The sequence below is a fragment of the Engystomops pustulosus genome, chromosome 2, assembly GCF_040894005.1.
Source record: "Engystomops pustulosus chromosome 2, aEngPut4.maternal, whole genome shotgun sequence".
Classification (NCBI taxonomy): domain Eukaryota; kingdom Metazoa; phylum Chordata; class Amphibia; order Anura; family Leptodactylidae; genus Engystomops; species Engystomops pustulosus.
In genome coordinates, this window is record NC_092412.1 from 33,345,406 (window position 1) to 33,448,847 (window position 103,442).

At 41.2% G+C, this 103,442-nt stretch overlaps 4 protein-coding genes across 4 annotated transcripts in view; all 4 read right to left on the minus strand.

The window, feature by feature from the left end:
• LOC140117451 (matrix metalloproteinase-18-like) overlaps positions 1-3,560 on the minus strand; it is a 6,983-nt gene extending 3,423 nt beyond the window's left edge. The window contains exons 1-5 of the mRNA XM_072134204.1: positions 3,409-3,560; positions 1,102-1,346; positions 675-823; positions 461-586; positions 49-210 (exon numbers count right to left, since the gene is read on the minus strand). Of these exons, the coding sequence (XP_071990305.1) occupies positions 49-210; positions 461-586; positions 675-823; positions 1,102-1,346; positions 3,409-3,516 (790 nt within the window). The 5' untranslated portion in view covers positions 3,517-3,560. The remainder of the gene's footprint in view (positions 1-48; positions 211-460; positions 587-674; positions 824-1,101; positions 1,347-3,408) is intronic.
• Positions 3,561-13,385: 9,825 nt separating this feature from the next.
• Positions 13,386-25,252, minus strand: LOC140117452 (matrix metalloproteinase-18-like). The gene is made up of 9 exons (XM_072134206.1): positions 25,080-25,252; positions 24,301-24,449; positions 24,080-24,205; positions 22,073-22,234; positions 20,420-20,540; positions 18,373-18,506; positions 17,148-17,295; positions 15,210-15,313; positions 13,386-13,499 (listed from the first exon to the last, which is right to left on the minus strand). The coding sequence occupies exons 1-9, from the start codon at positions 25,220-25,222 to the stop codon at positions 13,390-13,392; spliced, it is 1,197 nt and encodes a 398-aa protein (XP_071990307.1). The 5' UTR covers positions 25,223-25,252; the 3' UTR covers positions 13,386-13,389.
• A 25,941-nt stretch (positions 25,253-51,193) lies between these two features.
• Positions 51,194-60,968, minus strand: LOC140117450 (collagenase 3-like). Its single transcript, XM_072134203.1, has 10 exons — positions 60,671-60,968; positions 59,470-59,714; positions 58,259-58,407; positions 57,095-57,220; positions 56,635-56,796; positions 56,324-56,441; positions 55,710-55,843; positions 55,074-55,233; positions 54,678-54,781; positions 51,194-53,080 (listed from the first exon to the last, which is right to left on the minus strand). Exons 1-10 carry the CDS (start codon positions 60,836-60,838, stop codon positions 52,980-52,982), a joined length of 1,467 nt encoding a protein of 488 aa, XP_071990304.1. The 5' UTR covers positions 60,839-60,968; the 3' UTR covers positions 51,194-52,979.
• Positions 60,969-69,684: 8,716 nt separating this feature from the next.
• Positions 69,685-75,545, minus strand: LOC140116445 (collagenase 3-like). Its single transcript, XM_072132969.1, has 10 exons — positions 75,410-75,545; positions 74,489-74,673; positions 73,676-73,824; positions 73,465-73,590; positions 73,155-73,316; positions 72,764-72,866; positions 71,787-71,920; positions 71,444-71,603; positions 71,081-71,187; positions 69,685-69,846 (listed from the first exon to the last, which is right to left on the minus strand). The coding sequence occupies exons 1-10, from the start codon at positions 75,530-75,532 to the stop codon at positions 69,749-69,751; spliced, it is 1,347 nt and encodes a 448-aa protein (XP_071989070.1). The 5' UTR covers positions 75,533-75,545; the 3' UTR covers positions 69,685-69,748.
• Between the last annotated feature and the right edge of the window lie 27,897 nt (positions 75,546-103,442).

The window sequence follows — 103,442 nt, forward strand, 5'->3', positions numbered from 1 at the left end:
ATTAATACCTCTGGTCCAATAGAGATGTATCAGTGACATCCTGCTTACCATAGAGAGATTGTATGGCGTTAATGTCATCTTGAGGAAGTTGGAAATTATGAGGGTCTGTGGTTGGGTAAGTGGGATACATAAGGGCTCCTTGATCTGTAGAGTGAGGAAGACCAAGAGCATGTCCAAATTCATGAGCAGCCACCAGGAACAAATTGTACACTGGAAAAAAAAACAGAAGAGGAGAAAATTATTACCATTGAATGCTGAGGAACCCCTGAAGAACAGTAGAATGAAAACCCATTGTTATGATTGGGCTATGCTATTTAATTGAATTGAACTAAACAGTTGTAGCAGCAGAGTCCACCATGAGATGGCTGTAGCCATGAAAATAATTGTGGAGACATTGATGGCCTCTAAATCGTACTGATCTCCACTAAAATGTTGTTACAACTTCACACCCATGACTTACGTTGGCTATTTGTTGTAAATGTTTCATCATCATCAAAGTGAGTATCACCCCCGATTGCAGGCCCAGGCTGGAAAGCATGGGCTAAAACACCATGAGGACCATCAAATGGACTGTTATCCTTGTGATCTATAAAATGAGGGTAACACTTATTAGTACTGGGGATCATAAAACAAAGTGATTATCGTCAGTCATACTGGTAAGAAGTCATCTTTACCTCCAGTAACGAATTTGATTTCAATATCACAATCTCCTTCGTAGACCCTTCTGAAGGTCAATGGGGTTACGTCGCTCCACACTTTGAACGCCCTCTTGATGGAGGACTCTACATCAGCTGCTGACATGTCGGGTGTGAAATTCTCAATTCTTAGATAAAATGTGAAAAATGTTTAGATTAGCATAAATTATCTATAAAAAGATTAAGTGGAAACATTTTAAGATCTACTTCCTGGAATCGAGCACAGCTATGAATGGTGGACTCTGCTTTGGAGGACCCCACATGTCAGTACATTACATTGACAGTTAATTAATTTCAATGTGAATTGTGAAATACTTCAATTAACCTCTGGGGGAGCTGTGGTTGGACGTAACACTTGCTACTAGTTTCTCTCTATATAAAAGCTGTTCATAAAGGAAATACTTACTTGTAGGTGATGTCATTTTTCTGCCATGCAACACTTTTAGGGACTGCGCTGTATAGACCAATGTCATGGACCCCACATCGAGGTTTCTCCATCATTCTGATAGTCTTCTGGTCCAGCTTTCCTGTCACATTCAGACCAAAAAACTGCTGCATTTCTTGTAGCTTCTTAACAAATGGATTATTCTTCTTATTTCTTCCCATTGGTTTTCCGGTTGTTTTCAAATCATAGAACCGCTCCAGGTATTTCTTGGGAATTAAAAAAAAATATTGAATACTTAGTATATATAGTTAAAAGCTTATAAATAGGGATTTGTTACAAGTGTCTGAGAGCAAAACTGCTTTGGTTGCTCATGGCATAGCTTTCATTTTGTAGCACCGTTTATAAAATTAAGCTGAGCTCTGATTGGTTGCCATGAGCAACTAAAATAGTTTCATTCTCCCCTTAGGGTTATTGCCCACAAGCGAGTCTGATGCCAATAACTTGCATCAATCTCGAATCTTGTGCTTGTTGGAATGTCCGGAACGAACGCTCAATGCTAAGTTCAGTTCCGATTTCTGAACGCTCGGCCAGACATTCTGACAAGCACACGATTCAAGTTTGATGCAAGACTTGCTTGTGGGCAATAGGCCTTAGACTAGTGTATATAGATAGATAGATAGATAGATAGATAGATAGATAGATAGATAGATAGATAGATAGATAGGTAGGTAGGTAGATAGATAGGTAGATAGATATGAGATAGATTGGTAGATAGATATACATATCAGATAGATAGATAGATAGATAGATAGATAGATAGATAGAAAGATAGATAGATAGATAGATAGATAGATAGATAGATAGATATTAGATAGATAGATAGATATGAGATAGATAGATAGATAGATAGATAGATAGATATTAGATAGATAGATAGATATGAGATAGATAGATAGATATGAGATAGATAGATATGAGATAGATAGATAGGTAGATAGATAGATAGATAGATAGATAGATAGATAGATAGATAGATAGATATTTACCATATCCATCTATCTACCATATCTACAGTATCTATCTATATCTATCTACTGTATCTATCTATCTATCTATCTATCTTTCTATCAATCAGTCATATAAAACATAAAGTAAATACAGGTATATAGTAAATTATTATAGTAAATTGTTAGTGTGTATATACAGTATGATTAGCATATATTTATATACAGGCAGTCCCTGGGTTACGTACAAGATAGGCTCCTTAGGTCGAATTTGTATGTAAGTCAGAACAGGTATATTTTGTATGTATAACTCCAACAAGGATTAAAGAGGTATTCACACATCACACAAAATATTAATGTTATAGTTTGTAGGATGAAAAATAATACAATTTGCCAATATACTTTCTGTATCAATTCTTCATGTTTTTTCAGATCTCTGCTTGCTGCCCTTCATTAGAAAGCTTCATTATTTACTTCCAGGGAAAGAAAATCTGACCATGGTCACACAGGTGCACGGCTCGTTAGTACAACAGAGAGTTATCAGAGCTGTGGGTTATAACGAGCCGTGCACCTGTGTGACCATGGTCAGATTTCTGTCCACTGGAAGTAAACAATGAAAGGACAGCAAGCAGAGATCTAAAAACTGTGGGGAATTGATACAAAAAGTATATTGGAAATTTGTATAACCTTTTATTATTCAAACAATATCCATTTCTTGTTGAAATGGGAATACCACTTCAATGCAGATAGCATTCACAACTGTCGCAGTTGATCATTGCAGCCTGGGACTACAGTACAGACAGTAAATTGCCAGCATTCATAGGTCCATCTGTAACTAGGAGTTGTCTGTAAGTTGGGGACTGCCTAGTATATATATACATATATATACACACATTTCTTTGGCTATATATCTGTGTGTACAAATAGATATACTTAAAATGTAATGTATATCATAATACATAAAAATATAACAATATCCATAAAATATAATAATATACATATTTACCTATACAATATCTTTTATAAAAGAAAAAACACATATGTACATATATACATTTTATGTCAAATATTAAAATTTGCTAATATATATATATAAATATATATATATATATATATATATATATATTTATATATATATATATATACTGTATATATATATATATATATTACAATGCACATCTTGTAGGTATATAACAGACAGATAAACCATATATAATCTAGTGGGGAATGTAAATTGTTACCAATTTTTCCCAGCAAGAAATGCACAGATATTTACGAGACAGACCCTCAGACCCGTCCTAGCTAGTACATGCCGCATATCTACCTCAGCCAGTTTTGCATATTTGACTTCCAGATCTTCTTGAGATGCAGCCGGGAAGGCAGCAGCCAGCACAGCCCCTGACAGCAGCAGCAGGAGCGGGAGACACAACATCTTGCTGTAGGTTGTGGTAGGATACTTGCCAGACCTGGAGTCTCGCCTTTATATAGCCCCTGGACGTCTCATAAAACATGACTCATATTAGACTCTTTAATTGCTGTGGTAAAAGTGGAGCTGTTCCAACAATGTGACACAACAGCAGTGAAGTAATACTACACTATCCCTGTATAGCGTGTACATGACAGGAAACTCATCGCCTCAAGCCTTCCAGGTATTTGTCATGTTAGCGGAGGTTACTAGGACTCACGTGGATGGCTACCGAGAGTCCTAGACTCCCACTGGTTTGCCAGCTTGAAGACTCATTTGGGAAAACCCTTGGTTGGGCATTACCAAATGTAACAAAGTAACGGTTGTCTTAATCATTGCAGAGTCATATATTATTTCTAAGAGGTAATTGAGTTTAGTTTAAGCTGAAAAAATAGTATGTAAAAACACACAGATTCGGGAAAATCATTTTTTCAGAAAAACAAAGGGATGTTTTTGCACTATGTGGATGTATCATGTAGCGATACCCATGTAGCTTCCTAGTAGACAATGGGCCCATCCTTTGTGAGGGTCTTAGTCATAGACTTATCTTTGTTATTGGGTGGCAAAACACCCCTGGTGTAACAGAAGGTAAAAAAAGTCAGTAAGACCTTCTGATGGCAATTACTGTGTCTCACCAAATTAAGTTTCAATTTTGAGGAACCTTTAAGTAAATCTAGAAAGTTTTAACCCTCTAAACAAAATTAGATCTAATTAAAAGGATAAATATCTGAATGCTGGGGGTCTGACTAGTGGGATCACCTATAATGACCAAAAAGGTACCCTATAAGTGCCCATGTGTATCCCATGTGAAAGAAGCGCTGTTGTGCATGTTCGACCAGATGTCCAATAGACGTGAATTCAACATTGGCCAAGCACGGACATCATACTCCATTCACATGAGGCACCTGCAGGTCTCTTATCTAGTCATGACTAAGAGCATGGACGTGCTCGAAACGCGTAGGCGATACTTCTACCACCCTTGATGTTTTAATGAAACTTAAATAAAGAAAGACATTGGGGGTCATTTACTAAGGGCCCGAATCGCGTTTTTTCGTCGGGTTGCCCAAAAATTTTCGATTTGCGACGAACTGCCCCGGGTTTTTGGCGCACGTGATCCGATTGTGGCGCATCGGCGCCGGCATGCACGCAATGGAAATGGGACGGCATGGCTGTCATAAAACCCGACGGATTCAGAAAAAGCGCCATATTTTTTTTTCTAAAAAATGTGTCGCACTCACCTGCACCCAGCATAGCTTGGGGAACTTCAGTGAACTCCGACGGACTTCAGCGCAGCAGCGACACCTAGAGGACATCGGGAGCACTACCTTAGTGAATCCCGGCTGGACCCGAATTAGCGTCGGAGAACCCGCCGCTGGATCGCGAATGAACCGGGTAGGTAAATGTGCCCCATTGTTTTTAGGATGTGCCACGTTTGCTCAACTTTTTGGAATCATTGATCTCTGATTTTGTGTTTGTGGAATTTCCTACTGGTCAGACACCCAGTGATAATATCTTCTTATCTCATATAATGTGAGACTCTCTAATGAACCCTAAGAGAGGAATTGCAGAAGTATATTCCAACTCTACCTGTACCTTGTATGACTCAGATATACTGTACATGGTGTTCAATGGGATGGTGACTGGGAGGACCATTAAAAATAACTATTAAAGGGTCCTAAATTCTAACCTAGCTGCAGGACCCTTCTTTCTGAGGTTCACTGGTACACTGAGGTCACGCGGACAGGGACATAGTAAGCAAAGTTTTACATTTTTACATTTTATTCACTTTGTTAAGTTCTTTCTAGACTTGTAAAAGCTCCTTTCCATAAAAGTTTGTCCAGCCAGTGTCCACAGTTGGAGGACATAGTTGATTTCTATGGAACCCATGATTAAAATAAGGCGGTAATGACTCTGAGAGAGGATGAGTAGTAGCATCCTTGCTGGTGACAGAATAATTCTCAGGAGATCCTTAATAATAATGTAAAAATGTTTAAATATGGTCAAATTAGATGGACAAAAAATAACCTCTCTCCAATTCCCCATCTCTCCTCATATTCTGCTCAGGTTCCCACTGATATTTACTTAATACCAGTGTCTCACTAAAACATTTATCTCTGATATATCTGACATCAACCAATACTGCTTCACTCTTTTACCATTCACTCTTCTCCTGAGCTTCCCCCATACTCTAGAACTTTCTACCAAAATATGTCAGTCGGTTCTCCACTTTCCAAAGCTTCAAACATACCCTGAAAACCATAAAACACACAAGAATCTCACCTTGTGCTGCATCTACCCTCCCATATAGATTGTGAGCCCCCACAGGCAGGGTCCTACAATACCTCCTCTAAGCAAACAGAGTATTAATACTAGACAACAGCAATTATATTATATTTAAAATTTCACTGTCAGTATAAATATACATTACAAACACCCCAAGAATGCACATAAAAGACAAAGGGCAGTGTGAACAAGTCCTTTTCCCACTTGTGCCAGTTCAATGTTACATTGAATGTTACAAGTTAGTATTGTTAAAAAAAGATCCATCAGGTTCAGGAAGAAGATTCAAGGAAGAAAATTGAAGGTATGGAATAATGTACTGATGTAAGGGAACCGATTCTTCTTCTTACTATAACAGAAACATAAATGTAATTTTACTGTAAGAAGCATTTAGACCGTTTTGAAGCTCTCTGCTGTCCCTGCTGTGACCAGCTCCTGAGCTCGGCTATTCCACAGATTCATACAATAAAGAAGCCTTGTTCTTTTCTTTCTCCAGACCCAAACAGTGACCCTGATGTAATTTAGCCTGGTACAACTTGCTACCATATTTTTTGGATGGACCATTGATATAATTTTCCCATCATGTACTCCTTTAGTCATCTCATCCAAATAAATCTAGTTCTTTTAATTTAGAGACCCACTCGAACTCCAGAGCATCCTTTTTGTGAACTGTTGCTCAGAACTGAAACAGGTGAGTCCAGACCACTTTTGATACATGACAAGATCTTGCTGGCTTTAGAGGCAGCTGATTGACATTACATGCTATTATTTAATCTATGAACTGCAAGCAAACCCAGACTGTTCTGCACAGGGGACTGTTATGAGTGGCTTATTAGTCTTCAGGTGCGTAAAACTCACATGGAATATCATTTACTACACTCCAAAGAAAAGCAAGGTGGCACTCACCAATGTGTCGAACTATCTTTATTCCAACAAGGTGCAGTACAGGGAAGAGTGGGGCCAGGCGACGGGCCGTTTCGCGCTAAGGCGCGCTTTCTCAAAACGGCCCGTCGGCTGGCCCCACTCTTCCCTGTACTGCACCTTGTTGGAATAAAGATAGTTCGACACATTGGTGAGTGCCACCTTGCTTTTCTTTGGAGTGGAATTTATGCATGGACTTCTTACTTCGGTTTGAGCAACACCATTGAGAACTTTAAGGCAAGTCTATATTAATCATGCCTCTTACCAGTTTTGGCTACATGTGGGGATCTGTTGAAGTATAGTGGTTGGTGCCGAACCTACCTTCTTGTTTTGGAACCACATTGGAATATCATTTACCAAGTGTTTGCCCAAACAGTCAGCCTGTAGTCTATGAACAACCTACAAAGACTTCACTATATTTCATAGCTTGTACTACTCCTATCAGGGCTGGCTCCAGGTTTCAGTAGGCCCCTGGGCGACAGAGCCTCCGTAGGCCACTTTGCAGCCAACTCACATGTAGGCATTAAAAATTCTAAAACTAAAACAGTCTTCTGTTCCCTAAAATATTCCCTAGTTTATCATACCAATCAGTTCCCTCATGGGTATTTTATATAAAGCCCCTCTCCCCCCCTATGGATTCATTAGATACAACTCCCCTCACCCCCTGGATTCCTTATGTACAGCCTTATGTGGGCCCTCTCGGCGCTACGGAGAGGAGGAGGGGGTGAGCGCAGCTCAGACCTGTCCCTCTCAATAGGAATATATGGCGCACAACGCCGGATCACATAGACATGTCATATCTTTCTACGTGCTACGGAGCGGTACGGTGCGGCACGTGTGCTGCACTGTACTGCTCCCGTACAGGGCCGTGAGCCCATAGAAATGTATGGGGGATGTATATCGGCAGTATATATGTCCCCCATATATATCACTATATTTATAATACTATTTCATGCTAAATATTCCAGTATGTAGTCTATGACTATCTCTTTTATGTACTTTCTATTTGTAATTGTCTTTATGAAATGAACAGCATCATAGGATTAATACTGCTCTACAAAATAATACAAATCACTCTATACCTGGAGATGCCCACCTAGCCCCCAACTAGCTTCTGTGGACAGTGGTTGGCTGATTTCAGGTAATTTGCTGTATTTGGAGAAACATCAGTAAGTCACTGGCAGGTACCTAAGCAGTATCTGAATTGGAGATGCCTTTCGTGATTTACTAAAATGAATATTCTCTGGGAAAACCAACCTGTTGGTTCTCTAGGAAAGTTTCATACAATATGATTTTTCATGGCAGATGTTAACCTGATTTTCTATGGTGCTTGGTTCTGGTACTGTACTTAAGTTCAGAGTTTTGGTTTGTTTATTTTTATACTGAACTTCTGATTCTGCTTCGTTCCTGTGCTTTATTAATATAATGAGCTTAGTTCTGGTACGTCATTATTTTTACTCTGTTTATTTCTGGTTCTGTATTGATTTATTAAGCTAAATTTTGATGCCACATTCATGTGGTACTAATACTAGAGTACCGTATTTTTCGGACTATAAGGCGCACCGGATTATAAGGTGCCCCATCAATAAATGCCTGCTAAAATATCTAAGTTCATAAATAAGGCGCACCGGATTATAAGGCGCACCTGATATAAGGATGAATGACCAGCAGGTGGCAGACCTGTGCACAGTTCAAGGCAGCTGTTGTCTGTAAGTATGGTTCACATATAAAGCGCACTGGACTATAAGGCACACCTTTGATTTCTGAGAAAATCAAAGGATTTTTTGTGCGCCTTATAGTCCGAAAAATATGGTAGTTCTTTTTTCCTTAAATATGGTAGTTCTGGTTTAGAGATGAGCGAACATGCTCGTCCGAGCTTGATGCTCGGTCGAGCATTAGGGTACTCGAAACTGCTCGTTACTCGGACGAATACTTCGCCCGCTCGAGAAAATGGCAGCTCCCGCCGTTTTGCTTTTTGGCGGCCAGAAACAGAGCCAATCACAAGCCAGGAGACTCTGCACTCCACCCAGCATGACGTGGTACCCTTACACGTCGATAGCAGTGGTTGGCTGGCCAGATCAGGTGACCCTGGGATAGACTAGCCGCTGGCCGCGCTGCTCGGATCATTCTGTCTCTGGATGCCGCTAGGGAGAGAGCTGCTGCTGGTCAGGGAAAGCGTTAGGGTGTTCTATTAGCTTACTGTTAGGCAGGAGTGATTCTCAAAGAACCCAACAGCCCTTCTTAGGGCTACAATAACGTTCTACTTTTTTTATTTTAATTTACATCTTTTACCATTTTGTGAGGAATTAGCAGGGGGACTTGCTACCGTTGTGTTTAGCTCTTAGTGGCACACATATCCATAGCAAAGACCGAAGTGGCAAAATTCAGTAGGGGTTGGATTTCTATTAGGCAATAACTCAGTGTCATCTGATCTGGCATAGTAGTGTGCTTCCTTTGATACTTGGCTAGAAAATAGCCATAGGAGAATACAAACAGCTTCTTGAAGCCTACAGTAGCGTTCTATATATTTGATTTCTGGTTGATCTGCTGGTGGCTGTAGTTTCTGCAGTGCATGTACTTGCCAATTCTGAGCAATTTGTAGTGAGACTTGCGACCGCTGTGTTCTGCGCTTAGTGGCGCACATATCCATAGCAAAGGCCGAAGTGGCAAAATTCAGTAGGGGTTGGATTTCTATTAGGCAATAACTCAGTGTCATCTCATCTGGCATAGTAGTGTGCTTCCTTTGATACTTGGCTAGAAAATAGCCATAGGAGAATACAAACAGCTTCTTGAAGCCTACAGTAGCGTTCTATATATTTGATTTCTGGTTGATCTGCTGGTGGCTGTAGTTTCTGCAGTGCATGTACTTGCCAATTCTGAGCAATTTGTAGTGAGACTTGCGACCGCTGTGTTCTGCGCTTAGTGGCGCACATATCCATAGCAAAGGCCAAAGTGGCAAAATTCAGTAGGGGTTGGATTTCTATTAGGCAATAACTCGGTGTCATCTCATCTGGCATAGTAGTGTGCTTCCTTTGATACTTGGCTAGAAAATAGCCATAGGAGAATACAAACAGCTTCTTGAAGCCTACAGTAGCGTTCTATATATTTGATTTCTGGTTGATCTGCTGGTGGCTGTAGTTTCTGCAGTGCATGTACTTGCCAATTCTGAGCAATTTGTAGTGAGACTTGCGACCGCTGTGTTCTGCGCTTAGTGGCGCACATATCCATAGCAAAGGCCGAAGTGGCAAAATTCAGTAGGGGTTGGATTTCTATTAGGCAATAACTCAGTGTCATCTGATCTGGCATAGTAGTGTGCTTCCTTTGATACTTGGCTAGAAAATAGCCATAGCAATAGGATAGGATTGTTTGGTTTTAAAAACTCAAAAAAAAACAAAAAACACAAAAAAAAAAAAAACACAAAAAAACACAAAAAAAAACAAAAAGAAGTAAAAAAAAAAAAAAAGTTATAACTCTCATTTTAAAAATGTTTAACCCGAGGGCTAGGGGTAGAGGACGAGGGCGGGGACGTGGGCGTCCAACTACTGCAGGGGTCAGAGGCCGTGGTCCTGGGCGGGGTGAGACACCACCTGCTGATGAGGGAGCAGGGGAACGCCGCAGAGCTACACTCCCTAGGTTCATGTCTGAAGTTACTGGGACTCGTGGTAGAGCACTGTTGAGGCCAGAACAGTGCGAACAGGTGATGTCGTGGATTGCTGACAATGCTTCGAGCAATTTGTCCACCACCAGTCAGTCTTCCACGCAGTCCACCCATGTCACCGAAATCCCCACTCCTCCAGCTCCTGCACCTCAGCCTCCTCCCCCCCAGTCTGCCCCCTCCCAGGAAAATTTGGCATTTGAACCGGCATACTCTGAGGAACTGTTTTCTGGACCCTTCCCACAGTCACAAACCACTTGTCCGGTTGCTGCTGAGCAATTTTCCGATGCCCAGGTTTTCCACCAATCACAGTCTGTGGGTGATGATGACCTTCTTGACGTAGTGGAAGTGTGTAAAGAGGTGTCCGACGATGAGGAGACACGGTTGTCAGACAGTGGGGAAGTTGTTGTCAGGGCAGGAAGTCCGAGGGGGGAGCAGACTGAGGGATCGGAGGATGATGAGGTGACAGACCCAAGCTGGGTTGAGAGGCCGGGTGAACACAGTGCTTCTGAGACGGAGGAGAGTCCTCGACCTGAACAGGTTGGAAGAGGCAGTGGTGGGGCCAGACGGAGAGGCAGGGCCAGAGCTGGTGCATCAGCGCCACTGTCAACTAGTGAAGCTCCCGTGGTGAGGGCTCTTGCGGCGAGGGCTAGATCTTCAGAAGTGTGGAGGTTCTTTAAGGAAACACCGGATGACCGACGGACTGTGGTGTGCAACATTTGCCAAACCAGGCTCAGCAGGGGTTCCACCACTACTAGCTTAACTACCACCAGTATGCGCAGGCATATGAATGCTAAGCACCCCACTCAGTGGCAACAAGCCCGTTCACCTCCGGCCGTGCACACCACTGCTCCTTCCCCTGTGTCAGCTGCTAGTCAGCCCCCTGCCCAGGACCCTGGCACAAAAACCCCATCGTCGCCTCCACGATCCTCCACAGCATCCACCAGCGTTCAGCTCTCCATACCCCAGACGCTGGAGCGGAAACGCAAATATAGTGCAACCCACCCGCACGCCCAAGCCCTTAATGTGCACATCTCCAGATTGCTTAGCCTGGAGATGCTGCCCTATAGGCTAGTAGAGACCGAGGCCTTTCGCAACCTCATGGCGGCGGCCGCCCCTCGGTATTCGGTCCCCAGCCGCCACTACTTTTCCCGATGTGCCGTCCCAGCCCTGCACCAGCACGTGTCAGACAACATCATCCGTGCCCTGACCAACGCCGTTTCTGACAAGGTCCACCTGACCACGGACACGTGGACGAGTGCTGCCGGGCAGGGCCACTATATATCGCTGATGGCACATTGGGTTAACTTGGTGGAGGCTGGGACCGAGTCTGACCCTGGGGCTGCTCATATACTGCCGACGCCGAGGATTGCGGGGCCTACCTCGGTCCAGGTGTTTCAGGCCTACTATGCCTCCTCCTCCTCCCACCCCTCCTCCACCTCCTCCTCCGAACTACCATCCGTGGGCACGGCGCCATCAGTCGGTAGCTCTAGGCACAGCAGCAGTGCCGTCGCTAAGCGACAGCAGGCGGTGCTCAAACTGCTGAGCCTAGGCGATAAAAGGCACACCGCCCAAGAGCTATTACAGGGCATTCCACATCAAAGTTGTTAACTTTGTCGCCACCCTGCTGTGTAATCCACAAAATATACTTGCAAACTTTTACCATTTAGGGATATTATTTCAGCGCTTCTTGCGCATCTGTTTACATTCCCCTCACCCGCCATATCCTAAACTTATAAGAACGCTACTACACTTGATCTTATACAAAAGGTTCTTAGAAGTGCTGTTTGGGGAGTAGCCTATAGACAGGGGCTTGGATTGGCGAAAGCTCGCCTGGCAGCGGAGCGCCAGCTCCATGCCAAGATCCAACTAACATAGTTTTAACTGCAGCACCTTTAATCTACTACTAGTTCACTGCCTCCATACATGGTCCCCTTATCAAACGAGCTGTGTCAGGCAGAATTTTGGGTTGTTTTCATGGCTTCCATGTTAACTTTGTCGCCACCCTGCTGTGTAATCCACAAAATATACTGGCAAACTTTTATCATGTACCGATATTATTTGAGCGCTTCTTGCTCACCTCCTTTGGTTCCTCTCTGCCACCCATTGGTTTGAAGCCTGAGTCCATTTAGGGTATGTCGCCATGACACTCTCTAGCCTGCTGCCGCTGCCTCTGCATGCCGTCCCCTATAGTGTCAGGGTCAATTATTGGATGTTTTAGATGCTATCTAGCTTCATTCTGTCACTCTGTCATGGCCATGCTGTTGCCCATAATTTTGGCATAATGGTGCGATTAGGCAGCCTCAGAGGCATCCATGCATGCTGCCCCTGCTGTTTCCTGTCCATTTCCGTGGTGTTTCCATCCTTTTCTGAGGTTCCCAGGTGTTTGGCCAAGCTTCCCTGTGCAGAGCCTTGGTCCCCTTGAAAAATGCTCGAGTCTCCCATTGACTTCAATGGGGTTCGTTATTCGAGACGAGCACTCGAGCATCGGGAAAAGTTCGTCTCGAATAACGAGTACCCGAGCATTTTAGTGTTCGCTCATCTCTATTCTGGTTGGGTAGTGGACTATAGGCAGAAAAGCATCCAAATTCATCCTTGTCCGATTCCAGTGGCTGGAATTATTTTTCAACCAATGAAAGTGCTAGTAGCTATAGTATACATACTAGGAAGTATACAAATGATTCCTCTATACAATCTCTGATTCTCATATAATATGATCTATAGTAAGATATTAGTAGGCTGTCAAAAAATCTATTGAATGTTATGACCAGGAACCAAAACTGTGCATGCAGCTCTAAAGTACAATATATGAGGTAAGTAATTGTAAAATTTCCCAAGGCTTATAGAGAAGTGTCGAAAAGTGAATGTATTGTTCAAAAACAAGGGCGTAAACAGAAAAATAAATTACTTTATTATTAACAAATCTGGAAACACAGTTTTCATACGGACTCCATAAATTAAAGTTACGTGTTGATGCCTTCATCTCATTTGGATTTGCACCCCATCCAGCTCTTGCTACTTAGGACCTGCTTAATGTTCAGTGTATCCAGACAGAATTCATATTGGCCCGCATTGGTAAATAAGTACAAAGATCCTGGAACATAAAAGAAAACTATGAATGGAAGGTACATTAATAAGTAAAAAATAAAACTGAAATGTTTGTCTTAATTTCTACCATCAATATGTATAAGAAATGCAAGAAACATGTTTTATCAGGGATTAGTTCTGCCTTCCATTGTTTGGCTCACATCATCGTCGTTCCTTCCTGCTTTTCACTTTGAAACTTCTGCTGAATGCCATCTTGTTAGCAAGACAGATAGAAGTTAGTGAGTAGTGAGTGCATCTAGGTATCTAGTCATAGCAGGTAGGTGACTAGTCAAGACAGCTAGGTGTCTAGTCATAGCAACTAGGTATCCAGTCACAGCAGCTAGGTATCTAGTTACAGCAGCTAGGTATCTAGTCATAGCAGCTAGGTATCTAGTCACAGCATCTAGGTATTTAGTCCCAGCAGCTAGGTATCTAGTCATAGCAGCTAGGTATGTAGTCACAGCAGCTAGGTATCTAGTTACAGCAGCTAGGTATCTAGTCACAGCAGCTAGGTATTTAGTCATAGCAGCTAGGTATCTAGTCACAGCAGCTAGGTATCTAGTCACAGCAGCTAGGTATTTAGTCATAGCAGCTAGGTATTTAGTCCCAGCAGCTAGGTATTTAGTCCCAGCAGCTAGGTATCTAGTCATAGCAGCTAGGTATCTAGTTACAGCAGCTAGGTATCTAGTCATAGCAGCTAGGTATCTAGTCACAGCAGCTAGATATCTAGTCACAGCAGCTAGGTATTTAGTCATAGCAGCTAGGTATCTAGTCACAGCAGCTAGGTATCTAGTCACAGCAGCTAGGTATTTAGTCATAGCAGCTAGGTATCTAGTCACAGCAGCTAGGTATCTACCCACCAGTTGAAAGTGAAAAGTAAACTCTCTCAAAGACATTGAAGGAACTATCTATTAGATGATGAAGATTACAAGCCACCACACAATGACCTGAAACTTTGTTACCCCTTCCCCCATGTACACACCAGTGGCGTAACTTAAAGCTGACGGGCCCCAGTGCAGGGGCAAGTCCAAGTCTCTGCCAGGACCCCGACTATAATGTATGCTTTAAACTACTAGTCTTCTCATATGGAAAAGTGGCACAATATGGGCCCCCTAGGCCACTTGGGCCCGGTTGGGACTGCACCCTCTGCACCCCTGATACAAACAATGCACAATTGATTTCTGGAATGTTTGTTAAAAGGTTAGAAATCCTGTCTGACATGGTGTCTTCATGGAGTCTGTTGAATTACCTCTGTACTGCAAATCCTTAGCAGGATTGTGCTCCCTTTCACATTCTCACCATTTGCAGCCCCCTGATGTGGGGCACTCACATGCATATAGATAACATGGAGGCCCATAGCAAAAATTATAGTACACAAAATAAGCAAATAAGTACAAATAAAGATTTCTCTGCATTTAGGCCATTTATCTTTTCTAAAGATATGCATGCTTCAATTGCAAGAATATTTGGATTTAAACACCCATTTTCTGTTGATAAAAGAAGGGGGGTTAACAATGAGCACCAATCAGCCTGGTGCAGTTACCATCACGGGTGTGCACGTTTTCCCCAAGTGAAGACACTTCCTCTACAAAACCACTTTTTCAGGAGAAATCTGACTGTACAGACCCATTGCACAATAATGTGTGATACAATCTACCATTACTTTGTGAATGAACAATTCTAAGTATATGTGTGTCTCATATACAACTGGACCCACCTCTGTAGAACATGGCACCACTGATTCTAGGAGGAATTCCTGGAAAATCATCTTCTATATTCCTTGGAAATCCAATGTCCATAGTTTGGTTGCCTTCATCGTATCTAAAAATGGAGTGTTATTAGTTAAGACAGAGGCCAATAGTATGTGTATAATATTAATGTTATGCTTGATCCAGGGTTGGACCAGCCCAATGGAGGATTCTCTGCAACCGTAGATTCTGACCCAGTAATAAGGTCTATCCACAAAAGTGTCAAGAATCAATCAATGATATACTTGCTATGGCTACCTAATAATAGCTACCTAATTATAATACTACATGGACACAGCTCATGAGATGGTAAGAAAATTTGGAGCAGCAAATTGGAAGGGATTTACTAATTGTGGCGCAAGCACGACTGTCGGCATCGGAGATCAGTCTCCGGAAAGCACAGCCCGATGTATTAAAGTGGTGCATGGCTGTTAGAAATTAAGGGGTAGGCAGAACTAATCAGTCTTGCGCCAGAAAAATGAAGTGTGCGCCCAAATCTTACATGGACTGCGCCTAAATTTTGCTCTCTGACCATTTTATTCCTGGTCTATTGTGCGCCTAAATTTGCGCCAAAAAATGCAGACAAAATACACATAAATGTGGAGGATAATGTGGAAAAGTTAGGCCACGCCCACTTGTCCCAAAAAAAGACGGAGTAGTCCGGATAGTCGGAAATATCAGTTCTTTCTGGCGCAAATTCATTGTAAATGATCTGCAACAGTTCTGCGCCAAAAAACCATAAAAATCCCGGCATTTTTTTGGCACAGATGCGATAATACGTGTGCCCCATTATGTCTTATGGCCTATTTATGTCATATTGTAGGCTTGCTGGAGATGTTTTCTATGGGCATTTAAAAAAATTTAGAGTGGCCAATTATTGACTGAGAAGGTCGTGGCTGCACCAATGATTGGCTGTGCAGGCTTTTCCTTGATGTTGATGTTGAGATAGACCCATGTAGAAACCAGAAGGACCAAGTGAGTGAATGGAAAAGGAGCAGTGATGAAACTCGTGTTTTTAAAAACAATTTTAAGAATCTATTCGGAGCCATTTAGAATTTAAAAAAAAATCTACTGGACAACACCTGGACTATGACTATACACTTATAAATCCTTTCCCTCCCACAAAATCAGCTCACTCTTCTTCTGCTGCTGTCATTAGCATGGGAGTGGCCTGGAATTGGTAAGGATTTTCTTAGTTTTTTACTACTATTTTATGATAATAGTACAGGGTGAGTGAAGAACAATTCAATAAGTTGAGCCAAAAATAGAATACCCAGTACTAATTAAAATTACAGCGGCAGCAGAGGATGTCGATTATGTAGGAGAGTGTAACCTATGTTACTTACTTACATACTTTATCTTATTTTCATTTGTTTATGGTTTCTACATAGTTTATGGTCTACATATAAATAGCAAAAGCTGTAGAATTAACCTTTGTTTCAGGGAAAGTCTACGGCCTTTGACACTGAGGAGGCAGGGCTGAAACTGGAACTACAGAACTTGGTTATGTACAAGATAAGTTCTTTAGGTTTGTTCTTAAGTTGGATTTGAATGTAAGTCAGAACTGGTAGCTCCAGACTAAAAAAATTTTGTCCCATTGACAAATGGATTTTCAAAATTTTGTGCTGTCTTGGGAGCAGAGTTTAATAAAATCAATAAAACTTAATTACAGACACCTTACAGCTGATCATTGCACTAAACTAAAGCATTCAGAGAGCTTCACCAGAGGTCACAGGGGCAGAGAGGTCAGTCTTTAACTAGGGGTCATCTGTAAGTCGGGTGTCCTTAAGTCGGGGATAGTCTGTATACACGAAAAAGATTCAATTATAGGCCCCATTAATACCCAAACGCTCAACAATTGCTTTTGGTTCTCGAATTGGTTTCCCCTCCATTAATGCCAAACTTACCTCCAATACTTATCATTCACAAAAAAGTAGGTTTTATCTGTAACGCAGACAGCTGCATCAATTGACTTGACACTCCGGGGGAAGCCATATTCATAGATGTCACCTTGCTTTTCAAGATTTAAGTCAAGAAAACTCCAGAATTTGTTTTCTAGAAAAAGAATGTTCATTTTGATCAAATACAAATATTGAAGGAAGATTCACCACTCAATATTACTAAAAGGAGTGTTTGCCCCAAAACTTCCCAGGAAATATTGGGGGTCATTTACTAAGGGCCCGATTTGCGGTTTCCCGACGTGTTACCTGAATCTTTCCGATTTGCGCCGATTTTCCCTGAATTGCCCTGGGATTTTGCCGCACACGATCGGATTGTGGCGCATCGGCGCTGGCATGCACGTGACGGAAATCGGGGGGGGGGGGGGCCTGGCCGAACAAAAACCCGACGGATTCGGAAAAACCGCCGCATTTAAAAAACAAAAAGTGTCGCGGAGCTTGCACTTACCTTCACTAGGAATAGGCCGGTGTACTTGAGTGCATTTCAGCGGACTCCAGTGCAGCCGCGCCACCTGGTGGACGTCGGAGTAACTACCTTAGTGAATCCCGGCCGGACCCAAATCCACCGCAGAGAACGCGCCACTGGATCGCGAATGGACCGGGTAAGTAAATCTGCCCCATTGTGTTCTGACTACACTCTAAATTCAACAAGGTGCTGATGACCAGGCAAGATGTTTCATGTCCTTCAGTATTTGGGCTTCAAGTTGATCTTATTAAGCAGATTTTCACATTTGTTCCCAAAACCGCTTCCATTAATTCAGTCCCCTGAGCAGTTTAACATTTAAGTTTTGGTGGATTATGCCATACATTTATGTGTATGACAGACTCTAGTGTAAAAACATGGTAGTCCATTCTATAAGATATTTCTGAAATGTATAGGTTCTACTTTTGGGATTCCCACCTATCAGGATACAATGTGCCCTGATTGTGACCCCAAAGAGTGGAAATAGGAGTTATGTAAAAAATACAAACTTTTTAGGGCTCCTGTTTCTGCATTGAAGTGAGTTGTTCACATGCACAGTCACCTCCCCATCTAATCTCGAATACCGAGCATCGTGACCACCATTCTCCTAAGATACATGGAGCCCCCAATTTTCTTGACACTTATGGCTCATCGTGTCACCCTGATATAAAGTAGATTGTATATTTTAGCCAACATTTCCATATAACCTACTTCTGAAAATGATGATGGTTTCTGTAAAAGGGTTTTCATAGGCAGCATCAACATTATTCGGAAGGAAGGGCCAGTAGGTCTGGATGAATTCTAGTTCTGGTTGTGGTGTTTCGGGATGCTTGCGCCACACAAATCTGTAGTAGAAATGTAGAAAACAGAATAGTTCTTGATGCATTACACTATAATGTTCTTCTCATGGGTCCATGTATTACATTATGGTGGTCTATCCTTGGGTCCAGGGATTACACTATGGTGGACTATTCTCGGGTTCATACCTTACACTATGGTGGACTATTCTTGGTTCCAATACCTTACACTTTGGTGGATTATTCTTGGGTCAATGCATTACACTTTGGTGGTCTATTCTTGGGTCAATACCTTACACTTTGGTGGTCTATTCTTGGGTCCAGGCATTACACTATGGTGGTCTATTCTTGGGTCCAGGCATTACACTATGGTAGTCTATTCTTGGGTCCAGGAATTACACTATGGTGGACTATTCTCGGGTCCATACCTTACACTATGGTGGACTATTCTTGGTTCCAATACCTTACACTTTGGTGGATTATTCTTGGGTCAATGCATTACACTTTGGTGGTCTATTCTTGGGTCAATACCTTACACTTTGGTGGTCTATTCTTGGGTCCAGGCATTACACTATGGTGGTCTATTCTTGGGTCCAGGCATTACACTATGGTAGTCTATTCTTGGGTCCAGGAATTACACTATGGTGGTCTATTCTCGGGTCCAGGCATTACACTATGGTGGTCTATTCTCGGGTCCAGGCATTACACTATGGTGGTCTGCTCTAGGGTTTTTAAAAAAAATCATATTTATTAAACACAAAGAAATTTCTGTTTTCAAACATCCAAGCAGATAAAATTAAACATCAAACCCCCACTCCCGATTTCAGAAGCAGTCCACTGAGCAAGGCATGGATGAAAGTTGTAGACGCAACCGTATGGTGCCCATAAAATAGACCCCAGAGGGGATTAGAGATAGATAGTAACAATACACCTGTTTTACCGATCTCAGTCTATACAAAAATGGTTGGTATGACAGAATTCAAAGTAGAAAACAAAGCTGGACTAGAGAATTTTAAAATACCATGTCCACTGACTTACAGTGGATACGTTAAGTATTCAGAACCCTTTAAATTTCACTCTTTGCTAATTTATTAAACAAGAAAAACTGAAATATCACAATGACGTTAGTATTCAGACCCTTTGTTCAGTACTGAGTAGAAGCACTTTTTGAGCTAGTACTGCCATAAAGCCCCCATGGTGGAGGGCTCCAGTGATAGTTGACTTTGTGGAACTTTCTCCCATTTCCCTACTGTACCTCTGGAGCTGAGTCCCAGTGATCTTAAGAGTTCTTCTTTATCTCTCACACCAAGGCTCTTCTCCCACAATTACTTAGTTTGGCTGGACGGCCAGGTCTAAGAAGAGATGTGGTTGCCACAAACTTCTTCCATTTAAGGATTATGGAGGCCACTGTGCTCTTAGGAACCTTGAGTGCTGCAGAAATTCATTTGTAATCTTGGCCAGATCTCTGCCTTGCCACAATTCTATCTCTGAGCTCCCTAGGCAGTTCCTTAGACCACATAGTTCTCATTTGCTCATAGACAGGTGTGTGCCTTTCCTAATCAAGTCCAGATTAATTAAACACAGCTGGACTCCAATGAAGGAGTAGAACCTTCTCACAGAAGATCAGAAGGAAATGGACAGCATGTAAGTTAAATCTGAGTGTCAGTTTCTCTTGTTTAATAAATTAGCAAAATTATCTGCATTTCTGTTTTTTTTTGTCAAAATGGCATGCAGAGTGCACTTTAATGAGGAAAAAAATAAGTTTTTTTGATTTTACCAATTGGCGGCAATGAAACAGAGATTGAAATTGAAAGATTTGAATTTGTACACAGAAGTTTGTAGTTGGAAATGTAAAAAAACTACATGTCCAACAAGATGAAACTTTTTGCAGTAATTGTGCCTGTGACAATTGTGGAATATCTAATATCCACAGAACAGGACATTTTCAGTTCCACATTTACCTTTGCGAAAAGAGAAACAGATCCCCACGGAGAGTAGTGACAGCATCAATAGCAATGTTATCTTCACAGATAGAAGGGGTTGTAGGACCAGTGAGCTGAATCTTTCGATTGGGAGAAGGGCCTAAAGTGATGTAAGTTAGAGATTTTGAATAAAATGTAAGATAATGAATTATTGATGTGTAAAATCAGGGGTGTCATGACAAAAAGAGTTGTCCCACAAAATCAATATTGGATTTAATGATCACCAGCAAAAAGAGCTGCATAATATTTGCAACCCATATCAACCTGTTAGATTGCATTGAAGCTTCTATGGTAGGACTCTATGTACAATCAGCTCAGCTCCTCCTGCTCTATAACATGCTCCCTGCAGATAGGACACGATGTACAATCTGCTCAGCTCCTCCTGCTCTATAACATGCTATCTGCAGATAGGACGCTATGTACAATCTGCTCAGCTCCTCCTGCTCTATAAAATGCTGCCTGCAGATAGGACACTATGTACAATCTGATCAGCCCCTCCTGCTCTATAACATGCTTCCTGCAGATAGGACACCATGTACAATCTGCTCAGCTCCTCCTGCTCTATAACATGCCTCCTGCAGATAGGACACTATGTACAATCTGCTCAGCTCCTCCTGCTCTATAACATGCTTCCTGCAGGTAGGACACTATGTACAATCTGCTCAGATGCTCCTGCTCTTTAACATGCTGCCTGCAGATAGGACACTATGTACAATCTGTTCAGCTCCTCCTACTCTATAACATTTTACCTGCAGATAGGACACTATGTACAATCTGCTCAGCTCATTCTGCTCTATAACATGCTGCCTGCACATAGGACACTATGTACAATCTGCTCAGCTCCTCCTGCTCTATAACATGCTGCCTGCACATAGGACACTATGTACAATCTGCTCAGCTCATTCTGCTCTATAACATGCTGCCTGCACATAGGACACTATGTACAATCTGCTCAGCTCCTCCTGCTCTATAACATGCTGCCTACAGATAGGACACTATGTACAATCTGCTCAGCTCCTCCTGCTCTATAACATGCTTCCTGCAGGTAGGACACTATGTACAATCTGCTCAGCTCCTCCTATTGTATAACATGCTGTCTGCAGATCGGACACTATGTACAATCTGTTCAGCTCCTCCTGCTCTATGACATGCTGCCTGCAGCTAGGACAGTGGGGCTCATTTACTAAGGGCACGAATCGCTCATTTTCGTCAGATTTCCTAAAAATTACCGGTTTGCACCATTTTTCCCGGGCTTTTGGGTCACGCGACGGCGACGGAAATCTGGTGTCGCTTGACACTCACTTACATGCGCCAGGAAGAGGATGGTAAACTCCAGCGAACCTCGGCGGACCTCGGCACAGCAGCGACACCTAGTGGATATTGGACGCACGACCTTAGTGAATCCCGGCAAGCTCCGAATCAATGTCGGACAACGCGCCGTGGGATCGCAAATGAACAGGGTAAGTAAATGAGCCCCAATGTGTAGAATCTGCTAAGCTCCCCTGCTCTATAACATGCTGCTGACAGGTTAAACACAATGTTAGAATGGAACTTTGATGACATAACATAAACATATATTTCATTTAGTGCTTTAGTTTTAACAACCAGATAAATATCAGCTCAGATTCTTACCATACAGATGCTGAATGGCGTTTATATCATTTTGTGGAAGACGGAAGTGTGAGACATCGGTGCTCTGATACGATGCATACATGAGGTCTCCATAAGTACAAGAATGACTTAAACCAAGAGAATGTCCAATTTCATGAGCAATCACTAGAAACAGATTGTATTCTAAGAGAAAGTACAGAAACATAAAGGTTATTCAAGGAAAGAAAAAGTATATTATATAAAATTAATGAAATTCTCCATGGAAATATTACATTGTGTCATATCCTGGAATTGGTTCTAAAACACAACAATACCATCTCTTACAGGTGGGTATTTCCAACTTTTGTCCCTGGAGACATGTGTAATCACACCTTTGTGTGTTGTTAGTAGCATCCAGACTGTGAAAAAGGATTGTAGTTTCTGAAACCAAAAGCTGACTTCAGATTTCACTAAAGAAGAAGGGGCTGTGGAGCAGATTTAGCAGAGAGCTAAGAGCACAACAGGACAATTGGAGATAGCATAATTCTAGCATCTAAATAAATCCACAGTCCTGCTTCTACTAACAAAACATGGTCCATTTTTACCTCTGCAGATACATAACACTGTCTGCAATTGTGCATAGTTAGAAGGTGTATGAACATTGTAGACATTAAACCACAGCATGGTTCTTATGTGCCAAGACAGTATTAAAGGACTGTTTAATGGATAAACAGCCTTTATAATCCACCCACAAACTTCTTCTTATAATTCACATACCTTAGACTTGTACAGCTTTGAAGGTAAAGCCTTTAAGCCCCTTCCACACTCGCGTTGCATTTCACGTCAGAGTTTGATCAGGGTGCGATCAGTTTTTGGTCAGTGAAAAACGCGCATTTTGCATCAGAGTGCAATCAGTTTTCAGTCAGAGTTTGTTCAGTGTCTCAGTTTTTCACACGCGTTTTCAATGCAATTTCAATGCAATTTCAATGCGTTTTTCACGCGCAGAAAACGCGCGTGAAATGGACTCAGGAATAGCTCTATCTTTTCTATGGCAATTGATGCGTGAAAAACGCATTGCACTTGCATTGCACTTGCATGTGTCTCAGAGTGCAATGCGTTTTTGATGCGTCTCCATAGACTTGTATGGTGCGTTTTTCACGCGCGTGACTTGCAAAAGTAGAGCATGTCGAGATTTAAACGCGCGTTAAAAAAAACGTGCGTGTTCGCGTGAAAAAAAATGCAAGTCTGAAAAGACCCATTTGTTACAATGGGTCAGAGTTAAATGCAAGTTCTGCGCGTCAAAAGCACGCGCAGAAAACGCGCGTGAAAAACGCCTTATGGAAGGGGTCTTATACTGAGAGAGAAGTTGTAGATAGATAGATAGATCAATAGATAGATAGATAGATAGATAGATATACAACAAAAAAGAACCAGCACTCCGGATAGTTGGTGTAAAAGGAGGGTGTGATTTATTCCAAGACAAGCGACATTTCGGTGCAGTGTAAACCTTTCTCAAGCACACCACACTGAAACGTCGCTTATCTTGGAATATATCACACCCTCCTTTTACACCAACTATTCGGAGTGCTGCTTCATTTTTGTTGGATATGTATGTAAGTCGTGTACCTGGACTTTGAAGCCTTGTTTTGCACCCCCCACATTGGGGCTTATTCACACTGTGCTGCAAAAAGACATTTTTTTTTCACTTTTCCAATAATTAGATAGATAGATGATACATAGATAGATAGGTAGATAGATAGATAGATAGATACAAAAAAGGAGAGTCCGAAGCAGCACAGGTAGACCAAGGTGCAGCAGCCGTAGGTCCCTTGGCCAGGGTCCGTCTAGGTAACTGTAGGAAAGAGCCAGCACTCCAAGGTACGTGGAAAAGGGTGAAGCTTTATTCCATGTGCAACGTTTCGGCGTTGAAACACGCCTTTTTCAAGCATGCTTGGAGTGCTGCCTCTTTCCTACAGATAGATAGATAGATAGATAGATAGATAGATAGATGTTTGCCTTTCTCTATGACCATACAAAGTCATTACTTACTCTGGTTGGTGTTAGTAAAATTATTGGCATCATTCAAATGGATGTCCCCACCAATATCCGGGCCAGGGGCAAAGGCATGTGCTAGCTGCTCATCAGTGTATGTGAATGGGGAGTTGTCTTGGTGATCTTTAAAAAGAAACAAAACAACCATAAAAGAATAAGTAAGAGTTTATGAAGACCATCAAGAAATTGAAAATGGATTCAAATAAGCAATTTATTACCTCCAGTGACAAATTGGATTTCTATATCACTTTTTTCTTTAAAGACCCTTTTGAAGGTCAGGGGGGTGACATCGCTCCAGATTTTGAAAGCTCTTTTGATGGCAGAAAGCACATCGGGTTTTGGAAGGTCAGGTGTGAAGTTTACAACTCTTGGAAAAACAGGAGGAAAACTTGAGTATCAACACTGCCTAAAATGTACACAGGAGATTTTCAATCACAGCATTGAGGAGTGAGGGGGTGCAGGATAGTGTCCTCATGAATACACCAGACTCATAAACAAAGGGGCACATTTACTAAGGGCTGTGCGCCAGTTTTCTGTCAGTCTTTGTGAGGTATTTCATGTGCAAACTGCTTGTATTTAAGAAGTGTCTGTGCCACATTTGTGCACATGACACTTTTGTGGCGCAGCTGCACTATTCTTCATGCAACACAAATTAGGGGGCGCTTTGGTGCTCAGTCGGACCATGCGCCACATTTATCATGCAAAGTCCAACAGAATTGTGTTGCACGCCCCATTTTAAAGGTGCACCAAAAAAAGTGGTGCATTCTGTCGGAGCAGTACAGGGGGCGCCAGATTCATGAGGAACGGGCGTCAGAAATCCTGAATCTGGCGCCCCCTGCACACTACAAAGGCAACTACAGTATGGTTTCTGGTGACATAGTACAGTGTTAGTTGTTAGATGTTCATAGTCTTGTCACTACTAAACACCATTCCAGGGTAGGAGAACATATTAAAACATTAGTTAAAGTGTCATTGTTACATCAATATAGTCTTATACCTGTATGTAAGGTGAGTTTTGCTCCATATATTCTGTGCTGCTGGTTTCCTCCCTCCAATATTGAGTTTGTTTGCGATTTTTGTACCATTTAGATCCAGTTGACTTTTCATCTTCAAACAAATATAGTGATTAGTCTGTGGCATAGTCTCTGCAGTAGGAGTTGTGTTTGTCTGAACACTCTAAAAAGGAAAATAAGTGTTTTTTTAATTACAGTAATATTGTTTATAGGGCACCATTTCAGTGTTATTAGTGTTCAGACTAGACACCCAGTAGCAGTAAAGCCAAACCATGTAGAGGTGAGACGTAACCCAGTAAATAACTTTTCCCACCCCTGCCCCTCATAGCTTAATAACAGGAAATTATTCAACTCTGATCACATGCGGTCACCACTAGAGGGAGCTCATTGCAGACACAATTTAAAGGGGCTAAATACAGAGCCCATTCTAGAGAAGGGAGCTGTGTTCTATGTGTACACCGATACTAGCCCAGCCCCACAGAAGTGGATGAAACTTAGCATATTGGCACTTCATTCACAAGGAGACTTTTAATCCCCCATCAAAGGGTCATAAAGGTGTGTGGTGGAAATAATGATAGGGGATATGTTTCTTTCGTGAGCCAACCCTTTACACTTTGATATATATGTATAATACAATCATAAAGGCATATAACAATAAAGAGACAGATATTAGCAATATTGTCTATATATGAAGATATGGTACCTCAGTAGGTTCTAGGTCATCTTTTAGCTTTAATGGGAGGGCAGCAACTGATATAGTAGAGCAGATCAACAATGCTGTCAGATGCATCTCTCAGGTCTCAGGTCTGTATGATAATCCTGGGGTCCCTGAGCACGTGCTTTTATATTCTGAATAATTGCTCATTTCCTGCACATTGTGATAAAGTGACTCAGTGGATGTGTTTTTCGAAAACACTCTAGAACATTGAGATCTCAACCAAAAAAAAAGTAAAATCTTAAGGCCTCATGTAACCCAGCAAATAACTGATACTATGGTACATATCTATAACCAATGCACTAGACCACTCAGTAAAAACTTTCGTAAGTAACGGGAAGGAGTAGAATAAGGAAAATGAACTCCTTTACATTTGAGGTTCTTCTGAGGACACAGATAGGATTTAGGTTTCGATACACACAAAATCTCTCCTGTTGGAACCAGGATGGTTGTGAGGCAAGGCCACGCTTACTGAAATGTCATATAAACATGGAGCCTTAGCTTATTTTCCAGAGTAATAGATGACTGTTGACCCTAGGAGCCTTCAGAAGGCATCTTGATTTCTCCACAAGGACAAAGGCACAATTCCAATAATTATGTGCCAGCCACAGACTCTCTATAACAATATGACCAGCCAGATTTAGTAAGCACATATTTTCGTTAAATGGTAACTACCATTTTACAATACTTTTGACCTATAATAATGATATGCAATATGCATCAATGGGATTCCAGGAGCTAAGACCTGCAACGTTTGCTGGAACAAAGAGATTCAAGCAATCTGTGTAGATTGCTTAAATGGTTGGGTTTACACTCCAACTAGAATCAATAGTTGAGACTGTAGTAGGTATCCTACTACAGTTTTATTGGAGATCTTTTAGTATTTTTATAAGAAACTTCTTATGATGGATCAAAAAATGGTTGACATGTCTGATGCTTATTTCACTTACTGTCTCATGCGGTTCAAAAGTCTGCTGAGGCCACGATCTAGTGTTCTCAAAGGGTGGCCCTCAGGTCATTGAAGTTCTGGGGTACAAAATTTACGAGCCTCTACTCATTGATCCTATAGGTTTTTGGGAATCAGGTCTGGAGGAATGCAGGCTGCCCCCTCAGAGGTCCCCTCAGTTTTCAGTAGATGTTCTCTAATGATACGACCTTGATGAACTGGTGTATTGTCATCTACGAAAATGAAATTAGTCCTGTGTTGTTCATGCAGAGGGACAATGAGTGGATTAATGGTATTATTTAGGTAATATGGGCTTGTCGCTGTATCATTCAAAAAGTGTAGGGCAGATCAGTATTGACCGGCCAGGTGTCCACCATTTTTGTCTGGTGACAACAGTGGCTGATACACAGTGCTCCCCTTGACTTCTCTAACATTGATTGTCAGCAATGAATAAACTTTCATGAGTAAACAGCACTAACGCCCACTGGTCCCGGGCTCATGCAAAACGATGATATCTGTGTCTGGAGATCTATACCATTGTATGTCACCTAGCATGCTGACTACACTGAAATAAATGGTTGAATGATCTGGTGTAACACTTGGGTGCCTTTCACCTCCATTAAATGCACCAGGTGTGTTATTCATCATCCGTTTCTGCAGGGCATCATTCACAATAAAACAGTCATCAATGTAGGATGTGGCCAAAGGAAGTCTACTTCCATACCTTTCATTCTTTTAGTCTCTCTATATCTCTGTTGTAGCCTGCTGATGGCACAATAAGCTTAGTGATCACTTTCATTTGAGAACATCCCACTTGAAGCCTCACAATGGCGAGGTACTGCTGATCAACTGTTAGGTGTCATCTTGGTCTCATGAAGTAAAAATGTGAACAGCATGATGAGGAGGACTGTTTGAATATGAATTCTAATTGAACGATAAAATTTGTTCATGGATCAAACGCATGTTGAGAATTTTGGTGTTAATTTCCTTGTTTGAGAACATCATGTGGGGAAAACGTCATGAACCATTGGACATGTGTATTTAAAAGTTTACAGAAGGTCACTTTAAATTCATATTATTAAGGTTAGAGTACATTCATGTGTGTTATTAATATGGAGGTATTCTATATAAGACTGAGCAGATCCTTCACCAGGTCATCCCCATTCCTCCATCCCTTTCCTTGTGGAATATGGATGCAAGACCCTTTGGCCTTTTCACCCATTTTACTTCGTAGCCCAGGTGACAAGGGCAATAACTAACATTTTGGGTCCCCTTCTTGTTATACATCCTCAGTTTTTCTATGTGATATGTAGTTCTATGCCCCATAGGTGATTGGTGCCGCTTCATCAGCTAAAACCTACATAAAATAACGGGTGTCATTTACTAAGAGCCTGATTCGCGTTTTCCCGACTTGTTACCCGAATATTTCCGATTTGCAGCGATTTTTCCTGAATTGCCCTGGGTTTTTGGCGCACGCGATTGGATTGTGGCGCATCGGCATGCACACGACAGAAATTGGGGGGCATGGTCGAACGAAAACCCAACGGATTCGGAGAAACCGCTGCATTTAAAAAAAAAAAAGTGTCGCTGGACACACACTTACCTTCACCAGGAATAGGATCGTGAACTCCGGCGGGCCTCGGCGGACTTCAGCGCAACAGCGACAACTGGTGGACGTCGGAGGAACTGCCTTAGTGAATCGCTGGAAGACCCGAATCCACCGCAGAGAACGCGCTGCTGGATCGCGAATGGACCGGGTAAGTAAATGTGCCCCAACATGTAGTAATGTGCTACATCGCTGATGGGAAGTTGAATATCTATATAAAATGACATGTAATAATAGATTGCCAAGAATTTACATTTTGGAATGTTTCCCAAGAAACTGAAGTAGGACAAACCAGGAACAAAAAAATTATATGAGACTTGTCCCGGCGTGTGTAAATATAATGCTGTGGCTTAAGATGATTTATAGCAAAGAACCTCATGTTGTATTAGTATGACCTCTATTAAAAGGGCATACTAATGGGGTTCTGGAGAGAAGACAAGCATCGCAGTTTTGAGATATTGTAACAGGTGGTGTTCCCAGAAGCGTAACTTGAGGGGGTGCAGAGGGTGCGGTCGCTTCCGGGTTGAAGAGGTTTAAGGGGCCCATAAGTTGTCACTTTCCAATATAAGAAAACTAGTACTTTAAAATATATAATATAGTTGGGGCCTGGCACAGACTTTGGACTGGGGCCCATCAGCTTCACAATATTCACAAACAAGGGTATTTTAGTTTCCATGACGGGCCATGGTACAGTACTGTCCATATATGTCATTGTAGGCAATGTTGACACCAGTGATCCCACAATAAATACAATGGAAGCTAGAGTCCAAAACATCTTTTTGTCTATAATGAGGTGTACTGTCTTAACACTACACAAAATACCTATATTTATAGTACACACTAGGTGTTCATTCATGTTGCTCTACACTCTGCTCATTACTTGACTCACCCCCATATTGGGAGGAGGTGTGTCTGTGACTGAAAAGTAACTTCCCTGAAGAAGTCAGTGGCCAATTTAGGTCAGACTCGACACAGGAGGGGAATAAAATAAAAGTGGCATCTGGAGTAGATTGCGTTGTGACTTGCATGTTGCCACCAACACAGTGTCAGAGATCCTCTGGTGAACCTAAATAGATACTGTACCCTGAGATACAGTAGAAGACAATCTAATTTGGAGGTTGATATGGTCTATTCCTAAAGGACGATGGAGGTGGGTCTCCAGAATAATTTTATCTGGTGGGTCCAACACTGCACCACCACAACATCAAGGTAAACCACCCATCAGTAAACCACCTTTCCATACATTGAATTCTATGGGGAATGGAATATCAAAGGAAGACTCCCCTTACCATTCATTTTTGTTACCATTGTTACTTTCTTCTAAAACCTCACAGTCTACACACACACATACACACTAGAGTGAACTGGACAAAAGACTACCCAGTCTGACCTTACACTGGTTTTACCGTTTTCGTTTCTTACCCATTGTGCATCAATGACTACATTTGGATATCTAATTGTGTAATTCAATAAGAAGCGATGATTTCTTACAGATATATTGTGACACACAACAGATTTTTTTTGCATTGTTTTTTTCCCACTGTGGAGGTGACCACAAGTACGTCACATGTGTACAAGTAACTGGTTTGTCATTCCTTCTTCCTTCCTTGGCTGATTTATAGAGTCATTAAAAAGCGGTATGTTCCAGTATGACAATTGTAAGACAAGATTTTCGCCTGAGGAGGTAAATAAAGATTCCCATCTTTCATGATTTTACCCTGATGAAGACGTCAGTATTTCAGACATTTTCACAATAACAACATCAAAAAGAGCCGGAGAGACCCGTGGGGTGCCGAGATCACACCCTGAGATATCCGCATTCTTTCCAATTATACACTTAGCTCAGGTTGTTTTCTGGCAACGCTCAGTGTCCCCTATAAACAGATGTTTGGTCAGTCAGGAACCATGTAATTGCACCGGCCTGGAAGCAAAAAACTTTCTTTACATTCCATGATAAGAATCATTTCACTCCAAGCTACACATATGTGAGTAATGAGCCCTCATTTACCGTCCAGAAATCTGCTTTGGTGGAAGATATCTAGGATGTACATATATGGACATTACACAAGATGCCATTGGTGAGAGCCAGCAACCTTAAAGTTATATTCCCTATAAACAATAATCGGGGGATCCAACTGCTTAGAAGAAACAAGCCATTGCTAGACCCCACTGGCTTGGAATGATTTTATAGGGGAACAAAAGATAATGAAAACCAAAAATATAAATTTCTTTTTATTGTTGAAGGTAGACGTTTAAGGATTGTTGGCCTTCCCAGTAGATCAATGGCAAAGTCCTTCAAAAAATAGGTTCTCCTGACCTATTACCCTGAGGAAGATCCTGTAGGAAATCATTGTAGTAGGAAATAGGAGCCATGTCAATTTATCTTTACTTAAATTACTTATTTTCATTCCTATGAATTCTTCATAAATGGTCTTCTTTCTCTTCCCGACTTTATAAACTGACATAAGTAAGTCACTGATTTATGTAGTTCTTGGGTAATATAATATAAGTTACATTCAATTACCAGGGATGCATACATATTTTACCTATTACTTCCACTGACCACCTCCAATGCAACCAATGCTCGGACCATCAGCAACTAGGAGAACAGGAATCCTTAAAGTGCCTCATATTGAAATTAGGAACATATGCGTATCTTGACATACGCTCCATTCACTTCTCTGAAAATGTATCTATCCCAATGGTCGCACTAGAAAAAAAATGACACAATGGGGGTCATTTACTAAGGGCCCAATTCGCGTTTTCCCGACGTGTTACCCGAATATTTCCGATTTGCGCCAATTTCCCCTGAATTGCCCCGGGATTTTGGCGCACGCGATCGGATTGTGGCGCATCGGCGCCGGCATGCGCGCGACGGATATCGGGGGGCAATTCAGGGGAAATTGGCGCAAATCGGAAATATTCGAACGAAAACCTGATGTATTCGGAAAAACCGCCGCATTTAAAAACGGAAAATGTGTCGCTTGGGACACGCTTACCTTCACTTGGTCCGGGTCGGTGAATTTCAGGGCATCTGGATGCTTTTCAGCGCAGCAGCGCCACCTGGTGGACGGCGGAGGAACTACCTTGATGTAACCCGGCCGGACCCGAATCCACCGCAGAGAATGGGCCGCTGGATCGCGAATGGACCGGGTAAGTAAATCTGCCCTAATGTCAGTATTCTCACCAGTGCTCCATGATCAGTGCCGGCGCCACCACAGGGCATACCTGGGCATGCTGGGGGGAGATGCTGGGGGGCCCACATAAGGCTATACCTAATTAATCCATGGGAGTGAGAGGGCGGTATCTAATTCAATCCTTAGGGGGGTGAGGGGGCTGTATACAAAATAACCATGAGGGGGCTGTTTGGGATGATAAACTAGGGTATATTTTAGGGAACAGGAGACTGTTTTAGTTTCTGAATCTTTAAATTCCACCCCATAGGTTAACAGCAAAGGGGCCCACTGAGGCTCTGTCACCCAGGGGCCTACTGCAACCTGGAACCAACCTTGTCCATGATACTTGGAACTTGTGGGCCCTTTCGGTTTGATCACTTGATGTGCCATCATTAGGGTATATGTGTCTATAAGGGCACAATCCCTTGAAGGTTGTGATTGGTAGGCAGTGACTTGGCAGCACACAGTTGCGGAATATTGTGCCCTACAGAGATCCTTACTCAAAAATTCTAGAGACAGAAAAGATTTTATAATCTTTGTCTATAAATGATATTCAATGTCTGCATTGGGAATGTGGCCTACTTGTGTTTTTGGGGCTTGCTTTGCTATCTCTCTATGTTATGACGTATCGTAATAAATCAGGGAAACGGCGCTATCAATACACTTGTTAGCAGATAGACAGTGGTGGAGAATTGCTTACATAAGAGATAAGATTTCCGGGCGGCACTCCTCGCCAGCCCTTACCTGTAAATAGTGCTACGTTCTGGTGAGTCACACATTCGGGGGATAGGTGATATTAATGGAGGTTTGTCTTGGACTTATCACGGCTCTTTCCTCTGAATATCCTGTGTGTGGCTAAAGTATTATACGCTTAAGGCTACACGTAGATATGTGACTGTCTGGATAGGTTTAGGTAGACACGTAAACAGCACAATGTGAAGGTGCAGCTGTCATCATAAGCTCACACATAATACTGTGTTTTAATACACATATAATAGCACTGATGTAGAATGGCGATCATGTTCATACTGGCAGGTAAAAAGGTAAAAAAAATATATAGTAGTTCATACAACAAAAAAATGTGATGATTAATAGCATTTTCGCATTGGTTTTTTTCAGATTCCTTACAAACAGCGCCCCCTTGTACAACATGGCTGGTATTGCAGCTCGGCAAATTTAAAGGGGTATTCCCACGAAGACAAGTTTCTTATATGTACTCAGGATAACAAAATAACACATTCTCTAATTCATTGTTATTAACAAAAATGCAGCATTTCACAGATATAAGTCCAACCTGTCTCTATCAGTCCTGGTGTACACAATTTCAGTATCCTCCACGACCCTCTAACTTCTCACTTAGGGTCGGGTGGCCGCCATCTTGGATTTCTGTGTGAGATCACGCAGATGAGATTTCTGTGTCTCTCTGCTCTGAGTCTGTAGTCACGCCCCCTGCACGGAGCTCAGAGACACTCACTGATCACAGGCTGCCATGACATTGTGAGCAAAGAGAGAGGCTGCAAACTACGAGGAGACAAGGGATCCGGGGGAGAGGAAAGGCAGGCACATATCTGTGAGATATAGCAGAGCTCACAGTGTAACAGTGTAAAAGGCTGTCAGCCTATGTGTAATAGGCATCATGGATCTCATGCATCTCTGATCTGTCTCTGCGTTAGATGAAAGTGTATATACACCTGTACCCTGATTATGTAATCACATTCTCACCCCACAAAACTTGATGGATCATAATGTGTCTGCTTACAGAGGCCCCGTCCACACCCTGGGATTTTGGACTGAGCAGCCTAGAGGGTGATAGGAGCTAAAACAGCAATAAATTGGAAAGTAAAATTGTAAAGTAAGGGGTGAAAATGATCTTTATTGTGTTAACATTAAAGAATTATTATTATTAACATTACTGGGGGGTTGAAATGTGAGAATTTTCTTTCGTGGGAAAAACCCCTTTAAGTGAATGGAAATCAAAGCTGCAATACCAGATATGCTCCATAGACAAAGATGGCGCTGTCTTTGATAGATGCAGTGGTTGAGTAGGTTAAAAAGGTCTTACCGAACCTAAAATTTTACCCTTTGTTTCAATTTTACCCTTTGTCATTCATAATTGTTTTTTTTTTCATAATCCAAACTTTAATATACAGTAACAGTATGTATTGAAATAGCAATCTAATATTAACCCCTTTCCGCCGCAGCCCTTTTTCGTTTTTGCGTTTTCATTTTTCACTCCCCACATTCAAAAATAAACTTTTTTATTTTTCCATGTACAGAGCTGTGTGATGGCTTATTTTCTGCGTAACAAATTACACTTCAAAATGGTGGTATTTAATATTCCATGCCGTGTACTGGGAAGCGGGAAAAAAATTCCAAATGCAGTGAAATTGGTAAAAAAACGCATTTGTGCTGTATTCTTGTGGGCTTGGATTTTACAGATTTCACTGTGCACCCCAAATGACATGTCTGCTTTATTCTTTGGGTCGTTACAATTACGGGGACACCAAATTTGTATAGGTTTTATAATGTTTTCATACATTTAAAAAAATTAAAACCTCCTGTTTTGGGGGGATTTTGCCATCTTCTGGCGCTAATAACTTTTTCATACTTTGGTATATGGAGCTGTGGGTGGTGCAGTTTTTTTGCGGATTTTGATGACGTTAACAATGTTATCATTTTTAGGACTGTACGACCTTTTGATCACTTTTTATAGAATTTTTAATTTTTTTTTAAATGGCAAAAAAGTGCCATTTTCGAATTTGGGCGCGATTTGCAGTTACGGGGTTAAACGCAGTGAAAAACCATTATTATATTTTGATAGATCGGGCATTTTCGGACGCGGCGATACCTAATGTGTTTATGATTTTTACTGTTTATTTATATCAGTTCTAGGGAAAGGGGGGTGATTTGAATTTTTAGGTTTTTTTATTATAATTTTTTTTATTTTAACTTTTTTTAAATTTTTATTTTTACTATTTTTCAGACTCCCTAAGGTACTTTAACGTCACATGTCGGTAAGGGGTTAAAATATTAAGTCCATGAGAAAATAAAACTTGATATGTGACTTCATAAACAGTACTTCAAAGGTATTCATTCCCAAAATCAGCAAAAAATATACAATATAGACCCAATTTTTTAAAACTGTTGTGTATATGGAAAGGAGGAACTCAGCAGAATCTAACCCCGCCCATGAGGAGCATTTGGGAATAGATCCGCCCACTATACAGTCTCATAGGAGGCAACATTATAATTTAGCACAGCACAGAACACCTGTGCATTATTAGGTGTGGGTATTTATTAAAAGAACATAACAGAATTTACAGAGAGTATAAAGAGGTTGTACCACTATAAAAACATACGGGGAGATTTACTTACCTGTTCCTTGGAGTTCACACCGCGATTCACTAAGATCATGCACCCGATATCCTGCATGTGTCGCTTCCATGCTCAGGTCCGCCGGAGTTCACCATCTTCTTCCCGGTGCATGTAAGTGCATTGTCTTGCGACACAATTTGAATCTTAAATCCTGAGCTCAGTCCGAATCAGTCGGATCGTCTGACTGAATTCCCCCCCGATTTCAGTTGCATGAAAGCCGGCGCAGCTGCGCCACAATCCAATTGGGTGCGACACAATCCCAGCACAAACCCCTGTTAAATACCTGTCAAAGCTGGGCAAATCCCAAAACTGGCGAAGAGTCTGACGAAAGTGCGATCCGCAACCGTTAGTAAATAAGCCCCATATTGTCAATCGCGGGGAAATAGGTGTTGCTGTCTGATCACTAGGGCTTCCCACTGATAACACAACAATGTAGTTATTTTGACCATTGTCCAACTAAAAAGGAGTATAGAACCCCAATTTTCAGGCTGTATACGTTTTTAGGGTGGGTCATCCCCTTTAAGAAACAATACATTTTGATTCTTAGATATGAAATATAGCCACTTTTTTTTATACAATTGGTAGAAAATAACAGCTCTGGGATTTAGATAAAATAATCACATATCATGGTGGTTACGTGGGGATGAGGCAAGCAGACGCCAAAGCCCAGAAAATGACTGTGCCTTTGAAGTGTAATCTTGTTCTAATAAAAAAGATTTATTTGTACTATTGTTGTGGTCAGAGTGCGGCCTGTGTTTGCATATTTTTCTCTATTTTTTAATTGATTAGATAGATAAGTATAAACACTCTAATTCTGGGATGAGGAAGTCAAGTGTCTCCAAATTTTTGGAAATTCCATGATTGGTGTCTTCAGTCACTGGTGCTGGGAATTATCGTCAGTAACGAGCATCTGGGCAGCACGTGACTGTTAGTAAACTTCACTCAGCCAATGCCTTGCCAGTTGGGACAATCCAAAGAGAACAGAAAATTGGATTCATGCATACGAGGGTACTTAGGTCCATGGAAACCTGGAGGACTGTAAACATTAGTAAGCAGGAAGAGAGATTGTGATATGATGAGAATTGACTTTGGTCTGATGCAAGATAAAAATTCCTTCTCGTCCAATAACATCTGGCAGCCTTCACAAGGATGATTGGCTTATACATGCGCCAAAAACAGCTGTAAGTACTGGAGCAAGAACAGCTTGAATGAATAAGCAGTGTTTCTTAAGACAGATATTATTTACAATTTTTGATGAGCTTGCGTAATCCTTTTACTAAGGCCTTTCTGCAAGTACTATGTCCAAATAGGTCCACCACTTCCTCCACGACCTACATGACCAGTCATTATAGATATATTCTTACTACATTCAATGAGCTATAACAATAAGAGGCTTTGGTTACATAGTTAACATCTTTATACATTTGGTTTAATTGATCTTTTTTTTTAGTTTTTAGCTTTTTCAATTTTTTGGCAATAACACATTTTAAACTGCATTAATTGATTTTACCTGGATTTTCTATCAACATGCTGAAATCCTGAACAGATACTGTATTTTACTAATAAGGAACCTATAATAAACTTGAGGTTTTAAGGTTTTAGGTTTTTTTAAGTATTAAAAGGGTACACCGATCCTGGAATTCACATTTAATTTAATGAATCTACCATAAGCTACCATCTACCATAAAAAATAAATAAAATAATTTCCCATAAACATAGCCATGTCGTTCCTTTAAAATGAGAGCGTTGTCATTGGATATGACCACCCCCACACCCTAGCGCCGGTGGCCAGACATGTGCTATTGAGCCCTGCCTAACCACTCAGGACAGCTGAAGGACATTCAATAACTCCCATCCATTTCATATGCAAAAACAATTTGTTTCTTTGTACAATCATTGCAGCAGAGGTGGTCGTATCCAAGGCCAATAATCTCATTACTAAGAGACCATATCCCTACATTTATGGGAAATTATCTAATACATGTACATTTTTTAAATAAATTCTAATTGAAGGAATGTATGTGTATGGGAGAATAACCCTTTAATGTTTGAAAATAATGTCTGGACTGTAAAATAAGGGTTTATTCAAATTTGCAGGTTTTGTTTTATGTTTTTTATTGCCAACAATGTGTGCATTCTTCTTTGCTCTCATTTGAATTCCTTCAAAAACTTTCACATTGATATATCCAAAACCTCTCTAACATGTCAGTTTGTGGGACATTTCCCATAAATCTGATTCTATTTCTTTTTATTGGTGGATTCTGTACCAAAAATTTACTTACCCATACACTGGTATCTTAAAACTTACCAACCTATAGCATGGCCCTCTAGTTTTATTTCCTTAATTCTTATAAACTATACCACTTATACTGCTTCCAGGTTGTGGGGGCTTTGATAAAATAACTGCCTTCCTGGAGTCCTGGCTCAGCCAATGTTGGAGAACCAGAGCTACAGTTCCCAGGCTTCCACAACATCCTGTTCTCGACACTGAGCCCCGGAATTTCCCCATTTCTCTCGCCAAGTCATGCTCAAGGAGAAGAATGGGACACCCTTCTAAATAGAAGATTTGCGGCAAGACCCGGAGTTTGGGAAAATGCCATCTGGCCAACAGGAGCCCCTTCTGGAATGCCTCGCCCCAGTCATGGCAGAATTTTGCAAAGACTAGGAGGCTCTCAAAAAGTAGTCACCCTGTTGGAACCATGACCCTGGCTGGGGGACTTCCATGAATGATTCTGCCTAATGGACACACCCTGAGAACTGCAGCCCTAGTTCGACACCACTCAATCCCGACAGGTCTAGTCAAGGATCCAGGAGGGTAACTACCTTTTTGAGAGTGTTGACAGAAATTCCAGGCCATACTGGAAAGAGATACCAGATGACAGATGGGGCTTCCATGACCTCCTGGTTCACACCAATTCTTAACCTCAATTTGCCCAGAACACATTGGTACTTGATTACCCTAGTAATATGTTTGATCAGTTATATAATTCCTGGATGATAATAATGGATGATAATCCTTGTTATTTAAAACCAGTGAAATGAGCAATAATCCGTCATCATTGGCTTTGGACCAAAAATAGCTTGAACAGATTCCTCACCCTTCTAATAGATGACTAGTGGCAATGAAGATAACTCCTATGTACACTGCTACATAAAGTGCGTATAAGTGAAAGCAGACATTAGACTATGAGTTATGTTTGCACAATAAATCCCCATAGTTTACTAGGTAAACTCTGCGCTTAAAAGGAAGTATTACTTTACAATTATACTTTCTGGATGTTATCAATCATTTCTTTGCTTCTATTAGTAAATTCTAAGAAAATCATAAAGTCTTCAAACTCATACTGACAAACTTCATACATGAAGCTCTATTGATTTAGTAAGGAGTGCTGTGCTGTGTGATCCATACCCCTATAGCTAATACATCAGCATGTAGCTTGTGAAAAGCCTGTGCAAACAGTCTTTATTTCTGCAGTAGAATTGTTTATTTGAACTTGTTAGTCAAAAAACTGTAATAATTCAAAATCAGGGTAATATGTTCAGGAATTTTCAAAAAAAAACATAGAGAAATGCCCCCTGGTGATGGTAGAACCGCCTCTCTTCTAGGTGTAGAGGATGTCCCCTGTCTGTGGTGATGGTACAACCACCTCTCCTCTAGGTGTAGAGGATGCCCCCTGTCTATGGTGATGGTAGAACCTCCTCTCCTCTAGGTGTAGAGGATGCCCCCTGTCTATGGTGATGATAGGATCTCCTCTCTTCTAGGTGTAGAGGATGCCCCCTGTCTATGGTGATGGTAGAACCGCCTCTCCTCTAGGTGTAGAGGATGCCCCCTGTCTATGGTGATGGTAGAACCACCTCTCCTCTAGGTGTAGAGGATGCCCCCTGTCTATGGGGATGGTAGAACCTCCTCTCCTCTAGGTGTAGAGGATGCCCCCTGTCTATGGTGATGGTAGAACCTCCTCTCCTCTAGGTGTAGAGGATCCCCCTGTCTATGGTGATGGTAGGATTGCCTCTCCTCTAGGTGTAGAGGATGCTCCCTGTCTATGGTGATGGTAGAACCTCCTCTCCTCTAGGTGTAGAGGATGCCTCCTGTCTATGGTGATGGTAGAACCTCCTCTCCTCTAGGTGTAGAGGATGCCCCCAGTCTATGGTTATGGTAGAACCTCTTCTCCTCTAGGTGTAGAGGATGCCCCCTGTCTATGGTGATGATAGAACCTCCTCTCCTCTAGGTGTAGAGGATGCCTCCTGTCTATGGTGATGGTAGAACCTCCTCTCCTCTAGGTGTAGAGGATGCCCCCAGTCTATGGCTATGGTAGAACCTCCTCTCCTCTAGGTGTAGAGGATGCCCCCTGTCTATGGTGATGATAGAACCTCCTCTCTTCTAGGTGTAGAGGATGCCCCCTGTCTATGGGGATGGTAGAACCTCCTCTCCTCTAGGTGTAGAGGATGCCCCCTGTCTATGGTGATGGTAGATCCTCCTCTCCTCTAGGTGTAGAGGATGCCCCCTGTCTATGGTGATGATAGAACCTCCTCTCCTCTAGGTGTAGAGGATGCTCCCTGTCTATGGTGATGGTAGAACCTCCTCTCCTCTAGGTGTAGAGGATGCCCCCTGTCTATGGTGATGATAGAACCGCCTCTCCTCTAGGTGTAGAGGATGCCCCCTGTCTATGGTGATGGTAGAACCTCCTCTCCTCTAGGTGTAGAGGATGCCTCCTTTCTATGGTGATGGTAGAACCTCCTCTCCTCTAGGTGTAGAAGATGCCCCCTGTCTATGGTGATGGTAGAACCTCCTCTCCTCTAGATGTAGAGGATGCCCCCTGTCTATGGTGATGTTAGAACCTCCTCTCCTCTAGGTGTAGAGGATGCCCCCTGTCTATGGTGATGTTAGAACCTCCTCTCCTCTAGGTGTAGAGGATGCCCCCTGTCTATGGTGATGTTAGAACCTCCTCTCCTCTAGATGTAGAGGATGCCCCCTGTCTATGGTGGTGGTAGAACCGCCTCTCCTCTAGGGGTAGAGGATGCCCCCAGTCTATGGTGATGGTAGAACCTCCTCTCCTCTAGGTGTAGAGAATGCCCCCTGTCTATGGTGATGGTAGAACCGCCTCTCCTCTAGGTGTAGAGGATGCCCCCTGTCTATGGTGATGGTAGAACCGCCTCTCCTCTAGGTGTAGAGGATGCCCCCTGTCTATGGTGATGGTAGAACCTCCTCTCCTCTAGGTGTAGAGGATGCTCCCTGTCTATGGTGATGGTAGAACCACTTCTCCTCTAGGTGTAGAGGATGCCCCTGTCTATGGCGATGTTAGAACCTCCTCTCCTCTAGGTGTAGAGGATGCCTCCTGTCTATGGTGATGGTAGAACCTCTTCTCCTCTAGGTGTAGAGGATGCCCCGTGTCTATGGTGATGATAGAACCTCCTCTCCTCTAGATGTAGATGATGCCCCCTGTCTATGGTGATGTTAGAACCTCCTCTCCTCTAGGTGTAGAGGATGCCCCCTGTCTATGGTGATGGTAGAACCTCCTCTCCTCTAAGTGTAGAGGATGCCCCCTGTCTATGGTGATGGTAGAACCGCCTCTCCTCTAGGTGTAGAGGATGCCCCCTGTCTATGGTGATGGTAGAACCTCCTCTCCTCTAGGTGTAGAGGATGCTCCCTGTCTATGGTGATGGTAGAACCACTTCTCCTCTAGGTGTAGAGGATGCCCCTGTCTATGGCGATGTTAGAACCTCCTCTCCTCTAGGTGTAGAGGATGCCTCCTGTCTATGGTGATGGTAGAACCTTCTCTCCTCTAGATGTAGAGGATGCCCCCTGTCTATGGTGATGGTAGAACCTCCTCTCCTCTAGATGTAGAGGATGCCCCCTGTCTATGGTGATGTTAGAACCTCCTCTCCTCTAGGTGTAGAGCATGCCCCCTGTCTATGGTGATGGTAGAACCTCCTCTCCTCTAAGTGTAAAGGATGTCCCCTGTCTATGGTGATGGTAGAACCTCCTCTCATCTAAGTGTAAAGGATGTCCCCTGTCTATGGTGATGGTAGAAGCTCCTCTCCTCTAGGTGTAGAGGATGGCCCCTGTCTATGGTGATGATAGGATCTCCTGTCCTCTAGGTGTAGAGGATGCCCCCTGTCTACGGCGAGGGTAGAAGCGCCTCTCCTCTAGATGTAGAGGATGCCCCCTGTCTATGGTGATGGTAGAACCTCCTCTCCTCTAGGTGTAGAGGACGCCCCCTGTCTACGGCGGGGGTAGAACCACCTCGCCTTTAGGTGTAGTAAATGCTCACTGTCTATGGGGATGGTAGAATAGCTCCCCTAGGGGTAGAGGTGGCCTATTACCCTAATAAACTTGGTTGCTCTCCTCTGCAATGGTTGCATTTCAGTCTTTTTTATACACTTTTGCAAAAAATTATATATATATATACATATATGTGTGTGTTTATATCAGTTTTACAAGCAGTCAGGAGATCAGGGAGAGGAGCTAATATCCAATACAGCGCCTTGAATGGATTTACATTGAGGAGGCTGCATTGAGTGTTACATTATATGCAGTTTGCAGAAGACAAATATTTGAACATAGTAAAGTAAAAAAAAGTCTTATAGAAAAAAAATTTTTGCCAAAAAATTCCTTTGAAGCATAAGCATTCCATATTGAAGCCTTACATAGCCCTCCAGAATTGCACAGCACCTATTAAAATGACTGTAAATTGGCCATTGTGATGCATGGGCAGTTGGGTTATTTAGATCAACCTTTAGTAGGTCCGCTCCAAAGGAATACTTGGAATACTAAGGAATACTTGCACTGTATTCATGCTATGCTTTTAATGAGTTGCATCCAGGATTATTTTAAGGGTTTTTTGGCTGATTCATACAGTCATGGTCATGGTCAAATATCATCTTGTAGTCCCCAAAACATGGATGCTTTCTTCTAAAAACAGCTCCACCCCTGTTTTTGGAGTTGTTTTTGGAAGAAAAGCAGCCATGTTTTACAACATCTGGACAACCCCTTTAATAGAGAAGACCCAATACAGCACAGTCTATATTACTTATCAACTACAGCCATATGCACTAACAATCCATTCATATTACACATAAAATGAAGGTCTCTGGTAATATTATAAATATTATGTAATAAGTTGTTGCAAACCACAAACATACAGCAAATGATGCAAGATGTTTTCGGTCAGAGGATAAGCTGTTTACACTCGGTAACCTTGTATACTCTTCTGCAGAGACCACATCTGTCACTGATTTCTTTCTCGGGAAATGATCACAGAAGGTTTTCCAATAATTTCCATTTACAGCAAGACACTGCAGCCTGGGAGATCGATTTAAGTGCTATGGAATATGATGGCGCTATAGAAATAAAGATTATTATACGGATTTAAAGAAAATCTACTACCAGGATGAAGGATTGTAAACCAAGTCCATGTATCGGATTGCAGGCACTCACGTGCCCCTCTCCATGCTGGCGCATGGTCCCTAACTCAATCAGCTCCCGGCTCCCTAGGGTGCTCACGTGTCAGCAGTCGCAGATTTACAGGGCCAGGACGCCGCTGATTGGTGCTTGCCACTTCCGGGTTTCCCTTAAAAGCCAGCTTCTCCCAGCAACCCCCGCTGGATCTTAGTGCTCCTAGCCTATGAGAAAGCTTCCTTCTTGTTCCTGCTCTGATCTCCCGTTGTGACCCCAGACCTGATCCTGACCTTGCTCCTTTTCTGCCAGAGTTGACCTCCTGCTCCGTCCCCGACTTCGCATCATTGACGCCTGCCTTGACCATCTGCCTGTTCCTGACCACGAGACATCCTAGCATTTCTGTACCTCAACATTGGCTGTCACCGTGGGCTAGTCGCACCTGAGGAACGACCTGCTGGCACCACGCTGGAGCAAGACCATCCTACTTTGCGGCGGCTGTGGTGAAGACCGGGTACCACTTAGATTCCAGACATCTAGATTCCTAGATGAGGACATAAGAAGTTAAAAGAAGAGTAGATCCTGCCAGAGGGGGCACACACCAGTTTGTCAGTGTGCTTGGTTTACAATCCTTCATCCTAGTGGTAAATGTCCTTTAACCCCTTAATGACCGCCGTATCGGGTTTCTACAGCGGTCATTAAGGGTACTTCTTCTGACGCGACACCTTACTACTGGGACATCAGGTTCGGTTGGTGCCGGTGTCGGGCTATGATGTCACAGCGCAGAACCGGTACAAACACACGGGATTGGAAAAACTCAGATCCTGGGTGTTTAGCCCGTTATACGCCGCGGTCAAGCATGACCACGGCGTGTAAGCGCGTCCCCCGTGGAACGGACCCCCCCCCCCCCAGGGGTGCTTACCGTGGGATCCGATCCCTCCGGCTGCAGCCCCAGGTTCCGGCGAGTGACCCGAGGCTGCCGGCTCTCCTTCACGCCAGGTTCTGCCTTCCTGGCAGGACCCGGCTGTAAGTAACTGAGTATGCGCAGCATGCTCTGTTACTTACACTATACACTGCAATACAAGTGTATTGCAGTGTAAAGGCTTGATCGGATGATCGCTTGTTCAAGCCAAAGGATGGAAAATGTAAAAATAGTAAAAAAAAAAAAAAAGATTAAATCATTTTATAATAATAATTAAATAAATAAATAAAATTAAAAATCCCATAATCTCCCCAGTTACACATATAATGCAAATAAAGTATATAAAACACAAAAACACAAACAAATGTACATATTTGGTATTACCACGTCCATATTAATCTGTACAATAAATCTAAATCAATATTGAACCTGCTCGGTGAATGACATAAAAAAACCCCGAAAAACTTCCCGTAATATACAATCTTTCATCAAACACCATCACAACAAATATTCTAAAAAGTGATCAAAAAAGCTATGTTCCCTAATATGATACGACTGAATAGAACAACTCTTTTTGCAAAAAATAAGCCCTCAACCAGATCTGACAACAGAAAAATACAGAAGTTATGGCCCTGAAAAGTTGTTGATAGTAAAAACAATGCGATTTTCTCCAAAATTGGTTTTGCTCAGTAAAATTGAGCAATTGAGCAAAAATTATATAAATGAGGTATCACCGCAATCGTAGTGAACCAGAAACTAAAGATAAAATATTATTTTTACATTACGGTGAGCAGGGGGAAAAAAATGCTAAAAATCCAAAATAAAAATTGATGATTTTGTTTGTGTCCCCCTTGAAATCTCATGAATAAGCTTAAGACCCCCCAAAATTAATTATCTATACATTGTATCTCATCCTGTAGATAATAAGCCTCATATGTTCACATTAACAAAAAAATTAAAATGTATAGGTCGTACAATGTGACAATACAAATCTGATCTGAATGGCGCAGCTTCTATTCTATACTCGGCCGTGCGCCCATACAGCAGTTTACCACCAAGTATGGGGTATCAGTAAACTCGGGAGAAATTGGGCATCAAACGTTGCAGTGCGTTTCATCATTTAATTTATTATGAAACTGTCAGTTTTGGCCTAAATTAATGTATTTTCCAAAAAAATTCAAAAGTTTCTAAATCGCAGGTCCATTTTGTTGTAATCCATGTGAAACACTTAAAGGGTTAATAGACTCAATAGAAGTTGTTTTACATACGTTGAGGGGTGAACTTTTTATAGGGGGTAATTTATGGGTTTTACTATTATTTAGGCCTCTCAAAGTCACTTGAAAGCTGAGTTGTCCCTCAAAATGTGAGTTTTGGCAATTTTCATGAAAATGAGAAAAATCGCAACTAAAGTCCTGCGCCTCATAACATCCTAGAAAAATAACAGGACGCATAAAATATCATCCCAACATAAAGCAGACATTCCGAAAATGTTAATTATCAAGCTTTTTGGGTAGTTTTACTTCCTGTCTGGAAAGCAGAACATTTCAAACTTGGAAAATGAAGAATTTTTACAAACTATTGCCAAATTTTAATTTTTTTCAGAAAGAAACGCAAAACTTATCACTTAAATTTAACAACTAACATGAAGTACAATGTGTCATGAGAAAACATTCTCAAAATCACCAGGATATGGTAAAGCGTTTCAAAATTTTAACCAATTATCGTGAGACATGTCAGATTTGAAAAATCAAGTCTGGTCATTGAGCTGAAAACTAGTGTCGGTGACAAGGGGTTAAGAGCAATAGTCATTTTTTGTTTGCTTTCAAATGTCTGATTTCCATTCAGATATCCGATTCTAACATGGATTGTATATTTGTTCAAGATCTAATTTCCTTTGGAATTAAAAATGTCTATAGCTTCAAACATTTTGTCTGATCCAAAAGCATCAATTTATTAATAATTTATAATAAAACTGTACAAAATTCTCCTACATTCCGGACCCCTAAGACTTCCATTTAGCTGATCCACTGATATTCATTGGTTTTGGTATAATGACCTCACTTCCACAATGACGTTACATCAAATAACCCTGCTGACTGCTTACTTGTATTAGGTGAGTAGTTTTACTATTGCACTTCTTAGCTTCACAATTTAATTATAAGTAAGGAAAGAATAGCTGGCTAAAAAAATTGTGATTTTATTCCATATTTCTACACACTGATTAGTATGTAAAAATTGGGTGAAACAGGTGGTTCTTAAGGTGGTTACAGCGAAAGATTTACTATAACTGGTTTATATTTCAATTCTGGCCTATGGGACCTCCTGAATATGTATCAGAATAATTAAAGGGAATCTGTCAGCTCCATTCAACCCCAAATCACAATAGTTACATCACACAATGTGCTAATGCCTTAGTATGTCACCATTCCTGCAAACAATTTAATTATATTTCTTAAGACAATTAGTTCCCATAAGTGAAATGGGTACAGAGCTAGCTGAAAATGTCAAGCTTTCCACTTCCCAACCTCATGCTATCCCCATAAATTGCTACTTTTTCAAGGTTTGTGCACCAGTACGAGCCTCGATTAATCTCCCCCCATACGCCATGGGCTCACACATCTCTGTTCCATACAAGAGACCTTAAGGTGGCTGCATTTCCCATACCAAAGCCTTAGATTTTAAGGACCTTTATTACTTTACATCTGAACTAAAGGTTATTTTAAGGAAAATGTTGGCATCAATTCATATTATAAAACTTTTTTTTGTTTTAGACCGTATATTGACACATGCGGTAATGATTATGGTTAGTGGATGAAATTGAGCTGACATATAAATTAGGGTAAATATTTTTAGTGGGTAAAATATATATTTATGCATGGCGTATTATATAAGGGAATATAGAATATACTTTTCTATATTGATGGGGTAACAGTGTATTATTTAGTATATGTAGGCAGGAGCGGATTAAGACTGCCATGGGTCCTGGGCTATATGAATATTATAGCACCTATAAGTCTGGAATCACTACATATGGTGCTAGAATCAGCTTCTTGGGGAATGGAGGATGCGTCCCTTCTGTCTTCTTTCAGTCTGTGGTTTCAGGACCTTTGGAGGTAGTTGGGTAGTTTGGCAATGGGTTCCCTACAAGGCTTGGGCCCCGGGCTACCCCAAACTGATTATTATATAACACTGTACTCATCTTTCCGACGTCCCCCATAGGTCCTCTTCTGTCTCAGACTGTCTCAGACAGAAGAGGACCTACGGGTGACGTCAGAAAGGTGAGTTTTGTCTTTATGTTTTTAGTTGACTCGAGTATAAGCCGAGTTAGGGTTTTTGAGCACAAATTTTGTGCTGAAAAACTAGGCTTATACTCGAGTATATAAGGTATATCTCAGCCCTGGTGTGCAGTACATTTATTGTACCTATGTTGTGTTATTAGAATAATGTATAAGCCTGCAGTATGATGGAGCACCGGGCTGAACTATTCCACAGTGTTTTAACATTGGCCCATATATGATTAATGTATTGGGTAATAGCATGTAACAAATGGAAAAAATACTGAAAGCTGAATTTGAAAAAACGACAGTACTACATGACGTTATACAGGAGCGACCTCTGCTGGTCACACACTGGAATTAGCATTTAACCATCACTTCCACAATTCTCCTTCAGGCCTCATGCAGACAAAGTGCTGTATGGCCCGGCGAGCACACTAGTGATGGGAATTCCGTCTCTTCTTAGTGAGTTGGATCATTAGGCTCAGCTCACTAAGAAGAGCCGGCTCTCCTGGCTCCTGAACGGCTCCCTATTAAAAATATAATAGGGAGCTGCAGGCCAGTCAGTCACTGGACAACACACCACTTTTATCCCGATTTTATCGGGTAAAAGGGGGCGTTGTGAACCGGCTAGGGGTGGTGTTTAGTGAGCCATCGACTCAATGACGGGAGCCGTCCCAGGTTGTTCCAGCTTTTTGTGCCAGCTCGTTTGCGAACAACCCATCACTAGAGCACACAGCCGCGCACAGGAGAGAGGAGGAGTGAGCGCTGCTCACCCGTCACCTTTCCATAGAGAAGCGAGCGGCTGGAGCCATAGTCCGGCAAAATATAGGACATGTCACGGCGCAGTGAGACAACGTGTGCTCACCTCACCGGGACCGGTTGCCATACGTGGCAATAGAGAATGATATCCGGCCGCAAATGGTGCGGCCAGATATCGTTTCCTGTTATGTTTGTGTGCATGGGGCCTTATTGTTTTATTGAATTGCCCATAGCAACCAATCACAGCACAGGTATCATTTGTCAAGAGCAGAATGTGTAACGGAAGCTGAACTGTGATTGGTTGCTCAGGGATAACAACAAGTTTTTCTTGAAGACAGTTTAAGATGTACTTTGTATAGATAGCATATTGTTGTGAGGTAAATGGTGGAGAATTTGCCCTGGGTTAGCCGAGTGAGAGAAAGACATGAAAGTAATGTGCAAAATAAAGATTACTCAGGTGGAGGAAGTAGCAATGTAAACATGAGTGTATAGAAACATAACCATATGATAAGCTTCATCTACCCAGGACCATGTGGATGTACATAATAAATAACAAGTTTAATATAAATTGTATAGTATTTGTTGAGTAACAACAGGCAGAAAAGACATAAAACATGATCACATGTATTACACCACATAAAATATACTGCCCCGAATCCTGTACATGTATAATCTGGATCTGTGAGACTTTATCAAACCTCCCAACTTTTGTAAAGGCCAAAGGGAGACAAAATGGGTGCCACTGAAAATCTTTGGTTCACAAGCCCCACTCCTAACTTCAGGGACCAACATCCCATAATACTGGCCCAAACACTACAAAATGGCCACCACATTGTATAATGCTCCCATTTTTTGCCCCTCAAGTTATATAATGCCCCCTTTTCTCTAGCCCCCTCCACAGAATAGCCCCTTTTCTCAAGGCCCCTCACTTATAATCCTCACTTTTCTATAGCGCTCAGATTTATACCCCCTTTCCTGTAATCCCCCATCTATAATTTAGCCTTTGTGTTCATGATACTGTGTTTTCTGTAGGACTCCTCCTTCCCCCTGACAATCCCCTTCTTTCCTTTTTGCTATGAAAAATAAAATAGGATTTCTTCTGTCAGAGGCTTAATGGTGATGCTGGGAGCCGAAGCTGTATAACAATCATGCTAGTGGTTACAAATGGGTTCTTTTGCATTCGATAGATTGTGGAGGCTCATATGAGGGGGAGCTGCTGAGGGCTAATATGAGGGGGAGCGATGAGGGAGAGCATGATATGCTGGGGGCATAGTATGAGGGGAGCTGGGGGGCACAATATCAGGGGAGGCAGACTATAAAGGGGTCACAATATGAAGGGAATATGAAGGAGAGCTGGGGGTAAATATGAAGAGGCTGGGGGGCAAATATGAAGGGGAGCTGGGGGGCACAATATAAGGGGGCAGACTATGAAGGGGTCACAATATGAGGGGGAGGTGTTGGGCAGAATATTGGGGGGGCAGACTATGAAGGAGTCACAATATGAAGGAGAGCTGGGGGGCACAATATGAGGAAGGGCAGACTATTAAAGGGTCACAAAAAAAGGAAGAGCTGGGGGAGGGGGGCAGAATAACATAAAGGTCAGAGAATGAGCCAGAATAGTGTCCCTTTTTCTGAAGTGCAAATGTTTTGAGGTAAGTCATCACAGCACTTATCTAATAAGTTTATTCAATGGTGGTGATGCATAGATATGAGATGCCTCACACTAATGGCAGAGATTTGTAGATTTTAGGCACCTGTATTCGCCCCTGCTGGAACCCAGTCCTGTATGGCAGATAAAGGTCTGAGTCATGTATGGAGACGCTGAGTCATTGCTGCTGCGGAGTCAGTGTTTTGCTCAGTCAGCTCACCCCCGGCTGGGTAACAGCTCAGGAGTCACATTACTGTGTTGTGCTTTCATCAGAACTTGGCGGAGAACACAAAGTTTCTGTCATGCGTTATAAGCATTTTTTTTCCCCTCTGTGGCGTCCACCTCAAGAATTTACGAGACAGGATGAAAAACACGGCGTCTTTTATTTTTCAATTGCAAAAAATACAAACACATTTGTTGCAAGTCTGCAAGTCATTGAAGTGGATCTGCCGCCTGCCGAGAGGGGATGCACTGGGTTTACGGAACATCCACATCTCTGTCGTCACAAGCTTCTCGGATTCCACAGACCCACTAATGATTGCCCTCACCATGAACTACAGATCTTTTCTTTGCTATTTTTTCCAAAATTAAATAAAATGTTTAAAATTAATTTAAAAAAATGCATTAACTTTAAAAAATAATAAGCTGGAAATATTATTTTTTTTATAAATTTAAAAAAAGTAATAATGGAGCTGTAATAATAATATTACAATATGCTGTGAAAAAGAACCTTTTTTGTGGTGAAATATGTCCTCAAAAGTTAATCTCTAGAGAGCTGTGTAACCCTTTTGTGTGCTGTAAAAGGGAACCTGTCACCGAATTTTTCACAATACATGTAGTAGTAGGTTCCCATAGAGCCCTAGTAACTAACTGAAACTCTTTTTTTAGCTTAAAATGGTTCCCCTCAGATTCCCATATATTCAAATTTACAATTTTAACTGGTATCCAAGGATGTCTATAGTGAGCCGAGGTGGGCATGGCCTCCTTCGGCTGAATCCAGCAGCTCTATCCCATGTAACATCATCGCAGGTCCTTTAGCCTCCTAACATTAGCAAACTGTATACCAAGCATATATCTCATGAAATCACAGCAGTCTGCACGGAGAGGAGTAGAAGTCCATGCAGGCATGCTGTGATTTTGTTTAATATGTGCACAGGGTGCAGTTTGCTATTGTTAAGAGACTAAAGCACCTATGATGATGCCACTCTGGTCACACAATATTAGGCCGCACCCCTCAATCACTCTATAGATCCCTAGATACCAGGCAAGTTTATTACTCTGATTTTATGGGGATTTGAGGGAAACAATTTTTAGCTAAAAGAAGGGTGTTACTATGGCTCTGTGGGAACCTGCCACTAGCTGTATTTGTGAAAAATGTGGTGGCAGGTTCCCTTTATCCCTAACAACAGAAGTGGGAAAATTAATTTATATTCTAGCATTGTAGCTTCTTCAGGTTTATTTGGTGTGTGTTCTCACACTACTGTGCTCTTAGGTTTCTGGTACTCTGAGTGATTGCTGTAGTATTCAACCAAAAGCCTGCTACAGCTTTTACTCAGAGCAGAAGGAAGGAACTGTTGATCAGTTTTATGCAGATATCTAAGAGCACAGTAGTATGAGAGCTGGTCTCTAAGCACAATCCGGGAATGTAATTATTATGTAAATCTTGTTTTATCTTGACAAAATGCATTTTTCGTATATTTTATAGACAAAATATTGAGAATATTTTTGGTAGCAGTGGCAAACAAAATTATATAGTGAATGGATGCAGACTAGAGATGAGCGAGCACTAAAATGCTCGGGTGCTCGTTATTCGAGACAAACTTTTCCAGATGCTCGAGTGCTCGTCTCGAATAACGAGCCCCATTGAAGTCAATGGGAGACCCGAGCATTTTTTTAATAAAACTGAACAGTAAAAGAACAGTGCAAAAAAAAAAATTCCAGATGTTTGCAGATGTTTTACTTGTAAGAACACATTGAAATAACACTATTCTTCACTTTGCAGGTGTTCGCGCGTGTCTCCCGCTAAGTTAGGAGATGTGCACGAACATCTGGAATGTGAAGAATATTGTTCTTTCAATGTGTTCTGCACTTAAATGCTCCTGTGTTCACTGTTTTTAATGTTTTAATTCTATTCTTCACATTGCAGGTGTGCGTGCGTGTCTGCCGATAGGTTCGGAGATACGCGTTCACAGCTGCAAAGTGAAGAATAGAATTAAAACATTAAAAACAGTGAATACAGGACCATTTAAGTGCAGAACACAATGAAAGAACACTATTCTTCACATTCCAGATGTTCCGAACATCTCTGAACCTAGCGGGAGACAGGCGCGAACACCTGGAAAGTGAAGAATAGTGTTATTTCAATGTGTTCTTACAAGTAAAACATATGGAAACATGTGTAATATTTTTTTTTACAATAAAAATACTTTTATTCAATTTATTTTATTAATTTACTGCTCGATCTCGAGCCGGCGAGATACTCGTCCGAGTAACGAGCCAGTCCGAGTATGCTAATACTCGACCGAGCAGTATACTCGGACGAGTATACTCGCTCATCTCTAATGCAGACATCTCAATGTACAGAGACATTAAGGAATTGTCAAATGCCAATCTTCTGGCCACTACAGTCAGATATTAGGTGAATGTGGGGGAAATGAATACATATAAATTTACAAGGTAGACTTACAGCTATAAAACGAACACTACTACCACCTAGTATAAATTTAGCCTAAGATTACTGGGCACAAAGCGGCATCTTGTATGAAGAAGAGGTCCCATGCACCTTTACAGCAGACCCAGATCAGTTATGAGAGTTTCTGTTTTATGCATTATTTGATAATTAATCAATATGCAACTCTGATCCCATAAACAGAAATCATCCATCTATATTCAAAACATATAGTGAATACAGCAACAAAAGAAACGCTATAACACATAAATCAAGATATAATAAATAGCTAAAAAAATATATCATCCAAAACAAAACAGTAGTCCATTATCATGGTCATCAAATCCTTTGGTCGTGACTTGTTCTCTGCCAGCAGTATTATAGGTAGTGAGGGCGCTGCCCTGTTATTTCTCAGGATGCTATAGGGGAAGTGCAGACATAGAATAAAACATGCAGAACATTACATATAAGCGATGAGAAGGTGGAACGTAGATGGTTTTGGAGGTTTTAATCATTGGGGTTTATAGAGCTCCTAAAGTTAAATATAGTGATACAATTTTAATACTTCCTCCCCACCTATTTAGCTTTAAAGGGGTTGTCCAGGAACAGCAAGTTATCGTCTATCAAAAGGGGATAACCTGCCGATCAGTGGGGTCCCTGTAGTCGGACCTCCAACAAATCACGAGAACCGAGGTCCGTTGTATTACAAGTTGAAGACAGCAGCTAGTCACAGATGCTGCTTTATTCATCTCAATGGTGCTGACGGAAATAGTCAAGCTACACTACAATCAGTCAACGCTATAGACAGTGAATAGAGTGGCAGCGCATATGTCTAAACTGCCGCTACATTCATTTAGGGTACAATGGACCCCTGCTCTCGTGATCTGTGGGGGTCTATCTATTGTGACCCCACCCATCAGTTAGTTGTCTTCTATCCTGTGGATAGGGGATACCTTGTTGTGATTGAACAACCCCTTTGAGACAGACTAGTTACCGTGCTTCAGCTTTCACCACATGGCTACCAGGCAGTGCTTCCCAAAAAACAGTTTGCCAGTCTTCAACCCCAGAAAATATTGGCCCCAAATTGAACAGACAAAGACTCAAGAACCGGCAGTACTCAAACCAAGTTTACCGCCATTTTGGTCAGATTGTTAAAACAATACAGTCAAAGGATCTCAATTCGGACAATATATCAGCAATTGGGTAACATATACTTCAGTATATGTCAGTTACTCCAGAACTAGAGCTACCTTTTAAATTTTAGTGTTTACCCCTACTTGTCATGGCACAAAATATTAACCCCCTCATTGTCATTGCTATGATCCAATGAGCTTTACATATAATATGAAAAGGACAGATCTCCGGTTGTAGATGTGCTGTGCTTCATACTCAGGATTAGCACCACAGGATGGAGTTGGTCTTCATTAATCGGGTCACTTTCTTACTCCAGATGCTGTATTCAAACTGAACGGGTCCATTGAAGAAGTAGATATAACCTACAATAGATAAACATAAATGATGATATATTAGGTCACATTTATCAAAACCAGTGCAAAACCAGTCTGTAGTTTGTGCAATTTGCCCCTGCGGTGTGTACTGCACTGGAAGTGTGCACCATTTTTTTGGTACACTTGGTTCATGCTACAAAATTGTGGCGCAGACAGAACTGTAGCGCACATCAGTAATAAATGTGGCACATGGGCCGACTAAGCCCTAAAACACCCCTTTAAGTGCACATTTTTCCTGTCTTGTCGGACACAGTGCAGCCGCGACACAAAACTGGCAATAGATGTGGGCCAATGTCTGTCACACCAAATGGGCCTAGTCCCGGGCTCCAACCCAATACAGAGGAACTGGAAAGACAACTCATTTTAGAGGCTTTCAAGGTTCAACTTGTAAGAAGTTAATTGAAGATGAGCCCTCAGTATACAGGTGGTCTCCTACTTAAGAACACCCGACTTACAGATGACCCCTAGTTACAAAAACGGACGTCTGGTAATTGGTAATTTACTGTACTTTAGCCATAGGCTACAATGATCAGCTGTAACACTTATCACAGGTGTCTGCAATGAAGCTTTATTGTTAATCCTGGCTTTTATGACAATCCAACATTTTTAAAATCCAATTGTCGCAAAGACCAAAAAAAATAATTTCTGGAGCAACAATTAGAAAATATACAGTTCCGACTTACCTTATATACTCGAGTATAAGCCTTGTTTTTCAGCACAAAATTTGTGCTCAAAAACCCTAACTCGGCTTATACTCGAGTCAACTAAAAACATAAAGACAAAACTCACGTTTCTGACGTCACCCATAGGTCCTCTTCTGTCTGAGACAGTCTGAGACAGAAGAGGACCTATGGGGGACGTCGGAAAGATGAGTACAGTGTTATTTTTTTTCCTACTATAGGGGCTGGGCAGGCTGTATGCTACAGGGGTTGGGCAGGCTGTATGCTACAGGGGCTGGCAGACTATATACTGGGAGGCTGTAACCAATGCATTTCCCACCCTTGGCTTATACTCGAGTCAATAGGTTTTCCCAGTTTTTGTGTTGAAATTAGGGGTCTCGGCTTATACTCGGGTCGGCTTATACTCGAGTATATACGGTACATACGAATTCAACTTAAGAACAAACCTACAGAACCTATCTTTTACGTAACCCGGGGACTGTCTGTAATTTTATTTGGCAGGTTTTAGGAACCCCAATCTTCCACTGTAATGATATATCTCCTACCACCATTTCTATTCAGATTGATGCCATAAATTCTAGTTTACCCCTGTTCACACTTAAAATAGTTTATCACTGGTCCTTTGCTCATCTTCCACTTTGTAACTCCTCCACAATTGTGTTGAGTCTGAACTCATGCTAAATGTCCTTACATTACTCAGACACACTTAGACAATTCTCTTAGTTATTGTAATTGCTGTTTTGCCTCCTCCTCGAGTGTTCTGTATGTTATTTATCTGCTCCCCCATCTTTATCCTGTTTCTCTAAAGCCTATATAAAGATTGGAGTCATTGGCCTTTAACAGATCTATTTTGAGTTTCAGATGCTTGTAGAAACAATCAAATAAGGAAGAAATCCTGTATTTACCATTTCTTCGATAAGCCGCATCAACTTTTTCTCCAATACCCAAAAAGTCTTCTGCGATCAGCCTGGGGAAACCTTTATCCAGTGTCATGCTTTCTTCATCATAGCTGGAATAGAGAAGAGAAGGGTTTTGATTCTTACCCTGTTGACAAACTCATACCATTCCTTTTACTTTTCAAACTGGTCAGCAAGTTGTCCTTAGCGCTATAGATTGCAAAAAGTTGTCCTAGTGAGTCAGAGTTATATGTAGCTTTGTATCGACAGGACATCTCAGTGGTGGTTAGAAAGGTAGCCCCCTGTTTAGTTAAGTATATTACAAGGCTACTTTACTTTAAGGGGGTTGTTTGCTATGGATGGCCATACAGGGATCAGTACAACTCATAGTGGTGGCTTTCCTACCTCCAATACTTCTCTCCAGTGAAGAAATACGTCTTTCCATTTGCATCATTATGCACAGCTGCATCTATAGATTTCAGAGTCTTTGGAAAACCAAGTTCATGTAATTTTTTGGGATAATCTTCCATGATATCATATCCATTCAGGGCCCAGAACTTTTTTCCTAGACAAATGATATTAACGTAATACAAATAACTATAATTGTGAGAAATAATAACCAATATCATTTATTTATTTGTTTTTCTCAAGTAGCATTTTTGTGTTTTTTATGTAAATAGACCAAAATAAACTGGATTTGTTGTATTAATGATCCTCTCTGCCCTCATATATCACCAAATGTCCATAATAAAACCCATGGTGTATAAATCCCATAAAGGTTGCTATAAGTTACACCCAGAGAGGTCCACTTTTTGGCCTTTCGACTTTTGTCTAATAGGTCACGAGATCAAGAGTCTTCAGAACAGATGAACAATTTGATTATCAAGAAGGGGAGGGGTCTTGGCACCATAATGGATAATGGAAGCCCATTTGTATCATTTCTGTGGGACCACTTTTTGTCTTCAATTCTATACAATGACAATACATCCCTCACAATTTTTTTGCTGTACAATATTTCAATGTAGCAAAAGTCATACTCACCTCTAAAAATGTATATCAGATCCTTCTGGGGGTATTCATAAGCCGCATCAATTTTGTTTGGAAGTTCAGGCCAGAAGGATTTAGTCAAAACTAACTCAGCATCTGTCATCTGTGGATGGACCCTCCAAAAGAACCTGAAACAAAGAAGAGAATGTCAACCACCAAACTTCTCTTATGTTCCCTCCTTACCTCATGAAGGGACTTTACCCATGGTCTGTTACCATATACTATCATGAAGCAGACCTAGTTCTCTAAAGCAGACGTGGGTGCTCTTCTCCATACAATGATATTTGGAGGCCTGGTACAGGCTTTGGGGCTTGGCAGCTACAAGTTATAACTCTATCTAAAAATAATTTATCAAGGGAGTTTTGAGCACTGTAGGTCCATATGGTCATATAGAAAAAAGGTTATGTTGTTAAGCTCCCTCAACATGGAAGACAGCACTTGAGATGTTGGCCCAAGTCAACCAGACATTTACATGGCAGTAGCCATATATCAATGTATAACAAATAAATGTAATTCATGATGGCCGAAGCCACAGCTATTGCTTGGTACTATCTTAGGACATTGGTTGTTCCAATTGCATTACCAAACAAGTATCCAGTGGGTTGTACCTGTCTTTGAAAATAAACTTTTCTCCTCTGAGTTCAGTGACTGCATCAATCTCTAGGTCGGGGTCACACTTTTCGGGAGTTTTGGGATGTTTCGGGTTTGGATCTCTATTACCAGGCCCTAGAAATAATCAAAGCATTTTTAGTTAACATATTAAGATCAAGACCTTTAGTATCATATATTGACCTGGAGGCAAAACTTAACTTATGGTGCATAATAACTCATTCTGGTTGTAATATGGATGCTAAAAAGTGTGGAAGTGAAGTGACCTGACACTGTTGTCCCAAAGACAAGATTAAGATGATTTTCTCACCATAAAGTTCTTGAATTCCTTGTACATCGTCATCAGGAAGAACAAAGCTGGTGGTCTCTGCATAACTATAAACTGGATACATCAAGGACCCTGGATCTCTAGAATGGTCAAGGCCTAGAGCGTGGCCAAATTCATGCGCAGCGACAATAAACAGGTTGTATCCTGCAAAACAGTAACATTTACATAAAATTTTTAGTTAAAATGGCTTTTTGGTTCTTGGGTAAATTGTAAAATAGATGAACCTAACTGATCTTCAAGAAAGGTCCTACACTGATGAGAAATTCTTCCTGCTTAAATCTAGCAGAAATCGACAGAGCAATGCACAGAAATCTTTGTCCACTACATTTCCGGCAGTCCAGAAACCGGCAAATATGGCTTGAAATGGTATGAAAACCCAGCCTCTAGGTGGGAATTCCCAATGTCTACTGTACACAGATTCTACATTAAAACTAGAACTTACCTTTAAAGTCATTTGTGAATATCTCATCATCATCAAAGTGAGTGTCTCCTCCAAGTTTGTCTCCAGGTGGAAACGCGTGAGCTAGCAAACCGTTAGGTCCATCAAATGGGTAGTAATCACCATGTTCTAAAAAATGAACAAAACATCATAATTATATAAGACACTTATTATATGTGGAGTTCTTTGAAAGGCGTCAGGGGACATACGGGAAGGGTAGTCAAACAGTCGTACAATCCAAAGTTTATGGGTTTGATGAGAACGGACAGATGTGTCCACCAGCTTTATAGACATTGTTATAGTGAAATCTCTGCTCATTAGAAGTTGAATTTTCCCATTCTAGTGATTATGATGGATCATTTATGGAAAATCCCTAAAAATGTGATACTAATGGTTGGTAGTATTGTACATTGCTGCAGAATATATTGGCATTGTACAGGCAGTCCCCGGGTTACGTACAAGATAGGGTCCGGAGGTTTGTTCTTAAGTTGAATTTGTATGTAAGTCGAAACTGTATATTTTATAATTGTAGATCCAGACATTAAAAATTTTGGCCGCAGTGACAATTGCAGTTTAAACATTTTTTGCTGTAATTGGACCAAGGATTATCTATAAAGCTTCATTACAGACACCTTACAGCTGATCATTGCAGTCTGGGACTATAGTAAAGCATTCATAAAGCTTCACCAGAGGTAAGAGGGGTCTGTCTGTAACTATGGGTTGTCTGTAAGTCAAGTGTCCTTAAGTAGGGGACCGCCTGTATATATAACATCCCAGGCTTAGGAAGCAGTAGGTCTAGTTTAATCCAATCCCAATTCCTTGCATTAGTACATGAACATAAGCACATCATATCATATTATCATATCACATTATGGTTTCCCATCTGTCCATGTCGTAGAAACCTTAATGCTTAGAAAGTGGAAGCAAATAGTTCATAGTCTGTGGTTTCAGTAGTTTTGTAATCACAGCCTCATATCTGTGAGGGTTATAGTTCATGTACTTATCATGCCGCACTATGTCTTAGTTCTCGGTCCAACTATGTGGTTTTTGGTTTCATGCCTTTTTATAACTGTTTATGTAAATGAAGAGCTGACAACTGATTTTTCTTATCTAAAGGGTCACCATGAGATCATCTTCAATGAAATCTTTATCTTAATATAAACCTACCTTTTTTTCCAAAGGAAACCATAATATCAGCAGTGCCGGAGCGTATTCTGGTGAAATTCAATGGGGTGACATCACTCCACACTTTCAATGCTTTCTTAATGGCTCTGTCCACATCTGCACGTGGTAAATCTGGGGTGTAGTTGACAATTCTAGAAGATAAAAATATTATAAATACTATCAATGCAAATCTTATTTGGCAATACAGACCATTGGAACATTAGGCCTTTGGGTCATTTGCTAGTTATGTAGAGTGAGTCCTCAATAAGAGGCAATCTATTAAAGGGGTTTTCCCACAAAACAAGTGAGGCCACAGGATAGGGCCTACCTTGGTTATCCGTGGGAGTTTCATTGATGAGACCCCCACAGATCACGAGAATTGGTGCTCCGATGGTGTCCAATGTACACCTGTTGGACCCTCTCTCCCTGAGATGAGTGGAATAGCCAATCACACATGACCAGGCTGCCCCGTTCATCTCTATGGAGTTGACAGACATTGCCTAGTGGCAATCTCCATCAGCTCCATGTAGATGAATGGGGCATCCGGCCATGCGTGACCGGCTGTTCGGCTCATCTCATGGAGTCAGAGGTGTCCGATGGTGGTACATCACTATGACCCCGACCTGTGGATAGGACCTAACTTGTTTTGAGGGGAAACCGTTTTAACGTAAACCAAATTTATCATAGCAATTGTGGTTGGCAAGGGGCCCACAAACCTCATTGCTTGGGGAGTAGGCTTCTCTCAGCTTGACTGAGTTACTAACTGTTGGCCAAATGTTCATTCGCCTGAAATCTATTCTTCCTGACTATACAATACAATGCATGTGCTTTCACGGGCAAAAAGTCTACCAAGCTCCACTGATGATTTCTTTATCTCCTGGGAAACAAAGTATCGCTCACAAAATTGGTGGGCCTGGCATATAACAAGTGAGTTCCTGGACCGAACCTAGAATCACTGACCTGACCAGACACTCTGAGTTCTGGATCGGATTCTAGGTTTGGACTCGGCAATGGAGCAAGTTTCTCCGACTGAACTTGCTTGAGGGCAACAGGCATCAATCATATGTTCTCTACCTTCTAAAACAATGTAATCAGATTGATGCTAAAATAATTGGAGAAATTTTCATAATATAAAATACAATTAAGTCAAAAATTTATGTAAGTTATCATATAGATAAGAAAATACAAGAGCAGAGACCTGGTTATAGACCTACCTGTAGGTGATATTGAATCTGTGCCATTTAAGCTTCCTTGGAAAGAAGTTGTATTCTCCTATATCTGGGACCCCGCATCTCGGTTGTTTCATAATTTCCAGAGTTTCTTCATCCAGTTTCCCTGTAACATCCAGGCCAAAAAAGGCTTGCATCTCCTTTAGCTGGGCCGTCACGCTGTTAGCTCCGCTCTTCCTCAGGATCCCGCTGGGGTTGGATGGAGAACTGTACAAGGCGCTAAGGTATTTCTGGACACAAAGTAGAATGATGCATAGTAGAATACAATGGATATACATGGACAATGCGGAGGTATGATCTATGAAACATAAAAATTGTGCTACTTTTGACACAACCAAACTTCTTACAACTATAATCTGAGTTCTTGGTTCTGTTTCTTCTCCTGTTGTCACCACATTGGAAATGAGACCTACGTGGGATCAGTGCCGTGACCCAATAATAGCTTCTTTGTCTTGTAGCTGGCATCATTCTCATTTAACATGCATCCTATATCTGTATATAATGGAAATATACCCGAAATGTATAGGGGTAACTGCCTTTATTTTCCAATGGGTCCCTCAAAAATTGAGATCTGGTATCTGCCTGAAGTTTTGTGCATTTTCCGAAATAAGTCCTATATTCATAAGAAACCTGTTACCAGATTTTACCCCATTAAACTAGCAGCCCCATTAGTTCAGGTATGAAATGTCCTTTCTAGAGTTCCTTCTTTTTTTAAAATTTCATTTGTTTACCTATAAAAAATCTCCTCCAAAGTCATGTGAAAATGGGTAGAGTCACATTTGTCCCATGTAAGTTTAGAGGCTGCAGAGGTAGTGTCAGTTCAGTTCTATAGCATCTAGAAACTTGGTGTTGGTATCATATTGAAGACATATTTCAGATTCTACTCTTTAATATCACACCAAAAATGTGTCTAGGTAATATAGAACTGAAGATAGGTGCTTCTGAAGTGACACTTCTGCTTAAAGTGACTCACCTCATGAAAAATATGACTCATCTCTGCTCATTTTCACATAACTTTAGAGGAGAATTTTTATATGTAAATGTGTGAGGTTTCACATGAAAGAGGGAATTCTAGATAGGATATAGGGTGCTAGTAGTTTAATGTGGTATGGTCTGGTGACAGAGTCGTGTTAAATCTTTTCTATAGAAAGAATAGACAGCTACAAGGTAAAGAACAGGTACATACCTGTGCAAAGCGCAAATCCTTCTCTGTGACTTCTTCAGAGCTGTCCGACACAGGAACAGGGATGGAAAAACAGAGGCAGAGACAGACGGCCAGTACAATGACTGCTGATATTGTAGGTGGCATGTTGGGTCCCTTATGCCCTGAACCTCTGGTGTCTGCTGAATGCATATGAGCTCCTTATATAGTGCAAGAGCCATGAGTCACTCCATTGACACAAGCTGAAACGTCTAACCAATGCATGGTAAATATGATTACTCCCAAATCCCCCCACAAGACATCCTGGTTTGTGGTGCGGAGCAGAAAAACTCCTCCATCTGTGCCCTGCAAAGAGGATATTATAAAGTAAACATGTCCTCAGCAGATTTGTGTGCGGGAAGTACTGAGTTGCATAAAGTGCCACACTGTGCTGGGATTTATTCATTAGTTTGCAAAATAAACTTTTTTTTTTACTTTTTGAAGTTAAAAGAAAGAATTTAGAGGAAGACGTTATTGTGGACAATTTACCCTAAGAAAGAATCTTGCCCAGACAGCAGGTTAACCGGAAATTTATAGCCGCGAGTATAGGTGTTATTGTCCATATGAAATGTACAATGGATAGACTGATAGATAGAGAGGTAGGAAATAGTTGATATAGATAGATAGATAGATAGATAGATAGATAGGAGATAGATAGATAGATAGATAGATAGATAGATAGATAGATAGATAGATAGACAGACAGATAGATAGATAGATAGATAGATAGATAGATAGATAGATAGATAGATAGATAGATAGATAGATAGATAGGAGATAGATAGATAGATAGATAGATAGCGATAGACAGATAGATAGATAGATAGATAGACAGACAGATACCCTGTTTCCCTGAAAATAAGACATATCTTATTTTGTCTTATATTAATTTTTGCTCCTTAAGAGGCACTAGGTCTTATTTTCAGGGGATGTCTTATTTTTCCATGAACAAGAATTTACATTTATTGGTGAACAAAAAAATCAACTTCTAAAACATCCTTATTACTCTCCAAACTCTGAACTAATGGAATATTTAGCCCCAATCTCTCATGTTTAGCAATAGCACTTTCCTTAAATGACCACTTCATGTCCATGTAGCTGCTTGTAGCGTATTTGTCCTGCAACAGTCAGTGATTTTATTCTAATATACTAATATTCTTTATACTAATGTACGGCTTGGAGTGAGATGTAGCAATGTCTGCCACTAGGTCTTATTTTCAGGGGAGGCCTTATATTTCTAAAATTGAACAAAATTGTACTAGGTCTTATTTTTGGGTGATGTCCTATTTTAGGGGAAACAGGGTAGATAGATAGATAGATAGATAGATGAAGACTCGTACAGTACTCCAAGTCCAGCTACAATCCCAGAATTTTAATGTATTTTTCACAGTCCTGCTGCTACTAACTACACACACAAATGTATGATTAGATGGTTATCCAAGGACAACATATAACATCAGCTGTAGTTTTGGATGGTGAAGGTGTGATCATCCATGTGTTAGGAAATTTTTGTGCCGTATTATTGGCTGTATCTCTAAGATGAGATATCAGTGTGAGCCATATCTTGCGTTTATCAGAATTGGCATCATCAGTATCATCAGTGCATGGTGGCATCACTGTGTGCCACACTTTACCTACTAAAGGTTCTAAATAGGAGAGCCCATTAAATAGTACAGGTCATACACTTTTGATCAGCAGAGATGACCTACAAAACCAGGTACAGTCACTCGTATGGATGAGCTACAAAGTCCATGTAAACATTAAAGGGAATGTGATGCTTGCAGGAGTGTCAGAGAAGTTATGTTGACAAATCTTATGGAGATAATACAATTTTACTTCAGTCCCTTGTAAGAACATATATAAGGATTTGGAAATTCCCATGAGCTGTTCCACAATGGAGCGGAAAGGAAAAGAGGAAGAGATGTCAACCACATCCCAATTACTAACATCTCAAGTGTTAAAATGGATGGTATCACAATAAAATTACCTATATTATACCTCCTATCTGAACAGACCATGCCTTGAAGAATCTCCATGTTGTTAAGCAACTGTTCTAGTTGTTGGATGCCATTTGATCCTGGAAGCCTAATCAAGTCTGAATTTGTTCCTGATATACGGGTTATGTACAGGATAGGTTCTATGGGTTTTTTCTTAAGTTGAATTTGTATGTAAGTCGGAACAGGTATATTTAATAAGGGTAACGCCAACCAAATACATTTTTGGTTCCTGTGACAAATAGATTTAATAATTTTAGGGGTGATAGATAAACAAGTATTAACAATAAAGCTTTATTGCAGACACTTTACTGATGACCATGGGACTAAACCTTAGTAATTACCAGCGTCCAGAGATCTTCACCAGAGGTCAGGGTGGACAGAGAGGTCCGTTTGTAATTAGGGGTTGTCTGTAAGTCAGGTGTTCTTAAGTCGGGGACCGCCTGTACTCTTGAGTTGTTTTTTCCCCCATCTTGTAGCACCAGAACATTGGATAATTCTTCCTGCCTATGAGCTCTGCAGCTGTATAAATGTTTCTGAATGGGTTGATCTAACAATCCTATATAAACCTGACCTGCCCCCGATCATACAATTCCTAGGATCCAGAATGTTCCATAGTTCCACTAGGTCTTCTACTTTAATACAATTTTACTTTGACTCTTGATTACTTCATCTGGTTTCTCAAAGTCTTTCCAGGCAACCATGTTCTTGTACCTTGTCTACATTTCTCCGCTTTATTCTTTATACATTACCTGATCCTGTGACTACATTCTTGGGTTGTGACCTTATTCTAGCTCCTCCTGGCCAGTCCTGAGCACCTTGCTTCTTGCTCTGGTCCTTTGTGTATATACACCTGGTTTCAGATCCTGGTTCCATGTTCCGACTCCATGTCTAGTCTTGTTTCTTTCCTAACTTCACTGGGTGACCAGGTGACTATTCTGGGGACCACAACTTTGGGATCCTCCTCCATCAATGCTCATCCATCTTTATAAGGGTTATCATAGACTCTGCTTCTAATGTTCTCATCCTGGTACCAGGGAGCCATTTTTGGCCATAAAAGAGTTAAATTGAAAGTCACCTTTACAACATGAAGTAAGGCCGGTTAAGCCCTAGATAAAAATCTCTAACATTAACCAGTGCCAAACTAGTTGCCATCGTAAGTATCCTTTTCTAGAGCAATACATTGCAATACATTGGGGTCCATTGCGTTGAACATACCGTATATACCGGCATATAAGACGACTTTTGAAGACTTAAAAATCTTCTGTCTGGTCTGGGGTCGTCTTATACGCCGGTAATGTTTCTTCTCACCTTTCCCGCGATCCACCGAAGCTCCGCTGCTACACTCCGGCCGGCGGTGACAGCTCCGTGGGTGCCGGCGTTGCAGAAAATATGACGCCGGCACGCGGCTGACGTCATATTCTGTGAGCCGCCATCGCTCAATGAGCTGTCACCGCCGGCCGGAGTGTAGCAGCGGAGCTTCGGTGGATTGCGGGAAAGGTGACAAGCTGGCCGTTACCTTGGACCCCTCAACGCTGCTCCCGCGGTCTCCCGGCACGCTCTCCGCACCCGCAGCCTCCCGGCACGCTCTCAGCTCCCGCGGCCTCCCGGTGCGCTCTCCGGTCCCGCGGCCTCCCGTCGCACTCTCTGGTCCCGCGGCCTCCCGGCGCGCTCTCTGGTCCCGCGGGCTCCCGGTAGGCTTCCTGGTCCCGCGGCTGCCCGGTAGGCTTCCTGGTCCCTCGGCCTCCGGCTCTCCACACTGATCCCAAGGCCACTCACCAAGTTGCTGCCTGGCCAGCACACTTCCTAGGCTCACAGTATGCCTCCTAACCGACCCACCCCACTGCAAGATATGTAAGTCCCTATATATGTATGTATAGTTAATGATTGTATGCTATATGTGTGTATTTGCTTACAGTATGTGCTGTATGTATGGAAAAGAGGTAGTCTTATACGGCGAATATATCTTAAACTCTATATTTTAACAGGAAAGTAGGGGGGTCGTCTTATACACCAGGTCGTCTTATACGCCGGAATATACGGTACTTGAATGATTTATGTCTGTAATAGAAATAGATGTATCGCGGAGGTCACGGAGGACAAAGTTTATGAATAAAGAGGGAAAAATGTACGTTTCTTTCCCATTCCTTTTCATCAATGACAAGTAGGCTCCATGTCCTGACTGGATATTAGACATTTGATACACAGGGTACATTCTGTGATGGGGTCTATGTTGGGATTGGCTGGGAATGCAGTCATCCAGATTGTGTGAAAAATGAAGCAAATACCAAAAGTGAGGAAATGCTGTTCTAGTCTGTAAGTAATACTTTACTTTCTGTGTTGCAAAATATATTCATCAAACTAAAACCTGTCATTTTATTTCCTTTGCTTTTTATACCACGCCTTTAGAGATAATATCCTGCACATAATTGAGAGTCATTAAATAAAATATTGAATGACACCATTGGGGCATGAATAAAATATAGCAATTTAGAGGTAAAAAAAATGTAATAAGTATCTTTAACTATGTATGACACTTATCATTTATCTATAAGAAAGAGGAAAAGCCTCTATAGGCCTGACAACTGCCGATCAGGAGAAAAGAAGCTGAATTTTCTGTAATATGCCTAATATTGGATAAAGAGCAGGTCCACAGGCTCATCCTACGCTCTCTCTCATTCCCTCTATAACTTTGAGTAGTTCCTTCTAGAAGGTTCTGGGTGGACAGCCAATTAGTATGCCCATCTGCTACATGTGACAGGATTACATGAGCAAACCATTAACAGAGATAAACATGCACATGAAAATATTATAATACAACAATATACTACAATATAGTGTTAACAATGGCCAGCAGGCAGAGTTGGTACTCTACCTGGCTTTCTCAGATAGGGCCCAAAGCACACCTGTCACCAGGAATGTCATTTTTAGCTGGTAACAGAGACCAACCCCCAGGACTCACCACATGCTGCTGGCAGGGAGGCAGGTAACATTAAATAAAGTTATATAAAGTACTGAAATAATTCAAAATACCGACAAAGGCATTTTTAAACCGCATAGTATAGGCTATTCGAACTTGTCACCAGCTAAAAATGATATTTCTTGTGACATGTTTTGCTTTAAGCCCTATCTGAGTAAGCCAGGTGAAGTAGCAATACTACCTATAGGCCATTGTTAACACTGTGTTGTATTATAATATTTTGATATGCATGTTTATTTCTGTAAATGTTTTGCTCATGTATTAATAATAATTCTTTATTTATATAGTGCACACAGATTACACAGCGCAACACAGAGCTCACCAAATTGGTCCCTGTCCCCAATGGGGCTCACAATCTAATCAACCTACCTATGTTTTGGAGTGTGAGAGGGAACCGGAGGACCCGGAGGAAACCCACACAAGCACAGAGAGAACATACAAACTCTTTGCAAATGTTGACCCTGGGACATGAACCCAGGTCCCCAGCACTGCAAGGCTGTAATGCATCATGCTGCCCAATACTGTCACATGGAAGCAAATGGACATCCTAATTGGCTGTCAGCCTCGAACCTTCTAGAAGGTAGTCCTCAAAGTTAGACCTGGTGTGGGAAGTGAGTAGTGGAAGTGAAGAGTTGGAGAAGTGTGTATAGAGTTCAGTGTTAATGGACACTATAGTTGGAATGAGAGAGAGCAAGAAAAAGAGACAACCTTCGGACCATCACTGCAGGGCTGCATGGACCTAACCCAGCCCTAGAGTCAAGGAGATATTTTGTGTGCTACAGCCACACGACTGAGAAAGCTATCAGTTCTTAGCCACAGCCCCAGCCAGTTCTACCTCAGCCAACCTTCTACCAGAGACAAATACTGAACTATTGTTGTTGCTGCTTTGGTTTCTAGTTTGTAGAACTGCAAGTTGGATTCTTTCCGCGTGTGTCCCTGGGCTAGCCACCGCTAACATCCTGTAACTGCTGCCCCAGGGGTATCCTTACATCTGTCTGGCCTCTCTTCTATCAGTGTCCCTGTCAGCCCTGACAGGTGTGGGAAGATTCAATAGAGGGCCACCCTGACCAACCTGACCACTCTCCTCCTGGGCAGTAAGATTCCATGTTGGTACATTGCTTCTTATCCTGGACCATCGGAGCCAAGATTCTTTGGTTTGCTCGTCCAACCCGGTTTGCCAGTCCACTTACAGTTTCCTTTGGGTCAAGTAGCCCAATTATAAAGGGTTGGTACATTGCATCTACTCCTGGACCAACAGAGCCAAGATTCTTTGGTTTGCCTGTCCAACCCGGTTTGCCAGTCCACTTACAGTTTCCTTTGGGTCATGTAGCCCAATTATAAAGTGTTATATAGTTCATGTCTCCAAAACAATGCACTGAGCTCTGTATTCTGTAGGTTGACCTCATTTAACTCCTACAATATATGAGCATCACTTATGTGGTGAGCTGTTATGTCACTCAGAGACAGGTAGATGATTCCACAACTTCCCTGACATTATGCTACTCCTCAGGTTTATGCAGCCGCAGAGTCTATGACTTTTATGTTGACTTAATACACCAAACAGTGTGTGGGGGTGGTTGTTAGGGCAAAAGCACACCACCTCCCTACCTTGAACATAAACCCCTATCAAATGAAGTAAATAATCAGGTACCCAAACTTGGTAAACAAAATACAATATGCTTTATTAGATAATCACAAAAAGCTTTCCCGTAGGAATAAAATATGGGAACACAAGAAAAAACAAACAGACTAAAATTGCACAAAACCCGGATCAAACTATGATAAAAGAGTGGTACAATCATACATGGTACAACATACTATTAGAGAAGACCTAATTCGTCCAAATGCCTTGCAATATAGTACATGATCTCCTAATAAGGGATTACATCCTACATGCCTCATCACTCTGAGGACCGTCAAGGAGAGAATCATACATCTGTAAATAGACCAACGATAGACCACTAATGTGAGGTATACAGACCGCGCTAATGTGCAGAGACCCCAACACGTGTTTCGCCTCCAAGGCTTGGAGGCGAAACACGTGTCGGGGTCTCTGCACATTAGCGCGGTCTGTATACCTCACATTAGTGGTCTATCGTTGGTCTATTTACAGATGTATGATTCTCTCCTTGACGGTCCTCAGAGTGATGAGGCATGTAGGATGTAATCCCTTATTAGGAGATCATGTACTATATTGCAAGGCATTTGGACGAATTAGGTCTTCTCTAATAGTATGTTGTACCATGTATGATTGTACCACTCTTTTATCATAGTTTGATCCGGGTTTTGTGCAATTTTAGTCTGTTTGTTTTTTCTTGTGTTCCCATATTTTATTCCTACGGGAAAGCTTTTTGTGATTATCTAATAAAGCATATTGTATTTTGTTTACCAAGTTTGGGTACCTGATTATTTACTTCATTTGATAGGGGTTTATTTTATGTTGACTTATCACACATATTACTCTGTGGATGATAACAATGTGATCCCTCACTAAGGCCTCAGAAATGTGTCAGCGTCAGTGCTCAGGTTTCTGGAGGAATGTGAGTATGTAGCTAACCCGTAACAAACACATTCCTCCAAAATCAGCAAACAGCCCAGGGACATAGAGTTTTATCTGTTTTGTAAAAGTGTGTCGCCGGTGGTTGTGCAATAAAATAGGGGCTGAACTTGGCAGCATGAAGATGAAGATGTCGTCTGGGGATCTTGGTATTAGTAAAATATTCAGGATGATGATAGAAGGAACAAAACCCCCACCCAAAATAAGGAGACATCTATGAGTAATGTTCTCCTGGGTAAATGACAGGAAGCATCAGAATAGGAAAAGGGTCACTTCACTGCCTTAGCCTTATATCTAAAGAACCTAACCAAAGAAAAGGGGAACATCTAGCACCCACCCAGCACCCTTTATTTGCACCTTATTAGTTCTCCCCATCTACATCTTAAAGCAGGTATAGATTCTCTATCTGCGTTTGTGCCAAATGAGCCCGGAGGATACAGACGCCATCTGTAAATATTTGTCTTGTTTACAATGGTGCTATTTGAAGTAATTCTGGGAAGTAATAAAATTACTTAGGGAGACTTTGCCATTGAAGACCACCTCTTCAATGATGCTCCACTGGGGGATTCTGGGAAATATGCACATGTGTTTTCCAGGATGTCTTCTTACTTCCCTGACCAATACTCCCGCCTTTCAATTAGTTAAAACAATTCCCAACACTGTACTGATGAGATGCAATAACATTGAAACAGGGCTGTCTACAGTTGGGAATCTGTAGATAAACTAGTTTGGATTGTATCCCACATCATGTCTTTAGACTTCAAGAAAGTCATGCTTGATGTTAAGGAGGCTGCCTTAGATGGTATCTAAGAGGCAATGTTTTCCTTATTCCATTCCTGAAAATGTATTTGCATATTTCCCATTTGAAGTAAGTAATTATCTTGGTGAAGTTGTGTACAGCATTTCCAAAGAACCCTTTAAGAAATGTCCTTGTTCTCAATAGATTGAATATATGCCCTTGGAATTTTTTCAGATTTTTTCTGTGGTAATCTGCTTATATTTGTTATCCATGGACCCCTTCCTACTAAAATCAACTTTCAATATTATGCTAATGAAACATGAAAGGCTAAGGGTATGTTACAGAAGCCCTCTGTGCTCTGCCTTCACAGCGCTCAGCCCCGTTGTTATACTGCAGCAGCAAGTCTCAGTCTTAACGCCCGCACTTACTGTAATCTGGGCAGCAGTGGTACAGTGGGAGGGGGAAGTGTAACAGCCTGTGAATCTGCAGTGTGGAGGGCATCTGGTAACATGCTCATAGCCTTTCTGACTCAGAATTACCATCATTTTAAAAGTTGATCTTAGAAGGAAGGAGGTCATGGATAACAAATATAAGAACATCACCACAGTCTCGGTGCCTTGATCTATGAGTAAGTGTCCATGGTTTATCATGATGGATTTTGATGGTAGATCAAGTACTTATAGTTATATTCACAAACATGCAATATAATAAGGGCTGAAGATATATTTTAATATAAATACATTCATCATATACATCTGCGTGATTCATTATTACGTACACTATGTGATGATTCTCAACACAAGACAGAGAATTTATCCGTGACATGTGTAACCCGGCCGATCCTTGGATCATACTCAATCTCTGTTTCTTCTTTATAAAAATAGATGTTCCCTATGTGAGAAAAGATGATCATTAATACTGTGTATCAAATAGAATTTGTAATAAACAATTTGGATAAATCTCAAGTTTGGGGGATACGTGTGATAACATATTAGGGCAATGCAGTATATAGAAAGTATTAGGATATCACATCCCTGAAATATTCTCTGCCGCAGGCTATGATGCAGTTTCTCTTGGGGTATGGTCACACAAAAAATTGTATGGTCCAAAACTTTCAGAATTTTTTGACTGTTTTAGTCAACTCAAAAGAACATGGGGAAATCTGGGTGTAGCTCTCATATGTATGGAATTGTCATTTGAATTTCAGTGTCAGACAAAGTTGCTCTGTGTTAACACTCTAATACTCATGTATACTTATGTACATACTCACATTATGTGCCTGTAAGTGGTATACAATTCTGACATTTCTAACAACCAATAAGTATTCATTTATCACACACAAATTAGCTTTCCTCCACAAGGGAGAGAACTGTCTCTTTAGTGCCAACAATGACATTTAGGCTAGCTCCCTATAGGTGGCAGTAAAGAGAGAGTGTTCTGCCTTCTGGAGGAGAGCTTATTTGAATACAGGGTGCATTGTGTATAAGGCTTCAGAAACACATAGGAGCACATCTACTGAAAACAGTGTAGTCTGTACTATGTGCAGTTTGCCTGTGTAGTGTGCAGAGGGCGCCAGATTCAGGATTTCTGACGCCCGCTCTTCATTAATCTGGTGCCCCCTGCACTGCCCCAACAGACTGCACCTACTTTTCTTTTGGTGCACCTTTAACATTGGGCGTGCCACACAACCCTTTTGGACTCTGAATGGTAAATTCATGTGAAGAATAGTGCAGCTGCGACACAAAAGGGTTGTGTGAGACACATATGTGGCGCGGACTATTCTTAAATACGTGTGCAAGCAGTTTGCACATAAAAGAATGTGCAAAGTCCGACAGAAAACTGGTGCACGTCCCACGTGCCCCATAACGGTTTTGTTGCTTTTTATGCTGTGGTTTGTTGAGCCAAAGCAAGAAATGCAGTCGGTAGCATTATGCATATTCCCTATTCTTTATGCACCCGCCCAATCTGCACCAGGAAAAACTACAAAAACTTGTCTCCTGTCCCAAACATGTTATATATGATCCATACGAAGAATAGGTGGCTTAAAAGAGAGCTCATTTTCATAAATATGTCCCATCATGCCTTGTTTCCACATTTTATCTGGATGTTGTGGTGTATCGCTTACCGTTTTCATGCATATAGGCCGCATCCACTTTATTTCCTACACCTGGGAACTGCAACTCCAATTGCACAGGAAAACCATGGTCCATCTGTCCTTGTTGTTCATTGTAACTAAGGAATACACAGACAATTATCTCCTAGATAGATTGTATACCTAGACTCCCTTCCATCTAATGAATGGGTCACCATAACTCCAGCATGCCCAATAATATGTAGAAGAACTAAACCCCATCTGAGTTATGCGTAATCATGGGCTTAACCAAAGCTACACCTTCATGGAGTATGGATGTTTTCCCATGTTTTTGTCTAACCACCCTCTAAATATTTACTAATAAACATATTGGCCTCCTCTGTTGGTCCAGGGTACCTCCAGCACACGTCTCCAGTAAAAAAGAAGGTTCTTCCTTTCTCCCAGTCATGGACAGCGGCATCTATTCTCATCACGGACCTTGGGAACCCAAAATCACCAATATCTCTGGGTTCTTCAACTTTCACGTGTGAACCATTGACAGACCAGAACTGTCTACCTAATGATAGATAATGGATTTGGTAAGGCACAAGATGGGACAAATACTAAATGTATGCTTTAAATGTCTGCTTTAAATGTGACCAAAAACACAACCCATAGACTAGCATTTCTTAACATAAAGTGGACCTTCTCTAGTGTTGGATACCCTATTCAACTAAATTTGTTGCAAACCTTTACTCACCTTTAATTAACAAAATGTTGTCTTTTACTGGGTTATCATAGGCGGCATCTATGGAATCGGGAATGTCTTCCCAGAGTGAAGTTGTTACGATTGCTTTATGTGCCGACAGGTTTGGGTGGTGATACCAGACATGTCTGTCAAATAATATGAAGAGTAGAATTGACACATAATAGGATTTAGAGATACCAGATACCATAGAGCTTTTGCTGATGGACAAACACAAAGGGGCTCATTTACTAAGGGCTCCGCGACCGCACTTTCGTCGGGTTTCACAAATTTTTCAGTTTTGCGCCGAATTCCGCCGTGATTTTGGCACGCGCGATCGGATTTCGGAGCAATCGCGCCGGCTTTCACGCGACAGAAATCGGGGGACGTTGTCGACGGACAACCCACGGAATTTAAAAAACGAAAAGTGTCGCAAGATCAAGCACTTACATGCACTGGGAAGAAGCAGGTGAACTGCGGCGGACCTCGGCAGTGAATCCCGGCAGAATCCGAATCCACATCGGAGAACGCACCGCGGGATCGCGACTGGACCGGGTAAGTAAATGAGCCCCAATATTAAAAGGAGTTGATCAAGGACATTGAAAGATATTTGGTTGTTGCCTAATTGCCAATTCCACTTCATCTCAACTTTGGTTTCCGGCTGCTCTTCCTTCCATCTACCATCTCGACAGTCCTGACAATTGTCGACAGTCTCGACAATCGACAGTCCTGGTAATCTTTACTGTTCAATTTCAACAATTTATAATTACTTTATAGATTACCGGAATATCATGTTTTTGGCACATTTTTTGCTTGTCTACTTCTGTTGTAAGTTGCATTTAAGCTTTGTTATCTGGTTCCTGCAGTATGACTTACACTATTTTCTATAAGGACAATAAAAACAATGTTGAATAAAAAAAATTAAGTATAACTCAAAACTGCTGCACCCCAAGGAAAAGCTGGGGTCTCCCACCTATAATACAATATTTTACCTGTCTTTAAAAATGATGATGCCTCCCTCCCAATGTGCTATGGCATCAATAGGTACCTCCTGGCTGCAGATTGTAGGAGTTATAATGCTTGATGGCCTGGAACCTAAAACCAAAAGACAAATAATGATTAGCAGTTGCATATAACCTTGGAAGCTTAAATTTTAAAGGGATTGTCTAATTTAAAAACCCAGTTAGCAAAGTCAGGGAGGACAACAAAGGGCGTCCATCATTTTGGAGGAAGTTACACATCCATGCATTACATGGGTAGCCCATTGGTTACAGTGATCACCATGTAATACTTCATCTAAAGGGACATTACAATTTTGTTCCTGCATCACAGTGAACATTTGGTATACTACAGTATCTACATGTACATAAAGGTGTCCTGTACCATAGAGTTCCTGTATTCCCTGGACATCATCAGTCGGGAGTGTAAAGTTCTCTGAATTGAAGTAACTGTAGATGGGGTACATGAGAGCATAAGGATTTCTGGAGTGATCCAGCCCCAATGCATGCCCAAATTCATGTACAGCCACTGAGAATAGGTTGAAATCTGCAATGCAAAAATAAATAAAGTTTTGTAAAATGAGTATACTAATCCACTGTGTAGATGGTAATGTTGGGGCTTCTGTGTAGGATGGTTGGCCAACACCTTCAAGTTACATCTCCTTATGTAATTTGTCAAAAACTGAAAAATTTACCTTCTAAATCCACTGTCCAAGTTTCCTCTTCATCAAAGTGAACATCTCCACCCAAGTGTTCCCCTGGAGGGAAGGCGTGTGCCAGCACCCCTTGAGGGCCATCGAAAGGGAAGAAATCTCCATGTTCTAGAGAAGAATAAAGCATAACCTTCTATTATAAGTGTACATTAAAATATAGAAATTCCACAAATCTGCGCAAGCAGAGTTCAACCTTTAGGAACAAAGGAGATCATCAAGTCAGCGTTTCCCCGATGGACCTGGATAAACTGGAGGGGAGTCGCCTTACTCCACATTCTTAAGGCTTCTTGTATGTTTTGATTCACATCCGATGGAGGCAGGTCTGGGGTATAGTTGACTATCCTACACAACGAGAAACCATAGTCAGACATGAAGCAAGTGGTTAGTTAACCCGTACAGTATAACTATAAAAAATGTCACAGAAGAAACAGATTTTGGTTAATTTCCTCCAATTAAACAACAGGTAGCTAAGCATTTTATAAAATAATTGAGACTAATTGTCTTAGTCATCATGAGGTCATCCTCTACTCTCAGCAGCCAAATCTCAACATTGTGCATGTGCTTATGTGAACCAATTCAACATTGACAATCAATGAGGGTCCTTGCCTTGAAGCCCCCAGTAATCACCAGTCAACATCATAGCAGGTTGTAGCCAAGCAAATGAGTGCCCTACCGAGAAAATGTAGCTTTACATCAAGTGAATTCAAATGAATGGGGGAGCATACAAACAGAATTGTACAAATAAGCTAGTGTAGCCCCATCTACAGTGGCCATTAAGATACAACTAAATCTGATAAACTATTTACCGTATATTTAATTTGACCATAATTTATGGGCACATTTAATAACAATCCAACATAAGAGGGGGACCAAATTAGGTTAGCCCCGTTCCCTTTCGTTATGAGTTACAGGACTTCTACATTGTTGATTTTCACAAAATTGCCCTTTTTTTACTATAACTCCACTCTAAGTGACAGACAATACGTAATATATTATTTTACGTTACCTATAAGTTATAATAGTGGACGTCCATTTTAAATCCTTTTCGGTGATGACATACTCTGCAACATCAGGAACTCCACATCTGGGCTCATCCATTGTAGAGCCTTGAAGTTCCCAGTTCAAGAGCAGATCCATAGGTTTCTTGGGAGTGGCGGGATCCTCTATGTATCCTCCATCTTTCTCATATCTCTGCGTAAAGGAGTTACCAAATTCATATTCAGATTTATCAAGTGTCTGAAAGTCAGAATATTTCCAGTTGCCCATGGCAACTAATGACAGCTCCCCTTTAAAATATTCATGAGCACTGGTAAAATGAAAGCTGAGCTGTGATTGGTTGCCATGGGCAACTGGAAATAGTCTGACTTTCAGGCACTTGATAAATCTGCCCCATTATGTGTTATATAAATATAAAGGATATTCACATTACAAAATTTTATCAAGTGTTATAGCACATCTACCTTTCTATTTCATTGGACATCCTCAAAATATAAAAGAAAGAACTGATACTGACTATGGAAAAAAGTTCCCACAATTTTAGATCTCCGAAATGTTCTACATTTACATGGATAACTCATTGATGTCAATGAGAATCCTCTCATGTTCTACTTTCCCTATTATTGAGCCTCCATAGCTAATTTTTAGAATATGCTTTTATATAAATGTATACACGGCTGTTGAGAAGCCTTGCAACATGACTTTGGATTTACTCAAACCAGTCCCATCTTCAAACATTTAAGAGAGGCTCCTAAATAATCCCACCTAAGACAGAACACTTATCATCGAGGAGCCCCTAGAAAAGAAGCCACCTAAGACAGAACACTAATCATTTGCTAATCATAGAGGAGCCACTAGAAAAGAGTAAAATAATTAATTACATATATAATTAAAGTAAATGTAATAGAAATTTTCTAAAATAAACACAAACCTTGGCGTCCTGTAGGTCATCAGTTGTTGGGATCTTCTGGTCTGGGGGTCTATTCTTCACGATTGGTAAGGAATTTGCTATACTGAGAATGAGAAATCTCAGTAAGACTTGGAGGATGAACATATTCCGTTTTATCCTGTACTTTTCTCAAGGTTGACTTGTACAACTACACTTATATTTATGTGAGACAACAATTTCTTATCAGACTATGACGTTTTTGTTGGTTGAGCTAAACAAGGATTAATCAGAATTGGTAACGGCATAAAATAGCTGAATAGTGAATTGTTATGTGATAATCGACACATTTCGATTATGTGTCACATAATTCTCAACACTAAGGCCAAAGGTTAAAAAGGTGGAAAATGTACTTTCCATAAACTGAGGTATTTCTACTAAACTGGGGAATGAGTGCGGGCAAAATGTTAGGGCCCCCCCACAATCAATGGCCTGTGGTCTATTTGCTGTGGTCAATGGATGCCACATTGGAACTCCAGTAACGAACCACCATTGGGGACTATTTTTTGTTTTATCTATAAAGGCAATCCCAGGGTTACGTATAGGATACATTATTTAGGTTTGTTCTTAAGTTGAATTTGTATGTGAGTTGGAAGTAGTGTATTCCATATTGTGTAACTGCAGACAAAATAGTTTTGCCCTGTCACTAAAGGATTTTAAAACAGTTGGGCTGTCAAACGAACAAGGATTAACAATAAAGACTCATTACAGACACCTTACAGCTAATCATTGCAGCAGTGGGCAGACAGGTCCATTTGTAACTATGGGTCGTCTGTAACTTGGGTGTCCATAAGTTGGTGACTGCCTGCATTTTAATTTGTTTATTTACCCCCTATATACCATTTTATGCAGATCTCATGACACTATTGAATAAATATGCTCAAATTTTTTGCATAAATCAGTAGGTGTGAATAGTGAAAGGGTCAATGTACTACCTTCCAGCAGTGTAATTCACTCTTCCTACTATTAGGACAGTGAATACTAAGCAGGGAGAATAGAGATGCTGTCGAAGTTCCTTACTTTATGTTTTAAAGTTGGAGGAACATTTAGGTGACATCTGAAAATGTAAAGGCTAAATTTGCAATTTGTAGTAGCTATGCTTTCTAAGGGGTACTAGAAATTTCAACTGTAACTTGTTGCAGTGGACGTGGAGTCCAGACTGGTAAAATTGGTAAGTTGGGGTGTTGGGGTAAGATAGGAAATGTTATGCCCCACATTCTAGAACCCTGAGTATTGAGTACTAGGGGAGACCAAGCCACATACAAAGGGTCATTTTAAAGTACATACATATGGTTGTATAGGCTTTATAATTCTATATTTACAACTAAACTCAATTTACTAAAATTACTCAGGACCCCCGATATATAGATTATTTTTCTCTTGAATTCATCAAAAACACTGAGGACCGTAATGCTGCTGATGGGTTCCCTGTTTTAAGGTTCTCTTATTTATTCAGGTTTTTACAAAATATAGATGACAAAAAAGATACAGCATACAATCATAGCGTAATAAGTTGTAAGGTTACTTTACTCGTCCATGTCCCAGAAAACCCTTCCATTATAGTCATCTCATAGGGTGCAGGCTCTCTTACCTTCTTAAAGACACAGTGGGATCCTATCATTCTATAGAATAACAGCAAGCAGAGATCTAGAAAACTGTGAAGAATTGTTATGGAAAGTATATTGGAAAATTCTAGAACCTTTCATTATACAAACAAATAACATTTATATGCTGAAATGGGAACACCCCTTTAAGGGTCAAACACAAGGGTCTGTCAGAAATCCTGGCTCCTTCTCCCATCTCATAGGGTGCAGGCTGTCTTACCTTCTTAAAGACACAGTGGCGGGAATATATTATCGTGTTTGCAACACAATTTTATTTCAAGTGTGCAGAAAATTCTCATTGTGTGACCATGGTCAGATTTCTATCCACTGGAAGTAAACCGTGAAGCTTCTTATAGAATGACAACAAGCAGAGATCTAGAAAACAGTGAAGAATTGTTACAGAGAGGATATTGGAAAATTGTATAACTTTTTATTACACAAACAATAACATTCATTTCCCTTTAAGTCATTTTGTGACTCTGTTCCTCACTTCCTACTACGATCCTCTGCCTATGACCCGACACGGCTTGTACACTGTCTGTCTTGACTTTGGACTGAACTTGAACATTTCCTTGCCTGATCCCTAGGTGCCACCACCAGTATCAATGTGCCCATCTGGGCCGGCTGCAATTCTTACTGGGAATCAGGCAGTAGCCCATCTGCTGACTAGTATGAAGACGTAACTTTTATTATATGTCATTCATTAAAGATATAAAATGGTTATATGGTGCGAATAAAAGAATTTTAAAAACACAAGTGTGTAAGGAGAGTGTTATTTATAGTTAATTTTGAAATATGGCTATGACAGCAATCTAGTGATGTAAAGGAATCTACAAGATTATCATAAAGCACTAACCAATTTTTTTAGCCGATCCTGATTTAAGAGAAAAACTTACCAATAATCCGGCGATGACTAAACTCAGAGGGAGAAATCTTAAGGATTATCTATACCAAAGCAATTACTCGCGAAAGCCTTTGAAAAACACCTGCTTAGATCCAGCTTAGTAGGATGCATGTGGGAATTGCATATTTTGTAAATTTTTGCCTCAAACAAAATCTTTTGTGAATGGAGAAGAATGCACTGTAAGACAATTTATTACCTGTAAAAGTGAGGGAGTGATCTATTCAGCACTATGTACTGGCCCTACACGGTTGGGATAACAATAGAGATGAGCGAGCATACTCATCCGAGCTTGATGCTCGTTCGAGTATTAGCGTACTCGAAACGGCTCATTGCTCGGACAAGTATTTTGCCTGCTCGACAACGAGCTTTCACTTAAGGAAACACAGTGAAGAACAGTGAAGAACACAGTGAACAGAGGACACATATTGTTATTCACATACTATTGTGAAGAACACCGTTCTGCACTAATGTCTTCTGATAAGTTAGCAGATGTACAGAAACATCTGCAATGTGTTCTTCACTGTGTTCTTCACTGTAATGATCCTTAATGATTCATTAAGTATCATTTATGTGAAGAACAATATGTGTGAATAATCTTCAGTCGTGTGGGACTGTATCATATCAGTCTCACTAGACTTGATCCCCAACAATTAGCTCGGTAGCCGGGGAGTATATCAATTTTACCACCCAGTCTATGGACCACTAACACTAGCCCTCATCATTGGCCAATGCCTGAATAATTGGCATACTCTATCCACAAGAGACTAGGTTCAGAAATTAGCTTTTTAAATTAATATTTAATAAAAAATTCTAAGTTTTAAACTCATGTCTTCTGATAAGTAAGCAGATGTACCGAAACATCTGCAATGTGTTCTTCAGTGAAGAACACATTGCAGATGTTTCCATACATCTGCTAACATTTTCAAAATGTTGGGTTGTCTTAAGAACCAGGATTAACAATAAATCTTAATTGGAGACACCATTGATTACTGTTATAGCTGTTCATTGTAGCCTAGCACTAAAGTACAGTAAATTACTAACATCCAGAGGTCTGTATCTATGGGTCGTCTGTAAGTCGCGTGTTCATAAGTAGGGGACTGCCTGTACTGGGAAATCAACATTTAGGATTTATTCCTTGGTATTTGCTGCCATCTACTTCTCACTTCTGTATTACCCATCTGCCCGAAGGAAAGGATCAATATTTCTAATGTTAATATTAAATTGTAATTCAGTCTTAATCCTGATCTGCACCGAGCTCTGCTACTGGTTGGATGCCTGGGACACTTCCCAGAGTGAAAGTTTATTAATACTCCTGCTGGCTGAAGTTTCAGAGAGTTTTCTCATAATTCTTACAGAAATCACTAGACCTGGCAGATACGACCACTACCTTGGCCTTTTACACTTGCTGTGTTGGAGTCTTGGAATAAAGAAACTGTGAATTTGAAGTTCATAACCCCGTCTCCAGGTGTCATCCCTGGCTGCTGCTTACATCATGTCCATCCCCTTTTAGTATCCTCCTTGGGATCCCTACACCTCCCCACACATACTGGGATTGCCCCATGGGGAACCTCCCCTCTTTTTGCATCCCCTCACTGGCACTCCTCAGTATGGAAGAGGCCTATTCACCTGCTCCAAACTACCCGTAACATAACTAGAACTAGGCTTCACATCCAGCCAGCCACTCAGGTAGCAAGGGAATCTAGCTCCCCCTACACCAAGGTCAGGCCCCAGTGGAAGCACATAAGACAAGGTCACTTAATTGCCTAGATTATCTTTCTCTTTAATATATCAAAAACTCAAAGAATAATGTGCTGTGATTAAATATAAATGATTCATTTTCATGAAAGTTAATAGAAACCGACTGCCTGTAGCACTCATATAACATTGGCAAGCATATATAGTAGAAAAATCCCCTTAATTGGTTTCTGTGGGTGGAAAAGAAAACTTGATCCATAACAAGTTCCTGACAGAACAGGCAATTTATTGTTTCTTGCTTCTGTCGACTGGGCACAGACAATAAGACAATAGAAAGGGTAGACAAAAGAGAGTGACTGTAATATTTTACCTTACTCATTGCTGTGGTTATCAGGGTTATAGCTTGAGGAAGCACAGAGATGGTAGTGGCACCTGAGTCCATGGGGCTTCAGTGTCTTACTGCCACCATAGTTAAAGGCACATGGGCGGTAGGGTCTCTGTATCGACAAAGCATGCACAATTCTGATGTGAAAAAAAATAAGGTTGGAGTTGAATAACAGAAAGCTGTACGTCACAACTTTAGTACAGTAAGCATCTTCAAGACCATGGGGGAAAATTATCAGAAAATTGGTTTGGAAGCTCTGAAATAATCACAATTGCTAGCAAACCCCCTGGTGGGAGGGGTGTATCCAGCGGCAGAGTGGACCACATAGTTGCTACAATTGGTGACTATTATATTTGAATGGTCATTAATTAATTGCACAATTCTACACCTGGTAGGAGCTGGCATAGAAATATATGCTGAGCGGTCGGCCGCCGGATACATCAAGATGCCAAAGTCTAGAAGTCCTGTAGAAATTGCTCTTTCTGTGTCAGGTATATGCGAGACATCATAGCAGCTTGTCTCCAGAACTGAGACAAATGAGAAATAGAGATAGAGTCATAAGGGGGGGGGGGGGGGAACTGATAAATATTGAAAAATACTTTCATTTCTAAAAATAGTGTTAATCATCATGTACTCACACTGTACTAGCGATTAGTTTAAAGATTAGGCTATTTCAGTTTTTATCTAAAATAATGTACTTCCTTAGTATATGCTGCAGTTTACATTTACATGTAGTAGACACTGGGCTATGTATATAGTGACGGCATTAACACGTGAACTCTTGCCCTTTAAATCCTTGTGAGTAAGAAAGCAACATTTGTAAGTCTACTTGTGCTGAGATCTTCCTCCTCGCAGAGGCGCAGCCTGCAGTTTATGTTTAGAAATTGTGTATAATTTTTTTATATATATAGATATATCTGAACCACAGTCATTAGACCTTTGGAGCAAGTTTGCAATTTGTATAAACAACCAGTTGTCTGACACATATACATGTAATATACTGTAAATATGTATATACATAAAAAATGAAAGTTTGTAACAAACATATGAGCAATGTGAAAATTCCCATAAACTGCATTTATAATGGTAAGCAATATATAAAGTATTCATATCAATTTATTTTTTTAAAACTTTTGATGCTCTGATGTTCTTCTAATCCTGGAGAAACCCTTAAATAATTATACAACCTAGACCAGACCTCCTATTTAATGGACTCTAAAATAGACCATCTAAACAAATATAGATACAGACCAGAACCTGTAACTAGACATTTACCTTACACAAGGCCACTTAGATAAATTTCATCCCTTGACCAGACATCTAAATAGTTATAGTCCCGAGAAAGAACCCCAAAATAAGTAAAACCTAGACCAGACCCCCATAATAAATATAGACCTTAGACAAGATCCCCTAAATAAATACAACCTAAAACATACCCCCAAATATAACCCTAAATATACTGTAGGTCCTAAAATGGGAGGCAGTGAAAACACATAGAGGTTTATTTACTTTCGCCAGGTTTTTCGACATTTTCAGGTTTTGTGCCGCCGTGACAGGTATTTAACTGGGGATTGTGTCACACACTATCGGATTGTGATGCGGCTGCGCTTGGGGTTCATGCATCAGAAGATCCGACTGATTCGGGATTTAACTTTCAAATTGTGACGCAAGATCAAGCACTTACATGCACCAGGAAGAAGAAGGTGAACTCCAGCGGACCTGAGCGGGGAAGCGACACATGCAGGATATCGGGTGCACAATCTTAGTGAATCGCGGCACAGTGCATTCCGGTCGGACAATGCACTTTCAGGGAAGGCGTCAAGACAGGTATAATCAAGTAAAAATATAGATACTAAAATACTCATGTGGAGTCAGAAGAAGAATAGTGGACACCTTAAAGGGGTTGTCCGAGTTAAAAAAAAAAAAAACAGATATATTCAGCCAGGGGGACTAAGAAAACTAAAAAGAACCTATACTTACCTTCTCTGTCACTCCCGTTGTCCTGCGCTGATGTCGTCAGTGCCGTGCCTATGTTTGTATACAGAAGCAGGCATGCCCACCCATACACTGCCGCTTTCCAGATATATCATTGGGGTGACCTGTTGGTGCTTTACAGAGGAGTCCTAATGGGTATGGGTGGATTATGAATTATAGGGCTACATCAGCTACTAACTCTGTATGGACCCCTGTCCTTTTACCATACGATGACACACAATGCTATCCCTTTGCGGCCACTACCCCTTTGAATATGGAATGAATTGTATGTTCGCTTATATGTGAACTATTTTGTATGCAACTGGTCCAATAGAAATACAACATCTGTGTGGAGTCCTGTATTCAACTATTTTTATCTATTGCATGTGATTTGTGGCTTTTAGATTTGTATTCAATAAACCAGATTTTCTGAGACCTAATAATTCCAATTGTTTGGGTTTTGTATGGATAAATGGAGTTGGTCTCTGTATATAGGGGGGGGGGGGGCACATGTGTTGTCAAGCCCAGAGTAATTTGATGTCTATAACATATTGGTTTTGCTGAAGTGTAGTCAGATTGAAGCAACACTGTAAAAAAACAGAAGCGCGGCACAGATGGGCCACAGCGTGGGACTACAGTAGTGACAGAGAAGGAAGCATACGGTTTTTTTTGTTTTCTTAGCCCCACTGGCTGGATATATTTTTTTAACCTGAACAACCCCTTTAGGTGAGTTTTGTACTAAAGCTTATAATATATGTATATCTTGTATGTAGCCTAAACAGAATGGCACTCGGTGTTACAGCTTCATAATCCACAGAAAGGTAATAAGCAGGTAGAGTAATACCATAAAGAGGTTTGTGTGCGCCTGGAAAAAGACCCTAACCAGACCCACTAAATAATTATAGAACCAAGCCCTATTAATACATTTAAATCCTAGATCAGATTTCTGAACATATTGAATACCCTTGACCCGACCCCCTAAATAAATAGAACCAAAAAAAGATCCTGTTAATTATTGTAGACCAGAGGTGGCACTCGGAGCGTTTTCTGTGGGCACCCAGGCCTTCACCCCAACACAGAGTTTGCTAGCTAGGATTCAAGACTTTCTTCTGTGATCCAATACAGCCCAGGATGTGCCATGCTCAGCGCTATTTGGCTGTCAGGACTACAGAAGGAGCGGGAAGGTGTGGATAGAGATGGATTGTCATTGGAGCTCCTGCTCTGGGTCCCCTGATTCTTCCTTTTCTGGGGACCCTGGAGGGAAGCTACAATACAAATTTCTCCATCATCTTTCTATTGTATTGGTGAACTCAGGAGACCAATACGATTAATACCTGTGATACAAAAGGGGTCAATAAGTTACTACTTAAATTATCATGTTGGCACTTTGCGATATATAAGTGGGTTTTGGTTGTAGCTTGGGCAATCTGTCTCCAAAAGGTTCGCCATCACTGATATAGACCCTACACCAGACACCATATATTAAAATAGTCCCCAGACCTGATCCCCTGAATAAATATAACCAGATCTCTTAATAAATATTGACCCTAGACCACCAAGGACGCATTAAGCCTGCCATGGGTCCTGGGCTGTAGGAATATTATAGCCCCTACAAGTCTGGAATCACTTCCTACATCTGGTACGAGAACCAGCATCTTGGGGAATGGAGGATGTGTCCCTTCTGCTTGCTTTCAATCTGTGGTTTCAGAATCTTTGGAGAACCTTCAAAGTTCCTGAAATAGCTCTAGTGTACATGTGTATTGGGAGCAGGAACAGATGTACAAGGATTTCATGGGTGAAGGTCCTCAGTATTAAATTTGGTGGGTTGTTTGGGCAGTCATGGGCCCCGGCCTACCTCCCAAATTGTCTATATTTTATTACACTACTGTATACCCCAACCTCTAAATGATTGTAGACCCAAGACCCATTAGTAACCATAGATAAGACATTCAGTAATAAAAAACCCTTGAGTAAACCCAGACCAGAAAACCTACATTTATACCCTAGATGTGACCCCTTTATTATTTATAGAGCCCAGTCCAGACCCCTCAATGGAAGACCCGGAGGTCATGCAAAAGAATCCAAAATGCAATTATGTTTATTTAGATGGAATAATGTTCTATAATAAAAATGTGCAAAAAGGAAGTGACATTTTTACATAGTTGCTCAACTACCATTTTAGTACTGTATCAACTTGCATTTCAGACAATCATTAATTGATAATATCTGATATTTTCTTTGCACACCTTTTCCTGAGGCCTATAATAATAACTGCTTGCTCGGGGCTGAGCCGTCCTGTGCTGCACAGAAGTCAGGGATTGTTTGTCTACTAGTCATAATGAATCAGTCGGGTATTACCGCTTTCCAGTGAATGCTCCTATTTTTAGTCCGGAGTGGGAAGATAACTTGTCATTTGTATCAGTTTTGCAATATAAGAGCCGTGATAGCCAGACGATTTTTACTGACTAAGCAAAACACTGACTCACAGCCTGGAAAAAGCCCCTTACCACATTATTCTAATCTTTGTGAAGGATCACACTCTGATTTACAAAATTATCCCCATCAGACATAACCTAGAATTGCCAATTATTGTGTTATAGTAAAAAAACGGGTTCTATTTTTCTAAACTGACTGATAACAACTGATGTAAAAAAAAATGTAACCAGCATTAGTGCTATGGAAAATAAGGCCAAGTCTATGACCCACATAATTTATAGTGTCTGCAACATTTATGTTGTGGCTGCACTATACTCGATGCAACACAAAATTTGGCACTAAAAGGGGCGTTCTAGTGCACAGTCGGACACCCTCCGTTGTGGGACCAAAATGAAAAATATATTTGTTTATCACTGTTTTAACCCCCAGTTATAGTACCACATATTTGGTATTTCCGCGTCCGTAACAATCTGTATAATAAAACAGAATCATTAATGGACCTGCACGGTAAACGCCAGGGAAAAAAAACTGCAAAAAACGTTCCGAAAAAAGATCATTTTTAATTAGTACCTTTAAAAAAAATGCTCTAAAAAGTGATTAAAAATTGTTCCGCACTCTAAAATAAGTCCACTAAAAAGAACAACTCTTCTCGCAAAAAATAAGCCCCTAACCAGATTTGTCAGCTGAAAAATAAAAAGTTATGCATATGAAAAGATGGTGATGCTAAAATGATTTTCTCCAAATTAGTTTTTATTCTGTACAATACACAAAACCCACATATTTGGCATCGCTGCATCCGTATAAATCTGCAGAATCGTTATTAGATCCGCAAAGTGAATCCCGTAAAAAAAAACGCTCCAAAAAAGATAATTATTAATTAATACCCTATAAAAAATGCTCTAAAAAGTGATTTAAAAAATGTTATGCACTCTAAAATAAGACCACTAAAAAGAACAATCCTTATCACAAAAAATAAGCCCTTAAACAGATTTGTGAGGCAAAAAATAAAAAAGTTATGCATATGAAAGACGGTGATGCTAAAATTAACAACATTTTTGCCAAATTACTTTTTATTCAGTAAAAATGGGAAAAAATAAAAAAATCTATATAAATGAGGTATTTTTGTAATTGTGGAGACCCATAGAATAAAAATAGCATACTATTTTTATGGTATGGTTAACGGGCAAAAAAACAAACATAAAAATTTTCCTAAAAGTTGATGATTTTCATTTCATTTTAATAAAATCTTAACTATTAGCTATAGATGCCCCAAAATTACGTACCAGAAAAGTGCATCTCATGTGTCAAAAGAAATAATTCCCTTTAGGTCCATATTAAAAGAAGAAAAAAATTATAGCCTGTTCCATGTGACATAGCAAATCTGATCTGATCTTAGTTCATTGTAAATGTTTAATTTTCCACCCAAAATGAGTGTATTGTGAAAAAATATTACAATTTGTAGACCACACCTCGATTTTGTTTTAACCCCTATAAAACACCTAAAGGGTTAACAAACTTGGTAAAAATGCTTTTTCATACATTGACGGGTGTAGTTTCCATAATGGGGTAATTTATGAGTCTCGCTATTATTTAGAGATTTAAAGATTTCATCCAAATTTTTAAACTAATTTGAAGTATAATGTGTCACAAGAAAACATTCTCAAAATCCCCTGGATATCTCCACAAGCTATAACCAGGGCAGACTTGAAAAATGGGACCGCGTCCTTAAGGCCAAAATAGGCCTTAAGAGTCCCGTAGAGGTTAATAAATAATGGAAAAAAAATGAATGAATAATGGAAAATGTAATGAAGTGAAGCATTTGAAATATATATAAGACTGTCTTCATATTTACAGTATAAATATGGGGTGGATGCGAGATTTGTATCTTCCAAATTGGCCGAGAATCCTAAATCACCAAATTTTAACCCTTTTGAAAACTAAATTTTTATACTCATGTGATGTTACATACATAGACCTATTAATTCCCTGGACGTTCCCTTCGTACATTAACAGCCGTTTCAACGCAATGACACGGCTTCATCTGGGGGTCTATCTGTATAGGGGCTTATTCACATGGCCGTCTGCGGGGATATACATGCGGGCGCAAATTTGCGTCCGCATGTACGTCCCCATAGTCGGCAATAGCGGCACGGCACAGATACGGTGCCACACATGTGTGGCACCGATCTGGGCCACACACCGCAAAAAGATAGAGCATCCTCTATCTTTCGGTGTGTGCGGCCTTGTCCAGTCCACTCCAGCACACTCCAGTCCACAGTCCACTCCAGTCCACTCCAGCACACGGGCCCGCACGGCGGGCATACCGCGTGTGAATGTACCCTAATACGTGTATATGTCTGTCTAATTTTAACATGATATATAAATAAAAGTTACATTTTATCTAACCTGCCTTTCTTTCCTCTCCTTACTTTACAAACATATATATATATATATATATATATATATATATATATATATATATCCTTTAGGCCTCATGTACACAAATATGTAACGGGGACACCTGCTGTCGACTGTTATCGCCAAGTATGTTGAAATGATTCCCTTATGCCTCCCTAAAAATTCTATTTTTGACTAGTATCCTACATAAGGCATAGTTTTATGCAGTCCCCACAAAACATGGCCAACTCTGCAACCCGGAACAAGTAGTTTTTCATTAATCCTGGGAAAAAATTCCGTCACCTGGTAATAATATTGCTGGTCCTCTAAACAGGGTAGACCAGAAAACCCAAAATCAAGATAGGACTCCTCTCTTATAGATGCAATTGCAATCACTGCACTTGTTCTGCATCTAATGGTCTCAATGATATTTTTGTGATAGTTTATTGTATATATTTTTTAAATGTTAAGGTATTTTTAGGGCATCTTGAGCAATTTCTTCAGTCTCCTCACCACCTCTCTTTCCTTTTAGGCTACATTCACACTGACGTATGGGGGACGTATATACGGCCGACGTATATACGGCCGATATACGTCCCCCATAGACGGCAATGGGCGCAAGGCACCCTACGGGAGCGGTACGGTGCAGCACACTTTTCCGTACTCGGGAAAAAGATAGGACCTGTCCTATCTTTACCCGTAGTACGGCGCCGTGCGCCATACATCCCTATGGAGAGGGGCGGGGGTGAGCTGCGCTCACCTCCTCCTCCTCTCCCCGTGCACTGCCGTTGCCCGCTACGGTACGGTACGGGCGGGCAACGGCAGTGTGAATATAGCCTTACACTACCTGTAGTGTCACACAGCACCTGCTACTTAGTGGCTTAGCAGCATTAACCATAAATATCCAACCACATCCCATCTACATATATATTTGTATCAGCGGTTGTGGCTGGATAACCTATTTACTCTGTAACCCTGTGCTAGATGTGACTTGTTTTGGACCTAAGGACCACAATTAATTTTTTTTTGTTTATTTTTGACTTTTTATGACTTCCTCTTTTTCTACACTCAAATCGACCTTTCAAAGATGTTTTGTGCAACTCACGCCGTATCTCCACGACCTGGCATTCCCTTCATTCCATCTGTATTATTACATTGCAAATGTCACTTTTGGGGTTTTTGAGATAAACCATAAATATTTGACCACATCCTATCTAGGTGTATAAATATTGTGGTCGGATTATCTATTGACACTGTACTAAATGCAGCAGGAGGAGGTGGAACGAGAAAACTGACGAGAGAGAAGGACAACATTGTTCATCGTATATGTTTATGTTTCATAATTTACCGTACATCCGGAGATATATAACTATACTTGCCGTATAAGACGACCCCCAACGTGGCCAGTTAAAATCTAGAGTTTGGGATATACTTGCCGTATAACACTACCCCTCTTTCAACGCACATTAAAAAAATGGTAAAAAATATTTAAAAAATGTAAAAATTATTTTAAAAAATCAGATTTGATTTCAATATGGTAACTTGAATTAATTAAAACCTTCTGTACAAAAAAAAGCCTTCATTACGCCATCTTTTTCATTTTCATACTTCGTGTGTACGGAACTATGGGATTTTTTGCAAGATGAGATGATGTTTTCATTGCTATCATTTTGAGGACTGTATGACCCTTTGAATACAGTTTTTATTACATTTTTAGTATGTTGTAAAATGGCAAAAAAGTGGCGTTTTGGACATTTGGCCGTTATATTTATGTTACAGGGTTAAACGCTGGGAATAACTGTTATTATATTTTGATTGAATATACATTTTGGGACACAGCGATATCTAACATGTTTAGGATTTTTATTGTTTATTTTTATATCACCTCTAAGGAAAAGGGGGGGGGGGGTGATTTAAATTTTTTGTTTTTTTATTTACTTGTGTTTTTTTACTATTTATCAGACCCCCTAGGGTACCTTAATCCCAGGTTGTCTTGATCCTGCCATATACTGCCACGCTCTGTCGCACCCAAATATGCCCCTGCTTAGAGAATTCGGCTTATACTCGAGTATATACGTGTTCAAGGGAAATGGGGATGATTTGAATATTTTGATTTTTTTCAAAAAAAATTTAAATATTTTTTTTACATTTGTTTTTACTATTATTTCATGCCCCATAGGGTACTTTAACCCTAGAAGGTCCCTCATACAAAATAGTGCAATACAATCATATTAATAATAATAATTCCTTTATTTATATAGTGCACAAAGATTACGCAGCGCTGCACAGAGCTTGCCAAATCAGTCCTAGTCCCCAATGGGGCTCACAATCTAATCAACCTACCAGTATGTTTTGGAGTGTGGGAGGCAACCGGAGGACCTGGATATTGCCTTAACCCAGCAAGGATATGTGCCCTCTGCTGACGTCATGAGGAGGTGAAGATGTTTTTTGCTGTGGTTGTTGCTGCACGTCCCTTTTGCCTTAAAACCACCCCCATTTGCAAGACCACTCCCTTTTGTCCTATATGGGTCACAAAGGTTCTGGATAGTAACGTGAACAGAGCTTAATAGTAATTGATCAAAATAACGAAGTCATTTTCAAAAGGAAAGAAAGTGAACATGACCTTGACCGACCTTTGTACAGGCTTACAAGGTCATGAATGTCATTATATCACAAGGCAATGTGTAAGAGCTGGATCCTATCTGTATCACCATTCCTCTGGACCACATTTATATTTATTGGGCAGAGCGGCAGCACAAAAGAGAAATGACTACATGACGCATGTTACGAAATGGAAGCTATAAAACCAGAGACATCGAAATTGTTTCCAGAATTCATTGGTTTTGTCTTGTTTTAACTGAAGCAGATCCGCTCTTTCATGACGAAGGACATGAGGACATGTCTCCCTCCATCCATAAGGACAAGTGACGAGGGGGTCTGCATGTGCCTCATGTAAACTGACATTTCCGACCATTGCTCCATTCATTGGTTTTTATATCTATGTGGTTGTTCTTTTGGAAGTTTTGTTTTAACAGATAAGATGTTATATGTGTTTCAGTTGTAGATTCAGAGCTATAGTAAGGTGCCTTCCACATCAGTTTTGGGAACATAGAGGGAGATTTATGAGAGAGCAGAACTGGCAACCTATGGGAGCTCAGCTTCCATCTTCACATCAGTTGTTAATAAAATAAATGCTGAGCTGTGATTCGTTGCCCTGAGCAACAATAACAGTTCTTTTCTCAGACATTTCTGATAAATCTTCTATTATCATGTTTCAAGATTTGATTGACTTAATAATGTGCTTATGAAGCAACGGCCTCCAACCAGGGACTGACCTAAGGGTTTTGGGGCAGCTGGATTCCCCTGGTACCTGAGTGGCTGGCTTTAGCACGGCCTAGCACCTACTTAGTCATGGTTGCTTGGTCCAGGTGGAACAGGCCTTGTCCACGCCGGGCAGGTGAAGAAGAATAGGGTGAAAGTAGTTCTCCATGGGGCACTCCCGGTGTGTACGTGTATTAGGGATCCCCGAGTAGATGGTAGAGGGGAGGCCGGCGATGTCAGCAGCAGGAAGATATATTCCTCTACAAGATGCCATTTTGGAGATCAAGCGGCCATTTTAGTATTAGCCGGGGGTCATGCTGAGCATTGTCCAGCCAAATGTCATGATTCAAACTTCCTTTTTATGTAACCTGTTTGCTTGCCTGCCAGCTTCTCCTTGACATTTTATTACACATAGTTGTCCTTCGGCCTGTTTTTCTTGCCTTTATCTTGTTTTGGTTACCAAGAAGCTTTAGGAGCCATTTTCTGTACATTTTGTAGCTGGGATAATATAAACATATCTGTGAACAAGGCCTTTGAGAAAACAATCCACAATTTATTAACCTTTTCGGAGTATGTCCTGGTAAATTCATGATGGCCAATAGCATTGCAGTATTTTATCTCCTTTACACACCCCTGATGATTATTTTGTGTTTGATATATGCGCCTGCGTGGGAATAAACGGGGAGATTCTACATTGGTCTTGGTTTGTGCTCTTGTCCCAGGTCCGGAAGCCATGAATTAGAAAGTCACCTTTACAACTGAAGTAAGAACAGTTTTTAGTCCTAGATAAAAATCTATATCAATTACAATGTAAAGATCGCACATTGTAATAAGTGGGCATACACTGCCCACTGTATGCCAGTGGGCAGTGGCAATCGAAAAGACCAAGGATACATACCCAGCCACTACTATCTATTCACAGGGCCGGATTAAGGTTGGTGGGGGCCCCTGGGCGCAAAATCTGGTGGAGGCCCCCACTGAGTGTAGCGTGCATACACGTCCTCCTGCTCACTATCCACTATCCCCGCAGTAACACCGCTACATACACCCACCTCACCCCCAGTAACACAGATACATACAGCCACTTTATCCCCAGTAACACAGCTACATACATCCACCTTATCCCCAGTAACACAGCTACATACAGCCGCCTCGCCCCCAGTAACACAGCTACATACAGCCGCCTCTCCAGTAACACAGCTACATACAGCCGCCTCGCCCCCAGTAACACAGCTATACACAGCTGCCTCACCCCCAGTAACACAGCTACATACAGCCGCCTCACCCCAGTAACACAGCTACATACAGCCGCCTCACCCCAGTAACACAGCTACATACAGCTGCCTCATCCCCAGTAACACTGCTACGTACAGCCGCCTCATCCCCAGTAACACAGCTACATACAGTCGCCTCACCCACAGTAACACAGCTACATACAGCCGCCTCGCCCCCAGTAACACAGCTACATACAGCTGCCTCATCCCCAGTAACACAGCTACATACAGCCGCCTCACCCCCAGTAACACAGCTACATACAGCCGCCTCACCCCCAGTAACACAGCTACATACAGCCGCCTCATCCCCAGTAACACAGCTACATACAGCCGCCTTGCCCCCAGTAACACCGCTACATACAGCTGCTTCATCCCCAGTAACACAGCTACATACAGCCGCCTCATCCCCAGTAACACAGCTACATACAGCCGCCTCGCCCCCAATAACACAGCTACATACAGCCGCCTCATCCCCAGTAACACAGCTACATACAGCCGCCTCGCCCCCAGTAACACAGCTACATACAGCTGCCTCATCCCCAGTAACACAGCTACATACAGCCGCCTTGCCCCCAGTAACACCGCTACATACAGCTGCTTCATCCCCAGTAACACCGCTACATACAGCTGCTTCATCCCCAGGAACACAGCTACATACAGCCGCCTCATCCCCAGTAACACAGCTACATACAGCCGCCTCATCCCCAGTAACACAGCTACATACAGCCGCCTCATCCCCAGTAACACATCTTTGTATCTACCTTCTCTCCTACCAGATATGCAGTCCCATTTAACATACACCTCAGCCCGCACCAGACATCCAGTCCCACAGTTTATACAATTACACTCATTTATACAGTGATATATACACACCTTTATATACACACATAAAGTTCTACACTCGTATGCTTGCACCCATATATATACAAGTATACACACACATTTATGTACCCATATACATTTATACACTAAAACACAAACTCATAAAGTATATACACACATACAGTATATATACATAACACATACGGCATACACATTATATACAATATATATATATATATATATATATATATATACACATACAGTATACACTGACCATATATACACATGTTGCATATACATACAGAATATACACACATACAGCAAATACACACACGTTCAGTATATACAGCATTTTCACACACATATGGGAAATACACACACATTCAGTATACAGAACATATACATACATACCACATACACAGCATATATGTATAAGCATATGTATATATATGCTTATACAAATATATGTGTGTATAAATACAGTAAATGCATATATACACAGTATATACATATATAGACAGTAAATGCATATATACACAGTATATAAATATATAGACAGTAGATGCATATATACACATATACACAGTTTAAACATATATACACAGTATATACACAGTAGATGCATATATAAACAGTATATAAATATATAGACAGTAGATGCATATATACACACAGTATATACAGTGTACATACACTGTATATACACAGAATATACATCATATATACACACAGATAAATACATATGTAGTGTATACTTACCCTTTTTGGATGACCAACAGTCGCGTCAGGCGGGTGTTCGGGGTGGATCTTGTTCGGCGTGGGGTCGGTCGGTTGCTGGTTTGGACAGGGGGATCACATGTTAGGCCGGGGAGAGCGGGGGGAGGGCGACTGCCTGTTCCGGCGGTGGGGGGGGGTTCAAGCGGAGGACGGCCGCTTGATCCAGAGGGGGGGGGGGGGCGGAGGACGGCGCTTGTTCCAGAGGGGGGGGGGGCGGAGGATGGCGCTTGTTCCAGAGGGGGGGGCGGAGGACGGCGCTTGTTCCGGTGGGGGCGGGCGTTAGTAGCGGAGGGCGGACACCTGTTCTGGCGGGGAGGACGGCCGCTAGTTCCGCCGGGGGGGGGAATTGGAGCGGCAGAGAGCCGCTTGTTCCGCCAGTGGGGGGAGGGGGGTCAGAGGAGGACGGCCGCTTTTCGGTCGGGGTTGGGGAGCGGAGCACGGCCGCTTGTTCGGGCGTGGGAGGAGGGGGTTGAGCGGAGGACGGGCGATTGTTCCGCCGGTGGGAGGTTGGGGAGCGGAGGACGGTCGCTTTTCAGGCGGGGTTGGGGAGCGGAGGACGGCCGCTTTTCAGGCGGGGTTGGGAAGCGAAGGACGGCCGTTTGTTCGGGCAGGGGAGGAGGGAGCTCGAGCGGGATTACGAGCGGGCGGGGAGGTTTAGCCATGCAGCGGGATGGGCGGGCAGGGAGGCGGGAACCTTTGCCGGGGGGCGGACGGCTCGGCCATGCAGGGGGATATGCGGGGAGGCGGTCACCTGTGCCGGTGTCGGGCGGACGGCTCAGGAAGGTGGCGGGTGAGGAGTCAGGGCCCGGGGGGCGCGATCTGGTGGGGGCCCCCTGGGGGGGCAAGATGGTGGGGGCCCCTGGGCTAGAGCCCCGGGAGCCCCGCCTATAATCCGGCCCTGTCTATTCAGTCCGCATCAGAATGCAGCCAGAATACAGAAAATTCTCCTAAATTTTCCCTCTATGAGATGATCACCTTTCTAATGTAAGTTCCTAATGGTTTCTCTATATTAATGCTGCCTCTCCAGGCAGTCCTGTTCTCAGATGGAGCCCTCTCTGAGGACTTTTATTATTTATTATTCAGTTATCATTTTCTTACAGGAGATCTTGTGTCACTTACAAGACGTAAAAGGCCTGGAAATAGAACATCCCTTGTCATCAGCAGCCACAGTGACCTCGGGATGAGCCCTGGCTGATCATTGCTTTTCCTATACGGTAATCATGTGGTTCACCATTACTATAACAATGTCCATGACCACAGCCATAAACAAGTCATGACTTGTGCCCCCAGGTTTACAGATGCCCCCTGATGTGTTGCATTATTTTTTATTGGTCTATGGACCAAAAGAACTCAGGGCTCGGCCTCCTCATAAAACCAGTTCTGCTTACTGTATTATTAGATATATTTTAATTGACTTAAATAGAGGAGCAATTGGCATTCTGTCAATGGACTGTCTCATTAAGATGTCTCCGTGTGTCCACATGTCTTAATTGGGCTGACAATACGAGATGATGTCACAGCTTATCTCCTCCCCCTCCCTGTACAATGACCTCTATATAGATAACACTGACCCATCATTACATCACTACTGATAATAGATGATGTCACAGCTTATCTCCTCCCCCTCCCTGTACAATGACCTCTATATAGATAACACTGACCCATCATTACATCACTACTGACAATAGATGATGTCACAGCTTATCTCCTCCTCCTCCCTGTACAATGACCTCTATATAGATAACACTGACCAATCATTACATCACTACTGACAATAGATGATGTCACAGCTTATCCCCTCCCCCTCCCTGTACAATGACCTCTATATAGATAACACTGATCCATCATTACATCACTACTGATAATAGATGATGTCACAGCTTATTCTCTCCCCCTCCCTGTACAGTGACCTCTATATAGATAACACTGACCCATCATTACATCACTACTGACAATAGATGATGTCACAGCTTATCTCCTCCTCCTCCCTGTACAATGACCTCTATATAGATAACACTGACCCATCATCCCATCACTACCGACAATAGATGATGTCACAGCTTATCTCCTTCCCCTCCCTGTACAATGACCTCTATATAGATAACACGGACCCATCATTACATCACTACTGACAATAGATGATGTCACGGCTTATCTCATCTCCTCCCCCTCCCTGTACAATGACCTCTATATAGATAACACTGACCCATCATTACATCACTACTGACAATAGATGATGTCACAGCTTATCTCCCCCCTTCCCTGTACAATGACCTCTATATAGATAACACTGACCCATCATTACATCACTACTGACAATAGATGATGTCACAGCTTATCTCCTTCCCCTCCCTGTACAATGTGCTCTATATAGATAACACTTACCCATCATTACATCACTACTGACAATAGATGATGTCACCGCTTATCTCCTACTCCCCCATGTACAATGACCTCTATATAGATAACACTGACCCATCATTACATCACTACTGACAATAGATGATGTCACAGCTTATCTACCCCCCCTCCCTGTACAGTGACCTCTATATAGATAACACTGACCCATCATTACATCACTACTGACAATAGATGATGTCACAGCTTATCTCCTCACCCTCCTGTACAATGACCTCTATATAGATAACACTGACCCATCATTACATCACTACTGACAATAGATGATGTCACAGCTCATTCCCTCCCCTCCTTGAACAATGACCTCTATATAGATAACACTGACCCAGCATTACATCACTACTAACAATAGATGATGTCACAGCTTATCTCCTCCCCCTCCCTGTACAATGTCCTCTATATAGATAACACTGACCCCTCATTACATCACTACTGACAATTGATGATGTCACAGCTTATCTCCTCCTCCCTGTACAATGTCCTCTATATAGATAACACTGACCCATCATTACATCACTACTGATAATAGATGATGTCACAGCTTATCTCCTCCCCCTCCCTGTACAATGACCTCTATATAGATAACACTGAACCATCATTACATCACTACTGACAATAGATGGTGTCACCGCTTATCTCCTCCCCTCCCTGTACAATGACCTCTATATAGATAACACTGAACCACCATTACATCACTACTGACAATAGATAATGTCACAGCTTATCCCCCCCTCCCTGTACAATGACCTCTATATAGATAACACTGACCCATCATTACATCACTACTGACCACAGATGATGTCACAGCTTATCTCCTCCTCCTCCCTGTACAATGTCCTCTATATAGATAACACTGACCTATCATTACATCACTACTGACAATAGATGATGTCACAGCTTATCTCCTCCCCCTCCGTGTACAATCTCCTCTATATAGATAACACTGACCCATCATTACATCACTACTGACAATAGATGATGTCACAGCTTATTCTCTCCCCCTCCCTGTACAGTGACCTCTATATAGATAACACTGACCCATCATTACATCACTACTGACAATAGATGATGTCACAGCTTATCACCTCCTTCTCACTGTACAATGTCCTCTATATAGATAACACTGACCCATCATTACATCACTACTGACAATAGATGATGTCACAGCTTATCTCCCCCTCCCTGTACAATGACCTCTATATAGATAACACTGACCCATCATTACATCACTACTGATAATAGATGATGTCACAGCTTATCTCCTCCCCCTCCCTGTACAAAGACCTCTATTTAGATAACACTGACCCATCATTACATCAGTACAGACAATAGATGATTAGGAGTATGCTCAAAAATAAAAAAGCCAGAGAAAATAACTCTACCTAGCGCATGAGTACCTTTCATAAATTGAGGAAGTTAGGAATAAAGGTATACTACCCTTCTCGAGTTGTGCTCAGTAGCAGGCACAACCCTGAAATAAAGCCTGTGTGATAGCAGCCGCGTCCTTTCCCCTGTGGTGTATGTGGCCTCAGGGGTGTGTAGTGGCGATAAATGAACCTAGGATAGGTTGTTGACGTACCACAAGGAGTGTAAAAAGGACGTTTAAGAAATAGCGCTGAGCCAAAATATTTAAAAATGGTGTCCATTTATTGGGAAGATAGAAATGTTGCACAACAAAAACTACAATGTGACCATTGGCTTCTCTGTGGGGGCACTGTGACTGGATTAGCTACTGTATGGGTACTGGTACTTTATTTGCTTCTGTGTGTAGGGCAATGTTACTATATTGGCTCCTGTGTGGGGGCAATGTTACTATATTGGTTACTGCGTGGGGGCATTATTATTATATTGGTTGCACTCTAGGGTAAAAAAGAACAGTATTATGTTTATAAAGAAGAACACTATTGTGTTGCTAAATCTACATAGAGAAGTTGTGGCTGGAAGAAGCTGAAATGGCAGGCAAGTAGAAGATGAAGGTGTCTCCTCCCATCAGACTTCATTGGATATACAGTAAATGGCATTACACACAAGCTCACAATTCTGGTAAAATGCTAACAAATTTATATAATTTATACTATGTGAGTTTCTGGATTTTATCTTTAGATATTCCATCTCTCAATGTTACAAATAACCGACCCTTAAAAATATAGACTGTTCTTGTCTTTGCCAGTGCGCAAATTTACAAAACCAGCAAGGGATCAAATAATTAAGGGATCAAATATGTCATGTAAAATTAGAAAATAATTGGGACTGAATAATTTTTTTTTCAATCGTTTTTGAGTATATCCGCTTCAGCCTTGAGTGTTCCGAGCGCTACCACCCAGTCCAGACATGTGCAGTGAGAAGAGCCAACACCTGGATTGGAGTTAGTTTATCCTTTTTTTTTTGTAATACCCTGATCACATATATGATACACTGTTACATTTAAGAATTGCAGTGTATTATGGCTGTCAGCCAGTCTACTAGGTCCCATCTTCTGCATCGGCACCCTCAGATCACCACATGGAAGAAGGGTTAGGTTCTACCGGCATTTCTCCAAAAGACCACCTCTGTGAGATGTGTCAGGCTGGACCACTGCGGACGATGACGTAAGCCTGGGACCGGAATGTAAGTGGTACCCGGTTTTCCCCAGAGCCCACCGCAAATTGTGTTGGAGGTTCCACAGGTGAGACTTTGTCCGTTGTGGCAGCCAAGGCGAGGTACAGTGACATTGAGCAGAATCGTAGGCGGGGACAGGAAGGAGGTCAGGACCGGCAGAACGGGAGTCAGGGACGTAGCAATAGGTCAACAGAGCAGCAGTCGTAGGAACAGCAGGCAGCAGAGGAGAGTAGTCAGGATTGGGACCAGGGTCACAACTGGAAATAATAATAAAAGCACAGGGCATGATACAAATCTTTCTCTAAGGCACAAAGTACGAAGATCCGGCAGGGTGTGCAGGGAGAGGCAGGTTTATATAGAATTCTGGGAAATGGCCAGGACCAATTAACGGTGCGCTGGCCCTTTAAATTTCCTGAAGCCGACACGCGCCCTAGGGGACGGGGACGTGCACACGGTCTTAGGACTTGGATCAGGAGCAGGGACAGACAATAAGCACGGGCGCTGTGCCAGCATGTACAGAAGGGCACGGGTGAGCCCACGACCCGAGATATGGGTCGTGGGAGAACCTGTAACAAGATGAAAGCCTATAAGCGGAAATCATGAAAATCATAGATCCAGACACAGTGACTGTGGTAATCTTCGTATATTTGTTGATCTGTTCCCTGGTGGGGACCACTCTGAAGATGTTTAGGATTTCAGTTATTATTTTCTTACATAAGCTCTAGTGTCATTGACAAGAAGTGAAGGGTCTGGAAATAGAACATAACTTGTCCTCAGCAGCCACAGTGACCTCGGGTTGAGCCCTGGCTGATCATTGTTTTTCCTATACGGTAATCATGTGGTCCACCATTACTACAACAATGCCCATAACCACAGCCATAAACACAATAGGTTATGGTGGTGCACCATGTTTATAGATGGTCCAGATATTCTGTATTGTTTTATTGATCTCCACATCCTATAACAATACAACTCAGGTCTCCACATCCTCTGCAGTTAGGACTTTAGTTGACCAAAATTAGATTTTTTTTCCACAGCAGATTTGCATATAATAATATTTTACTTAGTATAATAACGAACTATTGGAATCCTGTCAAGAGACTTTTTTTATGAAGATAACTTTTATCCCTGTGTTTTCCACATCATAGCGGAAGTCCTGAGCAAGGAAGTACTCACTATATGTTAGAATATATAGAAGCTCTCTATATAAAACAATAGGAGATAACAACTGTAGAGATAACACTGATCCATCATTACATCACTACTGCCAATAAATGATGTCACAGCTTATCTCCTCCCCCGTTCCTGTATAATAACCTTTATATAGATAACACTGATCCATCAACACATCCCTACTGACAATAGATGATGTCATAGATTCAATACAAAAAACTTAAAGCATAACTGAAGTTATAATAATTTCACCAAATAGTCATATGCATCCGCCTTTCAAAACATGAACAATATATTGTTTTACTCAGCCTTTTATTTTTAAAGTTATGGCATTATTTGTTTTGAAAGTGTTTAACAAAAAGTCTCTCACCAAAGGTGAAGTAGGCGGAAACTAACTTCTTCCTGTATCTACCCTGAAGCTGAGTCAAACTTACTCTGCCCTCACTTCCCAAGATAATAATAATCTTTATTTATATAGCACTTTAAAAATAATAAGGGACATATACAAATAAAATACTACATTACAGAGTACGAACAGTCATATGGAACAATAGGAGTAAGGGTCCTACTGATGTTTTGATTGATGATACCTTGTTAGTAATTTAACAGCGAATCCAGTGAGATTCCTACAAGTAAATCCACTGAACACTGAATATTGTACATACAGAATGTATATGGTGATTAGCCATGGAGGAGCATGGAACATGTAATAAATGGAAAAAAAATAGAAGTAAAACCGTTACATGAAGTATATAGCCTGTGCTGTGTAAGCACTAAGGGTTAGTAACTTATCTGCACTGTGTACAAAGTGCTAAGTATAGGGTGAGGGAGGGGAGCAGCATGAGGTGAAGAGAGAGACAGAGAAAGTTATATAGAATCACAGATTGGGATGTAGGGACTGATAAGGAACAGGGGAGATCTTGTACCTCACTATTCTGTGTAGGAGACATCTGTATCCACAGCACTGAACACATTGAGCACAGCCCCATTCCCCCTTTCACTCTGTTCTTAAGGGTAACAAGAATAGCAAGGAGAGGACCTAGTGCAAGGGCCAGGCTAAACTGAGGAAGATAGCAAAGAAACTGCTAGATATACATATGAAACATAATAGGCAAAGTGGTTCTACAACCCGAAAGCTATTTATTTGTGACATTAAAATATCACAGTTGTGCTTTAACCCCTTCCCGATGCGCGCCGTACTAGTACGGCGCGCACCGGTTCCCGGTGCATGGAGAGGGCTCGCTGGCCAAGCCCTCTCCATAGTCGGTAAGTCTTTGCTGCATATTGCAGCAAAGGCTTACCGGTAACACCTCGAAGCCGGCGGCTTCAAAGAGATGGCGTTGCATTAGCGCCGCCATCTTGTCGCTCCCCGATGACGTCGCGAGGAGCGGCGATCCGTCGCCATGGTAGCCTCGGGTGTTTCGATTACCCAAGGCTACTTCGTTTTAACCCATGCATTACAATGTGCTAATTGCACATTGTAATGAATGGGGAGTAAAATCCACATATACTGCCATACAATAGTATGGCAGTATATGATCCGATCGATCAGACAACCTAGGGTTAGAGTACCCTAGGGAGTCTGAAAAATAGTAAAAGTAAAAATAAAAAAAAAGTTAAAAAAAAAAATTATAATAAAAAAACCTAAAAATTCAAATCACCCCCCTTTCCCTAGAACTGATATAAATATAAATAAACAGTAAAAATCATAAACACATTAGGTATCGCCGCGTCCAAAAATGCCCGATCTATCAAAATATAATAACGGTTTTTCACTGCGTTTAACCCCGTAACGGAAAATAGCGTCCAAAGTCGAAAATGGCATTTTTTTGCCATTTTGGAAAATATAAAAAAATTCATAAAAAGTGATCAAAAGGTTGCACAGTCCCAAAAATTATAGCAATGAAAACGCCATCAAAATTCGCAAAAAAATGACACTATCCACAGCTTAGTACACCAAAGTATGAAAAAGTTATTGGCGCCAGAAGATGGCAAAATAAAAAAATATATATTTTGTACAGGAGGTTTTAATTTTTTTAAATGTATGAAAACATTATAAAACCGATACAAATTTGGTATCCCCGTGATCGTACCGACCCAAAGAATAAAGGAGACATGTCATTTGGGACGCAGAGTGAAAGCTGTAAAATCCAAGCCCACAAGAAAACGTCCCAAATGTGTTTTTTTACCATTTTCACTGCATTTGGAATTTTTTTCCCACTTCCCAGTACACGCCATGGAATATTAAATACCGTCACTATGAAGTGCAATTTGTAGCGCAGAAAATAAGCCATAACACAGCTCTTTATGTGGAAAAATAAAAAAGTTATAGAGTGAAAAATGGAAGTGAAAAAACTAAAAAAAGACAAGTCGTTAAGGGGTTAAAATTTGTATTTATGAAGTATTAAAAAAGGGGCGTTATGTATATTTAGATCTTTAACTAAATAGGCTGTAGGCAGGTAGGAACTATTTTATCCTTAGCCAAATGTTTATTTTAAAGTCTAGGCTAGAAGACTATAAAGTTGAACATTTTAAATGCAAGCGCTTTTACATTATAAAAAGGTTGACATAAACATTATATTAATATAAAGTGCATTTTAAATTGCAATTGTTTATTAGAGTAGGTATATATAGAGTGAGGATTGTTTTCTCACACCGCACTATGCAATGGACATGTAGCAGGGAGCCTGCTATTGAAAATTTGAACACCAATCCTGATACATGAATCTAGATGGACCTTCCAGGACCCCTGATCTCTAGAGGTCGACCGGTAATCGGAGACACAAGACCAGAAAATGATGATCTAAAAATCTTCTTTATTGATAATTCATTGAAAGCCTTCCGTCATATAATCAGAGACATAGCCCCTACCCTGTGATAGCAGATCAATGTCATATGTGATAGATAGGAACGTGTAACATCGACAATTACAACTTTTTGAAGGTCACGTGTAGATGTAAGACCCTTTCTCAGTTTCTTTTTCTACGTTTTACTGCAAAATCCAGGAAGTAGGAACCACTCAAAGATTTTGTTCACTCTACATTGCAGTCCGCTTTTACACGGGCAGTAATTGTAGTAGTCATTAGTAGTCTATAAAACAAAAAAGATGTGGTCAGGAAATACCCTTTTTATTACTAACCAAATTTTCTTATAATTTACTTTTGTCAGATGGGGGGTGGAGCACGAGACGCGAGCGGGCTGGATAGCATGAATGTCGTGTTTGACGCTACATATAACACCACAGATGTTTTTGGATGCAGTTTCTGGAGATAGCTATAATAGGTTGCACTGCAATACAGGTGGTCCCCTACTTAAGGACACCCATCTTACAGACGACCCCTAGTTAAAAACGGACCCCTCTACCCCGTGTGACCTCTGGTGAAGCTCTCTGAATGCTGTGCTATAGCCCCAGACTGCAATAATCAGCTGTAAGGTGTCTGTAATGACGCTTTATTGATAATCCTTGGCCCCATTACAGCAAAAAAAATTTGAAACTCCAATTGTCACTAGTGCAAAAAAATAATTTTTTGGGAGGTAACTACGATTATAAAATATACAGTTTCGACCTACATACAAATTCAACTTAAGAACCAACCTATGGAACCTATCTTGTATGTAACCCCGGGACTGCCTGTACATGGATTCAAAAATATATATGTAGACATAGATGTATACAAAGATTATTATTATAACTTTTTAATTTTTGGGGGATGCTATACCTGTGATCAACATGGTACTGCAGAGTCTCACAGATACTCACAAAAGGTGTACATTTCTCATTTTCTTCTGCTGGTGGTTCACATGTACCGGGGTTCTGTCCTAGGCAGCACTGGCTCTTACATTGGGCACTATCAACACAGAATTCTCCATTTTCCTAAAACAAATCAAATAAAGTTTTGTTACATTATAATTTTTAGCTAATTTTTATGTTTAATTTAGTTCTGAATATTTTTTTTTTTAAAATAAAACACGAAACAAACATTAGGTTCATTAATATAATGGTTATAGAGACCAGTCACAATCAGTAGCAGGTTATAATATGGGCGGTTTGGGCAGTCATCCGGGGCAAAAGGCTTCAAGTTCACCACAAGTAGAGGAACCTACAGTCATGAAAACCTCATACATATGTTCATGATCTCAACAAACATGTATAAGAGAGCCTTCCAGGACCTTTAAACATCCTCAAACTGCAGAACTGAAAGTGGACAGAAGGGAACCATCCTCTTTTCCCACCTAGTGT

Coding starts and splice junctions, on each gene's coding strand:
- LOC140117452 (XM_072134206.1), bottom strand. CDS start 25,222: ATGCCACAGACTAATCACTATATTTGTTTGAAGATGAAAAGTCAACTG. Junction 24,450..25,079: donor AAAACTCACCTTACATACAG/GTATAAGACTAT, acceptor TGTTTTTCCAAG/AGTTGTAAACTTCACACCTG. Junction 18,507..20,419: donor CTGTTTCTCTTTTCGCAAAG/GTAAATGTGGAA, acceptor TTTCTACTACAG/ATTTGTGTGGCGCAAGCATC.
- LOC140117450 (XM_072134203.1), bottom strand. CDS start 60,838: ATGCATTCAGCAGACACCAGAGGTTCAGGGCATAAGGGACCCAACATG. Junction 54,782..55,073: donor ACTGGAGAGAAGTATTGGAG/GTAGGAAAGCCA, acceptor TCTCTATTCCAG/CTATGATGAAGAAAGCATGA. Junction 53,081..54,677: donor TGCGGCTTATCGAAGAAATG/GTAAATACAGGA, acceptor TATCTATTGTAG/GTTATATCTACTTCTTCAAT.
- LOC140116445 (XM_072132969.1), bottom strand. CDS start 75,532: ATGTTCATCCTCCAAGTCTTACTGAGATTTCTCATTCTCAGTATAGCA. Junction 72,867..73,154: donor GGGAATACAGGAACTCTATG/GTACAGGACACC, acceptor TTTTGGTTTTAG/GTTCCAGGCCATCAAGCATT. Junction 71,188..71,443: donor ACTGGAGACGTGTGCTGGAG/GTACCCTGGACC, acceptor TGTATTCCTTAG/TTACAATGAACAACAAGGAC.